This window comes from Hibiscus syriacus, unplaced genomic scaffold (genome assembly GCF_006381635.1).
Source record: "Hibiscus syriacus cultivar Baekdansim isolate YM2019G1 unplaced genomic scaffold, ASM638163v2 tig00110879_pilon, whole genome shotgun sequence".
Taxonomy (NCBI): Eukaryota; Viridiplantae; Streptophyta; class Magnoliopsida; order Malvales; family Malvaceae; genus Hibiscus; species Hibiscus syriacus.
This window is the reverse complement of record NW_024062895.1, coordinates 390,591-505,110: the sequence shown is the minus strand read 5'-3', so window position 1 is coordinate 505,110 and position 114,520 is coordinate 390,591. Positions and strand designations below refer to the sequence as shown.

At 35.6% G+C, this 114,520-nt stretch overlaps 7 protein-coding genes, 1 long non-coding RNA gene and 4 pseudogenes across 9 annotated transcripts in view; 6 read left to right on the top strand and 6 right to left on the bottom strand.

The window, feature by feature from the left end:
- Positions 1-12,273: 12,273 nt before the first annotated feature.
- LOC120144093 lies at positions 12,274-23,182 on the top strand. The gene is made up of 2 exons (XR_005518012.1): positions 12,274-12,311; positions 22,998-23,182. It is a non-coding gene; the product is annotated as an uncharacterized LOC120144093 (long non-coding RNA).
- Positions 21,310-22,881, top strand: LOC120144092 (probable NAD(P)H dehydrogenase (quinone) FQR1-like 3). 2 transcript variants are annotated; one of them, XM_039158247.1, is made up of 5 exons: positions 21,310-21,387; positions 21,781-21,905; positions 22,001-22,094; positions 22,183-22,448; positions 22,628-22,881. In XM_039158247.1, the coding sequence occupies exons 2-5, from the start codon at positions 21,880-21,882 to the stop codon at positions 22,860-22,862; spliced, it is 621 nt and encodes a 206-aa protein (XP_039014178.1). In that variant the 5' UTR covers positions 21,310-21,387; positions 21,781-21,879; the 3' UTR covers positions 22,863-22,881. The 2 variants fall into 2 exon arrangements, with proteins under 2 accessions (XP_039014178.1, XP_039014177.1); XM_039158246.1 differs by lacking the exons at positions 21,310-21,387; positions 21,781-21,905 and having other exon boundaries at positions 21,923-22,094.
- A 1,728-nt stretch (positions 23,183-24,910) lies between the features above and the next one.
- Positions 24,911-28,598, top strand: LOC120144053 (non-specific phospholipase C1-like). Its single transcript, XM_039158208.1, has 4 exons — positions 24,911-24,947; positions 25,790-26,704; positions 27,681-27,857; positions 28,146-28,598. The coding sequence occupies exons 1-4, from the start codon at positions 24,911-24,913 to the stop codon at positions 28,460-28,462; spliced, it is 1,446 nt and encodes a 481-aa protein (XP_039014139.1). The 3' UTR covers positions 28,463-28,598.
- A 388-nt stretch (positions 28,599-28,986) lies between these two features.
- On the top strand, positions 28,987-30,443 carry LOC120144096 (ammonium transporter 1 member 3-like). Its single transcript, XM_039158249.1, has one exon. It carries the CDS (start codon positions 29,010-29,012, stop codon positions 30,396-30,398), a length of 1,389 nt encoding a protein of 462 aa, XP_039014180.1. The 5' UTR covers positions 28,987-29,009; the 3' UTR covers positions 30,399-30,443.
- A 204-nt stretch (positions 30,444-30,647) lies between these two features.
- Positions 30,648-31,801, bottom strand: LOC120144098 (annotated as a pseudogene).
- A 17,214-nt stretch (positions 31,802-49,015) lies between these two features.
- On the bottom strand, positions 49,016-50,014 carry LOC120144052 (dehydrodolichyl diphosphate synthase 2-like). Its single transcript, XM_039158207.1, is given in 4 exon segments — positions 49,016-49,169; positions 49,171-49,329; positions 49,557-49,624; positions 49,694-50,014. Coding segments are annotated over 4 exon segments (702 nt in total).
- Positions 50,015-54,576: 4,562 nt separating this feature from the next.
- On the bottom strand, positions 54,577-60,876 carry LOC120144051 (annotated as a pseudogene).
- Positions 60,877-63,120: 2,244 nt separating this feature from the next.
- Positions 63,121-65,054, bottom strand: LOC120144099 (peptidyl-prolyl cis-trans isomerase CYP19-4-like). The gene is made up of 6 exons (XM_039158251.1): positions 64,938-65,054; positions 64,595-64,676; positions 64,195-64,266; positions 63,818-64,000; positions 63,635-63,710; positions 63,121-63,550 (listed from the first exon to the last, which is right to left on the bottom strand). The coding sequence occupies exons 1-6, from the start codon at positions 65,010-65,012 to the stop codon at positions 63,412-63,414; spliced, it is 627 nt and encodes a 208-aa protein (XP_039014182.1). The 5' UTR covers positions 65,013-65,054; the 3' UTR covers positions 63,121-63,411.
- Positions 65,055-65,633: 579 nt separating this feature from the next.
- Positions 65,634-66,720, bottom strand: LOC120144097. The gene is made up of 3 exons (XM_039158250.1): positions 65,973-66,720; positions 65,815-65,871; positions 65,634-65,737 (listed from the first exon to the last, which is right to left on the bottom strand). The coding sequence occupies exons 1-3, from the start codon at positions 66,685-66,687 to the stop codon at positions 65,640-65,642; spliced, it is 870 nt and encodes a 289-aa protein (XP_039014181.1). The 5' UTR covers positions 66,688-66,720; the 3' UTR covers positions 65,634-65,639.
- Positions 66,721-72,848: 6,128 nt separating this feature from the next.
- On the top strand, positions 72,849-74,031 carry LOC120144050 (annotated as a pseudogene).
- Positions 74,032-94,465: 20,434 nt separating this feature from the next.
- Positions 94,466-96,362, top strand: LOC120144031 (annotated as a pseudogene).
- A 17,387-nt stretch (positions 96,363-113,749) lies between these two features.
- LOC120144038 (omega-3 fatty acid desaturase, chloroplastic-like) overlaps positions 113,750-114,520 on the bottom strand; it is a 1,263-nt gene continuing 492 nt past the window's right edge. Inside the window, exons 3-6 of the mRNA XM_039158200.1 lie at positions 114,422-114,488; positions 114,218-114,310; positions 113,939-114,126; positions 113,750-113,844 (exon numbers count right to left, since the gene is read on the bottom strand). Of these exons, the coding sequence (XP_039014131.1) occupies positions 113,775-113,844; positions 113,939-114,126; positions 114,218-114,310; positions 114,422-114,488 (418 nt within the window). The 3' untranslated portion in view covers positions 113,750-113,774. The remainder of the gene's footprint in view (positions 113,845-113,938; positions 114,127-114,217; positions 114,311-114,421; positions 114,489-114,520) is intronic.

The following is a 114,520-nucleotide window of genomic DNA, read 5'->3' as shown; positions in this document are numbered from 1 at the left end:
ATTTCAAAAGTTGAAAAAATTGAAACAATATATATAATATATATATATATATATATATATATATATATATATGTAGACATTCATTTTCGCTCGGAGTTATTTTGATTTTATTATTATTATTATTATATATATATATATATATATATATATATATATATATATATAGTCTTTTTCTCAAAACATTTTTGACAAAGTATAATATATAGTTTTCAGAAAACGGTTTTTCAAATTATATAGTTTTTAAAAGTCATTTTGAAAATATATATAATATATAGTTTTTAAAACATTTTGAAAATTATATATAATATATAGTTTTGAAAACATTTTGAAAATTATAATATATAGTTTTGAAAACATTTTTTGAAAAACATTATATATTATATAAGACATTTGAAAATATATAATATATAGTTTTTAAAAATATTTTTGAAGTTATATATTGTATATGTTTTTAAAAACGTTTCTGAAATACGTATAATATAATTTAAAAAAAAAAGCATTTTGAAAAGTTATATAGTTTTGAAAAAAATTTATATAGATTATTATTATTATTATTATTATTATTATTATTATTATTTCTTATTTATTTATTTATTTTTTCTTTTCTCTCCAGGGTCCATCGTTTTGGTCCAGCAAAAGTCCACTCAGGTTTGGGCCTGACCCAGCCCGTCTAGGTTTAGGGTTTGGGAAACCCTAAAGTGATATCAAGTTAACAATTCAGGCGTCGCATGGAGAACAAGTCACGCGTCAGTCAAACGCCGAAACAGCCGGCCGATTATCCCGGGACTGACCCATCCCGGGATGGTCGATATCACGAACGGCATACACGGGAATAGTGGAACCATCACAGCACTCATTTCGGGAGTCAAGCGACCAACACCGGGGCTATAAAGGCCCCCGGTGAGGCCAACAAGGGGGGGATCATCAAGAACCATTGAAGACAGTAAACCGAAGAACCATCAACAGTACCCAAAATCTATAGAGACCACCACGGTCAAACAAATCGAAAGCCAAACCACAAAGACCACAACAAAAAAAAAACTGAAGAGTTATCGTCGGAAAGGTAAAAGTCGAAGCCTTTCGGCTTAGATCTACTCTAGGTCAGAACGATTTAAGGTAAACGGGCTTCGAATCCAGGGTTACGGGGTTAAGGAAAGCATTTTTTGGGCGTTTAGATTTTTCGGCCGCCGCGAGCGACGGCCGAGACGGTGGTCGACACGACGGAAGGGTCATCGGGCAGGGGCCGGACACCCCCAGGCGAGAGAGCTTCAGAGAGATTTTTTTTCTCTCAAATTCGGAGAAATGAGTGAAATGAGAGAATGAGGGAAAATTAGGGGTTTTAGGCCTTTTATATACGGGGGACTAAGTTGCAATTACAGGAAAGTTAATTCCTTTCCGTGATCCATGTAAGTTTGAGTCGCAATTCGTTTTAGTCACCACATGCAATTTGGCCGCTGGATTTTCAATTGTTTCAATTTGGTCCTCATTTATATTTTACATATTTTGCAATTTGATCCCTAAATTCTTATTTTATTTTATTTATTTATTATTATCATGTATTTTAATTATTATCAGTATTTTTTTTACATCATATGGTTTTCATTTTTACTGTTAAACCAATTTTTTATCCATTTAATACTTCTTTATTTTTTTTATTTAATTTTAATTTTATTGTATTTTATTTCTTTGGTATACATATTTTCATTATTATTTTTCCTTCAGTTTATTTTTTGAGTACCATTATTTTTATATATTGTTTTTCTCTGCCTAACATTTTTTTCCTTTTTCAGTAATGATCTCAATTAATCAAAGGTAAGTAATGCGGTTCGAACCGAATTTTTAAATTTCAATTTTAAATTTTAATTTTCGCAACTAAGACAACCGACAAATTAATTGGTACCAAAAGGACGGTTCAAGGGTGCTAATCCTTCCTTGACCGTAATCGACTCCCGAACCCGACAAGTTTCTGGTACAACGCAGATCAGGTAAGATGGTGTCCGACCCACCTAAATTCGTTTTAAAGTGGTCGGTGGCGACTCCAATCCATATTTTTCAAGTCGAAGCCCAATTCCGGGGCCCAATCGAAAGACGGTTACGACAGCTTGGCGACTCCGCTGGGGACAGGTAAGTGAGTCAGGCCAGAATTAATTTCTGGTTGTCTTTTTATGCGAAAATTGTAAGTTTAAATTTTAATTTATTTATTCGGTTCCGATTATTTACCTTTGATTATTTTTCAAATAAATAGTTGTACTAACATTTTTTCAATGATTTCAGATTTTTGAAAAGTTTCTATCTCAGGCTCTATACCCGAGCTCCGAACCCTTTTAAGTGGGGGCGAAAGCGACGCCTTCGTGTGAATTTATTCACCGTATGGGCCTAGCAAGTAACCTTCGGGATTCATATACCTTATGCCTTCGTGTGAATTTATTCTCCGTATGGGCATAAGGGAATGTTTCCTCTCGAGTTTAACTTAGTCTACATAAGCTTGTAATGGGCTTAGGACTAAGGGTATGGCAAGCCCAAGAGGGCACCGGCAATGAGAACTCGAGTACCGTTTTTTAGAACCTAAACCGGGAGAGTGCAGGGAATTAGAGCCCACCCCAAAACCTCATTCCAAACCCTAGGCTGTTTTATTTCCTACTTTATTTTCTGCTCAAAGCATGCGAACTAGACAAATATGCGGTTAGGATTTGTTTGAAATTAGTATGCGGGATAGAGATCATGTCCGGGTAGGAATTAAAGCATGTGGGGTAGATATCATGTGGGGTAGGACTTTTCATTTTTATCATTTTTTTATTATTATCCTTATCTCATTAACTTTTTTTTTCCTCCTTTCATTTTTGTCCTTTGGCATTTTTTTTAATCATTCGCATCATTTAAAAGAGGTGTTGATCCCCCAAAAACGTGTTTGTTAAAACATGAATAATCTACATTAATGGACAAAGGGGTTGTAATACAAAGAGATGAAAAGCTCAGAAGTCCAGTCGTGGTCAAAAAATACCTAGAGGCAAAGGTTGCAGCGGCAAGACGAGGAAAATGTTACTGACCCGGACGCTCCTTTCGAAAACTACAAGAACAAGATGGTGAAACCCTAGCTGAGCTGGATGCTGTTGCTGACAAATTCAAGAAGCAAGCTTCGGATAGTCTCTATCAATAAAGGGCTCAAATGGTGTTGCCGTTAGGGAACAGACTCGGCATAGAGTGAAAGACGGGGATGCAGTCCTTCGAGACCTTTTTGGTGCAAGCAGCTCGTCATCTGCACAAGTTTAGCCAAAGGAGCCGGAATGGTTCGACAGGATATTCAACCGGTGAAAAAAGGCGGAAGACGAATCAACTTGTCAGAAGTTGTCAGAATATTCTTGTCTCTTAAAAGATAAAACACTTTTGTCCCCAATAAGGATTATTTATAATAACAGACACATTTTTCGGATCAATGCCTCGAACATTTCATGCATCATGCATTCTTGCATATTTCGCATAGTTTTCATTTTTTTCACTGCCTTCTCATGAACTAATAAGATATTTTCATAACGGAAGGGTACAAACACTGGACGTACCTCCACAAGCTTCGGACACGTGTCATCCTCATTCAAACCGAAAAGAAAATGGAAGCCAGAATTACTCAGATCGAAGAGAACATGTTGAAGCTACAGAAAGAGCTAGAAGATAAGATAAACCAAAATAGTCGAAATACTCTAGAAACAATCACAAAGAACCAAAAGTCCTTGGTTGATCAGATCGTTGCCAAGTTAGTTGGCCTACAACAGACCAGTGTGCCTGGGGCAGGTTCATCGGGAGGGGTAACTATACAACCTACCCCACAGGTGGTTATCTCACCTGAAATCTTACCAGAACTTCGAGGGGACTCATCTACGGCAAAAGAAAAGCCCTCGTCCTCTGTATTTAACCCTAAGAACAATCCGGGTTATTACCATGTACCGGATTTGGACGAAGAGGACAAAGCGAAGAAGATGGAGGAAAAAATCAAACAATTGGAGGACCAAATGAAGGTAGTCAAAGGAGACCATGACTACCATGAAATCGATGTCGCGGAACTTAGTCTAGTCCCAGACTTGGTTCTTCCTCCGAAATTTAAGTCCCCGGAATTCGAGAAGTTTGACGGGAACAGTTGTCCATCCGCTCACATCACCATGTTCTGCAGAAAGATGACAGGATATGGAGGAAACGACCAGCTCCTGATTCACTGCTTCCAGGAGAGTCTGTCGGGCTCAACCATTCGGTGGTACAACCAGCTAAGCCGATCAAATATCAAGACCTGGAAGGACTTGGCTAAGTCATTTTTAGAACAATACAAGCATGTCAATGACATAAGGCCAGATCGAGTTACGCTACAAAGCATGGAAAAGAAGCATAACGAGAGTTTCAGGCAATACGCACAAAAGTAGAGGGACTTGGCTGTGCAAGTTCATCCACCGTTTGATGAAATAGAAACCCGAAAACTTTTCGTACAGACCCTGAAGACCCCATACTTTGGACACCTGGTTGCGATCACGTCAGGGAGCTTTTCAGACTTGGTTATGACTGGAGAAATGGTCGAGTCGGCCATAAAGCAAGGCAAAATTAAGGATGGGGGAGGCCAGTAGGAAACCTCCTATGCGAGAGCGGGAGGGAGAGATTAACAACATCAAACACTTCAGTAAAGGTGTTGCAATCTCCAGCCCAAAATCAACTGCAACTGTACCGTCAGGTACTTCTAAACAAGATTCCAGGAGGGAAAGGGAACATTTCGACCCTATTCCCATGACCTACAAAGAGCTTTACCAGCAACTTCTTGACACCCATGTGGTGTCACCATATCCAGTAGAACCCATGAAGCCCCCCATACCCCAAGTGGTATGACGAGAATGCGTATTGTGAATATCACGGCGGAGTCCCAGGGCACACAATTGAGAACTGTTACGCATTCAAGAGGGTCGTACAAAAGATGCGTAACCAGAACTGGATCGACTTCAACAACTTGGGGGCATCCAAGTGAGGAATATCATTTCATCATTTGAGACATTCTGTTTGACTTTGTTTTTCTTCCATTTTTTCTCAAGTTTTTGTAAGAACATTTTAATCAAATTTATGTTACTTTAAAAGATGTTAAGCAATGGATCATATTTGCAAATTTGCAATTCTTTGCATATCATTTGAATTAAGAAACTCTGTAAACGATTCAAAGTTACAAATCTTTGACGAAGTAACATGATTTAAAAACGAGGACTTTGACCTTACTCAGAATATACACTCAAACACCATACCCTGCTCTTGCAATTAACCAATATAACATTTTCCTTTCATAAGGTGCGGATAACATGGGGCATCGTTTGCATATGACATTACTATGTTTTTTATTTAAGACGTTCAATGATGATCATTATCTTTACAGATGAAATAGTCAAGTAAGTGAATCTGGTTTAGGTTAGTTGCTTGAAAATTGAACTTTAAAGATGAGATTTCTTGACTTTCAAAAACACCTAGACTATAACAGGTTCTTCTTGGCAAATCTTAAGAAATTAAATTCGTAAAACTGAGCTATTCCGCTAAGGCAATTGGTTATAGAGGAAACTCGAAAGCCCTGGTTTTATGAATAGATTGCGTTCAAACCATGACATTGCTCGGACACTTGGCAACTCGGTGTTTGCTCCACTGCTATTGTCAGGCTGAAGACTTTGTGATGAGATGAACCCTTCAGTTAAACCTAATAAAAGTGATTATAATATTAAGCTATCCCTCTAAAGCAATTGGTTGAACGCCCTGGCTTTATGGATTCAGCTAGCCAGATCACGGCAAATTAAATCAAATTTATCTAAGCAAGAAATTTTCAGTAATGATGGACTAAGGGAGTTAAGGAACACCTGTTATAGTCAATTTCACACGAGCACTCAAGAATTTCATTTTTAGACCGATATTTTTTGCACTGCCTTCGTTAGAGGAGCTTGCAAAGCTTGAACAAATGGATGTTTTCAGAGGACCGAAATAAAAGGTCTAGTAATTGATTATGTTAATTGCATCATTTTGTCCGCGCCTGATTGAAATGCCAAAGCATGGTTCGATATTTCAAAAAATGACATCTTTGGTTACCAAATCCTTATAAATGAGGCCAACCTAAAGCCAACCCATCCATTTGAACATTTGTCAAAGAGCTGTAACTCTGAAAGCGTTAAAAGAGCTATTGATTCCTTTGATATTCTTTGAACTCACATTTATAATATTGATTCAATTGCGAATAATATTTTACAACATTTTTATCATTTTCCCTCCTAAAACAAGAAAAAGGAGAAAAACATTTTCAAACAGAACAATCTCAGATATGAAATGTCTGTAAAGCCCAAGCTCGAGAAGCAAATGGGGCACGATCGATTCCAAGGACCAGATTAGCAGACAAAGCACGAGACTCCATCCAAGAAATTGCACATAATTTATTCATGTTGCATGCATCTTAAGACATACTTAGGTGCATCATATTCATCATTTTAGCATACATAATTTTGCATCTTTCAGAGTCAAGCTTCGACTTCAGGATGAAGGCTACTCGACTTGCAAGCACCTTTAAAGAACGATGGTGTAACTCAGCAGCAAGAAGCTACACCTCAACTGACTTTACATATCTACAGATCTCAGAACCAATTTCAGATGGGTTCGAGAACCAATTCAGATCAAATTCAGTTCAACTCAACTCAACAATGAGCAACATGTTTCCAGTTTATGTCTTCAAGCCAGATTTCAATTCCACAACGGAAGATATTTGGTTGTCAGAATTCATCAACGGGCTTTCCCATAAAATGGGAGTCATCCAAAGATTGTCTTACTTGGTTCTCACTCAGAGGAACCACCTGAAGAATCATGACCGGCTTCGACCCGTTAAGGGAAGCCATTTTTTTAAACAAACTATTTGCAGCATAGCTTAAGTCGAGAAGGGCTATCTGCCAAAGACCCCCGAGTTCGATTACACTCAGCTTCGAGGGCACATCATTTACAGTATAACTCAAGGCTAGAAGGGTTATCTGTGACCAAAAGACCTTTGAGTTCGACTACGCTCAGCTCAACGACACATCATTTGCAGCATAACTTAAGTCGAGAAGGGTTATCTGCCAACCAAAGACCTTCGAGTTCGACTACACTCAGCTCCAAGGCATATCATTTGCAGCACAACTTAAGTCTAGAAGGGTTTTCTGCCAACAAAAGACCCCCGAGTTCGATTACACTCAGCTTCGAGGGCACATCATTTACAGTATAACTCAAGGCTAGAAGGGTTATCTGTGACCAAAAGACCTTCGAGTTCGACTACGCTCAGCTCCAAGGCACATCATTTGCAGCATAGCTTAAGTATAGAAAGGCTATCTGCCAAAGACCTTCGAGTTCGATTACACTCAGCTTCGAGGGCATATCATTTGCAGCGCAACTTAAGTCTAGAAGGGTTGTCTGCCAACAAAAGACCTTTGAGTTTGATTACACTCAGCTTCGAGGGCACATCATTTACATCATAACTCAAGGCTAGAAGGGTTATCTGTGACCAAAAGATCTTCGAGTTCGACTACGCTCAGCTCCAAGGCATATTATTTGCAGTACAACTTGAATCTAGAAGGGTTGTCTGCCAACCAAAGACCTTCGAGTTCGACTACGCTCAGCTCTAAGGCACATCATTTGCAGTATAGCTTAAGTCGAGAAGGGCTATCTGCCAAAGACCCTCGAGTTCAATTACTCTCAGCTTGGAGGGCACATCATTCACAATATAACTCAAGGCTAGAAGGGTTATCTGTCAACCGAAGACCTCCGAGTTCAATTATATTCAACTTAGAGGCAAATCAAGCTTACATAATAGATCAAGGCAGGAAGGGCTATTTGTCAATAAAATTACCGAGTTCGATTCCATTCAGCTCGATGACACCTCAATCACACTACTGTCCGGCTGTAATCAAGGTTTTCAAGTCAAGGAAAATAACTGGGTTAGCTGTGCCTTAGTGACAAGAAGCCATTTTCTGGCAGCATAGCTTAAGTCGAGAAAAGCTATCTGTCAATAAAGACCTTTCGAGTTCGAGTTCGTTTAGCTCAAGCAACCACATGATGGAGTCAATGAACTACTTTCCAGTCGAATTTCCAACCAGAGTCTTTAAACCGAGGAAAAGACCGAGGCAGACTACAACGAGAAGCCACATCCGATTCAAATCCCGAACTGCGGCTTCAATTCTATATCATTTCAAGGTGGACTCGACTTCACGACGAAGGAGCCATCTGCAACCCAATCCGACAGGAAGTTATTCTTCAACTCCACCGAACGAAAATTTGTGTCTTTTTATCTTTGTCCTATTTTTTGTTCCACGAAAAAGGACAAAGAGGGGCAACTGTAGACACTCATTTTCGCTCGGAGTTATTTTGATTTTTTTTATTATATATATATATATATATATATATATATATAGTCTTTTTTCTCAAAACATTTTTGACAAAGTATAATATATAGTTTTCAGAAAACGGTTTTTCAAATTATATAGTTTTTAAAAGTCATTTTGAAAATATATATAATATATAGTTTTTAAAACATTTTGAAAATTATATATAATATATAGTTTTGAAAACATTTTGAAAATTATAATATATAGTTTTGAAAACATTTTTGAAAATATTTATATTATATAAGACATTTTGAAAATATATATATAGTTTTTAAAAATATTTTTGAAGTTATATATTGTATGTTTTAGAAACGTTTCTGAAAATACGTATATATATAGTTTAAAAAAAGCATTTTGAAAAGTTATATATTATATTTTTGAAAAAAAATTATATAGATTTATTATTTATTTTATTACTATTATTATTATTATTATATTATTATTATTATGTCATATTTATTTATTTATTTATTTTTTCTTTTCTCTCCAGGGTCCATCGTTTTGGTCCAGCAAAAGTCCACTCAGGTTTGGGCCTGACCCAGCCTGTCTAGGTTTAGGGTTTGGGAAACCCTAAAGTGATATCAAGTTAACAATTCAGGCGCCGCATGGAGAACAAGTCACGCGTCAGTCAAACGCCGAAACGGCCGGCCGATTATCCCGGGACTGACCCATCCCGGGATGGTCGATATCACGAACGGCATACACGGGAATAGTGGAACCATCACATCACTCATTTCGGGAGTCAAGCGACCAACACCGGGGCTATAAAAGCCCCCGGTGAGGCCAACAAGGGGGGATCATCAAGAACCATTGAAGACAGTAAACCGAAGAACCATCAACAGTACCCAAAATCTATAGAGATCACCACGGTCAAACAAATCGAAAGCCAAACCACAAAGACCACAACAAACAGCAGTGACCATCTTCGAACCACAATACAATAAAAAAACCAAACAGGAACCCAAAAGTCAAAGCCTCACAGTAAGAAATCGAAAACAAACAAACAAAAATAAAGCATCCCCGGTTGCGAGAAGAACCAAGCACGACAAAAAAAAAACTGAAGAGTTATCGTCGGAAAGGTAAAAGTCGAAGCCTTTCGGCTTAGATCTACTCTAGGTCAGAACGATTTAAGGTAAATGGGCTTCGAATCCGGGGTTACGGGGTTAAGGAAAGCATTTTTTGGGTGTTTAGATTTTTCGGCCGCCGCGAGCGACGGCCGAGACGGTGGTCGACACGACGGAAGGGTCATCGGGCAAGGGCCGGACACCCCCAGGCGAGAGAGCTTCAGAGAGATTTTTTTTCTCTCAAATTCGGAGAAATGAGTGAAATGAGAGAATGAGGGAAAATTAGGGGTTTTAGGCCTTTTATATACGGGGGACTAAGTTGCAATTACAGGAAAGTTAATTCCTTTCCGTGATCCCTGTAAGTTTGAGTCGCAATTCGTTTTAGTCACCACATGCAATTTGGCCGCTGGATTTTCAATTGTTTCAATTTGGTCCTCATTTATATTTTACATATTTTGCAATTTGATCCCTAAATTCTTATTTTATTTTATTTATTTATTATTATCATGTTTTTTAATTATTATTAGTATTTTTTTTACCTCATATGGTTTTCATTTTTACTATTAAACCAATTTTTTATCCATTTAATACTTCTTTATTTTTTTTATTTAATTTTAATTTTATTGTATTTTATTTCTTTGGTATACATATTTTCATTATTATTTTTCCTTCAGTTTATTTTTTTAGTACCATTATTTTTATATATTGTTTTTCTCTGCCTAACATTTTTTTCCTTTTTCAGTAATGATCTCAATTAATCAAAGGTAAGTAATGCGGTTCGAACCGAATTTTTAAATTTCAATTTTAAATTTTAATTTTCGCAACTAAGACAACCGACAAATTAATTGGTACCGAAAGGACGGTTCAAGGGTGCTAATCCTTCCTTGACCGTAATCGACTCCCGAACCCGACACGTTTCTGGTACAACGCAGATCAGGTAAGATGGTGTCCGACCCACCTAAATTCGTTTTAAAGTGGTCGGTGGCGACTCCAATCCATATTTTTCAAGTCGAAGCCCAATTCCGGGGCCCAAAAATATTTTCTTTTCAAAGGGTTTCAAGAAAAATCAGATTGCCCAGGGGGAACAGATTCCCCCCCAGGGGGTACCGATTCCCCTGTCTAACGGTCAAAAACAGATTGCACTTAGGGAACCGATTCCCCATGAGGGGGTACCTATTCCCCCACGCTCCAAGCTGTTTTATTAATTGATTTTCATATCCAAACGTCTCCAAAACATCCCCAACAGCTATATACGACTTCAAACACATTCCAAGCTATAAATACAAGCTAAGGACACTTGAAGAAGTAAGAGAACAACTATCCCATGAGGGGGTACCTATTCCCCCACTCCAAGCTGTTTTATTAATTGATTTTCATATCCAAACGGCTCCAAAACATCCCCAACAGCTATATACGACTTCAAACACATTCCAAGCTATAAATACAAGCTAATGACACTTGAAGAAGTAAGAGAACAACTATCCAAGCAATCAAACACAAGAGAAGAGTTTTTCAATCTTATTTCATCTTTCTCTTGTAAATATTTTGTTCTTGTGAGATCAATCTTGTAAACACCTACCTTAGAGAGGTTTTCTTGTTTACATCTTTTATCATTTTGTAAAGGGGAAATGTTCTAGTTTTGCCCGAAAAAACTAGAGAGTTTGTAAGGTTACTCTTTATCCTCAAAAGAAAGAACAAATTAGTGAATTTGTGGAAAATCCTTGGTGAGGAGCTAAGGTAGTTGATGTAGACTTTGGTTGAGAAAGTCGAACCACTATAAATCGCTGTGCAATTCTCTATATTTCAATCTCCTTACTCCTAAACACAAAACCATTCCGACCCCTCTTTGCAAATTGTTCCGGTTGTCAATTCGAGCTTCCAAATCCTAACAATTGGCATCAGAGCCTAACTCGTTAAGAAGGTTTAACCACCTTGAGACGATCCTAGAAGAAGCTCTACCAATTCCCGACACAACCGAGAAGATGGCTTCCACCTCTGGCTCGTTCCACATGGAAGACTCCCTATCAACCAACAAACCTCCATACTTCAATGGAGTCAGCTATCATCATTGGAAGAAATTAATGAAGGTATTCATCCAATCCAATGATCTTGATGCATGGGAGATAATTGAGAACGACTACTATTCTCCAAAGAAGAAGGGAAGAAGAGGAGTGACAAAGAACGGAAGAAAGCTCGACTTAATGCCAAGGCCATGCAGATGCTGTTTTGTGCATTTGGTCATGAAATCTATGAAGGGGTTTCTTCATGTTCAAGTGCCAAGGAGCTTTGGAATAAGCTTGAGGAAATCCATGGAAACAAGAAAGAAGAACTAACAAAGGTGGTGTCTCTAATGGCTTGTGAAGAGCCCGAGGTATCTTCTCACTCAAATGAATTTAATTCATATATGTTTGATGAGTTACAAGATGCTTTTAATAGGTTATATTCGGAGTTTGAGACCATGAACTCCAAATATAAGAAAATGATTTCAAAATTTAAAATCGAAAATGATTTTCTTTGAAAACAAAAATAGATTTTGAAAGCCAAATTTTGAAAAGGATTTAGAGAATGAAATTTGAAAGAAATATTGATTTAGTTAAGCTTGAATGCTTAACAAAAGAAAAAGAAATCATTTTAAATAATTCATTTAGTTCAATAATATCAATATGCTCACATTGTCATTATCATGATAAGGAACATACTTGTCATTTGAAGAAAGGAAAACGTTTTAAAATTAGACAAGTATGGGTTCCGAAAGGAACAAGGGGCATTGAAACTAACGTTCAATGATCCAAAGCAATTTGGATACCAAAATCTGCTTAAATGGCTCTTGTAGCATGCATGAGTTTTGGTTTTAAATGATTATGCATCATTATTTTAATCTCATGTATGTTGAAAAGATGATTATGATGAACATTTTAAAGTTATATTAATTTTTAAGAATTTTTAGTTCATCATAATAAAATTTTGGTCAAAATTGGTTTTAATGCAATTGATATCTCTCTAACAATTGATATCAATTTTTCAAATACTTTGATTTTACAAATTTTAAAATTTTTGACCTAAATTTGAATGTTTATGAATGTGGTTTAAATGAAAATGATAATAAATCTCTAACAATTGATATCAAAATTTTCAAATGCATAACATTTTTGGAAAACTTTATGCATATGCATTTAATTTTAACAATTGGTATGGATATCAAATTTCAACAATTAGTATTGCATAAAGTATTTTAGTCTTGGATATATTGAATTTCATGTGCTACTAACATGTTTGTTATTCTTTGTATAAATTTAATTTTGTTTAAGTGTCTTGTTCTTAAAGCTAAATTTTATTTGGAATGCATTTATTGAGGGGGAGCTTTGATTTTTCAAATTATTTTTTTTAAAAAAATGTCAAATTTACTACTTACTCTCCAAAGTTATTTTGAACTTCAAAGATTAGAGTCTTTTTGATTTAACAAAAAAGGGGAGAAGTGTTAAAGTGTTTTAAAGGGAATGAATGTTAAAGTAAGAGGGAGTAATTTTTCAAACTTGATTTCAAAATCTTAAAATTACTCAAATGTTTTTGAAAACATTTTTATGTTTCGATATAACAAATTAAGTTAAATGAATTTTAAGATTTTACAAAAGATTTTCTAAGTATATTCGATGTAATTATTCGAATATCAAAATATTACTCCAAGTCTTTCAAAGTTCATTTTAATCCTTACTAAAGTGTAAAATTGTGTTTTATACTTAAACTATTTTAAAAGAATTTTACAAAGTATTTCGAGCCTTAAAGCGAGCCAAAAATATTTTCTTTTCAAAGGGTTTCAAGAAAAATCAGATTGCCCAGGGGTACCGATTCCCCTGTCTAACGGTCAAAAACAGATTGCACTTAGGGAATCGATTCCCCATGAGGGGGTATCGATTCCCCCCCATGCTCCAAGCTATTTTATTAATTGATTCTCATCCCCAAACGGCTCCAAAACATCCCCAACAGCTATATACGACTTCAAACACATTCCAAGCTATAAATACAAGCTAAGGACACTTGAAGAATTAAGAGAACAACTATCCAAGCAATCAAACACAATAGAAGAGTTTTTCAATCTTATGTCATCTTTCTCTTGTAAATATTTTGTTCTTGTGAGCTCAATCTTGTAAACACATACCTTAGAGAGGTTTTCTTGTTTACATCTTTTATCCTTTTGTAAAGGGAAAATGTTCTAGCTTAGCCCGTGTAAAAGCTAGGGAAAGGTTCTAGTTTAGCCTGGAAAAACTAGGGAGTTTGTAAGGTTACTCTTTATCCTCAAAAGAAATAACAAATTAGTGAATTTGTGGAAAATCCTTGGTGAGGAGCTAAGGTAGTAGATGTAGACTTTGGTTGAGAAAGTCGAACCACTATAAATCGCTGTGCAATTCTCTATCTTTCAATCTCCTTACTCTCTAAACACAAAACCGTTTCGACCCCTCTTTGCAAATCGTTCTGGTTGTCGATTCGAGCTTCTGAAAATCCTAACTTATATAATTATATATATTAAACTATAAAATTCATAGGATCAAATTGAAATAAAATAAAAATTTAAAGCTTAAATTAATACATTATATAGTTATACATATTAAGCCTTGATGGTCCTTGATGGTGCACCTGGATTGATGATGTGGCATCATAGGAACAATTGGATTAAGCCTCTATTCAAGGATTTTAGTTTGCCTATACCTTTAACCATAGATAGGTGGCATAAGCATCTAAAAAGTTGGGTCACATTAAATGCATTGTCCTCTCTCAAATTTCAAAGCAAAAACCGCCTCCCATACATATTTCCAAAACCTACGTCTAGGAGTAGTTTTTAGGATTTTTTCCCTTTTTTGTATTTTATTATTCTTTAATTATTTATTTATAATGCACATATTAATAATACATGTGAGCTTGTGTAACACCCCCAACTCGTACCCAACCCGGATACGAGTCTGAGGTGTCACATTGACTTTTCAAACTTTGACTCCTGACAAAAACTCGAGAAAATTTAAAACTTTCATTAAAGTCACAGCGGGTTGTTTAACTCAATCAATTAGTACATGCCAACTATATTCAATATACAGAATACATCTAATTCAAGACATCTTTTCTGATCTGATCTTCGGTAAGAAGTAACTGACCGGTCTTGCTTCTCTTCACTTGTCTTCTAGCTTTTCGGAACCTACGTGTGAAACACTCACACATTAAGTCGATGACTTAGTGAGGCATAAAAACATATAACCACTACTAATGCATTCATAATCTATATTATATCATACAAAATCATACATTCTGTCATGCAACCACTATCCACTTGTACACACATCATTCACATGTTCTTATAACAGGTTTCATAGCACAAAACATGTAAATCATGTAAGGTGTTATTATTATCTCTTTATTAGTCTTATTTTCGTTCTTTATCTTTTTGTCATAAGTTCTTGCATCAATTCCTCTTAACCAAGCTATATACACATCATCATATCACATATATCACTTCACACCATAAAGATTACAAACCAATCACATACTATCATGCAAGGTTTTTTTATATTATTTCCTTTATTAGGCCATGTACACATGTGAGAACCATAGATATGTGAGTCTATAGAGGTTGTGCACTAATGTTGTCACCACAGCTTGTATAATTGCACCGAAGTGCCACGTAGAATTACACCGGAGTGCCGCGTAGAATTGCACCATAGTGCCATATAATAATGTCCATCAGGACCACATATCATTCCTTAAGAATCATATACATATACTAGGGATCAAGTATGTGTCTCACAATACTTCACACATGTTCTAAAGAATATATATATATATCCCGAAGGACCACGTAGACCCTCGACTCTTGGCATGCCAACTATACCCCTAGCTCTCAAGACACATAACATGGGCATTTTCTTTTATACTTATCATTTCACATAACACATAGTTCACTTTCACATATCACGTAGCTTATATAACTTTTCGTGTCATTTTACATTTCTTGACACCTTGCTTACATTCTATTATTATGACTTTTCATAATTACATATACACATAATCTTATAGTTCATTCACATGGCTCATCATAAATTTTCATAAGATCACACCCATTCACGTAGTTCATTTCCATATAATTCACCTGTACCTATTTGGTTTCTCATATAATCACAGAGTCTTATAATATTTCATACGACCTCATACATCACATCACCTAGATATATACTCAAATACTCATAGTTATATAGTACTTAAATTATTCCTATTCACATCATTCATGTTCATATTTATAAACATGCATTTTATATTCTATGTGCGTATCATTATTTTATATCCAAATCTCCTAAGTGATATATTATTCTCAGTTCCTTTTATAGTTCAGTCTTATATAGTTTTCCTCCATTCTCCATAAATCTTATAACTCTAATGCGCAATTCCCATAATTGATCATATCATTACTTACTTGTCTCATTTATATTTCTATTATTTATATAACATTTACACATGTTTACCTAATTCAGTTTCACATATCGCATATGCAAGTCTTCTAATAAATTATCATCAAAAGCTCCTATAACATCTTCCTATAGCTTCATAGATCTTTACCATATAATTGGTCTTACATGTCCCTATAACCAGTTCTATCAATATCTCCTAATATATATATATATCTATTAATCTCATATTGTTCTATAGGTCAATGTTATTTAACTTATCTCACATTTTATTTAATCCCTTAAGTTGATTCCACCAATTCCTTTATATCTAAATCAGGTAATTTATATCTTGTTCCATATTTTATGTCACTTTCTCTTGTTAACACATAAGTCGTGGTTACCTTACATAATTTGTGATCCTATAACTTATATCACATGTTCATATAACATTTTCCTATAATACATAAATCATTGTCATATAACTCATATATAAATTCATACCACATAACATATAATACGAACAAAACATATTCACACAATATCAACATAATCATACTTCTACTCCTACAATCATATTGGAAACAGACTTGTCACAAGTCCAATTTCCATATTCAATGCGTATATTATAATAATATGCACTCACCTGGCCTCACTAGTCAATACCAATCTCTTATCTTTTCCTTGATCGATCTTACTTGCCAAATATTCCCGGAATTACTTTACGCTTAGAATCTACATAAATGTACATTTTAAGGCAATTATTAGATACCTACACCTTGTAATTGGATACTAGAAACTTACACGAACCTATTAAACCAATATTCATAACTTTCCTTTAGGGGGAATCGGTTCCCTCCTGTGGGGGTATCGGTTCCCCCATGACATTCTGTAAATTCTGGTTCGTTTGAGGGGGTATCGGTTCCCCTTGAATGGGTATCGATTCCCCTAGCCCAGAAATCACATTTTGAGCTCGAAAATCACTTCATTTTCAGTCCCACACTTCCTATTTCACTTCCTTTAATATTCTTAACTCAAATATACATACTTAAACTAATAAATTTCATTCAATATCTCTTTAACTTAAAAATCCACTCCTCCACATAGCATTCAAGAATCATACCAATTTTTCCATGTTACCCAAACTTAATTCTAACACTTCTACTTCTTATTCTCATAGATGACAAGTCAAATTCAACTTCCAATTTTAGTAATGAACTATATTCCAAAATTTCATTCAAAAACACTTAATCTTTAATCTCTCATAAATCCACCATCCTTTGTTTTTAAGATGATTTAAGCTTTCCTAAGCTTAATTATCATCCAATAATCATAACCAAATCCTAAATTCAGCTAAATATCAACTAACAAAAGATCTTACCTTTGTTTATGGCTTCACAGTGGAAAAGAAGAGAATGAAGAAGAGAAGTCTGGAACTCTCTCATATTTCCCACGTTTTATAATACTAAAAAAGGGAAGATAAAAATCTTTCCCATGAAAAGACCATTTTACCCCTTTAGTTCATCCATCTTTGCTATTTAATCTAATATTAAAATTATTTACTTAACTCCCGAGACTTTTAATTTATTTCTAAATTGAGCACAAAACTTTCAAAATTTTCAATTTAGTCACTGACCCTGATTTGGGATGTTACAACTTGTATATTGGACCAGTGTAAAACAAATGTAATGGACCTATACTAATGCAAATGACCTATTTTTTTGGGTTTGTTATTTATTTATTTAATAAAATAAATAGGCTATACCACTAACCTATCATGCAACTATTATTTAAAAACTATATAATATATACAAACTATATAACATGTAACACACACTAGTTATTTAACTATTTAACATGCAATGCAACATGAAATGAAACATGAAATGCAATTCAACATGAATTAATATGGAATGTTAAATGGAATGCCAAATGAATTAATATGCACCTATTATTATCTAATATCTAACCCATGTAATTATTTAATATGCAATGCAACTAATACTAATTCCATAATATCTAATATATGCAACTATACTAATATGCAACTATACTAATATGCAACCTACCTTATGCAAAAAATGGCACCATATGATGAAATGCATTTAGTATCCAAACTATACTATATGTACTAACTATATATCATATATTATATATTACAAACCGTCACGTGTCACCACCCGGATAAAATGGGTGATGACAATTATCAATATGAATTAATCTTTTATATTATGCTTTATATATGTTATAATTGTTAGATAATTTTTTATATAAATTAAACTATATAATTTACATTTAAAATAAATTTACTGATCATGTTTGATGCCAATAAATTATTCTAACATGTAATCATTATAATTAATTTAATTAATAATGTTCAATACATAAATTATTTAATAAAATAAAATTAATGATTATATTGAAGATTTATAAGATAAGAATGATAATATAATTATTATAATTAGTATTTTATTATAACATTTAAAAATTAATCATATTAATTAGTATGATTTATTATAAACTTAAAATCTCATAATTTTATTAAAATCTTATAATTTCATCAATGGTAATATAAATCAGGTAAATGTCAAATTAGGTTAATAACAAGTCAAATCATTTATAGGTCAGGTTGAAAACATGTTAGATTGAAAATAAGTCGGATAATACCAGTTATTTACCAGTCAATATCGGGTCGGGTTCATATTTGTCGGATGCAGTTCGGGTATCATATTTTCTATTCAATTCGGGTTCAGGTCGTTATCAGGACGGGTGCAAATCTACAATTTTCAGGTCCAACTCGGGTACATGTCAACACCAGTTCCGAATCGGGTCGTCACGACACAGGTCAAAAATAATTTCAACTCGAGTTGATTTTACAGATCGAATCAACTTTTTACACCCCTAATCAGCACAACTTTTTTTTAATCAGAACATTTTTGTTTTGTTTGTTCAACAGCTAATACTGTCATTGCCACGTGAGTTAGGAACCCGAACCAATAATTTAATGTCGTTTACGCAAAAAAACATATTTAACTCCTTACGGTACCATGAATAGGGGTGTAAACGAGCCGAGTCGAGCTCGAGTATTACTGAGCTCGACTCGACTCAAAAACTCTAAAATAGAGTTCGAGTCGACTCAAATATTCACGAGCTTAAAATTTTCAAGCTCGACTCAAACTTGAAATCCTGAACTGAAGCTCGTGAGCAACTCGAAAAAGGCTCGAAATGAAAAAAAAATTCTTAAACTCAACTCAATTAAAGCCTCAAACTTAAACTCGAACATGAACCTTAAATATGAAATCTTACTGTATTTTTTAAAACAAAATCATACATAAATATTATTATTAATTTTTTAAAATAAAATCTTAATATATTATATTTTCGAGCTACTCACGAGCTTTTTGAGTCGAATATCGAGTAGCTCGTTTCAGCTCGTTAAGAATTCGAGTCGAGTCCATTCGATCCGAGTATTTATCGAGCATTGATCGAGTCGATCTTGAATAACTCACGATCTGTCCGTCTCATTTACAGCCCTAACCGTGAAGGCTCACGACATTGCCACGTGAGTTAGGAATCTGAACCAATAATTTAATTAGGGATGGCAAACGGGCGGGTCGGGTGCGGATACCCCCTCCCCCATCCCCATACCCACCTAATATTTTTCAATCCACCACCCGCCCACCACCCATGATGGGTAAAATTTTTCAAATCCACACCCGCCCACGTGGGTACATTCTCAAATCTATTCCCACACCCACTACCCACTGGAGACGTACCCGGCTAGACCCTCATGACAGCAAACTTAAGTTATACATAAGCAACAAACATAAAACAAACACTTCCATTAAGAAACATAATAAAATAAACAAATGATTATCTGATTTAAGTATTAATATAGATCTTAAAGTACATAAAACACCATAATAAAAGACATAATTAAAGTCTAGAAACATAAACGACAAACACATAATTTTTTTGTTCTTTGGCACAACATTCTAAAATTTCAGGCAATACTTGTGACATCTGATATTCCAGTATTACAATCATCATTCTAATAAAACACCATAATAAAAGACATAATTAAAGCCTAGAAACATAAATGACAAACACTATGTTTTTTAGTAAAACAGAAAAGGGCAATTGAATTACACGCATATGATTCAAAGACATTATATATTTATATTTCCCTATAATATGAGAAAATATCATCGAATTTAATCAAAACAAAAGCTAAGAACAGTTAAGTTTTGTCAAAGCAAACTAAGATGATTTAAGACCTCCTAAAATAGCAGCTCTCCAAAAAGGAGAATATAAATTTAATTTCGGGGACAAGAACATGGGAAAGTTATAAAGAACAAGGAAGACATTGAATATCTAAATATATGAAAAACTTTTAAGTACAAAAGAAAATTAGTTTCCAAAGATTATGTTTTAGGAAAATGTAAGATGTAATATTAGCTTCATAAATTTGAAAATTTTAGAAATAAATAAAATAAAATTCAACAAACGTAAAGACCAGGAAACTTAGTAATTAAAGAACGGAAGTTACGAGCAATTTTTAATTTAAAATACTTTTAGCACTTCGAAAAATTAGAAAATTGTAAAATACTCGATTGACATTTGAATTTGAAAAAGTCAGTTTCAAAGTTAGCATATTTAACCTCCGCAACTTTTCCCCCGTAGCCAAACAGAGTACCAGAGAAAGCACGAGTGAAACACTTAATTCTATTCAGTGGCGTTAAAAATGGAGGTTTGAGAAGCAACAATCTGACTTTGTTAGCCTAAAACGTGGGTGCTTAGTGTGACAAGATACTGATTTCCAGAACATTAAGAAATTAAGCTTAAAACAAACATTAAGATAAATCTAAAAAATAATTAAAAATCAATACGAGCAAATAAAAATTAAACTCTTAAAACGAAATGAAGAGGAGTTTAAAATTAAATGACTACGAAAATGGCTCTTACAAATTAAATTTCAAGTAAAAAGAGAAGAAACGTACCTAAATAAGCTGGAGAATAGAGACCAGAAGTTTGAAAGATCGGCGCAGTAACGAGAGGTTTGAAAGAAAAAAATTTATTCATAAACTTATCCATAATATTTGGTTAAATTACAAGTTATATCGTATACAATATTAGGATTTATAAATTAGTCTCTAAGATTACACCTAAATTCATAATGATCCAAAATTTAATGGATATTTAGTGGGCAGACATATGTGGGGCAGGCAGATACAGGACGGGCGGATGCGAGGCGGGTAAAGTCTCAAACCTATTACCCCCCACTACCCGCTATGGGTATCACTTTCTAAATCCATACCCGGCCACTACCCACTAAAATTATACTCATCCCCACCCCAAGTGAAACGAGTGCGGTACAAAATCTACAAAATTATACCCGTTTCCCTAATTTAAGGTCGTTTACGCAAAAAAACATATTTATCTCCTTACGGTTCCGTGAAGGCTCACGACACTGTTCTTTCTTTCTTCAACATAACTAAGGTAAAGTGTTCTCAACTTGTTCTTCTTTTCTAATTCTTGGTTTTCTGTTTTAATGCTTGATGAATTGTAATATCCCGGGGAAATTATTATGAAAATTATGACGCAGCTTTCATACATACATATATCTATATATTTCTGGAGATGGGTAGTTTCATCTTTACTTGGGAAGGTATGCTTGTGTGTTTTGGCTGATTACTTTCAACTTATTTCTCTTCTCTTATTATCATAAAGATGCTTTGTTTTCTGGGTTTGTTTATGATTCAAATTCTGGGTTTGAACTTTGAAGGTTAAGTGGTGTGTCAATTGTGGGGAAAAAAGGTTTTATAAGTTCCCAAGTAATCTGTAATAATCTCAAGTGTTGATGATAATTTTCAATTTCATAATGTTTTACAGATTTTCACGACTTTCAAAGGGGAATCATTTAGTTTTCATCAGATGCTCTCGGGTGATTGAAATATTGGATCCACCCGAGCATCCATCGCAATTGCAGCTATGGAAACAACCAAGGTGTATGTAGTGTGAGTGTTGATCCCTCAGCCCATTTGCATTACTTCATAATTTCTATGAATGTCTTCTATGTTTTGCCGTCCTTGAATTATATAAACTCGAATAGGTATTACTCGTTATACCGTCATGTCGAGATCATGGCGAGGGAAGTGCAAAGGGGGGCTAATTCTGTTCAAGGTGTTGAGGCCACAATTTGGCAGGTAATTATAACCGGAAGAGAAGTAGGATGCCTTGAATAAATATGTCCTTTTGATCTTATTAAGTTAGGCAATTGGTTTGATTTGACAGGTACCTGAGACACTATCCGATGTAATTATACAAAAGATGAAGGCGCCAGCTAAAGCGGCAGATGTACCGGTGATTAGGCCAGAACAGCTTTTGGAAGCTGATGGTTTTCTCTTTGGTTTTCCTTCTCGTTTCGGTGTGATGGCAGCTCAGTCCAAGGCTTTCTTTGATGCTACTAGTGAGCTGTGGAAATGCCAAGCACTTGCCGGCAAGCCTGCTGGTATCTTCTGGAGTACTGGTTTCCACGGAGGAGGTCAAGAACTCACTGCGTAAGTTCCTTCCGGATTCAGATATTCCCAGAGATATCAGTTATTGTATGGATAGACTTGCAGTTCCTTCAACCTACATTTGACAAATAGGTTAATTATGTTTTTTACCATACCTTCCCCATCAGCAAAATCAATGTTTGTGTTTGATATTGCATCTTCTCTTTGTTCAATATATCCAGATTAACTGCTATAACACAGTTAGCACATCATGGTATGATATATGTGCCTCTTGGATACACTTTTGGGAGTGGCATGTTTGAGATGAAGGAGGTAAAGGGTGGATCTGCTTATGGTGCCGGCACTTACGCAGCCGATGGATCCCGTGAACCCACCGAGCTAGAGCTCCAACAGGCCTTTCACCAAGGTAAATATGTTGCGGAAATCACCAAGAAACTCAAGAACAAGACAAGCTGATGGATATCAATATCCAGAGTGCAGAGACTAACAAAAGTACAACATTAACTCTGATGCTCATGTATCTCTGCACTGTTCCATTCTTACCTTATGTTTGGACTGAAAGAAAATGAAATAAAAAGAATGAAAGAAAAGCAAGTGAATTGAATGAAGATCCACCTTCCATTATATAATCTTCATTGTCGTCTCTCAGTCATTTCCTTAACTTTCTCTCTCACTTCACTTTCACCGTCCATTACCTTTCCAACAGTTTTCTTGATCTCATCAACCATCACAAGTTCATCACTTTCTTATAGACCAATCTCATCTCCACCACTAACCCTAGTTCGCCATCTTGAATGCATTAAGCTGTTGTTCGGCGTACATTGTCCATGTTAGAATCGTTACGCCGAACAACAAGCTTTCAATGACCGAGTTCCAACCACAATGAGATACGTATCCTCCTATTGCTTTGTGTGTAAAGAACCCTCAAGTGGGGTGCCCAACTACATATAGTCCCCCTGTAGCAACGTTTCTGAAACATTATTGTGTGGTGGTGGCACACGCAAGGACCATAAGAACTCGAGCTTCGCTCGAGCCCAAGTGTAATTTCTTTCACTTGGGGTGCTTTAAAGTTTCCCATGCATCCGAAGCAAAGGAAGACCCCTGACGATTGCGGTTGATCATCAAGCCATTTCATGACCTTGCCGTCCGAGTTCGAGTAGCTTAGACTATCGGAGTCGATCATTGGTTCAACTAGATAAACTGGAGAGTTTTTATAAAAAAAAAATCAATTTTTAGATACATCCAACATTGAATTCATATTAAATTACATATACTATTTTATATTAATTAATGTGATAGTGAACTTTCTTTTATTTTATTATTACATTAAACAAATGATACTGACAAATAAACTAATAGACTGATTAATATGTCCTGATTAGTTATTTATGTGAGTACTAATTTTTACTGATTTTATCATAACATTAAATTAATAGTAATAATAAAACAAATGAATATTAAATTAAAATATTATATTATTTTTTTAGCTTTTACTAATTATTATTTTTAAAATATTATATTATATTTTTAGCTTTTACTAATTATTATTTAACATTAATTGATAGATGGGAAAATTAATTGTTCAGTTGAATAGGATTTCTATTTTTGCCGCCGTAAGTCTTTTTTCCTCTTTATCTTTGTAATCGACGATGACACGAATCTTAATGTTAATTGTTGACCGTCAATATTTATTATTTTTTCTTTATTTTATTAGGTTGTATCTATATATTTTTTTGTTTTTAATTTTTAATAACTCTATATTTATGACACTTTTTTATTGTCTTTATGGTATTTTTTTTCTTTTGGCATGTTTTCGATTATTTGATCGTTATTTTCGTTTATCTTTTTTTTGGTTGGATTTGACATCGTTATGACTGATCAATATGACGCTCATTTGTTATCACTATGATCTTTCCTGCTTTGGATCTTCATATTGGATTTGGATACATAATTTACGTTCGTAGATAGTTTCCTTACATCGTTCGATTGTGATTTGTGGTTTATCGATGGTCTTTCAATAGTTTAATCCCTTTTTGTAGTTTGTTTTCCGATGTATTTAGATATGTTTGTATCTACCTTTTATTTGAGTTTATTTGGTTAGGTTTTAAACATTTTCCTTATATGTTCCTTGTGATCTTAAGTGGTTAGTCTCTTTTTGTTAATGATTATAGAAAAATGTTCTTTTTAAATGTTTTAATTTACGATTATGATTATAAATTTCTATTGTAATTTGAATATTTTATAATTTTATTATAACTAGCCATTTCTATCTTGTAAAAAGAAAAAATAGTTGATAGATGGATTGGAAAAGATTAATTCAACCTTCATAATAAAGTTTTGGGTAAATTGCACATTGAAGACCTAAACTATTAGTTTTATTTCGTTTTATTACCTAAATTTTTATTTGTTTCAAAATCATACTTAACGTTTACTTTTTATTTCATTTTAATACCCGCCGTTAAAAACCTAACCAGATGCGGGGCTAGGCATGATCAATGTGCGCGATGGAACATGGCCCCAGAATAGCAAGGTCCCCAAAAGGTTCATAATGAGGTTATTGATATTACCGTAGATGATTAAACTATAAAAAAGGAGCCCAAAAAAACTTTGTTCGAAGGAAGATATGAGAAATACCAATAATTAGTACTATGCTACAGCTGTAAAGTTTATCTCATTTTTTTGGGTTTAACTCACTTTACGAAAAATTGCCTCTTTTTAAGAATTTATACAGGGCCTCCAACGTCCTATCCCCCAACCCTGAACCTAACACCTTCATGTGATATTTTTTATGGGTAAATTGTATCATTCATCACTTAACTATTTTTTCACTCCTATTTTGATCACTAAAATTTAATTTTTTTTTAATTTTAACTACTCAACTTTTAAATTGCTCATGTTTTATTCACTTTAATTTATTTTATTAAATTAAATTTCAATGATTAAAATAGAAGTGAGAAGATAGTTAAATGATGAATGATGTAATTTACTCATAAAAAATGTCATATTATAACAGTTTTGCTAGATTTTTAACGGATAGTATTAAAACGAACTAAAAATAGATGCTAGATATAATTTGAAATAAATGAAAATTTAAGTACTAAATAAAAATAAAAATAATAGTTTATGTGCTAAAGTTTTTACGTGTTTAATGAAGTAATCAGAAAGTCAAAGCAGATGGATACAAACAAGATAAAAAAATTGACCACGTGGCATTTGTGGTTCTTTCAAAACCCAGAAATGAAATGAGTAACAGAACAAATCTTCTTTTTAAAACACAACAGTTTCGTCTTCTACCAAATAACTCCAAAAAGGATTATATACGACACCGTACGCCGACAGCCGCAACCCTGTTTTTCCGGTCAACGGAATATGAGTCCCAACAGGCGAATACCCCGGCCTCTCTGGCAAGGAGTCAAACCCACTCAATACCACCGACCCGAACTCCCCCTATATATCTGTCACCGACGATGCTCTCTTCGTAGATTCGGACCCAGGTCACTCTTTTCAAGCGATCCGAGAACAGATTTTTGGGTCGAATGATAGCTCGGCTGACCCAGCTCCGATGAACGGCTTTGCCCAGCAAGCGGAGAGCATGGGTGAAGGAATGAGCAAAACCGTGATGAGTGGATTTAAACCGAGTCGATTACCGGTGTACTCAAAGTTAGCGAACGAGTTCGGCGTTTTCGACCGGTGGTTCGCTTCGGTTCCCGCCTCGACTCAACCGAACCGGTTTTACGTTCATTCAGCTACATCGTTTGTAGCGATGAGTAATGTGAGGAAAGACCTCGTCAATGGATTCCCCCAAAAGACGATTTTCGATTCGTTGGACGAAAATGGCCTCAGCTTCGGCATTTATTACCAAAATATCCCGGCTACCCTTTTCTTCAAAAGCCTCAGGAAATTGAAGTTCTTAATCAAATTCCACAGTTATGCTTTGAAGTTCCGCCTCCACGCGCGGCTCGGGAAGCTCCCGAATTACGTGGTGGTGGAGCAACGCTACTTCAACGTCAATTTGTTCCCGGCGAACGACGATCACCCGTCGCATGATGTGGCGCTTGGGCAGAAGTTTGTGAAGGAGGTGTACGAGATACTGAGGAGTAGTCCCCAGTGGAAAGAGATGGCTCTTTTGATTACTTACGACGAGCACGGAGGGCTTTATGATCACGTGCCGACTCCGGTCTCAGGTGTGCCTAACCCGGACGGAATAGTGGGACCCGACCCGTATTATTTCAAGTTCAATAGGCTTGGTGTTAGGGTCCCTACTCTATTGATCTCTCCCTGGATCGACAAGTCCACCGGTAAGTCCTTTTCTTTTCTTTTCGTTTCTTTCAAAGAACAAATTAGTTTAAATTTTCCTTTTCCTAATTGTGTTGATTTTTGTTTTCTTTTGCTGTGCCAGTTAACTGTTGATTAAACACTAGCAGGAAATCAAAGATAAAACTAATATAATTCTAATTAAAGGAAATGGAAAATGTTGTCTTTAAGGTTTGGTTGGAAGTTTATCTCTTTAATGGTTTTGCGTAGAAGTATGCTTTAAAATTGTCTTTTATTGATAATTGAGAGCACATTGCTATGCTTCTAATAATACTATGTTTTAGGTGGGATATTTTTGCGTCTTTATATTAATAGTTGACTATTGAGGATAACTATTTAGTTGAATAAGTTGGTTCGGGGTGAAATCAAATTGCTAGCTTAGTTTTTTTGTTGATATCTGGTGAAATCGAGTTTGATTTCTCCTTGATGCCTTGCTGTTAAGTACAATGTTTGTTGAGGTGTGGTTGGGGCGAGCATGTTGGGTTTGAGATGGGTCACTTTGGGTTATTGCAGATAGCAAGTTCTTGACTTCTTGGAGTCTATTTCTGGTCGATAAATTGTTTCGGAATTGGTTTTCACTTGCTAATTCTTGTTGATATGCGAAAATCGTAGCTTCAACTTATGTTGAACACACAAAACATGGCATCTTACCTATAGGATAAATGAGGAGTATCAACTTTATAAGAGAGAAAAGACATTTGAGCATTCAACCTGAAGACAGTTTGAAGTTGAACCCTTATTCAGTAGGTCCAGCCATCCTTTATATCGATGTAAAACGAATAAAGTCATTGTTCTTGTTCTTTGGTTTTCGTTATGAATTGACATTTGAGTAATGCATGTCCCAAAACAAGCTTCCCATTGTCGTTCTACGTCATTTCTTGGCTTGCTTTCTCTGTTTTTTACTATATGACGCAATTCTGGTCCTTTCATCTGTTTAACTCATCTTTGTTTTGGTAACAGTGATCCATGAACCAACTGGACCAACACCATTTTCGCAGTTTGAACATTCTTCCATCCCTGCAACAGTGAAGAAGCTTTTCAACCTGAATTCAAATTTCCTGACAAAGAGGGATGTGTGGGCTGCAACATTCGAGAATTATTTTAACCTGCGGAGTACTCCTCGTACTGACTGCCCTGGTATGTTCAAATTTCCCTGATCACAGAGTTGGATTTTCTTTGCAAAATGCTTTTGCACTTTGTTAATCCATTGACTTCCGATCAAATATATCCATGGAATATGGTCCCCCTTCATCCTTGTAGGCCTCTCGACGAAGTAAAGCAAGAAAAGTTAATAATTGATGGTGCAGTATGACTACCATATTGACTATTGAAAGCTTATCTTGTCTCGGAATTGTCAGATGTAGAGTTCAACTGCTTGTACTTCGCCTGAAATAGTTTATAATATATTCTGGAATTTGGATGCAGAAACACTTCCCGAGGTAACAACATCACTGAGGCCATGGGGACCAAAAGAAGACGCTATCTTGTCGGAATTCCAAGTTGAACTCGTTCAGCTTGCATCACAACTCAATGGTGATCATGTCCTCAAATCTTACCCATATATCGGGAAAAGCATGAGAGTAGGTGAAGCCAACCAATATGTAGAGAATGCAGTCAAGAGGTTCCTGGAAGCTGGAAGAGCTGCTATAAGAGCTGGAGCTAATGATTCCGCAATCGTAACAATGAGGCCTTCACTTACCAGTCGAATTGAAGATAGGAGCCAATACGTCGAAGCCTATTAGTCCTATACAACTATCCCCGCCCCACTGTAATATAAATCTAGATTATTATATCTACACGTATAGCAAATATCCCAAGTATACTAGCATAAAAAAACTTAATATCAATGACTTAAGCTGTAATTATTCATATATTATCCATGTAACCTTACAATTATGTTGCATGTTCCTTAATGACATAATGCAAGGTAGTATATGAATATTTTGGGTATAAGGTAGTTTTTGTTCGAAATTTTTCTTAGTCATTGACAATACACGTATACATTATAGATGCAACTGTCTGAACAATATTTTTTATCACTAGTATTTTGGCAACTGGCGTTGCACCAAGTTTAACATCAATAATAATCCAAATCCCAAGATGGCAATTTGCAGCCCCAAAATCCAAAATTGCCCTCAACCAACCACAACTCCACGGGCATATCTACCATTCAAAGAATCACAAGTATATCCAAAGCTACGAGCTAGTGGCACTATATCTTCCCTTTTCCATTAGGACCAACCGATACTACTATCATCTCATCTTCTCACTTGTCACTGCCTCTCTCCAATGATCATGGAGATCAGTTGGGAGCAAAGTGTCACCTATTCTATCAACACCATTTACCTTCTATTTTCTGCTTACTTAGTCTTCGTCATGCAGCTTGGCTTTGCCATGCTCTGTGCTGGTTCAGTCCGTGCCAAGAATGCCATGAACATTATGCTCACTAATGTTGTAGATGCCGTCGTCGGTAGCATCTCTTACTATCTCTTCGGCTTTGCTTTCGCATTCGGAGACAACTCCAACCCTTTTATTGGCACCAACTTCTTTGCCCTTAAAGATGTTCCTAATACTTCATTTGACTACTCTTTCTTTCTTTACCAATGGGCTTTCGCCATTGCAGTTGCAGGGATTACCAGTGGGTCAATAGCTGAGAGAACCCAATTTAGTGCTTACTTAGTTTTCTCATTTTTCCTTAGTGGGTTCGTTTACCCTATTGTGGCTCATTGGGTTTGGTCATCAAGTGGGTGGCTCAGTGCTAGTTTAAGCAATCCACTGTTTGCTTCTGGTGCTATTGATTTTGCAGGGAGTGGCGTGGTGCATTTGGTTGGTGCAGTTGCTGGGTTTTGGGGTTCATTAATTGAAGGTCCAAGAGTGGGTCGGTTCGATGCTTTTGGCAAGCCTATTCAGATGCGTGGCCATAATGCAACGCTAGTGGTTCTCGGAACGTTCTTGTTGTGGTTCGGTTGGTTCGGGTTCAATCCAGGCTCATTCGATAAGATTCTCGTGGCCTATCCAAGTACAACGAATCAAGGTAATTGGACCGCCATTGGTCGGACAGCGGTCACAACAACATTAGCCGGATCGATGGCTGGAATTGTAACGTTGTTCAGTCGAAGACTACTAGTGGGCCATTGGGATGCACTCGATGTGTGCAACGGAGTGTTAGGCGGGTTCGTCGCGATAACATCAGGCTGTGCAGTTGTTGAGCCGTGGGCTGCTATCGTTTGCGGTTTTATCGCAGCTTGGGTCTTGATTGGGCTAAATATCCTAACACTTAAATTGAACTTTGATGACCCATTAGAGGCTACACAATTGCATGGGGGATGCGGTGCTTGGGGTTTGATTTTCACTGGCTTGTTTGCCAAAGAGGAGTTTGTGATTCAAGTCTATGACTCAGTCGACACCGGCGTGGTTCGACCCCATGGACTATTCACGGGTGGGGGCTGGGAATTGCTCGGTTGCCAAGTGATCGAACTTTTGGTGATAGCTAGCTGGGTAAGTGCAACAATGGGACCCGTATTCTATGCTCTTCATCGACTGAGGATACTGAGAATATCAGTGGATGAGGAAATTGCAGGACTGGATATTTCCAGACATGGCGGATACGCTTACAATGCTCATCACGATGAAGATCAACCTCGCTTTTATGCAGATTATTTGAGAATGCAAGATTAGTCATAAGCTTATAACCATTGTATCAATCATGTCATTGTATTTTAATTTAATCTTTCAAAGATCATTGGTATTATTGTATCGGTTCGGGTCAAATTTAAAAATTTGATTTATCGTCAGTTAAATCATTTAGTTCCGCACAAAGTTTCTAAAAGATAGGAGGATCATAGTTTGAAAGACTATGTTTCTAAAAGATAGGAGGATCATAGTTTGAAAGACTATGTTTGGATATCAGCTGCTCAACGGAATTAGAAGCATAATTTGTCCTCACGACGGTCCATATCGGCGATGCCTCTGCTGATAAGAACACAGAGCCTCGACGAACTCTTCTTTCCAGAAATCAGGCCAGAGTTGTTGAGCAAAGAAGAGCTCGGTGTAAGCCAATTGATACAACAAGAAGTTGCTGACCCTGTATTCACTGCTGGTTCTTATTAACAAATCCGGGTATGATACTTCGTACATTTAGTTTCTAGCTCTTGCTTTTCGATTAAGCTTTCGTTGATGTCCGCTAGTTGAATTTGGCCATCTTTTACTCTCTCGGCTATGCTCCGGCGTGCTTGTACAACGTCGTACTTATCGCTGTAGCTGATTGCAACGATGAGTTGGAGTCGGGTGTTGTTTTTCGAGGTCTCCTTGACTTCGTTGATAAACTTTTGCAGCGATGTGGGAAGCTGTGATGAATCCCTTGGTACTCGAATTCCATCTCTGTTACAAACAACACATGACATCAGATATTTGACTTACCACATACTAATTTACGACGGTAATTGAAACAAACACATTGTTATGATTTTCAAAATTATCGGAATATTACAATTGCATAAATGCATAATTGCTTTTTTTTTTAATTTACATAATAACGATCACCACATTCGCAATCAACACGGAACCTCTTGACATTGAGCCATAGCCATACTGTTTGTCTAAAATTACCTTAGATAGCACTCCATCTCTGACTTGAACGATCTCTCAAATAAACTCAGCAAGAAACTAACCTCCATCTGCACTTCAACTACACCCCAATGAATATTCATGACTGTTTGAGGAATAATGAGTATATAATTAATTACCTTGGGACGAATCCAATTCTCGGAAGAGAAAGCGAAGACGGTTACAACCTGAATCACCCATTGACGACATAGCTTCACCATCTTCCTCAACGACTTTACAGCCGCTTCGTGCCCGGCTGATGTCCGCAATCCCCGCTGCCGAGCCCACCTCCTGTTCCCGTCCATTATCATCGCAACGTGCTTCGGCATCAACTCCATGTTCATCCCCTCCGGAAGCTCTGCCTCTTTCTCCACCAGAGAATCCCGCCCACCCGATAGGTCAGTGGTAGCCGCTTGTAGTTTATAGTGATATCGTTTGGGAAGAGAATAAAGAAGGCCCATTCGGTTCCAACCGGGTTTTGGTATGCTCTTGGTAGGGATTAATAACAGTTTATACTGCTTTTCCGCTTTTTGGTTCTGGTTTCATGAGTACCAAAGAAATATGTGAGAATATTCGGACGCAAGTGGAGAAGGTTGGTTGGCAGAGATTAATTTGATATCCTATGCATATTCCAAAGCATAGTTTGATTGTTTGGATAATCATATTGAATAGTGAAGATACTAATTTTTTACCCATATTATAAATATTATTATTATTGTTATTATTATTATTATTATTATTATTATTATTATCATATATTATTATATATTATTATTATCATATTATTATTATTATTAATATATATTAAAATACATATATATAATAAATAAAAAATATATGGCCCAACCAGTTAACTCAAATACAATGGCCCAAATCCATTCAGAAACCCTAAACCCAGATTAGAGTATGATCTCTAACCCTAGCTGCCTCATCATCACAGCCGTTGGATCTGAGAGATCCAACGGCCCACACTCATCCAGCACAAACCCTAGGGTATGATACCCTAGGGCCACGCGGCCGCCGGTGTTGTTGCTTCCAGAAGACTCCACCGCCACACCAACGTTCCAGCTTCTACCACGTCTACCAAAGACTCCAGAAGACCGGCCGTAACCGCACACGTCTCCCCCAAACGGTGAGTCACCACTGGGAGTCCGGTGACTCGCCGAAGGGTATTCTTCAGACCGGTCCGATGACCACACCGGTGATGGCTATAAAGCCATCACCCCATCTGCGAGCAAAAAAAAAGAGACAAAGACAGAGCCGGAAAAAAAAAAAAAAAAAAACAGAGAAAACAATATAAAAAACTACTATCAACGATCTCAGTCAACATCTCACAACCAGCAACAAAAAATAGAAGAAAAAGGAGGAGAGAAGCTTACCGAGGAAGCCCTGATCACCGGATCTCACCGAAACCTTCGAAACACCGAAGGTAATTTTGTAGATTTGCTCCGATTAGGAGCTTTTTAAGGAAAAAGAATACCGGAAACGTCCTTAGGACATCCCGATCTATTTAACGGTGTAAAAATAAAATTTTCCGGCCACCGTATGCGGTGGCCGACGATGTTGGTCACGGCGGCAGACGGTTGCCGTCAGGTGACCGGCTTCCCTCCGATGAGGGAAGCTAGAGAGAAGCCAGAGCTCTCTCTGCTTGAGAGAGAAAGAAAAAAGAATGAAATGAAGGCTGGACCTTTTATAGGCCTTCCCGAACGACGTCGTTTCGGGAAGGACTATGCGCATAATTAGATAATAGTTAAACCCCGTCCACCGTCCTCCTAACTTGTAAACTTTACATTTTAGTCACTAAATTGAATTATAAATACTTTAATTCAGTCTTCGAATTTCAATTTTATTCATTTTAGTCCTTTATATTAAAATAATATATTTAGGATAAATAACAGATTTAATCCCTTAATTTTAATAAATAATATTTTAATCCTTAGTTTATATTTTTAATTTATTTTATTATAATATCTGAATTTTAGATAATTTTATTTTAGTCACTGAATTATTAAATAAGAAAATAGCATATTTAATCCCTATAATTCTGATTAATTATGAATTAGGTTTTTCAATTTTAATTTCACTATATTTTAGTTATTATTTTAAGTATTTTTATTGCTTTTAAATATATAGTTAGAATTGTATTTTTTTTTACTTGTTTATATATTTAAATGTTGTTAAAAATATATAAATATTTATTTTAAATAAATTATTTTAATATTTATTTTTCAATATCAAAGAAAATGACAGTCTTAATACAACTGGATGTCCTATTCTGATATTTTAAAAATTAAAAATTAAACAATATTATTTAAATTAATATTTATCAATATCAAAGAAAAGAGCTGTCTTAAAGCACCTAGAAGTTCTTTTCTGATATTTTAAATAAATAATATTTTTTTTTATATAATTTTGAAATAATAGGATTATAAATTAATATATTTTTGAATTTTTAAATTTTAATAATAGAGACAATTTATAATTAAAAAGTACCAATTTTGGGCGTTGTAGGGGTGCTAATCCTTCCCTAAACGTAACCGACCACGAATCCCTTTTTATTATTAAAAAGAATGAATTTTTGGTTATAAACGCAGATCAGTTCATTTTTTATTAGTGTTTTCTTAAAACTCTTTTAAAAAATAATTTTTAGGTATTCGACCTACCGACCCAAAAGGCGATGGCGACTCTCAAATTATTTCAAAAACATTATTTACATCAATTTTCCAGCCAATTTAAAATTTCGTGCCCGGACGAAAACCGGTTACGACAGCTTGGCGACTCTGCTGGGGACCGGTCAAACTTTTAAAAATCATTATGAATTGTCTCTATTAATTAAAATTAAAAATTCATATATTTAATTTTTAATTTTATCTTTTCAAAATTTTTTATTTACTTATTATTTTCATATATTTATATGTTTTATTTATTTTATTTGCAATTATTTTATTTCATTATTTATTTTTCTGTCAGAGGTATGAACATTTCCTCTCACACAACACGTGCATTGCATAACATAAAGCTCTATAATTGAGTTGTCCCTTTTAAGTGAGAGTGAAAGCGACGTCTTCGTGAAATTATTCTCCGTGTCAGACCTAGCAAGTAACTTTCGAGGTTCATATGCTTTATGTCTTCGTGAGAATTTATTCTCCGTGTCAGGCATAGAGAAATGTATCCCCTCGAATTGAACTCGATCCATTTTAGTCTGTGATGGACTGGGTTGAGGGTTAGCAACCCAAGGGGGCACTAACAAGGACGATTTGAGTACCTTTATTCTTAGATCTGAAACCTTGCATATAAAAAAACCTTAGAAACTCTTCCGATCCAAAGTCATTTTGTCTAAAATAGGTGTACACACAGGAGAAATGAATTCTAACTTTCTAGTTTATTTATTTTACTGATTAAATTACATGTATATTTAAATTTAGAAAAGCATGTTTAAATAAAAAAATATTTATGTAAATGTTATTATTGAATTCTTTATTATGTAAACTAATTTATTTTCTTTTTGTGTGTTCTTTATTTTTCTGTTTGCATAGCATCATACAGGATAAAAGACATTGATCCTTGTGTTAATTGTCTCATTGGAAAGCCTTCATCTATGGATAAAAAGTGTTCAAATCAAATAATTCTAAACTCAGAAGTAAGACAGTGGGCTGAGGACTTACAAAGACAAGAAGGAGACAGTCTGCAGGATGATTATGTATCTGACTTGGCAGTTATGCTCCAGTTTCACTAAAAGAAATGATATGCAAGATTTGCGGAGCATTTGGGAAAGTTGGGATTCAAACAAAAAATTGCAGTTTTATCAGACTTACGGAGACATCCCATATTTGCTCTATGTTAAAGTTGATGATGAATTACTCAGAGCCCTAATTCAATTCTGGAATCCAGGGTACAATTGCTTCACTCTCAATAAAGAAGACTTGGTCCCTACTATTGAAGAGTACACAACTTTGTTACATATCGAAGGGGCTTTGGAGAATCGAATCTATTCAAAGTCAATTAAAACTCAACCCTTTCGAGTTAAATTAGCAAAGATTTCTGGGGTACGAGAAGAATGGGTAGCATCCCGTACAAAACAAAAAGGAGAAAGCGAAGGCATTGCTTGGACCAACATTAAAGAACTTATTCAGAGTCATCCAGATATTAAAGTACGGTTCGATTTATTTGCTCTGGGTATGTATGGTATGGTCATCTTCCCAAAAGTATTGGGATATGTTGAAGCTGCAGTGGTAGATTTGTTTGAACAGCTACCGAAAAAGATTAATCCTGCTTCTGCAATCCTAGCAGAGACCTTCAGATCGTTAAATGCTTGTAGAAAGCTAGGAGGTGGACGATTCTCAGGGTGTACCCAGTTGTTATATGTTTGGATCCGTAGTCATTTCTGGAGGATAGAAAAGGTTTCATACCGACGTTTTAATACGGATTACTCACCATTAAAAGAATTTTTAGAGAAGGAATGGCCGAAAGAAATTAAGAAAGATATGTGGATTAATGCCTTTCGAAATTTGCAAAGCAATGACGTTGTTTGGCGAGCCCCGTGGAAAATTCAAAGGGAATTCTTTTACAGATGTGGTGATTATAATTGGATAATGCTGCTCGGATTATGGGAGGAATTGGATATGCACCAATTCTGGTCATAAGACAGTATGAAGGTCGTCAATTGTACCTGTCACTGCTGGATTACAGTCATCTGAGTTCGCATTCCATAGCAAAAATTATAAAAGAAGTATCATGGAAGCCGTTACAGCTTGGAAAACAACTTTTTGTATCCGAGCTAAAGCAACAAAAGAAATGCTAACTCCTGATTATGAAGAATGGAGATCTGTCAGGAAAAATGAAAATATTCCTCTACCAGATCAAAATGAGGATATCTCTATGACAGATCGCATTAAGGTGGTTCCGTCAGAGATTGAAATCCTGAGAGCTGAGTTTAAGGCAGAAAGAGAAGGCTGGTCGAAAGAATTAGAGCAAATGAGACAAGATAAAGCTATGTTGGGGGTTGACATTGACTTTCATTCATCACAATGTGCAATGTTGAGAAAAGATAAGAAAAAGTTGATGATGAATTCAGAGCATTACAGAAAAATTACCAGGAGTTATATAAATCCCGGAAAGCATCAGGATCAAGCCAAACAACAATACAGATGATCAGAGAATTGAACATCGAGAAAAGTCGAGTTGAAGATCTGAAAGGAAAGAATAGCCGTCTACTCAAAAGCCTTGAGAAAGGAAAGCAAAAAATGGAAGATTTGAGGTCGACAGAAGAGAGCGAATTATAAAACACAAGGCTGAACACCGCGAGATCATGAATGAAATGCAAAGAGAAAGAGATCGAGCCAAAGATTTAGAAGAAATGAAGAATGACATCTTTAATAAATTTGAAGGTGAGAAAAATATCATGTTCAAGGGATTTGAATCTGAAATGAACCAGTTGATTGCTGAACTTGAAGTCAGAGGCCAAAAGATGGAAGAATCCAATGATGAAAAAGAAAAATGGGAGCTGGAAAGAAAAAATTTCAACACAAGACTTGAGGTAGAGCAAGAAGTGGCTAGAAATTGGATGCAAAGATGCAGAAACAAGGATGTTCAAATCCAGAAGCTTAATCAAAGAACGCAAGAATCACGAACAAAACTTGAAGAAGATCTGGATCAGTCTAGAAACAAAAATACAGAGTTTAATGCTTACATTTCGCAACTTGAAGAATCATTGTTTCAAGAAAAGGTTCGTCTAGGACCTAATGACCTCAAAGAAAGTAATGAGGAAAATGCTTCACTGCGAAGACGCATTAGAGATCTTGAAAAAATTCTGAACAATTGTCAAGTCAGAATCACTGAGTTAGAGCAAACTCTTGAAGGAATGAATGAACAATGGCAAAAGTCAACTGATTTCTATGTTGAAAGAGGTGAAGAAAGAAGTAATATGGTGTTCGAGGCCATGTACAAATGAGCGAAGTTGCTAGATATGTTGGGGAAACTAGCTGTTGAAGCCAAAATAATTGAGCATCACGTTGATCCAGTTTCTAAGTGCGGAAAGAAGGTGTCATGGTTAATAAAAGAAATTATAGAGCTTAATAGGAAAGCTACGTCTTATCTGTAGTTATGAACTATTATAAAGAAACTTTTGTATGCCAATGAAAGTTGTTCTATGACAGTTAACTTTTGGGATCAATACCTTTTTGCATACATACATTCGCATTACATTCATTCATTTCATAATTTTCTTTATGAATAATTTTTATTATTATGATAAAATTCATTAATTAAAATTTGGAAAAAAATATTAAATTTTTTTTTAATCGCAGTTATTCTGGCCAAAAGAGAAATACAACATCACTACGGTACTAGACAAGCTACTAAGAGAATTATGGAGGATAAAATACAGCGTATTGAAGAACAACATCATAAAGAACAAGAAGAAATGAGAATGAAGCTGGAAAAAATTGAAGCCAGTATTGCAAATTCACAAGACAGTATGATGCAGAAAATAGAGGATATGTTTAAAAGGCAGGCTATCAGTGGAAAAATGCATGAAAATCTTGTATCTTTCGACCAAGAACCCATATATCCTCTAGGTTTTCCACCAGAACCAATTTATCACTCTGGTACTACACCTATACAAATCAATGCTCGTACATCTGCATTACAAGAAGCCAAACCACATGAAAATCAACAAGTGGATCCTGCATCTTCAAGCAAAAATCCGCTTATATCAGATGTGAAAATAGGGGATCTTAATACTGAGCATTTAATCCCAGATTTGAATGAGCTGAATGAGAAACAAAAAGTAAAAGAAGAATTGACCAGACAGATCAAGAGCTTAGAAGAACGAATGAAATCCGTGGAAATAACTGAATCATTCTATGGTTTGATGCTAGTGAATTGAGTTTTGGTTCCAGACCTAATCCTCCCCATCAAGTTCAAAGCTCCTGAATTGATAAATATGACGGTACTACATGCCCTTCATCCACATTACTATGTTTTGGTCGCAGAATGGCAGGATATGTAAAAGACGAGAAATTGTTAATTCTCTGCTTTCAGGATAGTTTTGACAGGACCGGCTTTAAAATGGTATACTCAATTGACCAAAGCCAAATTAGATCTTGGAAAGATTTGGCTAAAGCATTTTTAGAGCAGTATCGCCACGTGACAGACATGGTTCCTGATAGATGACTCTCCAAAATTTGGAGAAAAAGAATAATGAAACATTCAGACAGTATGCCCAGAGATGGCGTGACGGCGGCCCAAGTTCAACCACCTTTGTCAGAAAAAGAGGCCACAATAATATTGTTCATACATTGAAGGCTCCTTATTTAAATCATCTAATGGGGAATGCAACCAGAAATTTCGCAGATTTGGTCATTTCTGGAGAACTCATTGAAAATGTCTTGAAAAGTGGCAAAATTGAATCAAATGAAGGGTCTAGTTCCAAAAGACCTACGTACCGAAGAAGGAGAATGAAGTCAACAATGCATTCTTACAGCAAGGATTCATCGAAAAGTGTTACAAAACCCAGCCAAGGGTTAAGAAAGAAGAAACAAACACTAATCGAGCAGATTCCAGAGATCTCGAAAGGAAAATGAAAGGTTGTCTTTTACACCTTTACCAGTACCATATGCTGAGATCTATGATTCACTGTTAAAAGCAGATGTCATACGGCCCTATCCTTTGGTTCCCATGCAACCACCATTCCCTCCTTGGTATGATACAAAGGCACACTGTGTTTATCATGAAGGAATCACGGTCATTCTATTGAAAACTTTGGCATTCAAAAGGGTGGTTTCAAAATTGATCAACACTGGGAAGTTGGATTCAATACACCATCTGCATCAAATATCCATTGCCAAATCATGGAGATAAAAACGTGAATGCAATTCAGGAAGAGAACAGAAAGAAAGCAAAAACTGACATTTCTGAAATTAAATCTCCGCTTGTTTGGGTATTCCAACAATTCTCTTTAGCCGGTATAATTCCACAACAATTCAGGCCAAAGCAGAATGAAGGCAAGAATTATTGTGAATATCTCAGGAGAAAGGGCATAAAATCCAACTATGTCCTGAATTTAGGGATTTGGTGCAAAAATTGATGAACACCCGAGAAATAGAATTCTTTGAAGAAGAACCAGGGAAAAAAGAAGATGATGTTTGATCAGAGGATTCTAAACCTAGTCAAGAATAATGATCCTGTGATCATTAATGTGAAATCATCTACGGCGATTCCTGCACCAATAAAGCCAAAAGTAGTTATCACCACTCCTCTAACCATTTCCATACAAGATACCCGCAGGGTACCTTGGAATTATACTACCAATGTTTCAATGGTAGGAGGATCTGTTTCTCTAGAAAAAACAAAAGAAAAAAAACAGAGTTTGGGTACAACATCGAAGTCTGAAGCAGTGAGCGAAGTCGGTTTTTTTACGAGAAGTGGGAGATGTTACTCTCCCGAAACATCCAATGCTTCAGAACAAGTGAAAGCAAAAGGAAAGCCATGGCAATACCTCAGAAGGTATTTGAGGATGAATCCCTTCCAGCATTTAATGCCTGTGACAGAAAAACAAGCTCAAGAATTTTTGAAATTCCTGAAACATAGTGAATGTAGTGTGGTTGAACAACTACACAAACAACAAGCGAATTTCTATTCTTGATCTATTGATGAATTCAAAGCACATAGAAATGCTTTGATGAAAATTCTCAATCAAACATTTATCCCTGAAGATATATCCCTCAATAACTTGACAGAATTGTGGGACATATAGCCGCTGACAATTACATAACGTTCACGGATGATGAAATACCAGAAGGCGGAATGGGGTCAGTAAAAGCTTTGAACATCACGACACATTGTCATGGTCATGTGTTGCCAGGAGTATTGATTGACAATGGATCCACTCTCAACTTGATTCCTCTAGTCACACTTCAAAGAATGCCTGTGGATCAATCACACATGAAGAGTTATCAGAATGTAGTGCGAGCATTTGATGGTACTCAAAAAGAGGTGCTTGGGAAAATGGAAATACCATTGTTAATTGGCCCAGTCGTGTACAGTATTGACTTTGTGGTGATGGACATCCACCCTACATATAATTGTCTATTAGGGAGGCCATGGATTCATTCAGCTGGAGCCGTTCCTTCTTCATTACATCAGAAATTGAAATTTGTTGTTGATGGACAACTAATATGCGTAGGTGCTGAAGAAGAAATCATTGCATCTGTAACAAGCGATGTTCCATATATCGACACCAATAAAGATGCTCTTGAATGCTCTTTCCGAGCTCTTGAATTTGTAAATGCAACCTTTATTGCAGAAGGAAGCAAAATTCCATATCCCAGATTGTCTGATTGCACAAAGATGACGGTACAACAAACTTTAGGCATCGGAGCTAAAGCTGGGAAAGGTCTAGGAAAGAATCTTCAAGGGATTTCAGTTCCTGTCAAAATAAAGATGAAGAAAGATCGTTTTGGGCTTGGATTTAAGCCAATTTTCAGCAAAAGAACAAAGAGATAAAGAAGATGTGAAGACAGAAAGGCAAGGTTGAAAGGGAAAGAAATCCTTTGGGAACACATGTTTTTCCCACAGTTGAAGACCATATTTAGATCAGGGGGAACAATTAATGTAGAACAGCAGCTTGTTGAAGCCTTTAAAGAAGAAAAGTTGACGAAAGATCAAGACATAGTTGAAGAAGCTATGAATGGATTATTTATCACATGATGAATGACAACAAGACTGGCAAATACTTGGATAAGATTCGCCCATGTTTTCCTGAGAAAACACTCAACAATTGGACCACTGAAGATCTTCCTATAGTTTTTAATATTAACGCAGAGTAATATTCAGAACTAATCTTTATGTTTAGCTCAAAAATATGAAAACTTTTGTTATCTTGTAAAAGAAATTATGTTAAATATAAGAAATTTTCTTTAAAATTTTCAGATGGCAATCATTCTTTACATTTTCTTACATTTTTACATTTATATTTCATAAATTTACTATATTCTTTCGGAAATATGTCCGATTTAAATTTGCAGGTGTCACCATGTTAATAGCATGTTTATTCCTAAATTTAATCCAGTGATAAATTTAGAGCAGCCTATATGTCTGGAAGAAATCAATGGGTGTGAGGATGAACTGGAATGTGATGTTCCTACTGAACTATTAAGATTGGTAGAAAAAGAAGACAAACAAATTCTACCCTACAAAGAAGAGATTGAGACTGTGAATTTGGGAACAGATGAAGAAATAAAAGAGGTGAAAATTGGTACTACTCTGACAATCCAGATAAAACAAGAATTGATAAATCTCCTTCAAGAGTTCAAAGATATATTTGCCTGGTCTTATCAAGATATGCCTGGTTTGAGCACAGATATAGTGATACACAAGCTTCCAATCAATCCAGAATATAAACCGGTCCAACAAAAGCTCAGACGAATGAGGCCAGAAATGTTGTTGCAAATCAAAGAAGAATGAAACAGATCAATGCAGGTTTCCTACAAGCATCTAAATACACAGAATGGGTAGCCAATTGTGCCCGTACCAAAGAAGAATGGGAAGGTTCGAATGTGTGTGGATTACAGAGATCTCAACAAAGCTAGTCCGAAAGATAGTTTCCATTACCCACATAGACACATTGGTGGACAATACTGCAGGACATGCATGGTTTTCATTTATGGATGGATTTTCAGGATATAATCAGATAAAAATGAATCCTGAAGACATGGAAAAAACAACATTTATAACCATGTGGGGCACATTCTGTTATAAAGTGATGCCATTTGGATTGAAAAATGCAGGGGCAACGTATCAAGCCATGGTAACTTTGTTTCATGACATGATGCACAGAGAGATTGAAGTATACGTGGATGACATGATTGCCAAATCCCGAACTGAAGAAGAACATATTCAAAATCTGAGAAAACTTTTCCAGAGATTGAGGAAGTATCAATTAAAGCTCAACCCCGCAAAATGCACTTTTGGAGTAACTTCCGGGAAACTTTTGGGATTTGTGGTCAGCAAAAAAGGAATCGAGATTGATCCAGATAAAGTCAAAGCAATTCAAAATCTTCCACCACCCAATACAAAAAAAGAAGTTCGAGGCTTTTTGGGAAGATTAAATTATATATCTCGGTTCATTTCTCAATTAACTGACAAATGTGATCCAGTGTTCAAATTACTTCGAAAGAACAATCCTGAAGTCTGGAATGAAGAATGTCAAGAAACTTTGAATATTATTAAGAAATATTTATCCAATGCCCCAATTTTAGTATCACCAATGCCTGATAAACCATTAATTCTCTACTTGACCGTCTTCGAAAATTCGATGGGATGTGTACTAGGACAACATGATGAATCTGGAAGAAAAGAAAAGCTTTATTATCTGAGCATGAAATTTACTGATTTTGAAATTCGATATCCACCAATACAAAAATTATGTTGTGCCTTGGTATGGGCTACTCGAAGACTCAGACAATATATGTTATACCATACTACTTGGTTGATATCAAAACTTGATCCTTTGAAATTCTTAATAGAATCACCAGCTTTGACAGGCAGAATGGCTAGATGGCAGATGTTATTATCTGAGTTTGATATTGTATATGTCAACCAAAAAGCGATAAAAGGAAGTGTCATAGCTGATTTTCTGGCCAGTCGTGTATCAAATGATTATCAGCCTTTGAGTTTTAATTTTCCCGATGAAGATTTGTTGTGCATATCCATGAATGAAGGAGTCAGAACAAATGATACATCTGCATTTTGGAAGCTTTACTTTGACGGAGCATCTAATGCTTTGGGACGAGGAATTGGGGCAGTGTTATTTCTCCAGAAAATATTTATTATCCCTTTACAAGTAGACTGGAGTTCTTTTGCACCATAACTGGCGGAATACGAAGCTTGTGTCATGGGATTAAGCAGCTATAGAAAGAAAAATCAAATGTCTCAAAATATATGGAGATTCATCGTTAGTGGTGTATCAATTGCGAGGAGAATGGGAAACAAAGATCCCAAATTATTGGAATATCGAAATTTTACCCTCGAATTAGTGAAAGTAGCTGCTATGTTTCAGGCAACTAAGAAAGTTGATATGATGCCAATTAAAATGCAAGTATATGAAATTCCTGCACATTGTTAGTGTGGAAGAAGAGGTAGATGGTAAACCATGGTATCATGATATTCTGCAATATATCAAAAATCAAAGTTATCCACCAAATGCATCAGAAATTGTAAAAGAACCTTGAGAAGAATGGCTGCTGGATATTTTCTTGATGGCGAGATTATGTATAGAAGAAGCAATGATCAAATGCTATTGAGATGTTTAAATACCAGCGAAGCTCGAAATGTCATTGAAGAAGTACACAGTGGAATATGTGGAACACATGCAAATGGTCTTTCCATGGCCAAAAAATAATGGATTGGATATATGCTACCACACCATGCACACAGATTGCATTGATTATGCAAGGAAATGTCATAAATGCCAGATATATGCAGACAAGATTCATGTACCCCCATCTCCTTTACATGTAATGACAGCCCTAGCCATTTTCTATGTGGGGAATAGATGTCATTGGTGCAATCACACCAAAAGCATCGAATGGACATGTTTCATTCTTGTGGCAATTGATTATTTTACCAAATGGGTTGAAGCTGCTTCATATACCAATATTAAGAGGTCCACAGTCTGCAAAATTCATAAAGAAAGAGATAGTTTGCCGATTTGGTCTCCCAGAAAGGATCATTACGGATATTGCTCTGACCTTGACCAACAAATGATGACCGAACTTTGTGCACAGTTTAAGATTAAACATGCAAACTCAGTGGCATATCGTCCAAAGATGAATGGGGCAGTGAAGCAGCCAAAGAACATCAAGAGACTCATTACAAAGACTACTGAAACTTATAAAGATTGGCACGAGAAGTTACCTTTTGCTTTATATGCATATCGAACTACTGTTAGAACATCTACTGGGGCAACACCGTTTTCTCTAGTCTACGGAATGGAAGCAGTCTTACCAATTGAAGTTGAGATTCCATCGCTTCGAATATTGAGAGAAACAAAATTGGATGAATCTGAATGGATCCAAGCTAGAGTTGATCAATTGAACCTTGTTGAGGAGAAAAGATTGAAAGCTATTTGCCATGGACAGATGTATCAGAAACGGATGATGAAGTCTCATGACAAAAAGTACATCCAAGAGAATTCCAAGAGGGTGATCTAGTACTAAGAAAGATTTTGCCTATACATAAAGATTTCCGTGGGAAATGGATGCCTAATTGGGAAGGGCCATACATTGTGAAAAAGGCATTTTCCGGAGGAGCGTTGATCTTGGCAGAAATGGATGGAAAAATTCTGAGAAATCCAATAAATTCGGATTCTGTCAAGAAATATTATGCTTGAAGAAAAAAAGAGAAGAAAGAAAAAAGAAAGAAAAATAAAAGAAAAATAAAAAAAAGAGAGAAAAAGAAAAAGAAAAAAAAAGAAAAGAGGGGGGATCAAGGTGAAAACCCGCAAAGGGCATCTTGTAACCAAAAGGGAGGATTTGAGTTGAAAACCTGAAAAGGCGCTCAAATGCAGGTTGATATTAGGCATCTGGCAATTGAACCCTCTTAAGATTTTGACAGTTTGGAAGAAACTTCACATCTACAAGCATTTCGACAACGTTTGAGATCTTCCAGACAAAAGCTTACATCATTTCTCTAAGTTGTATCAACTTGATTAATTTAGAAATACTTATGCTTATAATTTGTTGAGACATTTGAATTTTTATCATTCTTATGCTTGCCATAATTTTGAATACAATTCTATCTATTTCAAGTTCAATTTATTTGAGATTCAAATTATTTTCGAAAATTCAATTTATTCTTCTATGAATTAACATTTTGAAATAATTTAAATATTTCTGAATATCACTTTATGTTAATACTTTTAAATACATGGAATACAAAGTAAGCAATCATCACCATCTAAAGCCATGAACATTAAGATTGTTACACAGGATACTACCGGCAACAAGGTCAAATTCGCCAAATCTACTCATCAATTGCTCCAACCGATCACCATTCAGTTCTTGCACCTCTGTTTTCAAAGATATACTAAGACAATAGAAGGCGATCTTTGCAGCACTGATTCCAGCAAAAAGAAACAAGACATTGATATCACTGGGAACATGTCTCTATACAGATCCTTGTATGGTTTTTAAGGAAACCTAGAAGCATTCCCACCTCATCAGGTTCAAGTGGAACAACTTTATTCTTTCCAACCCATACTAGATTCCATTTTCAATACTCATCAAAAACATACTTCTGGACACTCGAAGGTGGATCATTGTCATAATCTTCAAAAGCCTTACATATCCTTTCTGTCAATTTGGCACTTCCTGTACATGTTTATAAACAGTTCAACTTTGTTCTTGGATCACATAAAAGCCATCATTTCTTTGTCAATGGAAAAGCATCAGCACATGGAGGAAACAGAATAAGAGAAAATCTGTTCTTAATTGGCGGAATTATGAATATAGCCCTTTTTAGTGTAATAGCATGAAAATGCTTCGAATCTACAAATTCTGACTCTACATCAAATAAGCATAGTGATATCCTAGTCCAATCATTGAATTTAGAAGATGAATGTGTTAATAGCATCTTCTGGAAGTGTTCTTTGAGTTATCTGATCTGGTTTGGCAGAACAAATCATTGAATTTAGAAGATGAATGTGTTCATAGCATCTTCTGGAAGTGTTCTTTGAGTTATCTTATCTGGTTTGGCAGAACAAATCATTGAATTTAGAAGATGATAGGTTCATAGCATCTTCTGGAAGTGTTCTTTGAGTTTCTGATCTGTTTGGCAGAACAAATCATTGTTTAGAAGATGAATGTGTTCATAGCATCTTCTGGAAGTGTTCTTTGAGTTATCTGATCTGGTTTGGCAGAACAAATCATTGAATTTAGAAGATAATGTGTTCATAGCATCTTCTGGAAGTGTTCTTTGAGTTATCTTGGAAGTGTTCTTTGAGTTATCTGATCTGGTTTGGCAGAACAAATCATTGAATTTAGAAGATGAATGTGTTCATAGCATCTTCTGGAAGTGTTCTTTGAGTTATCTGATCTGGTTTGGCAGAACAAATCATTGAATTTAGAAGATGAATGTGTTCATAGCATCTTCTGGAAGTGTTCTTTGAGTTATCTGATTGGTTTGGCAGAAAATTATTGAATTTAGAAGATGAATGTGTCATAGCATCTTCTGGAAGTGTTCTTTGAGTTATCTGATCTGGTTTGGCAGACAAATCATTGAATTTAGAAGATGAATGTGTTCATAGCATCTTTTGGAAGTGTTCTTTGAGTTATCTTGATCTGGTTTGGCAGAACATATCATTGAATTTAGAAGATAAATGTGTTCATAGCATCTTCTGGAAGTGTTCTTTGAGTTATCTGATCTGGTTTGGCAGAACAAATCATTGAATTTAGAAGATGAATGTGTTCATAGCATCTTTTGGAAGTGTTCTTTGAGTTATCTGATCTGGTTTGGCAGAACAAATCATTGAATTTAGAAGATGAATGTGTCAATAGCATCTTCTGGAAGTGTTCTTTGAGTTATTTGATCTGGTTTTGGTAAGAACTACAGAACCAATCATTGAATTAAAAGATGAACTGCATGATCGTCTTCATTAAGAAGTTTCTTTTCAAGCTTCTTTTGCTTATTCCTTTCCCAAAAATCATAGCCCAAGTTTCGCCTTTTCTTGTAACAGTTTATTCTCCTCATCAGAATCAGCAACATGTTGCCTGAATACAAGCTTTTCAAGAGCCTATACTATTGAGTTTATTCTCAAGAGATTTGTGACATTATATCTACATTTGTCAAATATGATAGATTCTCTCATTTGAAGAAGAAAAATCTATTGGGTTTTACAATTGAAGATACTCAATTCACCAATCTGAAATCAAATAACTCAACATTCATGCATCATATTTTAGATGTTTACAAAAATAGGTGCATTTTCATTCATTTTCATCTATGTTGAATTTTTAACAGGAATTTCAAAGATTTTAGCAAGATTCAAATCTATCATTTGATGGATCATCATTTCCAGAGAAAGTTCATAATGAGAAGAATTCATCTGAAGAAGGAAGAAGAAGTTCAATGAGAAGAATTTGTTCAACCTTTTACCTGAATCCATCATTTGATGGATCATTTCAGAGAAAGTCATAATGAGAAGAACTCATCTGAAGAAGGAAGAAGAAGTTCATAATGAGAAGAATTTGTTCAACCTTTTACCTGAATTCATCAAATTGATGGATTAGCTTTTCCAGAGAAAGTTCATAATGAGAAGAACTCATCTGAAGAAGGAAAGAAGAAGTTCATAATGAGAAGAATTTGTTCAACCTTTTACCTGAATTCATCAATTGATGGATTAGCTTTTCCAGAGAAAGTTCATAATGAGAAGAACTCATCTGAAGAAGGAAGAAGAAGTTCATAATGAGAAGAATTGTTCAACCTTTACCTGAATTCATCAAATTGATGGATTATCTTTTCCAGAGAAAGTTCATAATGAGAAGAACTCATCTGAAGAAGGAAGAAGAAGTTCATAATGAGAAGAACTTGTTCAATCTTTTGCTTGAATTAATCATTTGATGGATCAACATTGCCAGGTAGAGTTCATAATGAGAAGAACTCGTCATCTGAAGAAGGAAGAAGAAGTTCATAATAAGAAGAACTTGTTCAATAACTCTATCACAGAAAGAAAGAGGTCAGCATCATCCCCAGCATAAAGTTCATAATGAGAAGAACTCATCTGAAGAAAGAGAAGAATTTATTCAATATCTCCATTATGATCAAGTGAAGCCAATGGATAAAAAATTTATTATCTTTCATCTTTGCCCTATTCTTGTTAACACAAGAAATGAGCAAAGAGGGGCAGCTGAAGATACTAATTTTTTACCCATATTATAAATATTATTATTATTGTTATTATAATTATAATTATTATTATTATTATTATTATTATCATTATTATTATTATTATTATTATTATTATCATTATTATTATTATTATTATAAATATTAAATACATATATAAATAATAATAAAAAATATACTGGCCCAACCAGTTAACCCAAATACAATGGCCCAAACCCATTCAGAAACCCTAAACCCAGATTAGGGTATGATCTCTAACCCTAGCCGCCTCATCATCACAGCCGTTGGATCTGAGAGATCCAACGGCCCACACTCATCCAGCACAAACCCTAGGGTATGATACCCTAGGGCCACGCGGCCGCCGCTGTTGCTGCTTCCAGAAGACCCACCGCCACACCAACGTTCCAGCTTCTACCACGTCTACCAAGACTCCAGAAGACCGCCGACCGCACACGTCTCCCAAACGTGAGTCACCACTGGGAGTCCGGTGACTCAAAGGGTATCTTCAGACCGGTCCGATGACCACACCGGTGATGGCTATAAAGCCATCACCCCATCTGCGAGAAAAAAAAAAGAGACAGAGACAGAGCCGGAGAAAGAAAAAAAACAGAGAAACAATATAAAAAAAAACTACTATCAACGATCTCAGTCAACATCTCACAACCAGCAACCAAAAATAGAAGAAAAGGAGGAGAGAAGCTTACCGAGGAAGCCCTGATCACCGGATCTCACCGAAACCTTCGAAACACCGAAGGTAATTTTGTAGATTTGCTCCGATTAGAAGCTTTTTAAGGAAAAAGAATATCGGAAACGTCCTTAGGACATCCCGATCTATTTAACGGTGTAAAATAAAATTTTCCGGCCACCGGATGCGGTGGCCGGCGATGTAAGCTTTCGTTGATGTCCGCTAGTTGAATTTGGCCACTTTTGCTCTCTCGGCTATGCCCGGCGTGCTTGTACAACGTCTTACTTATCGCTGTAGCTGATTGCAACGATGAGTTGGAGTCGGGTGTTGTTTTTCGAGGTCTCCTTGACTTCGTTGATAAACTTTTGCAGCGATGTGGGAAGCTGTGATGAATCCCTTGGTACTCGAATTCCATATCTGTTACAAACAACACATGACATCAGATATTTGACTTACCACATACTAATTTACGACGGTAATTGAAACAATCACATTGTTATGATTTTCAAAATTATCGGAATATTACAATTGCATAAATGCATAATTGCTTTTTTTTTAATTTACATAATAACGATCACCACATTCGCAATCAACACGGAACCTCTTGACATTGAGCCATAGCCATACTGTTTGTCTAAAACTACCTTAGATAGCACTCCATCTCTGACTTGAACGATCTCTCAAATAAACTCAGCAAGAAACTAACCTCCATCTGCACTTCAACTACACCCCAATGAATATTCATGACTGTTTGAGGAATAATGAGTATATAATTAATTACCTTGGGACGAATCCAATTCTCGGAAGAGAAAGCGAAGACGGTTACAACCTGAATCACCCATTGACGACATAGCTTCACCATCTTCCTCAACGATTTTACAGCCGCTTCGTGCCCGGCTGATGTCCGCAATCCCCGCTGCCGAGCCCACCTCCTGTTCCCGTCCATTATCATCGCAACGTGCTTCGGCATCAACTCCCTGTTCATCCCCTCCGGAAGCTCTGCCTCTTTCTCCACCAGAGAAGCCCGCCCACCCGATAGGTCAGTGGTAGCCGCTTGTAGTTTATAGTGATATCGTTTGGGAAGAGAATAAAGAAGGCCCATTCGGTTCCAACCGGGTTTTGGTATGCTCTTGGTAGGGATTAATAGCAGTTTATACTGCTTTTCCGCTTTTTGGTTCTGGTTTCACGAGTACCAAAGAAATATGTGAGAATATTCGGACGCAAGTGCAGAAGGTTGGTTGGCAGAGACTAATTTGATATCCTATGCATATTCCAAACATAGTTTGATTGTTTGAATAATCATATTGAACAGATTACCTATAAGAGATCATCTAAAAAAATGGGAATTTACACGGATGGACTATGTATCAACTGCAGCATTCATCAAGAAACTAGATATTATATTTTCTCTAATTATTCCTTGGCTGTTGGTATATGAAGATCTACCCTTAGCATGAATGAGATGAATTATTATGTTTTGTCTTGGGATGTAATGGTATCTCATGCTTGTGCTTCTTGAAAAGGAAAATCACTCTTAACCATCATTTTAAAGATTTCGTGGAATGCTCTCATCTATTTCTTGTGGTAGGAATGAAATCGGAGATTATTTCAGGGCCGATTCTGATCTGCTGATGATATTCTTATTAGCATGAATGAGATGATATTTATGTTTGTCTTGGGGATGTAATGGTATTTCGTGCTTGTGCTTCTTGAAAAGGAAAATCACTCTTGACCACCATTTTGAAGATTTCGTGGAATGCTCTCATCTATTTCTTGTGGCAGGAATGGAATCGAAGATTATTTCAGGGTCGATTCCGATATGCTGATGATATTCTTAAAGAAATCGTCGACGTGGTTGCTGCTATTCTTAAGGGCAAAGCCATTAATAGACTTGATAGTACTAATTTTTCCTTTGTAATGCTTGAGTTATAGTCTAACCAAATATTGGTTGTGTAATTAGACTGTTCTTTTGTTTGTTGATTGGTTATAGCAAATTTTGCTATTTTGGGTAGTAAATTACTTAAATATCCAAAAATAAATAAATAATGTAGTCGAATAGCTTTTAAAATTTGGAGAGCGTTCGGTGTCTGCGTTTTTGCTGCCACTGCGTCTTTCGAACATAAGAAGCGACGTTCGAATTTGATGGTGCACATATATAAAGAAGGATGAGCCAAGGAGATGACATCATACGGCACCGTTTTCAGCAGCAGTATCAAACGGCACCGGATTTAAATATTTGTATCATATATATGTATATATTAAAATAATCTAAGTGAATTATAAAACCTTTAAAAAACAATATTTATTTTAACAATTAAAATTACTTGAAGGATTTTTATATCATATTTGTGAACTTTTATTGTTTTAAAGGTAGTAGAGACTTTATGTGTTCGGTCCAACCACGAAAGTGGCCCATCATTAAACCCATAGTATTAAATTATTAATTGTATGAGGGCGGGGTAGCGCCGTAGCGGCTTGTTTCTATTAGGGGAATGTTGTTAATGTTGTACCATCAAATTCATATCATCTTTTGATAAATTTCTTAAAGAATCATCTGTATTTTTTCTCAATTTAATTTTTTAAATTTAATAAGTGTTATACATTTAATATTTAAATTTAAATTTTTTTATAATATGATTTTTGCATTGTTAGTTGTCTACTGTCGCACTTTAATTTAATAAATATTACATATTTTAATATAATATGTGATATTATACATTTAACTCATAGAATGATATTTTTGTTATGTGCATGACATAAAATTTACAATACATGTTATGTCATTAATTGAATGTATAATATCATGTTATATTCAAATAATAAAATATATAATATTTGTCAAATAAATATATCATATGAGATAATTAATTGAATTTTAATTTAATTAATATAATATTTATTATAATATTATAAAGATATGAGATCAAATACGTTTGAATGTATATTATTATGATGGGAGGATCAATAATTTTTTTGATTATTTAAATATTATATTAGAAAATATTACACAATTCTTTTTAATATAACATTAAAAAAATCAAAATCAAATACCAAACAACGAGCGCAACTATCAAATATTCAATCTTTTTAATATGAGATAAAAATATTCTTTATATCTCTAAAGAATTTTTGTTAAAAATAGATGTATAATATTTTTCTCTATTATAGTTTTAGGTGTTTAGTCCATCACAATCGGTAAATTTGATCATTATTTGATATCTGTTAGACTTATAAAATTTTAAAAAATTATTTGTAAAATAAAAAACTTAAACTTAAATTATAATTATAATTTAATTTTAAAAAAAACAAATCTCATATTTCTTTAAAATCACAAACACAAAATCCAAAACTCCTAAAATCCTTAATTTCAAACTCATTTTCGGTTGTTGTCAATCATCTCCGGTCACCATCTCCATCATCGAAAGGTCACCTACCTATCAACACTCAATCATTGACCGGATATCGTCCTTTCCATTACTCTAAATCCCTAAATACCTAAACCCTTAAATCTCTAACCCTAAATGTAATGAGTATTTTATATGAGGGGTAGATTGGGGTGATTTTTTTAAGAAAATAAAAATTTCAAAAATATAATAATGATATGTGTAATCGACGGTAATGGACTAAACACGTAAAAGTGTAATCGAAAAACGTAAGGAACCTATTTTTAACAAAAAGTCTTTTAGACATCTAAAGTTAAATTAGATATAATTTGGGTACATATTTTTGCATTAAGCCTAAATTTAATATAGATGTAAAAAAATTTAGTTTTACGTAGATTTAGGACTGTTAGATGTATGAAAATAGATGGTTAAAATTAAATATTAATCTCAATCGTCTATTTTCACTTATTCAACTATTTTAAATCAATATAAAATTAAAAGAATTTACATTGAATATTGAATCCTAAATTCCTAACCATATAACAAAAAAGTTAGGTTTTCCAGCAGCACTAAGGGGGTGTTTGGTTCAAGGATTGTGGGATTCCCATGGGATGGGAATCCCACATTCCCATGTTTGGTTGGCCGGGAATCTCATTCCCGGTAATGTTTTATTACCAATAGTAGTTTTTTTGGGGTATATTACCGGCAATGTTATTATCTCCCTTCCCTTAGGTATTGTAATATTACTGGCATTTTGGACTAAAATGTCCTTAATTTTTTTTTCAAAAATATTCTTCTTCTATCATTGAATAATAAAAATTCTACGAAGGTTAAATTACAAATTTATCCTTAAATTATTTTAGATTTACAAAAAAAATTATATAATTAAAATTTTATATGAAGTTCAGGGATTAAAAAAATTTACCCTTTCATTAACCTTTTTTATATTTTAATTTGTAAAAAATTATATAAATATATATTAATTTTTTAAAGAAAATATATAAATATTTTACAATTTGTAATATTATACAAATATATAATAAGGACAATTTGGTTAAATATACATTCTAATAATTTTTTATTCTTTAACCAAACACGGTAATCTTACATTCCTGCTAAACCAACCAAACACAAAATACAACATTCCCAGTAATCCTATTCCCTGGTAATCTTTTATTCCCACTGGTAATCTTACATTCCGTGAACCAAACGCACCCTAAAAGCCTTGTTTAAAACCAGCCGCATTTGTCCATTTGGGAACTCGCTTTCATGATTAAATTACTTTAAGTACTAATACCATATTTTTTAATCTTTTTCCCCCACAATTTAATGTTGTATTTTAGCATTCATGATGTGTGAATTGTTTTAGACTATAAAATATTTTTAATAAAATGTATGTTTGTCTTTTGAATAAAATCATCATCAATTATTTTAAGTTATATATAATTAATGCGTTTAAAAATTAATTTTTACAAAAAAAATTGAAAATAAATTTAAAAATAAATTTTAAAAAGTTTACGTCTAAAAACCAGATAAAAAAGATTCACTCCATTTTAAAAAATCAATGCCCAATCGTTATGAATAACTAAAAGAGTCACGATCTAACTATTTTAGACACTACTCTTTTAATTATCGTAATGAAATAATGTTGCCTTTAATTTTTAATGGAGTGCATGATTATTCATAAAAATGAAAGCAAAAGAAAATGTTAGTAGCAATAGTAATAAATGAAAATGCATAATTAATAAATAAATAAAAAGACATGCTAAAAGACTAAATTGAAAGAAGTAAAAAAGTTAAATAATAAAATAATATATGAAATTGTACTAAATTAAAATATAGTCAAAGAGGAGGGATAAAAAAAATAATCCATTAAAGTCAAAACACTCAAATACTGAGTTAGGTCAAACTAGTCGAGTTCCCCAGAAATGAATAACCATTGAATAAAACAGTAAAATAAACGAAATTATGGCATTAACATTTATCAAAGTTAAAGTATCATCCACATTAATCCCAAGCCTTGACGAGTTAGCTCATGACTGGGTTCAAGAGTGTAATCAACATTTCCATAAACAATTTAATAACTAAAAAAGAAACAAGTTGCAAAGAAGGATTAGTCGTTAGCCGATGATTAATTTCCTATATTTTAGAGGTGGATTCATTTAGTACCGCATAAAGTTTCTAAAAGATGCAGGTATCAAAGATTGGAAGTCCATGTATGGACATCAGCTGCTCAATGGAATTAGAAGCATAATTTGTCCTATACCCTTTCCCCGTCACCTCACGACTGTCTTCCGCCATATCGGCGGTGCCTCTGCTGATACGAACTCTTCCTTCCCAAAATCAGGCCAGAGTTGTTGAGCAAAGAAGAGCTCGGTGTAAGCCAATAGATACAACAAGAAGTTGCTGACCCTGTGTTCACCGCTGGTTCTTATTAACAAATCCGGGTATGATACTTCGTACATTTAGTTTCTAGCTCTTGCTTTTCGATTAAGCTTTCTTTGATGTCCGCTAGTTGAATTTGGCCATCTTTTGCTCTCTCGGCTATTCTCCGGCATGCTTGCACGACGTCGTACTTACCGCTGTAGCTGATTGCGACGATGAGTTGGAGTCGGGTGTTGTTTTTCGAGGTCTCCTCGACTTCGTTGGTCAACGTTTGCAGAGATGTGGAAAGCTTTGATGAATCCCCGATCACTGATATCCGAATTCCACTTCTATTAAAAGCAACACATGGTATCAGATATTTAACTTCCCGTGTATAATATTAAATTAAGAACGCAATGCAGTTTAACAATCACATCATAATAATTTCTAAAGTTATCACAACATCAAAACCGTATTCACAATTTAAAAATGTAATTACTGTCAGCAAAAAGTTATACTATAACGTCTACAACATCCGTAATTGTATCCGTAACCATCATGGCATTGAAGCCATAGCCATACCATTTGTCGAAAATTACCTTAGAAAGGACTCCATCTCCGACTTCAACGCTCTCTCAGACAAACTCAGCAAGAATTTAACCTCCACCTGCACTTTAACTACACCCCAATTAATATTCATGAATGTGAGAGGAATAATAAGTATATAATTAATTACCTTATCCAGTTCTCGGAAGAGAAAGCGAAGGCAGTAAGAACCTGGATCCCCCACTAACCGCATAGCTCCACCATCTGTTGCGGAATACGACTATCGGATAGAGCAATATCGCAACTGATAATTTGATAAAAATAAAAATGAAGATAAATAAGACAAATTTTACGTAGAAAACCCCTAAATAATATAGGGTAAAAACCACGGGCAAAGGTAGAAGAATTTCACTATGAGAAAATAGAAATTACAAATTCTCTCGATCTAATAAGGAGAAAACAATGACAATTCTTTCTTAATAAAAAGGAGAAAACAACTCTCAAGAAACTCTCTAAATTCTCTAGTATTGGGAGAAAACTAGAATGATTTGGGATGATTTTGAAGCTAAATAGGTTAGAGTATTTATAGTTGAAGCTTAAAAACTAATCTTGTAAATACCCTAAAGTTTAGAGACTAAATGTGTAATTATCCCATTTAATTTTTCAACAAAATCAAGCCAACTTTTTGACAATTTCCATTCGGTGGAATTTTTTTCCAATTTTTTGGTGCATGCACCTAAAGCAACTTTGAATTTCAACAATCTCCCACTTGAAGATTTGATTGGAACAATCATATCTTCACACCATTCTTTCTACCTTGTACCATTATGTTGCTTACGTCTCTGACAGGCCACAAGAGGATCGACACCAAGTAAATTTATCAACATTGATCGCCTTTGTCATGAAATTCTTTCTACATTGTACCATCATGTTGCTTACGTCTCTGACAGGCCACAAGAGGATCGACACCAAGTAAATTTATCAACATTGATCGCGTTTGTCATGAAATCTGTTATGTTGTCTTTGGTATGGATCTTCTGCATATCTACCGTCCATTCTTCCACCTTTTCACGAATGAAATGATACTGAACTCGTATGTGTTTTGTCCTTGAATGAAATGTTGAATTCCTTGCTAGATGCAATGCGCTTTGACTGTCACAAAACAAAGAGACATACTCTTGATTGTGCCCAAGCTACTTTAATAACATCTTCAACCAAATTGCTTCTTTACTAGCTTGTGTAGCTGCTACATATTCTGCCTCTGTTGTGGATGTAGCCACAACTGACTGTAATTTTGAAACCCAGCTTATAGCTCCACCAACAATTTTGAACACATATCCTGTTGTAGATTTGATTTTATCCAAATCCCCTGCATAGTCAGAATCTACATACCAATTGATTAGTAAGTTTGATCCTCTATAACATAATGCACCATTTGAGGTCCCTTTGATGTATCTCAGGATCCTCTTTACTGTATTCCAATGCTCTTTGCATGGATTCACCATGTACCGACTAACCACTCACACTGCTTGTGTAATATCTGGTCTTGTGCATATTATAGCGAACATTAAACTTCACACTGTCGATTCATATGGCACTCGAGACATCTCCATCCTCTCTTCTTCACTGCTAGGACTCATATTGGAGGATAATTTTAAGTTAATAAGAAGAGGGGTAAAAATTGCTTACAATCTTGCATGTTGAATCGTGACAAGATCTTCTTCAAGTAATTCTTTTGTGAAAGCCAAATCTTCATATTACTTATGTCTCAATGAATTTGCATCCCTAGAATCTTATTTATCGATCCTAAGTCCTTCATTTCAAATTTCCTAGCAAGTTGTGCCTTCAATTCTTCAATATGATCTTTGTTGGGTCCTGCAACCAACATGTCATCCACATACAACATCAATACAAAATCGTTATCACCAAACCTCTTGAAATAAGCACAAGGGTCTGCATTAAGTCTGTTGTATCCAAGGCACATAATGAAGGAATCAAATCTCTTATACCAACACCTCGGCGCCTGCTTTAGACCTTACAGAGATTTGTTCAACCTGCAAACCAAGTTCTTATTTTTGTCTTCTTTAAAACCTTCAGGCTGGAGCATATAAATCTCTTCTTCAAGATTTTCATGAAGAAAATCTGTTTTAACATCTAGGTGCTCTAGATGTAAGTTCAATGTAGCACACATTGCCAAGACTACTCGAACTGTTGTTAGTCGAACCACAGGAGAAAAAATTTCATTGAAATCAATACCTTCTTTTGAGCATATCCTTTGACCACCAGTCTTGCACGATACCTCTTAACTTGATTGTCACCATTTCGTTTGATTTTGAAGACCCAATTGTTACCAATTGGCTTCCTTCCTTGTGGTAGTGGCACAAGGTCCCATGTATTATTTTTATGAAGAGCTTCGATTTCTTCTTGTATCGATGTCCTCTGTTAAAAGACAGCATACAATATTTCCTTCTATAACATAATCTGAGTGCCAATTGGTACGTCTTCTCACACGATTTGATTGACGAGTTGTTGGAGCTTCATAACTCTCTGGTTCTTGTTTATCATGTGTTGGTTCTGCTTCAGAAGAATCTCCTTGTTCAACCTCCTTTTCCACATGTATCTGTGTAGTCTATGACTTTTCAGCGCTACAATCTTCTTATTTTCTTTGTAGTTTATCCTCTACAAAGATAACATCCCTGCTGATGATCACTTTTCGGGCAATGGGATCCCACAAGCGATACCCCTTTACACCATTAGCATACCCCAAGAATTTGTATTTCATGGATTTTGGATCCAACTTTGAAATTTCTTGGGATTGTACATCATGTACACAATACTTCCAAATACATGGAGGTTTAAATAATCAACTGGTTTACCAGTCCACATCTCCATTGGTGTCTTCAGTCTATTGTAGTTGAAGGAGCTCGATTCACCAAATAACAGGCGGTATTAATTGCTTCTGCCCAAAATGATTTTTCTAGGTCTGCAGCCCTCAACATTGCTATTTTTCTTTCTAACAAGGTTCTGTTTATTCGCTCTGCCACTCCATTTTGTTGAGGAGTGTTCGCCACTATGAACTGTCTTTTGATGCATTCTTTTCTGCAAAAGTAATCAACTTCTTCACTTGTGTATTCTCCTCCATTATCTGTTCTGAAACACTTGATCTTATTTCCAAAATCAAGTTCCACCTGTGCTTTGAAGTTTTTTAAAGTTGAAAACAAGTCTGACTTCTTCTTAATAGGGTACACCCAACATCTCCTGGAGTAGTCATCAATAAATGAGACAAAGTATTTTGCTCCGCCTAGGGATGTAACTGGTGCTTGCCATACGTCAGAATGAACCAATTATAGAACACTTTTACCTCTAGAATTTAACGTGTTGAATTTCAACCGGTGCTGCTTACTTGTTATAAAATGCTCACACAAAGTAAGTGATACCTTTGTTAAGCCTGGAAGTAGATTTTTCTCCACAAGGACATTCATTCCTTGTTCTGACATGTGTCTAAGTTTCTGATGCCATAACATTACAGAATCTGAACTACATGAGGTAACAAAGGCTTCTGCTTCTAGCAAAGTCTCTCCCTTCAGCATGTACAAGTTTGCTGCTATCTTTTCGCCTTTCATCACCACAAGCGCTTCACGGAACACCTTCATGATTCCTTTCTGTGTTTCAATCTTGCTTGCATTATTATCCAACAATCCGTAGGATAATAAAATTTTCTTCAGGCCTTTCACGTGCCACACATCTCAAACAACTTTAATTATTCTATCATGCATCTTCAATTTGATGGTCCCACGCTAACTATCTCTAAGGTATGATCATTGCAACTATACACAGATCCTCCTGAGACAGGTTCATATAATGATAGAATCATTCTCTTCTTGAGGTCATGTGATATGTTGCTCCCGAATCAATGAGCCATACATCTACAAATATTTTTCTACCTTCCACAGTGATTGATGTTTCACAACATAGAGCATCTCCATCATCTGAAGTGTTTGTGGTATTGCCTTGTGGATTGGAGTTTTTACATAGACTCCAACAATCCTTCTTCAAGTGACCCTTCTTTCTACAGTTGTAGCACTTTAGATTCTTCTTGCTTCTCGACTTCGATCTACTATGTTTGTGAGTACTGCTTTAGCCACGTTTTGTTGATCCCCCTCTCATTATTGTTAACGCTTCTGCTTGTTGCAGATTTACTTGTCTTTCTTCCTTGTTCTTGCGCCAATTTTCTTCTTGTAGAACAGCAGATGCAACGTCATCGAAGACTAGACTGGTGACATTACTATTTGTCAAGTTGATGATGAGTTGATCATACGAATCAAGTAGACTTTGAAGTAGAAGTTCAACACGTTCTTGTTCTCCTATTGTACATCTTAAAGATGTAAGCTGAGAAAATAACGTGTTTCGTGTGTTTAAGTGCTCCGTCACTGAAGTAGATTTTGGCATACGAAGAGTGTATAATTTCCTCTTAAGGAAAATTTTATTGTACAACGATATGGCCTCGTACAATTTGGTGAGATGATCCCATATCTCCTTAGATGTCTTCTTCTCCTCGATGCTTGACAATACTCATCTGCTAATGATATATGAAAGTTTGCATAGCATTCCCGTCTATTTCGATCCATTTTTGTCATCTGTGAAATCTATCGGCCTTTCACTGATAGCTGCTAGACAACCGTCTTTCCTCAGGATGACATTCATCTTCAATTTCCACAATGAGAAATTTCTCTCATTGAACTTTTCGATATCAAATTTTGTTGACATAGCTTCTATTACGGATAGCTCACACTATTTCACTATCGTGAATAGTTCTCTAGAACCTTCAAAGAATGGATAATACCTTCTTACTTTCTTATGTTTAAGGATCCACCTTTTGGTGGAAACCACAAAGATAATAAGTAGATATTACACACTCTAATCTGGCTCTGATACTAATTGTTGCAAAATACGGCTATCGGATAGAGCAAAATCGCAACTGATAATTTGATAAAAATAAAAATGAAGATAAAGAAGACATAAATTTTACGTGAAAAACCCCTAAATAATATAGGGTAAAAACCACGAGCAAATGTAGAAGAATTTCATTATGAGAAAATATGAATTACAACTTATCTCGATCTAACAAAGAGAAAACAACGACAATTTTTTCTTAATAAAAAAGAGAAAACAACTCTCAAAAAACTCTCCAGTATTGGGAGAAAGCTAAAATGATTTGGGATGGTTTTGAAGCTAAATGAGTTAGGGTATTTATAGTTGAAGCTTAAGAACTAATCTTGTAAATACCTAAAGTTTAGAGACTAAATATGTAATTACCCCATTTAATTTTTCAACAAAATAAAGCCAACTTTTTGACAATTTCCATTCGGTGGATTTTTTTTTTCAATTTTCCGGTGCATGTACTGAAAGCAACTTTGAATTTCAACACCATCTCCCTCAATGACTTTACACCCGCTTCGTGCCCGGCGAAAGTCCGCAATCCCCGCTGTAGAGCCCATCACCCGTTCCCGTTCATTATCACCGCAACATGCTTCGGCATCAACTCCCTGCTTAGCCCCTCCGGCAGCTCTACCTCTTTATCCACCAAAGAAGTCGTCCCATCTGATAGGTCAGTGGTAGTTGTTTGTAGTTTATAGTCATATCGTTTGGGAAGAGAAGAAAGATGGTCCATTCGGTTCCAACCGGGATTTGGTTTAGTCTTGGTAGGGATTATCCATGGTAGGAACAGCGAAACACAGGGATAGCATTGTAGAATAGCGTTTAATAAAATATAAAGAGCGTTAGGTATCTACGTTTTTGCCGCCACTGCGTCTTTCGAACAAAAGAAGCGACGTTCGAATTTCTAGTTTGGATGGTGCACATATAAAAAGAAGGATGAGCTAAGGAGATGACATGAAACGGTATCGTTTATAGCCAAGCGATGTTCGTTATATTTAATAGTTTTGAGGCGATTACTATCTACGAAAGAAGCGATGAACAAAAGAAGCGACGTTCTTTATAGACACAACTGCTCAAATCTAGAATCTTTAGAGATAATAACATTTTTATTTACCGCTGAGACCATTTGATAAGTTCACATTCAAATCTAATGTGAGTTTGTCTTAGTAGAATTATTCATAAAAGTATTGTTCTATCCTCACCATTGTCTAGCATGAAAACTTTGAGTTGCTTTTATTATCCCATCCCAGACTCTATGTACGAATCGACATTCATGTTAAGACATTACTCTTGACCGACATGAAGCTTCTTTTGGAAAATCTTAGTCTTGAAACAGAACACATCTGCGTCCTATTGTTTTTGCATTTTTGTCATGACTTCTTTGGGAATTTGTAATTTGTCATTCATATTGCATTTGGCTCCCTCAGCATAGAGGCGTTTGTCCTTTTACTCTCTTTAATCTTGGATGAAATGGTTATATAATGTCAAATAGGTTTGTAATTTGAAGAATATTACCTTGTACAAATAGGATTTTCTTTTGGTTACACGATACGATTTTTCTTGGTGATATCATTTTACTTATGAAATTGTGTACTTCGGATCAAGACATAACTGAAAGGTTGACCAATAGAGTGAAAACCACGCACTTGTGATTCCATAAAACCAGGTGAATGTCTTTTTCATAAAGTGGTCTGTTATTAATCAACTTAACTCCCTCACCCCTCTTTTGACATTCCAGAGAATCAAGGATGAGGTGTAAAGAAGGAAGCTGCACGATACATGCTGGTTTGAGAGCGGAGATGATTCAATGAGTTTCATGAAGCCGGCCAGGCACGACGAGTTCCATGCATCCCTAGCTTCGACAAAATTGTCTATGGGAAGTGCCAAGATCACTGGGGAGCGTAGAGGAGGCCATCCGGCCTCCGTGTAACAGGCAGCAAAAGGCGTTACTAGGTTCTGTTTATGATAAACCAATTTAAGCAGTAGAGGACACGGTATTTTTCCCTTTTGTGGTGAATCAAATAAGTTGGTCGGAGTGAAGATATCTCTATGAGCCTTCCAATGAAAAGCGCATTCTTAGAGCATACTACTACTAGCAACAATGCTTTGCATGCTATGTATATTTGTGTGGTGCAGTTTAATTTAATTAATGGCGGAATATTTGTGATAATAAAATTGCTGAAGCAACCTCATAATAATATTTATTATATTTTGAGAATAAAGATAATCTTATAATGATAAAACTAAGTTATTGAGTAATTAACTAATATGTTACGATGGATACTGCTGATCCCTTATTTGAAGCTAATACAGAAGAGGCTGATGAGCTGGAACATTCGGTTGAGGAGGTTCAGAGGAAGAAGGGAGAGGAGGGCCCCAAAGGCACTAACCGTTCTAAAAGTTTGGCAAATAAAAGGAATGCCTTGTAAAATAGTATAGGCATGAAAAATCTAAGAGGAATTTTCCCTCTCAATCTATCAAAATTTCTCTGCACTATAACGCGAGTTGTGGGACACAACATAATACAATAAAATCCAATCAATTAAGAAATTAAATAATTATGTAGACATTAATAATTTTAATTAAATATAATAATTCAAACTAGCTTCCCAAGTGGTTGTATGATCTAACTAACTTAATATTATCAATTATTTAAAATGTCATGTTAGAAAATGTGTTTAACAAAATCAATATTATGAAATTCTGGCATTAATATCGTTTATATATATTTGAAGTATGAACAAGTTATGGCCAAAGGTCAAACCATATATATTGCGTATAACCAAATGATCTGACTCGGTTCTAGTTAAAGACAAAGCTTTCTTCCAATTTGGCAAGTTCATTGAGTCTCAACTCAAGAGGCTGTTTCCACCAACAATTGCTTCTACATTTTAACGTGGACCGAAAATGTGTTTAACAAATCAATATTATGAAATTCTGGCATTAATATCGTTATATTTGAAGTATGAACAAGTTATGGCCAAAGGTCAAACCATATATATTGCGTATAACCAAATGATCTGACTCGGTTCTAGTTAAAGACAAAGCTTTCTTCCAATTTGGCAAGTTCATTGAGTCTCAACTCAAGAGGCTGTTTCCACCAACAATTGCTTCTACATTTTAACGTGGACCATAATGCCAAGTTAAAAGATATGATCTTCATCCGCTAAACAAACTCTACTTTCAAAACTTGCAAGAAAACATCTTAAACGAAAAGTTCATCTCCCAGGATTTATCATGGAATAAACAAAGACTCAAGCGTTGATAATTACAGAGGCATTTCGCCACTGTCAGCAATCACAACTTTGCTCTTGGGTGTGCCACTCTGCCTTCCTTCCGCCTCGATTTTGTAAACCACGTCCATACCAGACAACACCTTTCCGAACACCACGTGTCTTCCATCCAACCTGCACATAGTTACTAGCAACTGTGAAAACCTCTAAAAAGTCTAAACATCTTAAACTGTTTGCAATTGTCGATTTGTGAATTACCAGCTGGTTGTCACGGTTGTAATGAAGAATTGAGATCCGTTGGTGTCGGGACCAGCATTTGCCATTGACAAAAGCCCTATATTTCCACGTACAGAAGAGACAGAAAAAAGGGTTGATTCTTTTCATAAATTTCTATTGTTTCTTGTATGTATAAGCACTTTATATAATGACATATTGACTCACCAGGTCCGGTGTGCTTCAACTTGAAATTCTCATCAGCAAATTTCTCACCATAGATTGATTCCCCACCTCTTCCATCACCAAGTGTAAAATCACCACCTTGAAGCATGAAGTTCGGAATAATGCGGTGAAAGGCACTTCCTTTGTAGTGGAGAGGTTTACCACTCTTTCCAACACCTTTTTCCCCTGTAATGGAAAACCCAATCTCAGAACCACTCTTACATTAAACAGAAGTTTGTAAAGAGCCCTTCACAATAGGCTTAGTCAATCTTCACTCTCGTATTCATTTTCCAACAACAATCGTTGCAAGTGGTTTTCACTAATCTTACAGCTATTACATCTTTATTGTAACTAAGGTTGATCAAAGAGATAACTCACACCTGTGCAGAGTGCTCGGAAATTTTCTGCATATAAGAAATTAAGCAGATTAGAAAAATATATAACTTCTATCCAGAAATCCATTCGGAATAATTATATTAGAGTTCTCTTCCAATATCAAGCTAAATCTTCATTTATTCTCAATATAATTAGTTACACATTACAAGTAGGCTTAATCGCTTCTTAATCCAAAAATCCTTACTCGACTTGGAGGTTTATGCATAGAAAGACCTTTAAGACATTAAATTAATGACATTTTTACCCACTTTTTGCTGTTTAAATCTATCCATATCTGCAAATTGTTCAAAGAAACATTTGGGCAACTCACGACGCATGTTAAGGGAAAACATTTAAGCTTTTCTCACAGATCCAACGGGATTGATTCATAAGAGAAATGAAGTATACCAGCAGGTTTTCCAGCAATTTCAACATCAAAGTAAACTTTGTGAGTGACTTCTTTCAGATCTCCATTAGATTTTTTTGCCTGAAAATTACAATAAAAAACCCATCAAATAATGAAATCCACTAGTCGCGTCCGATTATCGTAATATCCATCCATCTAATTCTAAACAAATTAAAACATTCAATCTCAAGCTCAATAAGCTAAGTGAAACAAAGAAAAATTAAAATAATCAAATAATCAGTCAATAAAAACAAAAGAAACCCAGAAAAAAAAACTTAAATGAAACATCGGTTTTCCAAATTTTATTCACAGATCAAGGGGAGACATGAATAGAAAGTGAACCTGAGTAAGAGCTAGAGACCCTAGAAGGACCACAGTGCATAGCACGGTTAGAGGCAACAATCGTGATCTATCCATCTCTTTGGGGTCTTTTGATTTTCAAGTATTGGAGGCGATTAGTTCTGTGAACTCGAGAAATCAGGCGTAAAAGAAGAAATATATACGGGTTAGGATGTCACAGGCAGAGTGATCAGCCAATGGCTGTGCACCACGTGTTTGACTGGGTGATGTGTTCGAATGTCATTGGCTTGTGGGTTTGGCCAAATGCTATGTTTAAACATTGAATCACCGTAAGGATGATTGATTTTTCATTATCGATTAATTGTAAAAATTTAGAATATATATTACTTTGTAATCACTTTATAATCATATTATATTATCTAGAAAATTTTTATTCTGATATAAAAATCTTGATTGAAGAAGGTTGGTTTGTAATGATGATATGAGGAGCAGTGATGATGAGAGTGAGGAGTTAAGATAGCTTATATATTAACTGTTTAGACACAGTTTGACACCATTTCAATACCAAAAAACAGCAAGTACATTTACGAAGCAGAGCAGTATATTAGTAAACTGTAATTTTCTATATGTGCTGCCCTTAAATACAAATCCTTACGTAATTACAAAATTACTGGAAAAATTATACAGCAATTGAACTAATACAAACGCTCACATAGTTGCATATTAACACTATACACCTTGTGTTTATTGCTCGATCCTGTTTCGCTTTGAGCAGCATTTATGGAGAATGAAATTAAAAACGACAAGGGGAGCCAGGATGTATCTGCATAATATTGTCATACCTACAAGGCACAACGTAATATTTGATCAGATCAAGGTTCAACAACTGGAAATTGACATGAAAATGTAGGAACCTTACCTATTACGAACACGGCAGCAAGGTACAGGATAGCGTTCCGAAGTTGAGTCGCGTAATCTGAGTAACATATATCGTTAGGATCACGATGTTCGAGATCTGGAAATTAAGGTTTAATTCATATATATGAATTGATAATGAGTTGAGAAAAGAAAACCAACCTTCTTCCTTGCTACATCGAAACCGGTTCCTTTCTTCAGTGAGGAACTGGCAATAGCCACCATCGGCGAGGCAATCCCTACACTCAACTGTCCAAGTCAGATCAAACCCCAACTGCAGTTTCCGCCTGATATCATCGTAACTGGTCGGTAAGTTAACTTTTGGATCATCAGAACCACCGGAGAGTGCCATGGCAAAGACGCTGCAACTTCTGGGAATATCAAGATAGTACAACATGTAATCAGTGTAATTAACGTAAACACGAGACGTATTCCCACTCAAACAGGGCACTATGTTGTTCCGCATGCTATTGATTTCCACTGAGCATCTCACAAAAGAGGCATGGGGGCTAGAATACTTTCTATTATACCGACCATCGCCTAGCACTTCTTCGATTCCAAGAGATCTGTAGGGCAAACCGCAGTTCCCGGTGGCTAAGTTAACATCAACGAGACGGATAACGCGGTCGGCGTACGAAATTCTCTTGACGTAGTACAGTCCGGCATGGAAGTTGAGGATGGTTCGATTGTTGGCGTCACAATAAAGCTCGTAGTCGGGGTCGCCGCAGTGGGATGGATCGCCTCTGAGGCGAAAAGGGTATCCGATGTTGTGGATATCTCCGCATGAAGTGGTGCATTGTCGAGGATCGGTCCTTGCTTGGACATGGATGATTAAAAGAGCCAAAAATGTCAAAGCGATTGAGACTGTGTTTCTCATTTCTTAATTCTTCTGCAGGATGAATATTCAGGTCTTTTCTGGATAACTGGAAAGCTGTAATCCTTTTAAGTAGACAAGGCTATGCTTTTAAGAATATATATATTGAATTTTTAAACAAGCCGTGTCTCAACCACTTGAAATTTCAAGAGAGAAACAGTCATTGTACAAAACGGGATATCTATTCCTTATTTAATATGCAAGTAGGGTCAAATTTGGTTTTGCTCCTTATGCTATACTTACATTTGGGATTTAGTCCCTATATCTTAATTTGGTTTTTATAATTTTATAACGTCATTATTTTCTTTAAATAATTAATATCTTTAATTATTCTTGTTAAAGTACCGACATGTATTTTTTTCTTAAAAACACATAAACGTGAAAAAAAACTATGACAACATATATTTAGATTATTTAAGCATCAAAACCTACAGATGATATTACGTGCTTAATTATGAATCTAAAACTTCTTAGATGCGAATTAATATAAGACTCAATCAACAATAATATTATAAAATAAATATCAAATTATGGTAAATTAAAATATGAACTAAATCCTCAATTTAAGTATTGTAGAAGGATCAAAGTAATAATTAAACCAAGAATTAATTGAAGTAAGCTAAACGTAGTCAAATATGGCGGAGTCCAGTCATCAAATTTTGTCAACTTCCCATCATATTTGACTCCACGTATTTCAAGATGACTAATTGGATACATCAGCTCCCCATGTTTATACCTATTATGCCAAAAATAATTGTTTACTAATTAAGTCTTTTTTAAATATGATAAAATGAAAATATAATTGATATAAAATTCAATAATTTAAATCATATTTTAAATTGTTATGAATAAAATATTATATATATGAAAGTATATCTTAATTTATTATTATTGAATATTAAATGTCATTAGACTGATGTGACATATATGCTTCTTTTGTAAGGAGGGTGTGCCGATGCATACCACCGTGTAAACTTCTACATCGTAAGCGTTTGTATTCAATTGTTTATTTCAATAGTATTTATAAATTAAATTTAAACGAATAAACAAAGATATTTTTTGCATGATGGTTAAAGAATGATTTTTATCATTAGAAGTTTTATATGCAAATACTAGAGATTGTAAAAGTGTTTGAGCATATTTCTATACATTGTCAAGTATTAATAAAGAATATAAATATATACTATTTTTATTCATCATTCGATCTAAAACTCACATTACTAAAGCAACTTCCGTTTTGCTCATTCTCCTAACAAAACACTCTTTCCAAAATTATCCCCAAATTCCCTACCTCAACCCTAGTAGCCGCCTCCATTCAGGAAATCCAGCTGGCTCCGGTCGTCTGAGGTGTCGCCGACCGCCTCCAATCGAAGCGTCAGACCACCGCGAAACTGCCCCAGCCAATCACCGACTCTAATTGGCCGCCAATCACAGTGGAAGAGTTGAAGAAGCACCACCAAAAACCCCTGTCGCGTATCGATTTTTCATCAATTATGACCACCTCAAATGTCAGCTCGCCTCACCGCCTATGCCTTTAGTTTCCTCTTCATCGTGCGCTCAAAACCCGACCGGATTATCGTCCATCGTCGTCGTTTTTGCCGATCGTCGGCGTTGGTAAGCTCGGTTTTAATTTTTGGTAAATTGTCACGGTTTTGGTTAATTATTGGGTTTAATTTTAGCTTGGTAGTTATGTATAGATGCACTGGAGTAATCGATCGACCAACCTGCCCCTTTTCTTCATTTCACGTGCCGCTATGCGTCGTCGGGTGCACGTGGGGCTCGTCCCCAGCTGTAGTTTCTTCTAGAACATGTCCAGTAGGTCTGGACCGACCCAAATCGGCCAATTCGGTCTGTTTGACCTGAACTGAGTCAACCCAACCTGACCTGTTAACTTTGACCTGACATGTTGACTTTGACCTGACTCATTGACTTTGACTGTTGACTTTGACTCAAAAAGTCAAAAATTATGAAAAGTCATATTTTATGTTTTTCAACGTCTTGAGTCTGAATTCGAAGTTCGTTTTCCCAAATTCAAACCCGGTAAGCTGTTTCTCAGCATTTTACCTTCCGATTCGATCCATTTTCTGCAATTTAGCCCTGTTACTGATGTAATTTCTGTTTATATGTATCTGAGATATTATTGTACGTTGGATTCAAGTTCTAGAGTGATCGAATGAAGTTTAAATGTTCGATCAGTGGAGCACAAAAACTGAGGTAATACATTACTACCTTATGCATGTTTTATGGAACATGTTGATATTAGTAAATGCATGGATGAATATGTTTGGTCTCATCTGTATAGTTAATTATTTCTAAACTCGATCTAATGCGGTAAAAATTCAGTAACTGAATATGACTCAGATGACTCGTATAAGAAATTGGGAGACAAATAGGAATTAAATTACAAGTTCTGTGATTATGTGGTAAAACAATCAACCTCAGGATCTGTAAATTCTGATTTATCTCTTTAAAGGTCAAATGCTAAAGATACTTAGATGAGAAATTATGAAAATATTTTTGTTAGGTAAAATTTCATAAATACCCTTATGGGGGTAAATTACGAAAATATCTTTATGTTGTAAAAAGTTAAGAATTGTACATAGAAGTGGAAAAATAACTCTGAAAAGACATATTGATTCGATGAAACTATTGATGTACACGGGAAATGCTAGTTTTACTTAAAAAATCCTAGATAACCGATTTTTATCCTCCAAGATGGCAAAAGGTTTAGAATTTTTGGTTTTTTGGATAAAACCACGTGATAAATAAATTACTAGAATGATTCATACATTTGAATCAAAGAAAATGATTGAAAAATGACCAAAATGCTCTTGGAGGGTAAATGACCTAAGAATATCCCCAAGTCATGGAATAACTGAATACATGTTCATCTCCTCGATGTTCGTTCGACGATAATTCTGAAAATGCTCAGCTCAGCTCAACTAAACTCTATGGCACAATTAGTACTAAGAAATGAATATTCATGAAAATACTCTACCCGCAAACTCGGTAAGTACAACATTATTGGGATTTGATCAATTCGACTGGATTTGGAAGCTGGATAAGACACTTGAAATATGAAATATTGTGAATCACTATTTGCCTTTATTAAAATGAATTACGAAAATTTCTCAGGAATTTAAATGACTATAACGTCCTTACGTGTGTATGATTTACGGAATCACCACGGGAATATCCGAATTTTAAATAAATCTGATGTAGCAGTTTTTGACACATCTTAGGGTTATATTTGAATATTATACGATACTAATATATCCCTATCCTAATTACTGATCAGTCTGTTAGTAATCCAACTTTTTTAAAAAAGGGATCTCATTCCTCAAGTTCGATCAGTTGAAGAAGTTTCATATTTACCTCGCTTGATAATTACCAAGTACCTTAGAAAAATAACTGGATCTTCTAATGTGTTATATAATTATTTTATTTGTTTTGAAATGTGTTTTACTGAGATTTCTGAATTACTGAAGTTTTAAACATGCATGTCTGATTCATGATCACTGGATATCGTTTCTACTGAATTGATATGTCTGAAATCTGATTTTCTTCTACCATTGGTTACTATCTGAAAAATGTTTTTCTTCGGGGTACTCCGGGATCTGATATGAAGTCTCTACAGGTTCAGTCCTGATCAGGCTGGTAATTCCTTATATAGGTTCAACACCGATCAGTTGGTAATTTCTTATTGCAGGTTCATCTTCGATCAAACCGTTAATTTCTTATATAGGTTCAGACCGATCGAGTTGGTAATTCCTTATGGACCTAAGACAACCCTTGGTTGGGCTCCTGGGCCCAATGGCCTAGTGATAAGACCTTATGAATCCTAAGACATTCCCTTAGGGTGGCTCATCTACTGTGCGCATTGGGTAAGTCCTTATGGGTTTGAGGGCACCCCTTCAGGTGGGCACCTATGCTTCGGTTAGGGTAAGACCTTATAGACCCAATGTGCTCCCTTAAGTTGGCACCTTTGCACAATGGGCCTAGGGTAAGTCTTTATGGATGCAGTTCTAGGGAACTGCATATTGGTGTTCTGTTGGAGCGTTTTACTGTGGTCTTAAAAATATGTTTTAAATTTTAAAAAAAATTTGTACCTTTTCACTAGTTTTGGTTGAAACACACTAGACATCCTATTCTGATATCCTGAACTTGGTCCTCTTAATGTTTCCTCTGAACAGAAATCTTCATGTCTTTTACTCGAAGAAATATCAGTGGAACCTCAGTTCATCCCGAAAACATGTAGGCGTCTGAATCAATAAGGAAACTTTATGCTTTTCCATTTATCTGCATATCCTTTAACATCATTTGGTAGTTCTGTATTACTGAGCTACCAAAAGCTCACTATTTTATTCGTCGTTTCAGGTTAAAAGAATTGATCCAGTTCAGCTATCAACCTCTGTAATGGGAGTTCCTTTGGTTGTGTTGGCATAGTATGATACAAGTGTAATTAAGGGGCATGTATGTCACATTTGATTTTTTTTATATTGAGTATGAACTTGTATTTTATCCATAAATTATTTTACAGTTTTAAATGGATCGACAAAAATTTTAAATTTTCTTGGATTTTTATTGTAGGTCGCTCCAGTGGCCATAATGTGACACCTCTGACCGGATTGAGTCACCCGCATCGGTATGAGGGTTTTACAATAAATGAATGAGTCTATAAACGAGCTTGTTCGTGAATGTAAACGAACCAAACACACAAATATTTTGTCCGTTCGTTTATTAAATGAACACAAAAATTTTGTTCATATTTGTTTATTTAGCTTAACAAACGAACATAAACAAATGTTATATGAATTGTTTACGAACAATTCACCGAACGTGTTATTTATATACACCCCTAATCACGAATAGATTTCCGACATGTATTGACCAAGTTAAAGTGGTCGGAGGAAGATATTCATGTATCCGATCTGTTTAGGTTAGACTCTTCTACTAATAAATAACACCGTTACTCGGTCTAATAAAAAATGGGACCAAAGACACTACTGGCAAACATTGGAACAGTTTCAGATTGAATCGAAACAAAAAAATATTGGACATTCAAACTGAAATCCTTGATTTACTAGAGAGTTCTATCATCTGTTTATGAATCTAGGACTTTGACAACTACTGCGGCACTCATCAAGTGTTTAAAATCCATTAAAGACCACGTATCCTGTTGTGATTGCTCTTGAAGATCACTTGTCTCCAGAACTTCAGGAAAAAAGTTGCTCAGGTACTTTATGTAATTCTTTGTCTTCTTAAATTAGCACGTTAATACTTTATACATCAAACCAACAAGGTTCGAGTATTCCTACACTAAGGGGGATAAGGTTAACTATGTAAGACTTCTTATGAGGTTCGAGTTAGTTTGCGACTATGAACATGAAGATATGTATTGCTGTAACCCGATCTCTTTACGGTAAAATGGCCACTTTACTTTCAATTAGCTGTTTTGATTCAAAACAATGCTCCAACCTCCTGCTGCATGCAGGCCAAATTACTCCATATGCTTCATTTGCTGCTCTGCGTAAACCAGCTTCATTCCAATGAATATTTCACTAGGAGAGTTTGTAAAGCAACGTTCTCGTAATTGTATTTCAAAGGTGATGAAGCGCGGCTCTTTCGAGAGCCCTAGAGGAACATCAACAAAAGCTATGTTTTTTTTGCATTTCCTTTTTATTTATTTTTAATGTTGGTGCTTTGTTTGTTTTTCGTTTGGTTGGTGAGAAAAAGAAAAAGAAAAAGAAAACACTGAAGTCTTTTCGTTCTTGCCTTTTCTATGTTAGTAGTACGTTAGGCTATTTGACAAGTCAAGCTAATTTCAGTTGTCTTCATTTTGCAACTGAATTCCTGTTTCTTATATGGTTAAAAACTGTCACTTGTCGTTTAGTTTCTGGATAAGTTCATTTGTTGCATATCTAAGGTTGTGAATTTTAAGGATTGGCATTCTCTCTGTTAAAGTGATCGCTTTAGGGAAAACATGCGATGTCGTCTTCTTCATTTTGCTGTTAATTTCACGAGTTGTGGTGGATGGGGTTAATGTCGTTTCTCTTTGTTTTCTCCCTTTTTATACCAATTCCAGTGTCTGCATTTTTCATCAAGTCGCTGCATATTTCTTTTTCTTGGGCTCTTATTTCTTTTAAAAAATAAGCTTATTTTCCATGTTCAGTGACTCAAAGACGGAATTAACTCAAATCAGTTTCATCATAAAGGGTGAGTCTCAAAAAGTACGTAGGGTTCCTCAAAAGTTCTCGCTTTTATAAGAGTTATCGGCTTCGGATGATCTCGTTGGCTTCAAACGTGCCATTGAAGAAGAGGATTGTGATATCGATGAGCCGAGTTTGTGGTACGGAAGGAGAATTGGTTCGAGGAAGATGGGGTATGAAGAAAGAACGCCCCTTTTGATTGCTTCCATGTTCGGGAGCTAGGACGTGGTGAAATATATTATCAAAAGCAGCCGTGTTGATGTTAACCAAGATCGTGGTTCCGATGGCGCCATTGCTCTTCACTGTGCTGTTGTTGGTGGATCGTTTTATTCGACTGAAGTTGTAATAATCTTGCTTGATGCTTCTGCTGATATTGAGTCTCTTGACGCTAATGGAAATCGACCTGTTGATTTGATTGCTCCGGCTTGTAATTCAACTTTTTGGTTGAAGAAGAAGATGTTGGAGTCTTTGTTAAAAGGATGTGGCAACGTTGGTAAAATAGAAGGTTTACCGGCTAAAATAGAGGGTTGTAATTCAATGACCCAGGTTATGAAAGATGGAACCGAGAAGAAAGAGTATGCTATCGATCTTACTCTTCCGGACATTAAGAGTGAAATATACGGCACAGATGAGTTTAGGATGTATAATTTCAAGGTCACACCTTGCTCGAGGGCTTACTCTCATGACTGGACCGAGTGCCCTTTTGCTCATCCCGGGGAATATGCGAGGAGACGTGATCCTAGGAAATACCTTTACAGTTGTGTTCCTTGTCCCGAAATTCGTAAGGGATCGTGCAAGCAGGGTGACAACTGCGAGTATGCACATGGTATTTTCAAGTGCTAGCTTCATCCTGCTCAGTATCGAACTCGTTTATGCAAGGATGAAGGTAGCTGCAATCGGAAGGTCTGTTTCTCACAAGCCTGAAGAGCTTCGTCCTGTGTATGCTTCAACAGATTCGGCAATCCCTTCCCCAAAATCGAACCCACATGGTCTTGGCTCCCCATCTATTTTGTTACCCCCAACATTAACACCGCCCTTGACCCCTCCCGGTACATCTTCTTCTATAACTGGAATGATGTGGCACCAAAGATATGACAACGTTCCCGACTCGGATGGAGGAATTTTATATGGAACATGAACAAGTGGTGGCGTAAAAGTAAAGCTAACAACAGGTGAGGAACAAAAGGTTTTGGTTAATAATACTAATGAAAGTTATAGTTTCATTCATGAATAACTTGGAGAAGAAGATAGTTCGAACATACCTCTTCGATTGCCAGAGCTATAAAGGAATCCACATCTACCAGATACAATCCCTCAAACCAACTACAGTGTGTAGATAAGACCCCTAACAAACTCCCATGATACACCAGAACGAATTCTAAGATGTTACTACTAGATATATCTAAGTTGTTAGTCCACATATAGACATAATTTACCTTATGTCTGACACCACCAGCTAAGGTCACTATAAATATTTTCCACTAGGACTGATAGAGGGACAAACCTTCTACAATCTCCTCATTGAGCCTTCATCTTCTTCCTTATGATAACCTTTTTCTTACAGAGAAACACTGATCAACGATCGTTTCCTTATTGACTGTGACTCTCCACTCATATCAGAAAGGATAAATTGCCAGTAGTTGACAGGATCAATTTGTTCCAAATAACACAATTCATATACATATACGATTGATTCATGTGATATAAAATGTAGACAAGACATATTTGTTTATGAGTAAAACTTTTATTGAATGATTGACATGCGTCATTTTACAGTCAAATAAAATTTCTTCTTCTCAAAATAAATAAGGAAATAGCTTAGTAAAGAGAAGTAAGGGTCGGCCCACAAGGACTTAGAAAATTTCCAAATTCGAATTTGTGTCAGCTATAATCCAGGTAATCTGCAGTGAAATAAAATAAGAGAAATTTTGGTGGAATATTGAATAAATAAGAAATGTAATAAGGAGTGAAAATAAAGAAGATTAAAAAGTGTAAAGTTGAAAATGGATTTTACTTCGGGATTTACATAGGTTACAGTCTATAAGGCCCAACCCTTGTAACTTGCTTTTAACTTTGGTAACCAATTTTCCCAATGTCTATCTTTGGAAATCCAACTTTTAATTGAACCAACTACGACTATCGTTATTAGCACAAAACAATTTTAAATTTTGGAAAATTTTGACTCGGATTATGTTGTCTCGCCGAGAATCGAACCTGGTCTCAGTTTCCCTTAGCGGACCACCGCTAAGTGTGTTCACAGGAAGCCAGATGTGCTACAAGTCGATCGTTCATGCCGACTTTAAATCATAACAACATCTAGACCAATGAGCTCTTTTTGAAATGAAAGTGTTTTGATTTTTAAAGGACATACCGATTAACTATCTAAGTTTCCTGAAAACTGAGAATGACATCCTTAAGATGTTAAGTGCTTTTCAATTCTCACATTTCGAATTAAGTCATCGCTTAACCTTTGGCTTATGAAAAAATTAGTTAGGTATGACTTCCGTCATACTTAGCATGTTCAAAATAAAACTTAAAGTAAAATAAAGATGAAAACAAAAGAAAAGCTTTTATAAAACCAAGTAACCGAAAACTATAAAATCAAGTCTAAAACAAGTGTGCTTTAAGCTTTATCCCACAGGGTAATTATAGCTTCTAACAAACCCTAAAGATAACATGAAAATTAAAAGATAAATAAATCCTAAAGATAATTCTAAATATTTTCAAATTCACTTTAAATTTCAAAACAACTCCTCCTAAGATAACTCTGCTCGTCCACCTTCCAAAAGGTGCTGACTAGATCTTCTAGAAACTGCTACTGACTGGACCATCTATAAACTACCACGTCAAACCGTGTCACGCCCAGTGTCGGGCCTATTTCTCCAGCCATGATTGAAAATTAAAAAAAATGCAAAATACGCCCTTCTTATTGTTAATTTTGGAAAATAGGCTCATGTAAGAAAATAAGCACAATATAACCAAATAAGCAGTAATAAATCCATAACACGGAAGAATTAACAAGTAAATATCATCGCTTTAGAACACTCATCAATGATTAGTCTAAATTATTTTTCAATAGATAAAAAAAGAGAAAAGAAAATTCCTAATAACATTGCACACATAATTGTTCGAACTTGAACTTTTTAAAAATAATAATATTTGTTTTTATCATTATAGTCACTTAATGGATTCACAATGGATTCTCTAAGGGCGAAGTTATAAACTTTAACAAAAGGTAAATTACAAAATAGCATGATAAAAGTAGGTTTCGGTATTTTAAAATTTGGGATATTATTAATAATCCAAATTAGCATTTAGAAAAAAATTAAATGCTCGTTTTTATTAGATACAATAATTTTATACTTTTTTTTCTCTATCAAATTATTTTTTAGATATTACTTTGTATGTAAAATGTAGACAATATATGTTTGTTTATGTGTAGAACTTTATTGAATGATTAGTCTAAATTATTTTCAGTAGAAAAGAAAAGAGAAAAAAGTTCCTGATAACAATGTAAATTATTTTCAATGGATTTTCTAAGGACGAAGTTATAAACTTTAACAAAAGGTACGTTACAAAATAGCATGATAAAGTTAGGTTTCGGTATTTTCAAATTTGGGAAATTATTAATAATCTAAATTAACATTTAGAAGAAAAATAAATAAATGCTCGTTTTTTATTAGGTACCATAATTATATATTTTTTTTCTCTATCAAATTTGGCATTGCAGGAGTGCCGTTTGATAAAATAATAAAGAAAAAAGAAGACAATTGGACACTTGTTTTGGGATGAAGAATTTATGTTTCCATTGAGAGTTCCCGAATTGGATTTACTCCGAATCAAGTTTCATGAAGGTGACATATCTGAGAAAGATGATTTTGGAGGTCAAACTTCTTTTCCAGTATCTGAACTGAAGCCTGGGATTCGAGCGGTTTGTCGATCGAAAGGGGGGAGAAGTTTAACTCTGTGAGACTTCTTATGAGATTCGAGTTCGTTTGAGACTATGAACATGAAGATATGTATTGCTGTAACATGACCACTTTACTTTCAATTAGCTGTTTTGATTCAGAACAATGCTCCAACCTCCAGCCGCATAATAGTTACTCGCAGGTCAAATTACTCCATATGCTTCCTTAGCTGCTCTGAGCAAACCAGCTTCTATCCATTGAATATTTAACCAGGAGAGTTTGTAAACAATGTTCTCGTAATTGTATTTCAAAGGTGATTGAAGACACTAGTTTTTTCATTTGATTCATTTGATTATTATTATTATTATTATTATTATTATTATTATTATTATTAATATTAATATTATATATTATTATTATTTAATAAATAATTACAAAACCCAGAGCCCAATAATCAGGCCCATTTTACAAGCCCAAACCAGATAGAAACCCTAAAACATTTAGGGTTTCAGTTAGGGTTTTCTAACCCTAGCCCCGTGCGACGCCGCCTCAAGGGTTTCCAGCCGCCTCTGAAGCCATTCCAGCTGCCACGCGGCGCCGACACTCCAGTACCACGTCACCTTGCCGCTGAAGCCTCCAGAAGCTCCACTTCCAGAACGCCAGCCGCACACGTCTTCACTCTAGGATGAGTCACCACCATAGTTTGGTGACTCATCGAGGTTCACCCCTTTGTGACCGGTCTGAAGCGAACGTCGTGGTGGCCTATAAAGCCACCACCGAATCTGCAAAAGAAAGAGGAGGAGAGCCAGGATGAGGCAACCAACAACCAGCAAAGAAAGAAAAAAAAACCGAGAACAAACGGACAACAACAAACAGAAAAAAAAAGAGATACAGAGAAAGAGCTACACCAACGATCCCAGAAAATACAAACCGAAAGAAGAGAAAAAGAGACTTACCGAGGAAATCGCCGCCGTGAGAGCCTCCACGAGTCATCGGAGAACCGAAACGCCAAAGGTGAAAATCGTAGATCTACGATATATTATGGGATTTTAGGTTAAAATAACCTTATATCGGGGCATTAGGACGGTTAGATCTACGCTTTGGGGGGTATTTTGTAAATTCCGGCCACCGTTCACGGTGGCCGGCGGCGGAGTATGGTGGCCTATGGCTGCCGATTTCCCTCTGGCGAGGGAAACTATAGAGAAACCAGAGAGAACTCTGGTTCTCTCATTTTTGAGAGAGAAAGAAAAGATGCAAATGGGGAAGCTTGGCCCTTCGGGCCAGGCGTTTAGGGTATTTAAAACCCTCCCCAAACGACGTCGTTTTGGGAAGGGTATCTGTGTAATTTAGGAAAGGGTAAACCCTTTCCGCAACCCTTATAGGTCTGTAACTTTGCAATTTAGTCACTAAAATTAACTTTTAATCATTTTAATTTAATGTTTAAATTTTATTTTATTATATTTTAGCCATTAACCGTATTAATAATATATATTTAGGATAAATATCATATTTAGTCCTTTAATTTTAATAATTATTTTTTTAATCCCGAGTATATATTTTTAATTTATTTTAATTTGATATATGAATTTTATATAATTTTATTTTAGTCACCAAATTAATAAATAAGGAAAATGATATGTTTAATCCCTATAATTTTGATTAATTATGATTTAGGTATTTAATTTTAATTTTATTATAATTTAGTCACTAAGTTAAATATTTTCATTTATTTTACAACTTTTAGATATATAGTTCTAATTGTATTTTATTGTTTTAATTTTACTTGTTTAAATATTTTTTAATATTATGTAGTCATAAATATATATAGAATAAATAATAATTTAAATTTTTTCAATAAATTTTTAATATTTATTTTTCAATATCGAAGAAAAGGGCAGTCTTAATACAACTGGATGTCCTATTCTGGTATTTTAAAATTAAATATTAATAAAAAATATTATTTAATTTTATTAATATCAAAGAAAAGAGCTGTCTTAAGGCACCTAAAAGTCCTTTTCTGATATTTTTAAATAAATAAATATATTTTATATAATTTTGAAATAATAGGATTATAAATTAAATATATTTTGAATTTTTAAATTTCTAATAATAGAGACAATTTATAATTAAAAAGTACCAATTTTGGGCGTTGTAGGGGTGCTAATCCTTCCCTAAACGTAACCGACCACGAATCCCTTTTTATTATTAAAAAGAAAGAATTTTTGGTTATAAACGCAGATCAACTCATCTTTTAACTGATGTTTTCTTAAAAACTCTGTTAAAAGATAATTTTTAGGTATTCGACCTACCTGACCCAAAAGGCCGATGGCGACTCACAAATTATTTTTAAAACCATTTATTCACATCATTTTTCCCGTCAAGTAATAAATATTTCGTGCCCGGACGAAAACCGGTTACGACAGCTGGCGACTCCGCTGGGGAAGATCAAACTTTAAAATCAATTGTAAATTGTCTCTATCAGTTAGAAATTAAAAATTCATATTTTTAATCTTTAATTCTTTTCTTTCAATTTTTTTATTACTTATTATTTTTATATATTATTATTTTTATTTTATTTATTTATTATATTCAAGAATTAATTATTTTATTTGTTTGTTCGAGGTTTTAACATTTCTCCTCACACACAACACTTTCATTGCATAACATAAAGCTCTATAATTGAGTTTGTCCCTTTTAAGTGGGAGTGAAAGCGACGTCTTCGTGAGAATTTATTCTCCGTGTCAGACCTAGCAAGTAACTTTTGGGGTTCATATGCTCTATGTCTTCGTGAGAATTTATTCCCCGTGTCAGGCATAGAGAAATATGTCCCCTCGAATTGAACTCGATCCGCTTAAGCCTGTAATGGACTAGGATTGAGGGTTGACAGCCCAAGGGGGCATCAACAAGGACAGTTCGAGTACCTTTACTCCTAGAACTGAAAACCTTCATATAATAAACCCTAGAAATTCTCCCGATCTGAAACCCTGCCGAAATGTTGTCAGTAGGTATACACAAAGGAGAAATAAGCTCTAGCTTCTAATTTATTTTATTTCCTTTTCTTTTTCCTGAATAAATGCATGCGAACTAGAAATAATGCGGTTAAGTTAAATTTTCCAAACAAAGCATGGAACTAGAAAGCATGAGGTTAAGATTTATACATTGATAGATATATTTTTTTTTCATTAGTTGGTACTAACTATTCTATTTTTTCTTATTTTTCATGCATGTTACATGGCTCTAATCTGTTCATATTGATTTCTTTTGTTTGCATTGCATGATCATGGCATAACCAAAAGGTGTTGACTTGAAAGATTGTTCATCAAATTAGAAAGAAATCGTAAATGGACAAAAAGTTTTATGATCAAACAAAATATGATGCGGCCAAGGAAAGGCATCCTGAAGAAACTACGAGGATCGAGGGAAGTTCTGCACACAGAGAACCGGTTATATTAATACCAAAAGTACTCCACAAAGATTCTGCCCGATTGATACCAAAAGCAGTCTATGGTAAGAGTATCAGTCGGGACATTCATAGTAGTGGAGATTTTTATGAAGCTCAAGCATGTTATTTGAAGGACTTGAACGACCAAAACAAGAAATTGAACACAGAAATGAAAATTATGCATGAAGATTTTCAGAAAATCAGTCAAGCCTTTCAAAATACTGGCTTAGGAAGTACCCCAGAAGAGTGGATCACAGGGGTCACCAAGCTGAAAAAGAACTACAACATATATGAAGATCTTGTTCAAGAACTTCTTAGACAGAAAGGATCTCTTACAAGAGAAAATGAGCAACTTCGAGAAGTGACACAGAAGATGAAAGAGAATGTCATAGAAGAAGTTGCAGTCCAGACAAGCAATATGGTTCTTAAATGATAGATTTAGTTGATTTTATAAGGAGACGAAGCAGACTGAAGACTCAACTTTTTGAGCATGAATGGAAAATAATTAGGCTTTAGAAAAGTTAGGAGTAAAATATATCCTTATATGTAAAGTTTTGTTTAATGTACCGAAACTTTTGTGTTCAATGAAATCTGTTCTAAGATGATCACTCTTGAGTAAATACCTTTTCATACATGCATTTGCATTTTGTATCTTTGCATTTTTCGTTGTGCATTTATACTCTTATATTTGCTTTTGTACTATACAATTTGCATTGTTACATTCACATTTTTACATTTGCATTTGGCATCTTTGTATTTGTATTTTTATGTTTGCCACAATTGGTATTCTTATTATTACATTCACATATTTATATTTGCATTTGGCATCTTTGCATTTTTATGTCATAATACATTAAAACATTTATTCATTAAAATAAGGATTTCAAACAAAGTGATCTTGGTTTTTCCTTGAAGCAAGAACGCTCAGCACGACACAAGAAAAATGTCTAAAGAAACTGAGGATAGGCTAGCTAAATTTGAGATAGAGCAGAAAGAAATACAATAGGAATTGAGGAGCAAGTTGGCACAAATTGAAGCTAATATCACAAATTCTCATATCGATCTACTAAACGATATGAAAGAAATGATTGAGAAGCACCAGACCGCTGGAAAGAGTCTTGTTGAAAACCCCATAATTTTTTTTTGGATGTTACACCTGTTCATATTCCTGAGTTCACCTCTGTACTCCAGGAAATTCAATCACCGATTTACTTTGCTGTTAAGAACTCACCATATCAAGCTGGAGCATCATTCCCCACTGATTGTCCTACTACTTCTGAGTTGGAGCCTGATGAATTAAGTAATGAGGTCCTTGACCTAAACAAATCAGTTGAGAAGGAAAAATTCACTCAACTACTGGAAAATATAGAAGAGGTGATAAAATCTATAGAGAGAGTTGAGTCATTTTATGGGTTTGATGCCAAAGAACTAAGTTTGGTCCCTGGCCTGGTTATTCCACCAAAGTTCAAGGTTCCAGATTTTGAGAAGTATAATGGGACCACTTGCCCTTCATATCATATCACTATGTATTGTCGTCGTATGATTGGCTATGTAGAGAATGAAAAGTTGTTGATCCACTGTTTCCAAGACAGTTTATCTGGGTCTGCATCCAGATGGTATAATCAGCTAAAACATATTCAAATACGTTCTTGGAGGGATTTAGCTCAAGCTTTTTTGGGTCAATACAAGCACATGACTGATAAGGCCCCTGATCGAACAATGTTGCAAAGCATGAATATGAAGTGCAATGAAAGCTTTCGACAATATTCACAACGATGGAAAGACGTTGCTTCTCAAGTACATCCACCATTGACTGAAAAAGAGTTCACTACTTTGTTCATCAGCACATTAAAATTTCCTTATGTTAATCACATGATAGGGGTTGTCCCTAATAATTTCTCTGACATCATCATAATTGGAGAAATCATCGAAATGGCTATCAAGAAAGGCAAGATAAGAGGCTCTGACAATACTAAAGTCAAGAAAGAAGCTGGGGTTAATACAGTGACATCTTATTCAGTTAAACATGGTGCCAAACCTTATAGAGTGATCAAGAAGAAAAAGAATGTGCAGGGATTTCAATTTCCTCCCTTCTACTGTTCGAGTGAAAAATTGCATCCAAAAATGATCTCAGCCAGATCAATTACTCCACAACCTAATCAATCACAGTGGCCTCCAAATGAGAATTGGACCTATAAGGAAGTTCATTGGATAAATCAGACTGGAATTCCAAATTGTTCAGCTAAGGTTCCTGGTAACCTTAAGGGAAATTTTCAAGACCCTTTAGAGCAAGCAATTCAAAAATGCAAGATAAAAGAAGGGGTTAAGGTTCAACATTCAGAAACCGTTGTTGCAACAGAGACTAATGTAACCAAATCCTACGAAGAATATCAGGCGCAAGAAAATGGGAAAAGAAATCAAAAGGCTCTCATGGATGTAATTCGAGATTGGCCCATAGGTCTAAGAAGGAATGAGGCAGATATAACCCAGAAGACACCTCATATACATGTATCAGATTTTTCGAAAACCAGTAAGGCAAAGGATAACTTAAGAAATCTGGTTAATACTACCCCAGTTATAGCTAAAATGAGCATCCAGAACCCCCTCGATAACATGAGAGCATTCAGTCGTTCGGAACGATCAAAGAAAATGATAGCCTCGCGAGCGAGAAAAACTCTGAAGGTGTTTCAAGAACCCATCTCAGATCTGTACCCTCATTTTGTTAAAGGTCAATACATTACACCAAGATTGGTGAAGGTGTCACCAAGGCCTTATGCTAATTGCTATGATCAAAATAGCTTCTGTAATTTTCACTTGGGAGTATCTGGACATTCAACAGGGAATTGTTGGTCACTGTTAAAGGAAATAGAGACGCTCGTCGATAAGGGAGTCTTGACACAAGAAATGATTAAGAAATGGGGAGCAAATAAGGATAAAAATCCTGGGCCAAGTACATACCCAACAATAGAGAAGTGATGAGTCATGATAAATAAATAAGTGGAAGTGTTATCTACCACTATAGTACTTTTCTATTTTCAGCATCTTGTTTGAACTTGTTTTTTTGTTTCTTTCTCCGCCTTTTGTGCAAAAAAATAAATTGTGTTGCTTTTATGGTTATGAGCAAAGAATCAAGTTTTAATCTTGAGATTATTGAGTATCAAGTAGATTAAATATTCTTTTAAATTTGCAAGAGTTATAGATCTATTGGCAAGTGATAAAATTATATCTTCCATATCCCATCCAACACCAATTACTCGACCTTTACCAAAACCAAATCCTGACACTACATTTATCTGAGACTATGAAGAAATATCTCTACCTGTTTTTGAGACACAAACTCTAGATGTTTACCTTCTCGGGTAGAGTTGATTGATTGATGATACTACCTTCCACCATATACATGACTTTAAAAGTCACACATTTATCCTTCCAAATACAAAACCATCATAAACCAAAAGACCTCAAAAGAACCAAACTTTCAACTATTCATGAATTTTACTGCAAGAAGAGACGAGATGAGGCATCATAGACCAACTCATTGATGATAATTTCGAGTGATTAGGGCATACTCAAAGAAGAAGGGGAAAGTGATTGATTGAAATAAAATATATCATGCATTAATTACATTTTTTCATGTAAATAAAGTTAATCTTGAATATTCATCCCCCTGTGGATACCTCTTTTTACAAAGGTTTCTGTGTATGAGATGATGAACGGCATTGTTTCATTTATCCTTTAATATATATATATATATCCTTTGTTGTCCCCATTTGAGCCTGAATAATTTTTCTTCTAATTCAACCCTAACAAAGGATCACCCTCTACATTGGGGGGGCAAGGTAAAGGATATTGGCTCACAAGAATAAAGATTGTCAATACAGTTTTATTACAAAGATAAGTTTCCATGAAGTCATGAAAGTTTTGAACTACAAAGTATGTCAAATACAGAGTGCTTGAAGATCAATCCAATCAAGAATAATGGAAAACCTCCAAAATACAAAAGGAAAAGGAGGTGCTCAAAGCAATTGAAGTATTATACTCATCCAGCAAAGAAAGAAGCAAAGAAAAAAAAAGGAAAATTGAATCAAGATGGGTGACTTATTGAGCCTCAAGTTACAAGGTTGATCAAGTACAAACAAGAAGAGCAAGAAATGCTGGAGATATGAGAAAATGGAAATGAATCCAAAATTTGGCAGTCTAGAGGGATCCAGTTGATGGAAAATTCCCCAGCAAGGCAGATCCAAGTCAAACAAAACAAGATTGATGGCATCAGAATGAATTGATCCTTGGTTTGATGACCATTAAACACTTATTTGGGCCTTTTTATCCTTTTTTTTCATAACCATAAGCCATGGCCTACGTTACGTACCTGAAAAGTCCATTTTAATCGTACATGGATTTCTAAGTAAAAGAGAATATCTTCAGAATTCATTCCGCCTCTCAAGATTGATTTTTATTTGCAAAAATTGGTTTTTAAAATCTTTAATGCATGATATGAAAAATGATAAAAGGAGGGTTCAAGATATAAATTTTTAAAAAAACATCTTTGAAACCAAAGGAGGATTCGAGTTGAAAACCTGAAAAGGCGGCTCGAATATTGAATGGTGCAACAACGACATAAGAGACGATCTTAAGCTCTTAATGAAACACCGCATATCCCAAAGACGTTCCTGAAATTCTGGAATCAAGAAGTATCTCTATAAGATGAACATAGCAACCATTCCTTCAAGTTAGTGGAAGCTCAAAAAGACATATATGTTGGACCAACCTGAGAGACCTTACTTTACCAAAATCAATCTACACCTTAAATCAATCAATAATTTTGACATTTGCCATAGGATTATGATTTTTGATTTAAAAGTGTAGTTTTATTTGATATTCATTAAATTCGTGTTTTATGATTTGATTCAATTGTGAACCTGTAAAGGGCAATACTTTACAAAATTCTTTCAGAAATGAGGAAAAACATTTTCAAATAGAACAGTCTCAAATGCGGAAAGTCCTTGAATCAAGTTGTCTATTCTACCTCTATTGAAGAAAAAGAATGAACGAGGCCAGAATGATGAAGCATTTCGCATTCTTGAAAGCAAATGGTCTGAGAGTCCAGAAAATCCAGAGAATTGAACTTGTGATGCTCTCCTGTGACAATCCACCAAGAAAGATTGGCACTTATCTCATGCTGATGGCGATAAGCAACTTCAGAAAAATTATTTTCCCCAGCCATCAATCCATTGTTTCTGAAAGATTCTTCAATCACAGAGTTATAAGTCACATTAGGTGTATTATGGGAATGAACAAGTCCACCACATGCACTATGGTTATACCGTGATAATGGCTCAAGTCTTGATACATCATTGCTACTTCTTCTATGTCAATCACTTTCTTTGTCAAGATGATATTCATTATGTCCTTCAGAAGATTGCTGAATTCAAATTTGAGAACATATGGCACAGAATAAGACATTGGAACAAATTCTACATTTGTATGCCTTTTATATAGGGTAACATTGGTTACAGGATTCCAAAAGTTGAAGATGACCAGTTTTACTGTCAACTAAACCATTTCATGATTCGAAAAGAGTGGGATATATTGGAGCAGCTGAAGAGAGAGTTGTCGTAGCAGTCATTGCAAGAAAATGCACAAAAAAAAAACAAAACAAAAAAAAATCTTCTAGTTCATCATGATGATGTTTATTTCTTCCAGTAAGTTTGTTACACTAGATGCAATCGACAACAAGGTCGAATTCAATAAATCTACTCATCAATTGCTCCAACCGATCATCATTCAGTTCTTTCACATCTGTTTTCAAAAGTATGCCAAGACAATAAAAGGCAACTTCTGCATCATTGATCCCAGAGAAAAGAGACAGGACATTGATACCACCATGGAACATGTCTCTATACAGATCATTGTGTATGGTTTTTAGGGAAACCTAGAAACATTTCCACCTCATCAGATTCAAGTGGAACAATTTTATTCTTTTCAACCCATACCAGATTCCATTTTTAGCACTCATCAAGAACATACTTCTGGACACTCGAAGGTGGCTCATTGTCATAAGCTTCAAGAGCCTTACAGATCCTTTCTGTCAATTTGGCACTTCCTGTACATGTTTATAAATAGTTCAACTTTGTTCTTGGATCCCAGGAAGGCCATCATTTCTTTGTCAATGGAAAAGCATCAGCACATGGAGGAAGCAGAATAAGAGAAAATCTGTTCTCAATTGGCAGAATTATGATTATAGCCCTTTTCAGTGTAGTAGCATGAAAATGCTTCGAATCTACAAATTCTGGCTCTACATCGAATAAGTACTATGATATTCCAGTCCAAACATTAACTGGAGCAAGTTCCATGTGCTCATAGTAGAAAAAAGGAGACCTAATAGCATCTTCTGGAAGTGTTCTTTGAGTTATCTGATCTGGTTCGGTAGGAACCCCGGAACCAATCATTGGAATTAAAAGATGAACTGCATGATCGTCTTCATTAAGAAGCTTCTTTTCAAGCTTCCTCTGCTTCTTCCTTTTCAAAAATCATAGCCCAAGTTTCGCCTTTGCTTGTAATTGGGGTCATTGTATAATGAATTCCTACCTTCTATTGGAAGAAGTACGTCAGCAGCCTTAGCCATTTGATCAGCACATATAAAATCTGTCAACTCTGCAATTGATGAATCGGGACCACATCTCTCCATGGCTATTGAAGCCTCAGCCTCTGAGAATCCCATTTTTGTCAAGTATAACAGTTTATTCTCCTCATCAGAATCAGAATTCAGGATTTCCTCGATATCAGAAGAACTATCAATATCTGTGAAATCATCCTGAAAGATCACTTCATAATTAGATGAGTTGTTATCAGAATCAACATGTTGCATGGATGCAGATTTTTCAAAAGCATGTACCACTGTATATGTAGTATTGCTGTTGTATCAGATTACTGTTCACATAAATTGGTTTCTCGACCTCAGAAAAGTATATTCTAGAAATAGCCTTCACTGAAAACAAGCCACTGTGTCAGCCTGAAATGAATTACCAAGTTATTTATACTTCTCTGTATGAATAAATCCCTCCAGATACAGAAAATGGACACCTCATTCAGAAGACACATATCTCAGATGTTTCTGTCAGAATGTGAGTACTTCTTAAGTTTGTGACAACGTAAAGAGGATTCCTCCAGTTACTTGACAACACTGATGTTTAGTGACACCATAATGAGAACATTCAAGATAAACAGATTTAGGGCACGAATAAATCCACAAGTACCTACAACAGTGTATTGTCAAAATTGGACCTCGTGGGGATCATGATATTCAAGTCAAACAGACATTGAGAGTAAACCAGAAGCATAATATTGGGGCATCTCGAAAGCCCATTTCAGACAGAAATGTTTCATGTGGGACATTTTGAGGGCTCATTTCCACCAGAAATAGAATATTGGGGCATTTTGAAGGCTCACAACAATATGAATATTTGAGCATTCTTGGAGGCTCATCTCAACAAGAAGTAATGTTGAGCATACTTTTAGCATCTGTATCAGCAAATGTTGGGGCATGCTGAAAGCCCCTTTCAATCAGAATGAAGAATTTTGATGTATTTTGAACACTCATATCATTAAATATTGGGGCATGCTGAAGGCCTATATCATCATGTGTCAAGATCATTGACTTGAACAAATATTTCCAATAAGACAGAAAGGTGTGAAGAATGAAAATGGTGAAATAGTGATAGTCAAGCTGACTATACATAATTACTTCGTTCATCAAGCAGTTATATTATGATCATGTTGTTGAACAAAATCTACTCAGCAAGTATGGTTTCAAATACCCAATCTTCTTAAACCATGTGTCACATGACAGTGTGTTCTTTGATAAACTACATCATGATTACATAGATAAAGATGGTCCCCAGGCAGACTACTCGATCCAGAGTTCAGTTCCTTAAGATCTCAACATTAAATTTGGCCTTTTGTGTGTCAGTGATAATTGAAAATATTTCTTTGAGATTCCTGTCAGTTAGTTTCAACCATACTGTTGAGGTTATGAAGCTGTTTTTCACATCAGTTTTGTTTACTTGATGACATTGGAAAGGGAGATTCGACTCACTTACATTACTATTATTCCCGTTGTTATTAGGATCATCATTGCTAGCCAAGATAAACTGAGTTTTCATCTATCATGAGTGTTTCATCCCCAGCGACAAGAATTCCATGAACCTCTTCCTGTACATGGCCCCTATAGCTGATATGTTTCTAATTCTTACAACACTCATTACAGAAGAAAACGTGATCAATATTATATTTGCCTTTGCCTGATATGAAAACGTGATCAGTTGGTATCTCCTATTCAATTCGACACTAGTACATTTTGTGAATTTGACCAACTTTTTGGTCATACTAATATCACACTTGAATCTCCACTGAGTTTTGCTCTCAAATGGTATTATGACATCATTCAAAAGCTTTGAACACTAGGCAAAGAGCTTCAATGATTAAGAAATCTTGGCAGAAGCCACAGAAAAGGATGAATGTGTTGTCAAATGCTTTATAAACGTCTGAGCAAAAACCACAAGAAAGGATGAATGTGTTGTCAAATGTTTTCCAAACATCTGAGCAGAAGCCACAGAAAAGGATGAAAGTGTTTTACATCTCGACAGAAACCACAGGAAAAGATGAATGTATTGTCAAATGTTTTATGAACCAGTGATTATGGTGCTGAACCAATGTTGTGATCATATGGTTTCCATTTTTGATCCAAGATGAAGTCTGTCTTCTTCAACCCCAAGATTAGAAGTTGAGATATGATGAAGATTTCTTTCCACAGAAGGAGAGCTGAAATTTTAACAACAAGAAACTATTGGAGCCAACTAAGATCAAACAATAGGTTGTTGTTAAACATCTGTACATGATATGGTTTGAGTTGCTTTGTTCGAGATCCAATTAGATGTGGAGACATGAAAGGAATTGGAATAAATCCTCCTTGTGATATGTTTCAAGAGTCAAATCAGAACAGATTCTACTCTCCTAATTAATCCCTGCTGAGTCAGGCATATCTACATCTACACTCTTCAAAGATGATAGATTCTCTTTTTAAAGATGACAGATTCTCTTTTCAAAGATGAAAACTTTATGGGATTTCTACACAAGTCCAAACAAATAAAGTTGGTCCAAACAAATAAAGTTGGTTTTATCCAAGACAAAATGGGGCATTAAGGTCATAATTCTGACTACGACAAGAGTTCCACAAATGAAACAATTCTTCTAAGACTTTCATGAAGCAAAGAATACATAAAGATTCAAGTTGATCAGATGATTCTGCAGAAATGCAAGCTTGATAACATAAGTTGATACACTAATATCCAGAGGTGACCCTGGAAATAAATGATGAAGTGAAGGAAGACCTAGTTCACCACTTTGAAGTCAAATGGAGATTGCACAAACATTCATGCATTCATAAGAACATTATTTGCATAACAGAAAATGCATTACATTGCTACATTTAATTGCATTCAAACATAAGGTTTTGCAGATTTTCATATGAAAAAGAAGATTCATGGTGAAAAATACCTTACAATAAGAAGGTATTCAAAACCGCAAATGCAGGAATCACGCAAACATATGAAGAATAGATGGACGTAATCCATAAGAATGAACATTATCTTTATTTTGGGGCATGTTACCCAATCAACAAATTATTTCAATGAGAAAACGCTTTCCAAAGTTTCTCATTTAATCTTTTCTAAAATGAAGTTGTTGAAAAGTAAAAAAATGATTTCTATAGTTTTTTACTTAGTAAACTATTTCCAACATCCATAAGCCCTGCAGTGCAGGATGTTTTCAAAAAGCCTTTGGGAGCTTTTTGATGTTTTCAAAACCCTCAGGGTCATCTGTAAGACCTACAGTGCATGATGTTTTCAAAAGGCCTTCGGGAGCTTTTTGATCTTAAAGCCTCAGGGCCATTCATAAGGCCTCTGGGCAGAATGTTTTCAATATTTCCAGAAGAGTTCATAATGAGAAGAACTCATTTGAAGAGGAAGGAAAAGTTCATAATGAGAAGAACTTGTTCAACATTTTGCTCAAATTCATCACCCGATGGATCAGCGTTGCCAGAGAAAGTTCATAATGAGAAGAATTTATCTGAAGAGTAAGAAGAAGTTCATAATGAGAAAAGCTTGTTCAACCTTTTGCATGAATCTATCACAGAAGGAGATAGATCAACACCAACTTTTCCAGAGAAAGTTCATAATGAGAAGAGCTTATCTGAAGAGGAAGAGGAAGTTCATAATGAGAAGAACTTGTTCAACCTTTTGCTTGATTCCATTTCCAAAAAGAGATAGAGCAGCAGAGCTATTTCCAGGTGAAGTTCATAATGAGAAGAACTCATCTGAAGAGGAAGAAAAAGTTCATAATGAGAAGAACTTGTTCAACCTTGCATTGATTCATCTCCTATGGAATTGAATGAAAGAAGAACCTCATTTGAGGATCAACTTTTCCATAGAAATTTCATAATGAGAAGAATTTATCTGAAGAAGTTCATAATGAGAAGAATTTGTTCAACCTTTTGCTCAAATCCATCACTTGATGGATCAGCTTTTCCAGAAAAAGTTCATAATGAGAAGAACTCATTTGAAGAAAGAATAAGAAGTTCATAATGAGAAGAATTTGTTCAACTTTTCGCTTGAATTCATCATTCGATGATTCAGTATTACCAGGTAGAGTTCATAATGAGAAGAATTCATCTGAAGAAGGAAGGAGAAATTCATAATGAGAAGAATTTGTTCAACCTTTTGCAAATCCATCACTTGATGGATCTGCTTTTCCAGAAAAAGTTCATAATGAGAAAAACTCATCTGAAGAAAGAAGAAGAAGTTCATAATGAGAAGAATTTGTTCAACTTTTCGCTTGAATTCATCATTCGATGATTCAGTATTATCAGGTAGAGTTCATAATGAGAAGAACTCATCTGAAGAAGGAATGAGAAATTCATAATGAGAAGAATTTGTTCAACCTTTTGCAAATCCATCACTTGATGGATCAGCTTTTCCAGAAAAAGTTCATAATGAGAAGAACTCATCTGAAGAAAGAAGAAGAAGTTCATAATGAGAAGAATTTGTTCGACTTTAGTTTAATCAACATCAACTTTTCCAGAGAAAGTTCATAATGAGAAGAATTTATCTGAAGAATGAAGAAGAAGTTCATAATGAGAAGAGTTTGTTCAACCTTTTGCATGACTCTATCACAGAATTAGATAGATCAACATCAACTTTTCCAGAGAAAGTTCATAATGAGAAGAACTTGTTTAACCTTTTGTTTAACTCTATCACAGAAGTAGATGGATCAACATCAACATTTCCAGAAATGTTCATAATGAGAAGAACTCATCTGAAAGAGAAAATTTGTTCAATTTTTTTCTAGATTACATCATAGAAGAAGATAAATTGTCATCCCCAGTGGAAAAGTTCATAATGAGAAGAATAATCCCAAAGAAGAACTTGTTCAATATTTTTGAGTGAAGATTAAATGAAAAAAAACTTATTGTCTTTTCGTCTTTGCTCTATTCTCGTTAACACAAGAATGAGCAAAGAGGGGCAGCTGAAGACACTAGTTTTTTCATTTGATTCATTTGATTATTATTATTATTATTATTATTATTATTATTAATATTAATATTATATATTATTATTATTTAATAAATAATTACAAAACCCAGAGCCCAATAATCAGGCCCATTTTACAAGCCCAAACCAGATAGAAACCCAAAACATTTAGGGTTTCAGTTAGGGTTTTCTAACCCTAGCCCCGTGCGACGCCGCCTCAAGGGTTTCCAGCCGCCTCTGAAGCCATTCCAGCTGCCACGCGGCACCGACACTCCAGTACCACGTCACCTTGCCGCTGAAGCCTCCAGAAGCTCCACTTCCAGAACGCCAGCCGCACACGTCTTCACTCTAGGATGAGTCACCACCATAGTTTGGTGACTCATCGAGGTTCACCCCTTTGTGACCGATCTGAAGTGAACGTCGTGGTGGCCTATAAAGCCACCACCGAATCTGCAAAAGAAAGAGGAGGAGAGCCAGGAGGAGGCAACCAACAACCAGCAAAGAAAGAAAAAAAAACCGAGAACAAACGGACAACAACAAACAGAAAAAAAAAGATACAGAGAAAGAGCTACACCAACGATCCCAGAAAATACAAACCGAAAGAAGAGAAAAAGAGACTTACCGAGGAAATCGCCGCCGTGAGAGCCTCCACGAGTCATCGGAGAACCGAAACGCCAAAGGTGAAAATCGTAGATCTACGATATATTATGGGATTTTAGGTTAAAATAACCTTATATCGGGCATTAGGACGGTTAGATCTACGCTTTGGGGGTATTTTGTAAATTCCGGCCACCGTTCACGGTGGCCGGCGGCGGAGTACGGTGGCCTATGGCTGCCGGTTTCCCTCCGGCGAGGGAAACTAGAGAGAAACCAGAGAGAACTCTGGTTCTCTCATTTTTTAGAGAGAAAGGAAAGATGCAAATGGGGAAGCTTGGCCCTTCGGGCCAGGCGTTTAGGGTATTTAAAACCCTCCCCAAACGACGTCGTTTTGGGGAGGGTATCTGTGTAATTTAGGAAAGGGTAAACCCTTTTCGCAACCCTTATAGGTCTGTAACTTTGCAATTTAGTCACTAAAATTAACTTTTAATCATTTTAATTTAATGTTTAAATTTTATTTTATTATATTTTAGCCATTAACCGTATTAATAATATATTTAGGATAAATATCATATTTAGTCCTTTAATTTTAATAATTATTTTTTTAATCCCGAGTATATATTTTTAATTTATTTTAATTTGATATATGAATTTTATATAATTTTATTTTAGTCACCAAATTAATAAATAAGGAAAATGATATGTTTAATCCCTATAATTTTGATTAATTATGATTTAGGTATTTAATTTTAATTTTATTATAATTTAGTCACTAAGTTAAATATTTTCATTTATTTTACAACTTTTAGATATATAGTTCTAATTGTATTTTATTGTTTTAATTTTACTTGTTTAAATATTTTTTAATATTATGTAGTCATAAATATATATAGAATAAATAATAATTTAAATTTTTTCAATAAATTATTTTAATATTTATTTTTCAATATCGAAGAAAATGGCAGTCTTAATACAATTGGATGTCCTATTCTGGTATTTTAAAATTAAATATTAATAAAAAAATATTATTTAATTTTATTAATATCAAAGAAAAGAGCTGTCTTAAGGCACCTAGAAGTCCTTTTCTGATATTTTTAAATAAATAAATATATTTTATATAATTTTGAAATAATAGGATTATAAATTAAATATATTTTGAATTTTTAAATTTCTAATAATAGAGACAATTTATAATTAAAAAGTACCAATTTTGGACGTTGTAGGGGTGCTAATCCTTCCCTAAACGTAACCGACCACGAATCCCTTTTTATTATTAAAAAGAAAGAATTTTTGGTTATAAACGCAGATCAACTCATCTTTTAACTGATGTTTTCTTAAAAACTCTGTTAAAAGATAATTTTTAGGTATTCGACCTACCTGACCCAAAAGGCCGATGGCGACTCACAAATTATTTTTAAAACCATTTATTCACATCATTTTTCCCGTCAAGTAATAAATATTTCGTGTCCGGACAAAAACCGGTTACGACAGTGATGATGCACGGCTCTTCCGAGAGCCCTAGCGGAGTATCAACAAAAGCTATGTTCTTTTTTCTTTTCTTTTCTATTATTTTTAATGTTGGTGCTTTGTTTGTTTTTCGTTTGGTTGGTGAGAAAAAGAAGAAAAAAATACTGACGTGTTGTTGTTGGCTTTTCTATGTTAGTAGTACGTTAGTCTGTTTTGCATGTCTAGTTAATTTCAGGTCTCTTCATTTTTGCAACTGAATTTCTGTTTCTTAAATGGTTAAAAACTGTCATTTGTCGTTTAGTTTCTGGATAAGTTCATTTGTTGTATATCTAAGGGTTGTGAATTTTAAGGATTGGTATTCTATCTGTTAAAGTGATTGCTTTAGGGAAAACATGTGATGTCGTCTTCTTCATTTTTCTGTTAATTTCGTGAGTTGTGGTGGATGGGGTTAATGTCGTTTCACTTTGTTTTCTCCCTTTTTATACCAATTCCAGTGTCTGCATTTTTCATCAAGTTGTTGCATATTTATTTTTCTTGTGTTCTTATTTCTTTTCACAAATAAGCTTATTTTCCATGTTCAGTGACTCAAAGACGGAATTAACTCAAACCAGTTTCATCATGAAGGGTGAGTCTCAAAAAGTACGTAGGGTTCCTCAAAACTTCTCGTTTTTATTAGACTTATCGGCTTCGAATGATCTCGTTGGCTTCAAACGTGCCATTAAAGAAGAGGGCTGTGATATCGATGAGCCGATCTTGTGGTATGGAAGGAGAACTGGTTCGAGGAAGATGGGATACGAAGAAAGAACACCCCTTTTGATTGCTTGCATGTTCGGGAGCAAGGACGTGGTGAAATATATTATCAAAAGCGGTCATGTCGATGTTAACCAGGCACGTGGTTCCGATGCTGCCACTGCTCTTCACTGTGCTGTTATTGGTGGATCGTTTTTATTCGACTGAGATTGTAAGAATCTTGCTTGACGCGTCTGCTGATACTGAGTCTCTTGACGCTAATGGAAATCGACCTGTTGATTTGATTGCTCCGGCTTGTAATTCAACTTTTTGGTTGAAGAAGAAGATGTTGGAGTCTTTGTTGAAAGGGTGTGGCAACGTTGGTAAAATAGAAGGTTTGCCTGCTGAAATAGAGGGTTGTAATTCAATGACCCGGGTTTTGAAAGATGGAACCGAGAAGAAAGAGTATGTTGTCGATCTTACTCTTCCGGACATTAAGAGTGAAATATACGGCACAGATGAGTTTAGGATGTATAATTTCAAGGTCACGCCTTGCTCGAGGGCTTACTCTCATGACTGGACCGAGTGCCCTTTTGCTCATCCCGGGGAAAATGCGAGGAGACGTGATCCTAGGAAATACCTTTACAGTTGTGTTCCTTGTCCCGAATTTCGTAAGGGATCATGCAAGCAGGGTGACAACTGCGAGTATGCACATGGTATTTTTGAGTGTTGGCTTCATCCTGCACAGTATCGAACTCGTTTATGCAAGGATGAGGGTAATTGCAAAAGGAAGGTCTGTTTCTTTGCTCACAAGCCTGAAGAGCTTCGTCCCGTATATGCTTCAACAGGTTCGGCAGTGCCTTCCCCAAGATCTTATTCAGCTATTGGTTCCTCTTTAGAAATGGGTTCGATGAGCCCACATGGTCTTGGCTCCCCATCTGTTTTGTTACCCCCAACATCAACACCGCCCTTGACCCCTACCGGTACATCTTCTTCTATAGCTGGAATGATGTGCCCTAGTCAATCTAACATCGTACCGTCCTTGCAGCTTCATGGTAGTAAGCTTAGAAGTGCTCGACGTGCTCGGAATATGGACTTGAACATGGAGCAACTCGGATTGGAAAATCATGGTCGCCTCCAAACTCAACAGCTAATTGATGACATACCTGGTCTTTCCTCCACCACAAATTGGAAAAATCCTTTGTCCACTACTTCAACCTTTTCTGCATCTGTAGATGAAACTTGTGAATTAAACAGGTTTGGAGGAATCTCACTCGATACTTCAACTAATCAACTACCGTCTTCCACTGGAGTTAGCTACCTGACCAACCTAGCATCTTCTTCCATCAGGGAACCTCAATCCTTTGGGATTGACCCATCTAGGCCAACTACAGCTACGACATTAAGTACAAGGCCAGTTGCCTTTGCAGACCGAAGCCTGAGCTTTATGGAACATACTCCGGTAAATCATCATTCAGGGTTTTCTTCACCAGGTGCCATGCCTTCTAACTTTTTGGATTGGGGTTCGCCAGATGGAAAACTAGATTGGGGTATACGGGGAGAAGAGCTAAATAAACTAACAAAATTTTCTTCTTTTGCGCTCCAAAGTTGTGTTAGCAATATGGGAAATCTAACACAGTCAATGTCATCAACTTTAGAAGAGCCAGATGTGTCCTGGGTCCAATCTTTGGTGAAGGACACCCCTTCCGAACAATTCAGTTTTGAGAATGAACAACAGTAACAACAGCATCTTCGTCTTAGCACGGACGATTCGGTAACATTTCCGGCCTGGGTGGAGGAATAGAACAAAAGCATATGGTGGCCTAAAAGCAAAGTTAGCAACAAGTGAGGAGAAGAAAACGTTTCAACTAATAACACTGATGAAAGTTATAGCTTCATGAATGTAGTTCGAATAGAGCTCTTTGATTATCTGAGCTATCGAGGAACCTACATATCCTAAATACAAACCTTCAAACCAACTACAACGTGTAAACAAGACCTCTAACAGGTTCACTTGACACATCAAAACAAACTGTTAAGTATAACTACTATATCTATAGTATGATAATCCACATATAGACATAATTACTTTATTTTTGACAACATTAATTAATGTCACTATAAACATTCCCAACTAAAACTGATAAACTGATAAATGAGACGAACCTTCTACAGTCTATTCTCTAAGCTTTCTCTTTTTCCTTATTACAACATTTCTTTAAAATAAAATAAAAAAACACCAGCTAATATTTATTTCCTCACTAACTGTGGCTAAGGGATGAATTACTAGCAGTAGACAAAACCAATTTGTTTACAATAACCCAAATTTTATATTTATATATATATATATATATGATTGATCTATGTGACGTGAAATATAGACAATACATATTTGTTCATGTATATAATTTTTATTGAATGATTAGTTTAAACTATTTTCATTACATAAGAAAATGAAAAGAAAGTTTTCAATAACATTGCAAAAATAGTTGTTTGAACTCAAATCTTATAAAAAAAACATAACATTTCCTTTTATTATTATGTTCATCCAACGAACTCTCTAAAAACGAAATTATAAATTTTAATAAAGAATACATACACAAGATAGCATGATAAAAGTATGTTTCTTTATTTTTAAATTTGGGATATTATTAATCATCTAAATTAACATTTAGAAAACAAAATAAATTAAATGCTCGATTTTTATTAAATACCATAATTATATACTTTTTATCTTTTTCTCAAATTATTTTTTAGATATTACTTTGTATGTAGATACTGCAATTATTCAACTTCTTTTATATCTTCTTCTTAAAAAAGCACTTTTTTTGATCGAATACTATTCTGTATAGGTTACCAAATTTTATAAAAATACTTTAAATTAAAAAAAACTTGAAACTGTTGGGAACAAACATAAATAATCATATCTTTTATATTAAACATAAAATTAAGCATGAACTTTGGTGACTTCGATGGTAAAAGAATTGTTATTATTCTTTGAGGTCTCTCGGATTTGAACACTAGGAATACCAATGTTACAAGTATTCAATGTGTAAATATTTATATGTACCCTTTTTTTGGTACATCTTATTTCCATTCATGCAGGCAAACCCAAGGGTGGGTTGAAAGATGCACAAAATTTTGAACCTGATAAAGTTAGATTTACTCAGAAGAATTTCCTGAGAATATTTCTTATAGGTTCGAGTTCGTTTGAGACTATGAACATGAACATACGTTTTGCTGTAACCTAATCTATTTACTGTAACATGACCACTTTATTTTCAATTAATTGGCAGTTTTGATTCAAAACAATGCTCCAACCTCCAGCTGCATAATAGTTACTTGCAGGCCAAATTACTCCATATGCTTCCTTTGCTTCTCTACGCAAACCAGCATCATTCCAATGAATATTTCACCAGGAGAGTTTGTAAAGCAATTACTCGAGTTCAAGAAAAAAAAAACCAGAAGGTTTTGCATGACTTAGTTTAGAATCAAGCCTTATAGCTAAAGCTTCAACCATTCGTACCAATGTTGCTCGAACAAGAACGTTGATTCTGTCAACAAGGAAACCATTACTGTCGTGTGCAATGTCCTCAATACTTATCACTCGAGAAGCAGAATCCCGAGAAGCATCACAGTTGATTTTAATAACATTTTCATTAGGTCGATTCCGTGCAAGTGTTGTTGTGTTCGACTGTGTTGGAAGATGTGAGCCGTCATTGTTTGCTTCAAGCTCCAACAATGTTGGTGCTTTGTTTGTTTTCGTTTGGTTGGTGAGAGAAAAAAAGGCTCTGAAATGTTTTCGTTATTGGCTATTCTATGTTAGTAGTACATTAGGCTACTAGGCATGTCTAGTTAATTTCAGTTGTCTTCATTTTTGCAACAGAATTTCTGTTTCTTACATGGTTAAAAACTATCATTTGTCGTTTAGCTTCTGGATAAGTTCATTTGTTGCATAAGGGTTGTGATTTTAAGGATTGGTATTTTATCTGTTAAAGTGGTTGCTTTAGGGAAAACATGTGACGTCGTCTTCCTCATTTTGCTGGTAATTTCATGAATTGTGGTGGAGGGGAGTTAATGTCGTTTCTCTTTGTTTTCTCCCTTTTCTATACCGATTCCAGTGTCTGCATTTTTCATCAAGTTGCTGAATATTTCTTTTACAAATAAGCTTATTTTCCATGGTCAGTGACTCTAAGAAGGAATTAACTCAAACCAGTTTCATCATGAAAAGTGAGTCTAAAAAAGTACGTAGGGTTCCTCAAAAGTTCTCGCTTTTATTAGAGTTATCGGCTTCGGATGATCATGTTGGCTTCAAACGTGTCATTGAAGAAGAGGGTCATGATATCGATGAGCCGAGCTTGTGGTACGGAAGGAGAATTGGTTCGAGGAAAATGGGGTACGAAGAAAGAACCCCCTTTTGATTGCTTCCATGTTCAGGATCAAAGACGTGGTGAACTATATCGTTAAAAGTGGTCGTGTCGATGTTAATCAGGTGCAAGGTTCCGATGGTGCCACTGCTCTTCATTGTGCTGTTGTTGGTGGATCGTTCTATTCGATTGAGGTTGCAAGAATCTTTCTTGATGCATCTAATAATACTGAGTCTCTTGATGTTAATGGAAGCCTATTGATTTGATTGCTCCGGCTTGTAATTCAGCTTTCTAGTTGAAGAAGATGTTGGAATCTTTGTTGAGAGGATGTGGTAGCGTAACGAGGGTTTAAAATCGTTAATCTTTGCTCGTTATTTCTTTAATTTAGTGGAATTATTGCTGTTAAATTGGTTGTGTTATACTTGTTTTTGTACAGGTCCTTGCTTTCCAGAATTTGTAACAAAACGGGCGAATTCTGCATTTTTTTTATTATTTGGTCACGGCTAAGACATGGGCACGACTCTGGGCACGACGCGGTCTGACGTGACGGTTTCTAGAAGGTCCAATCAGTGACGGCTTCTAAAAGACTTTCTCTGCACGCCTTCTAGAAGATTGACGAGTAGAGTTGCATTAGGAGACTAGTTTAAGTTTGAATTTAAATTAAAAAACAATTATCTTTAGGATTATTTTATTTATTTTCTTTGTTTATCATTTAGGCTTTGAGAGGCTATAAATACCCACTTGAGGTAAGCCTAAACTCATGATTCGGATTACAATATTCTTTTCTCTCTAGTTTTATAAAATCTTTCTCTTTTTACTTTTCAAGTTCTTTTCATTTTTCTTTTATTTTCCAAGCTTTGTTTTCAAATGCTAAGTATGACTTTTGTCATGTTTAGCTATTCATAAGCCGAGAGCTGTCGCGATGACTCAATTCCATCGGGAGAATTGAAACAGGCCCTTAATATCTTCGGAATATCTCTCTCTCAATCTCTGCGCTTATTTTTCAAAATCAAAACAGTTTTCAAAATCAAAGATTGACTTTGGTCAAGAGGTTGTTGCGATTAAACATGTGGGAGGAAGATTCGGCTTATAGAAAGCAATTCGACTTCCTGGGAACACACTTGGCGAGATGGCTTCGCCAAGAGGGATTTGAGATCGGAATTGACGGTTATTGAAGCAACAATCCGAGTCGGACGCCCCGAACTTAAACGGTAATTGATCTGCGACAATTGATGTTGTTAGAATCAATTACTGAAGCCGAAATCAAAGATTGCCTTGGGTATTCGGTATACAAGATAGAGTCACGGGGATAGCCCTTGTAGACAAAGTAATCGACGTGAATCCTGGAGGGAAAATCTTATTCGATGATCTAAAGGAAATTGAGTCAAATCAAGGCTTGAGGCTATTTTTACAGTATTTATTCACAATCTCTATCATCTTATTTTTACTTTAATTGCTTTTATTTTATTTAATCATTTTTATTACTATTTAAATCTCATACTACAAACCCCATTTTTCTATTCACGCCTGGCTAGAACTATTCAAACATAAATTTGTGATTTTCTAAGTCCGTAAGGGTTCGGCCCTTATTTCTCTATACTACACATTTCTTTATTGATTAATTGAGAAAAATGAATTATTTGACATCCAAAACGACAGTTGTCAAATTGGTGTCGTTGCTGGGGACTTCGCCAAAGTTACTAATTTTTGTTTGTTTTTTTATTTATGATCAGGTCTAATCCGGAAGCATTAGTGGAGCACGACCCGGAGATTGAAGCCAAAGCTATGAGACTCCACGCACAGACACTTTGGGAAAGAATTAGACAATAAACAAATCCAGAAGAAGATTCGAATTCAGGTAATATAAATCCGATGGTCGATACTACTATCCGGGAGTTAGCTGTGGCACCTACTAAACAAGTGCCTTTAAGCATTGATTTTCCCCAAGGCGAAAATCCGTACCAGTTGAAAACTGGCCTTACTCATCTCTTCCCTACATTCTGCGGATTGTCGAACGAGGATCCACACAAATATCTCAAGGAATTTCATATGGTCTGCTCCAGCATGAGACCACAGGTAGTAGCCGAGGACCAAATAAAACTTAGAAATGAGTGGTTATTTTATCTTCCTCCTAATTTCGGTTACTACATAGGCTCAAATGACTCGTCTTTTTCTTGACAGGTTTTGCCTACGGCGAAAGTAAGTGAACTACGAAGGAGAATACTTATAATCAAGCAATTTGATGGAGAGTCACTTTACGACTATTGGGAGCGGTTTAAGAAGTTATGTTCTAGTTGCCCACATCATGGGTTGACTGAACAAACACTCCTTAAATACTTTTATGATGGATTATCTCCCCTGGAAATGAAGATGATCGATGTTGGTAGCGGTGGAGCCTTGGTGAATATGACTCCTACTGAGGCTAGGGACTTAATATCGACGATGACTGCAAATTCCCAATAATTTCGCACAAACAATGAACCTTCTCGAAGGGTTCATGAGATAAGTTCATATTCCTTAGAAAATAAAATAGACAAGTTAACTAAAGTCGTAAACTCTCTTGTTGCAGGAAAGACATGACAAAACCGATTATGTGGAATATGTGCATTACCTGATCATCCAACAGACGGTTGTCCACTGATTCAAGATGATGCAATAGCTCAAGTCAACGCAGTCGAAAACTTTCCGGGACCTCCCCAAAGAGCTTATAATCCTTAAGGTAATACATACAACCCAGGATGGAGGGATCATCCGAACTTCAGTTATGCTCAGAACCCGAGACCGAATCAAGGCTATCAAGTGAGACCTCCACCACCACAACAACCGTAGAAGTCATCATTAGAATCGATTGTCGAGAGGTTAGCACTTTCCCAGGAAACAATCCAGACTCGAACTAAAGCACACTTCTAAGAGATGAACAAACAGATAAGCCAACTAGCTCAAATCATAAGCCGCGTGGAATCACAAGGTAAGCTTCCGTCTCAAGCTGAAGTAAACCCGAGGGAAAACGCCAGTTCCATCACTCTTCGGAGCGGTACAGTAGTGGCACCACCTGTTCCATCAAACGAAGTAACTCAGGAAGAGATTAAGACTGATGATTCAGGGTCCTAGAAGATACTAACGAAGAACAAATAGACGACCCAACACCATCTGCCTATGACGTGCCACCGCCTTTCCCATCGAGGTTAGTCAAAAGGGATAAAAAAGATGAGGAAAAAAATATTATACGTAATTCGAAAGGTGAAGTTAACATACCCTTCCTCGAGGTTATCCGGAAGGTTCCAAGGTATGTATGGTTTTTAAAAGATCTCTGTAAGACCAAAAGAAAGCTTACCGGAGTCGAGAAAGTGAACTTAGGGGCGAACGTCTCAGCCATTTTCCAACGAAAGTTACCACCTAAACTAAAGGACCAAGGCATGTTCGCAATCCCTTGTAAAATTGGTAAGGTTGAGATAAAACGAGCAATGTGTGATCTTGGTGCATCAATTAATGTAATGCCTCTATCTGTTTATAAAATGGTTACTAACGATCCTTTGAAGGATACAAAGATTTCGATATAGCTTGCCGACAGGTCGGTGATCTATCCAAAATGACTTTTAGAGAATGTATTGGTGGAGGTAAATGACTTGATATTTCCCGCTGATTTTTATATAATCGACATGGAGAATACAATAATTGACGTCAGGAGTGGAAGTTTAATAATGGAATTCGACGGTGAGGTTGTTAAATTTGATGTATATAAGGCAATTCGATATCCTGATAAAGTGGAAAGTTTAAAGTCTGTCGATTTAATTGATCCTTTAGCTGATGAATATTTAAGGACTAATTTCTCCTTTGATATATGCAGGGAGCTAGAGGACCATGATGAAAACATGAATTCTAATCATACCGAATTGAATTTGATTTCTTCTAAGCCTATAGTCTTACCTTTTGTTTTGCAGGAACCCAAAGTTGAACTAAAACCATTGCCTGATCATTTGAAATGCGCCTTCTTCGGAGCAAATAACACTCAACCAGTAATCATATCAAAAAGTTATCCGATGAGGAGGAAAGGGACTTAATCACTGTTTTGCGCCAATACAAAGAGGTTATATGATGGATCATCGTTGATATAAAAGGGTTGAGTCCATATACTTGTATCCATAAAATTAAAATAGAAGAAGGCGCAAACCAACACGTGAAGGTCAATGCCGGCTAAATCCACCAATGATGAAAGTGGTAAAAAATAGATACAAAAACTCCTAGATGCATATATTATATATCCAATTTCGGATAACAAATGGGTAAGTCTGATACAAGTAGTTCCTAAAAAATCCAGGAGTTACTATGATCGAAAATTCTGACGGAGAACTTGTACCAACACGAGTTCAGAATGGATGGAGAGTCTGCATCGATTACAGGAAGTTCAATTCTTTAACTCAAAAAGATCATTTTCCTCTTCCATTCATAGATCAGATGATATAACGATTAGCCAGTAAATCTCACTATTGTTTTCTTGATGGATTTTCAGGTTTCTTCTAGATTCCAGTAGAACCTGAAGATCAAGAAAAGACGATGTTTACATGTCCCTTCGGTACCTTCGCTTACCGACGCATGCCTTTCGGACTCTGCAATGCACCTGCCACATTCCAAAGGTGTATGATTAGTATTTTTCTGATTTTATTGAGAAAGGTATTGAATTCTTCATGGACGACTTCACTGTTTACGGTAATTCATTCAATGAATGTTTATTAAACTTGAAAAATATATTACGTCGGTGCCTAGAATTTAACCTTATTCTGAATTATGAAAAGTGTCACTTTATGGTTGATAAAGGTTTAATTCTAGGTCATATTGTTTCATTTAAAGGAATTGCGGTAGATAAGGCGAAAACCGATATAATACGTTCACTCTTACCCCACTACGGTGAGGGAAATTTGCTTTTCTTGGTCATGTGGGTTTTTACCGTATATTCATTAAGGATTTCTCTAAGGTGGCCCAACCCTTGTACGAGCTATTATAGAAGGATAAAGCCTTCAATTTCGACCAACAATACCAAGAATCATTCGACGTACTAAAGGATAAGTTGGTTTCGGTACTCATAGTCCAACCACCAAATTGGGACTTCCCCTTCGAAGTTATGTGTGATGTTTCGGATGGAAGTGTTGGGGCTGTGCTCGGACAAACGATCAGGAAAGAACCTCACGTTATCGCTTATGCATCCCGTACCTTGGATTTTGCGTAACGGAATTATTCAACAACCGAAAAAGAATTATTCGCTATTATTTTTGCATTAGATAAATTTAGATCATATCTTTTTGGCACTAAAGTTGTTGTTTTCTCTTATCACGCAGCCTTGAAGTACTTGCTCGGTAAAAAAAGAGGCAAAACCATGACTAATCCATTGGATCTTACTCCTCCAAGAGTTTGATTTGGAAATCAAGGACAAGAAAGGATGTGAGAACTTAGTGGTCGATCACTTAAGCCGACTTCCAATCACTACAGTTGATCCTCCCATTCATGAAGAATTCCGGAGGAAAGCTTGACGATGACGCAAACATCAATACCTTGGTTCGCAGATATAGTCAATTACTTAGCTATAGGTAAATTACCATCTGATTTAACGAGGGCTGAAGTAAACCGTATTAAAAGAGAATCTTGTTTCTTCATTTGGGATGATTCATATCTTTGGAAGCATTGTTTAAACCAGTAATTAGACGATGTGTTCCTGAGAGCGAGGTAAGCTCAATTTTAATTTTTTGTCATTCTTATTCGTGTGGTGGACACTTTGGACTGAAGCGACCGCTCATAAAATTTTGGAATACGGATTCTTTTGGCCTCATATTTTCCGTGATGCTTATTTGTTTTGCAAATCTTGTGATAATTGTCAACGTGCATGTAATTTGAGTCGAAGAAACAAAATGCCACTTAATCCTATATATATATGCGAAATATTTGATGTTTGGGGACTTGACTGTATGGGTCCATTTGTTTCTTCTTTTGGCAATTGTTATATAATCCTTGTGGTTGATTATGTTTCGAAGTGGGTAGAAGCTAAAGCCACTAGAAATAACGATTCAAAAACTACTGTTCAATTTCTAATGAATTGTATTTTTTCCAGGATTGATACACCAAGAGCGATAATAAGTGACTGCGGCACACACTTCATCAACCGAGTAATTGATGTACTTATGAAAACGCATGGAGTGAATCACGGGATTGCCATAGCTTATCATCCGAAAACGAACGGACAAGCAGAAGTTTCAAACCGTGAAATAAAGACGATTCTTGAGAAAATAGTCAAACCGAATCGCAAAGATTGGAGCTTGAAATTAATTGACGCTTTGTGGGCTTATCGGACCGCATATAAAGGACCTATCGGCATGTCGCCATATCGCCTTGTGTTTGGATAGCCGTGCCATTTACCTGTCGAGCTAGAACACAAGGCATATTAGGCCGTAAAACAATGCAATATGGAGTTAGAAGCGGTTGGTGAAACACGGAAATTACATATACAAGAGCTTGAGGAAATCCGGAGAGATGCTTACGATAACGCCAAAATATATAAGAACAAAACAAAAGAATTCCATGAGCGAAAAATTATTTCTAAATCTTTTTCTATCGGGCAAAAAGTTCTTTTTTTAATTCAAAATTAAAACTTTTTGCAGGAAAACTTCGATAAAAATGGAGCGGGCCTTATACGGTAACTGAAATATTCATTCATGGCGCAGTCCAAATTGAAGACAATTCGGGCACTCGATTTAAAGTAAATGGACACAGGCTTAAACCGTATTATGCGAATAGCGAAGTTTGCTTAATTGAAGATTTCGACTTGGAAGAAGCTAAAATCTGAATCAGGTCGTCGAGCTAACGACGTTAAACAAAAACGCTTCATGGGAGGCAACTCATTGTTTATCCGTTAAATTTTATTTTTACTTTTTATTTTTATTCGATCAAGCATGTTTAATTTAATTTTTATTTTTATTTTACAGGAACCGAATATTTTTATTCAAACTTAAACGACGAAGAATTGTGAAATTCCAATTCGAACAGTGCCAAATTCGGACCTACAGTGCAGTACACGGTCGAACAGAAAAAAAAAAGGAAGGAGAAACATGTGCACACCGTTTCATTAACGGTACACGTTAGCAAAACCCAATGGAGGCTTAGGTGCACGTTAGCAAAACTCAAAAACAATTTTCCCACCTTTTGTCTACTTTCTGCCACCCACACTCCCAATCCCCTCTTCTTACTATGTCGTGGGCCACATCCCTATTATCACTAAACTTTTTCAAATTCCAAAACACCTATTACCATAAAAAAACAAAACCCCATCTCTATCAAATTACTTTTCAATTTTAAAACTCTCCTTATCCACCCAAACAAACAAAATCCCCATTTGACTCAAATTCAACCCCTTCTCCCATGCACAACACCACCAAACTAAACCCAATCAAACCCAACTTCTACTCTTCATCTTCTCCATAACCGATCGCCCTTCCCCAAAGCACAACTGTCATCTTTTCTTCTTCTCACCACCGGCGGCACCAACGTAAAACTCTCATTGTTCTATCATTTTCACGCTTCTTGTTCCTCCCTAATACGCGATGGTGCGCACACGAAATAGACCCGACACCACCAACGCTCCTTCGTTCACCGTTATAGAAAGACGATGTCACGAGTCATTCGTATTTAACCACTTTACTTGAGATTCTGCAGAGTTTCGATGCCGACATGGCTTATGAGGGACTTACCGGTTTAGCTGGCCATACTTTCAATGCACGCGCGACGCGAGCTAATCTTATTCACGACCCGGCCTTGTGCTACATCCATCGCTTCCTCGCTTATAATTATTCTAGCCGAAATGACTCATCATCCTCCTTAAGTCGAGTCGAGCTATTCTTTTTGTGGTGCATGTCAGCAGGCGAACGTGTGAACTTAGTATTCTGGTTTGCTCGAGCCTTTGAGATCGTTATTCGATCCAATCGCCCGCTTATCCTTATACCTTACATTACTCATTTAGCTTCTCACATCGCTAACTTTGATGTAACATGCTTTACTTATACTTTTTCTGTAGATGCTTTAGACGAGCGATGCTTAGATTTAATGGACCTACTTGCGGGTACCCCGACCGCACCTTACATTGTTCCACCAGGTCTACTCACCCTTCGCAGCGAACGAGTCTTCATGTGCCGAAATGCACCAGTGCCGCCACCCGCAGCAACACGGTCGAATATGCAATCCCAAATGAATGAAGTCCACGACCGCCTCCACTCCATCGAGACAAACATCACAGAGATTCTCTTGTACCTACGCCCTAGCATCTCTCATCGCGGCCGAGGCCGTGGCCGCGGTTGACATTAAATCCGGGGAGTACTCTATTCATTCTCTTGCACTTTAATTTTTTGTTTTGAGGAAAAACGCTTTAAGTGAGGGGGAGTAGAATGTAGGATTGAATTTCACATTGCTTATCTTTATGTTTTGATGCTAGTATGTGTTGGTTGGATTTGTCAAAAATTTCATTGATTGTCTTTGTCTTGTTGAATATTGTTTGGAATGCTATGCTTGTTTGGGAACACATGATTGTTTAGGTTAGGATATTCTTGATAGCGAATAGCATGAATTGTGATCAAGTTGGTACTTTTGTGATATCCCATGGTTTTATTGATTGAAATGTGATTAGCTTGATGCATGAAATAATTTGGTGAGATTTGTCAAAAATTTCATTGATTGTCTTTGTCTTGTTGAATATTGTTTGGAATGCTATGTTTGTTTGGGAACACATGATTGTTTAGGTTAGGATATTCTTGATAGCGAATAGCATGAATTGTGATCAAGTTGGTACTTTTGTGATATTCCATGGTTTTATTGGTTGAAATGTGATTAGCTCAATGCATGAAACAATTTGGTGAGATTTGAGCCTTTAAGAGCATATCGTTTTCGCTCTCATTTTGTTAGATTGAGCGTGTCGAATTTGACATTGGTATTCTAGAACCTGCACGTTAAATACTGTCGAGATTATACATGAATATGATGCTAAAAAATGATTTGGACACCTTAGAATTAACCATTTCGTTTCCCCACTAAATAGCCTACCCATACATTTTTCCCTTAGTTAATCACTTTTGAGCCTATTCCCATTTTTTTTCCACCATGTTTACAAACTCGAGCCTTTTATTTTATCACTCTTTTCTACCATTTTTAGGGCAAGTGAACAATTATCCATTGTATGTTCCATCGAGAAAAAAAAAGCAGTTCGAAAAAAATGGATGATGTTCGAAAAAGAAAAGAAAAAAAAAGAAAGAAGAGAAGAAAGACGTGAAAAAGAATTGAGCAACAACAAAGAAAAAAATTCAATGCATTTCGAAAAGAAGTTTGTTGTTTGATAGTTCGTCTTTTATCTTGTTGTGCTTAATGTTTTGATGGAGTTGAAATTATTATTTGTTAGTTCATTGCCTTGAATATTTAGCCTTGTATCAGCTTTTTTTCCCACCTTTACCTAAGCTCTGTTACAACCAATAAAAGACTCTTTGATTTATGCATCTTGTTCTTATTAGTAGTGGAGATTTGATTTACTTTCAGGCTTATGGTACTACCGTGTCGATTCTGACATTGAGAGTTTCTTTACCCCAAACACATTGAGTGATTTGAGTGAATCCCGATAAGGTGTTAAGCTATAAGCATTGAGATTAATGAATGAATGGATATTACGATGACACTTGACTTGTTCCAATTGATGATGTTCAATGGATTGATGTCTTGACTTGAATATTTCTTGTGGTCTCTATCTTGTTTTCTTTGAATGTGAAACGTGACAAAGAATGATAATGGTGTTTTTAACAAATTTGATTAATCATACTTGAGGACAAACATGAGATAAGTGAGGGGGAATTTGATGAGTGTTTAAAATCGTTAATCTTTGCTCGTTATTTCTTCAATTTTGTGGAATTATTGCCGCTGAAATGGTTGTGTTATACTTGTTTTTGTACATGTCCTTGCTTTTCAGAATTTGTGACAAAATGGGCAAATTCTGCATTTTTTTTTATTATTTGGTCACGGATGGAGACATAGGCACGACGCGGTCTGACGTGTCGGTTTCTAGAAGGTCCAGTCAACGACGGCTTCTAGAAGACTTTCTCCGCACGACTTCTAGAAGATTAACGAGCAGAGTTACAATAGGAGACTAGTTTAAGTTTGAATTTAAATTAAAAAAACAATTATCTTTAGGATTATTTTATTTGTTTTCTTTGTTTATCCTTTAGGCTTTGAGAGGCTATCAATACCCACTTGGGGTAAGCCTAAACTCATCATTCGGATTATAATCTTCTTTTCTCTCTAGTTTTTATAAAATCTTTCTCTTTTTACTTTTCAAGTTCTTTTAATTTTTCTTTTATTTTCCAAGCTTTGTTTTCAAATGCTAAGTATACTTTTGTCATGCTTAGCTAAACTTTTCATAAGCCAAAAGTTATCGCGATGACTCAATTTCATCGGAAGAATTGAAATAGGCCCTTAATATCTTTGGAATATCTCTCTCAATCTCTGCACTTATTTTTCAAAATCAAAACAGTTCAAAGATTGACTTTGGTCAAGAGGTTGTTGCGATTAAACGTGTGGGAACACACTTGGTGAGATGGCTTCGCCAAGAGGGAATTGAGATCGGAATTGACGGTTATTGAAGCAACAATCCGAGTCGGACGCCATGAACTTAAACGGTAATTGATCTGCGACAATTGATGTTGTTAGAATTCATTACCGAAGTCGGAATCAAAGATTGCCTTGGATATTCGGTATACAAGATAGAGTCACGGGGATAGCCCTTGTAGACAAAGTAACCGACGTGAATCCCGGAGGGAAAATCTTATTCGATGATCTAAAGGAAATTGAATCAAAGCAAGGCTTAAGACTATTTTTACAGTATTTATTCACAATCTCTATCATCTTATTTTTACTTTAATTGCTTTTATTTTATTTAATCATTTTTATTACTATTTAAATCTCATACTACAAACCCCTTTTTCTATTCACGTCTGGCTAGAACCATTCAAACATAAATTTGTGATTTTCTAAGTCCTTGAAGATTCGACCCTTATTTCTCTATACTACGCATTTCTTTATTGATTAATTGAGAAAAAGGAATTATTTGACATCCAAAATGACAGTTGTCATAGCGTTGGTGAAATAAAGGTTTGCCCGATGAAATAGAGGGTTGTAATACAATGTCTCGGGTTTTGAAAGAGGAAACCGAGAAGAAAGATTATGCTATCGGTCTTACTCTTCCGGACATTAAGAGTGAGATATACGGTACAGATGTGTAACATCCTCCATACCGGGTTAGTGATTAAATTGTGAAATTTTAAAATTTAGTGATCAAAGTTGATAAATTGAAAGTTGAAGGAATTGATTGAAATATTTGGTGTAGGATCAATTAGCAAAGCATGGGGAACTAAAGGGGCAAATGAGTCTTTTGACAAGGAAAATAATTAAATGTTTCTTAAGGATATTTAATAAACCACGTGGAAAGCTAATGAGAGAAACAAGGTTCTGGATATTTTTTTATTCTTCATTCTTCTTCTCTCTGCCGTGAAAACAAAACTAAAGGTAAGTTTTCTTATTGATCAAATTCTTGATGAATTTAAGGTTTCTTATTGATCCTTAGATAATAACTAAGCTTAAGGAAAGCTTAGATTATCTTAAAACCATAAAATGATGAGTATATGAAGAATCAAAGAAAGGAAGTAGAAAAGTGAAATCTTGGATTAGAGCTCATAATAAGAATTAGAAGTGGGATTTGACTTGTCATAAAGCTAACTAAGAAGTATGAAGTGTTAGAATTCAAATTAGAACATGTTGGAATTTGGGTTAGATTCTTAAACTCTACATGGAGAATGAGATTTCTAAGTTTTAAAAGTATGGAATGGATAATAATTAGTTTAAGTAAGAGTATGCAAATTAAGGATATAAAAAGAGGGGAAATATAAAGTGTTAAGTAGACTAAGAAGAGATTTTCGTGCTAAAATGACAATTCTGGGTAATGTGCATCGATGCACATTCTTTGTGCATTGATGCATCAAGGATAAATCCCATAAATTGTTCAAGGTGTACCGATGTACATGAAGTGCATCGATGCACTCTTTTAAAATACAAACATCAAATGCCATCAACGCATCGATGCATAAGGAGTGCATCGATGTACCCCATTAAATACAAACATCGAATAGGATTTATGCATCGATGCATACCTCCATTAAAAGATGAAAATAGCTTTTCTTTTAGCATAAGAAATGATAGTTTAGAATATACTAATTAATATACTGATAAGTATCAATGAATTACTATGTAGATATCGAGCCTAAACGAGTTCTAGAACAATCGACAAGTAGGATTGATTGAGGGAAAGACAAAGAAATCTAGGTGAGTGCATATGCATAGCATGAATATGTATTTTATTCAGTTCTAGACTTGTGATAAGTCTAGATTCAATATTTTGATACATGATCGCATTTCATATTATGATACATGACATGAATTCATACCATATGCATTATGTGACATGAATATACAAGAAAAAGTTATATGTCTATGTGATAAAGGTATGAAAATAATATGTCTACGTGATACAAATTATGTGAATTGTGAAAGCCCATGTTATGTAGATGAGAACTATAGGTATAGTTGGCATGCCAAGGGTAGAGGGTATACGCGGTCCTTCGATATATATATATATATATTCTTTGGAACATGTGTGAAGTCTTGTGAGACACATACTTGATCCCTAGTATATGTATATGATTCTTAAGGAATGATATGTGGTCTTTATGGACATTATTATATGGCACTCCGGTGTAATTCTACGTGGCACTTCGGTGCAATTATACGAGTTGTGGTGACAGTATAGTGCACAACCTCACAATACTCACATACCTTAGGTTCTCAGTATGGTACCATGGGTTAATGAAATTAATAAGGTGAACTTATGAATGTGAATTTGATAAGTATATGTGTAGGAAACATGGTTATGGTTATTGCATTGTTTACATACATCTTACCATTGCAACCCATCTCATTTTGGCAATTCCTTTATATTTTATTGTTATTATTATAATGTCTCACTAAGTTGATGACTTAGCGTGTGAGTGTTTCACACGTAGGATCCGATAAAGTAGACGATCGAGGTTAAGTAGCAGAACAACATTACTCCTACAACTATCAGATCAGAAGCAACTTAATCAGTTGGTCATTTTGTTATGTAAATGGATGTTGGCATGTAACTAAAGGGTTAAGTTGTGTATGCTCTGAGTATTTTGATAAACTTGTATTAATATATGCATATTATTGTATTTTAATAAAATAAGTTCAAATGTTTTATCGGTTTTTTTTAAGTATTGTTTTGTTTAGTCAAGGTGACATCCTGGACTCGTATCCGGTCGGATATGAGTTGAGGGTGTTACAAGATGAGTTTAGGATGTATAATTTCAAGGTCACACCTTGCTCAAGGCTTACTCTCATGACTGGACCGATTGTCCTTTTTTTTATCCCGGAGAGAATGCGAGGAGACGTAATCCTGGGAAATACCTTTACATTTGTGTTGCTTGCCCTGAATTTCGTAAGGTATCATGCAAGCAGGGTGATAACTGAGAGTATGCACATGGTATCTTTGAGTGTTGGCTTCATCCTGCACAGTATCGAACTCGTTTATGCAAGGACGAGAGTAATTGTAAAAGGAGGGTTTGTTTCTTTGCTCGCAAGCCTGAAGAGCTTCGTCTCGTGTATGCTTCAACAGGTTCGGCAATGCCTTCCCCAAGATCGAGCCCACATGGTCTTTGGCTCCCCATCTGTTTTGTTACCCCCAACATCAACGCCACCGTTCCCCTACAGATACATCTTCTTCTAATGTTGGAATGATGTGGCCTAGCCAATCTAACATCGTACCGCCCTTACAGCTTCATGGTAGTAGGCTTAAAAGTGCTCGAAATATATGGACTTGAACATGGAGCAACTCGGACTGGAAAGTCATCGTCGCCACCAAACTCAGCAGCTAATTGATGACATACCTGGTCTTTCCTCTACCATCAACTGGAACAATCCCTTGTCCACTACTTCGACCTTTTCTGCTGCTGCAGATGGAACTAGTGAATTAAATAGGTTTGGATGAATCTCACTCGACACTTCAACTCATCAGTTGCAGTCTTCCACTGGAGTCAGCTACCCGACTAACCTAGCATCCTCCCCCATCAGAGAATCTCAATCCTTTGGGATTGACCCATCTAGGCCAACTGCAGCTACAACTTTAAGTCCAAGGCTAACTACTTTTGCAAAACGGAGCTTGAGCTTTATGGAACATACTCCGGCAAACCACCATTCAGGATTTTCTTCACCGAGTGCCCTTGCCTTCTAGCCTTTTGGATTGGGGTTCGCTCGATGGAAAACTAGTTTGGGGTGTACGGGGAGAAGAGCTAAATAAACTAACAAAATTTTCGTCTCTTGCGTTCCAAAGCAATGGCAGCAATATGGGAGATCCAACACAGTCAATATCCTGGGTCCAGTCTTTGGTGAAGGACACCCCTTCCGAGCAATTCAGTTTTGAGGACGAGTAGCAACAGCAACAAAAATCTCATCTTAGCATCGGCGATTCGGCAACGTTCCCGGCCTGGGTGGAGGAATATTATATGGAACAGGAGCAGATGGTGGCATAAAAGCAAAGCTAACAACAGGTGAGGAGAACAAATTCAAACAGTCACGAATTTACATCATGAATTTTGAATATGAATCGTAAAATAAACATAGGAAACATTAATTACCTTGCCACGTTACCAAGGAAGTTTCCGCTCATATCCATGGTGATGAAGGTAAGTGACAACATCCAGCCATGCCACAAAAATCTATGGAAATAGGTAACATCATGTTAAATTTCTCGTTATCAGAGAAATTCTGCATTTTTTTATTTTTATTTTTTTTGTAAAACTTGGGGCATATCAAGTAGGGAACACCGTAGAGCTTGAATGTCAGGGATGAACCAAACACAAATGAGAAATAGACAAGGAAACCGACCATTGCAATCCAACAGGCTGTTGAAGTGGTTACATGTTTCCTGTCTTGGGGAGAAAACAGTGTGCTGGATGGGTTGAAGTGAGATCCTGTCTTCCCTGGACTTCTATGCCACTGTAATAATGCACCAAATTAATCAATATAATTAGTTCATTTTGATTGTAAGACTAGTGTTAAACACTTTTGCAAATACAAGGTTCCCCACCAAACACGTAGGGTATGCAAATAGGGGAAAGGGGATAGTGAATCTCATAAGTCTTGTTTCAATGCTCAAACTCTTGTAAAGCTTCTCAGGCATCTGAGAATTAAGAAAGAAAAAAGTGCCATGGTCAGTCAATCCGAGGATCGAATCTTAAAGATGACTGTATGAATTAACTGAATTCACGATCGGTTTTTATCGATATATTACCGGAACCCAAGACTCGTCCTTCTCGACATTTCCATGGTTTTGATGATGAGTTTTATGACTTATTCTCCTACAAAATTTCCAAATGATTTTTGTGAAATT

What these genes read in the sequence shown, in the direction of transcription:
- LOC120144092 (XM_039158246.1), top strand. Translation starts at nt 21,951, where the DNA reads ATGAATGTCTTCTATGTTTTGCCGTCCTTGAATTATATAAACTCGAAT. An exon ending in TTGAGGCCACAATTTGGCAG is followed by an intron (nt 22,095 to 22,182) that starts GTAATTATAACC and finishes TTGATTTGACAG; the next exon opens with GTACCTGAGACACTATCCGA. An exon ending in GGAGGTCAAGAACTCACTGC is followed by an intron (nt 22,449 to 22,627) that starts GTAAGTTCCTTC and finishes CAATATATCCAG; the next exon opens with ATTAACTGCTATAACACAGT.
- LOC120144053 (XM_039158208.1), top strand. Translation starts at nt 24,911, where the DNA reads ATGGAACATGGCCCCAGAATAGCAAGGTCCCCAAAAG. An exon ending in AATAGCAAGGTCCCCAAAAG is followed by an intron (nt 24,948 to 25,789) that starts GTTCATAATGAG and finishes GAGTCCCAACAG; the next exon opens with GCGAATACCCCGGCCTCTCT. An exon ending in CTGGATCGACAAGTCCACCG is followed by an intron (nt 26,705 to 27,680) that starts GTAAGTCCTTTT and finishes TTTTGGTAACAG; the next exon opens with TGATCCATGAACCAACTGGA.
- LOC120144096 (XM_039158249.1), top strand. Translation starts at nt 29,010, where the DNA reads ATGATCATGGAGATCAGTTGGGAGCAAAGTGTCACCTATTCTATCAAC.
- LOC120144099 (XM_039158251.1), bottom strand. Translation starts at nt 65,012, where the DNA reads ATGGATAGATCACGATTGTTGCCTCTAACCGTGCTATGCACTGTGGTC. An exon ending in GGTCTCTAGCTCTTACTCAG is followed by an intron (nt 64,677 to 64,937) that starts GTTCACTTTCTA and finishes TGTAATTTTCAG; the next exon opens with GCAAAAAAATCTAATGGAGA. An exon ending in TTTCCGAGCACTCTGCACAG is followed by an intron (nt 64,001 to 64,194) that starts GTGTGAGTTATC and finishes TTTCCATTACAG; the next exon opens with GGGAAAAAGGTGTTGGAAAG.
- LOC120144097 (XM_039158250.1), bottom strand. Translation starts at nt 66,687, where the DNA reads ATGAGAAACACAGTCTCAATCGCTTTGACATTTTTGGCTCTTTTAATC. An exon ending in TCGATGTAGCAAGGAAGAAG is followed by an intron (nt 65,872 to 65,972) that starts GTTGGTTTTCTT and finishes TATGTTACTCAG; the next exon opens with ATTACGCGACTCAACTTCGG. An exon ending in TGCTGCCGTGTTCGTAATAG is followed by an intron (nt 65,738 to 65,814) that starts GTAAGGTTCCTA and finishes TGTGCCTTGTAG; the next exon opens with GTATGACAATATTATGCAGA.